Source organism: Neomonachus schauinslandi, chromosome 6, assembly GCF_002201575.2.
Source record: "Neomonachus schauinslandi chromosome 6, ASM220157v2, whole genome shotgun sequence".
In the NCBI taxonomy this organism is placed as follows: Eukaryota; Metazoa; Chordata; class Mammalia; order Carnivora; family Phocidae; genus Neomonachus; species Neomonachus schauinslandi.
The window spans coordinates 97,267,715-97,411,893 of NC_058408.1; the positions used below are offsets into that span (position 1 = coordinate 97,267,715).

The window sequence follows — 144,179 nt, forward strand, 5'->3', positions numbered from 1 at the left end:
AACAAGCATGTGGAAAAATATTTGGCTGTAGGTGATCCGTTCAGCTGTCTCTAATTGTCCTCTCAAGGTGACTGCTTACTTTGCCAAGTTAGACATTAGTTTTGGAGAGCACTCTAAAAGCTCTAGAGTTAGAGCAGTTCCTAGGAAGCCTTCTTCGTGATGTAAGTAAGGCTGTAATATAAGGGAAAGGAAAGGAATGAACTGAAACAAGTTTTGTTGTAGAATCGTAAAGCCTAGGGATGCCTGGGTGGCTCAGTCGGTTAAGCGTCTGCCTTCGGCTCAGGTCATGGTCCCAGGGTCCTAGGATCGAGCCCCGTATCAGCCTGCTTCTCCCTCTGCCTGCAGTCCCCCCTGCTTGTACTCTCTCACTCTCTCTCCCTGGCAAATAAATAAAATAAAATAAAATAAAATAAAAGAATTGTGTGTAGCCTAAAAAGATTTAGATTACTTTCCTCTCCATCTTCCCAGCACAAGGCCTAGCAGGTAGTAGCCAAGAATGGCAGATGGTCTTCATCTCTATTACCATCTCTGATTGATTGGTGGTGACTGAAGGAGTAGAGTGTTAAGAAAGTCAAGATCCTACGGGAAGAACACTGTACTCTGTTAACTGTATCTTTTAAGGAAAGAGAGAAGTAACAGCCTATAGGTCACGAGTTTGCCATCCCTCTAGTAAATGTGTGACTAAATAAATGATAAAATGTTAATAATATAAAGTTGCTTTGTATTACCAAACTCTCTACTTCAGGGGGGCTTTTAACTAAAGTTATTGTAGTATTTTCTTAATATTTTAAAAAATTATTTATTTTTTGAATCAGTAATATCCTCATATAATTGACACTCAAAAGTCAGGAAACGGTATACAGTGAAATACAGTTTAGCGGTGTCCTGTCTTGAACCTCATTTCCCTGTCTCCTATATCCCCTCTTCACCAATGTTAATATAAGAGATTTTTAAAAATCTAGGCTCTAACTCATATCTTCGTAGAAATTAAATTAATTATACCTTTATCTGAAAAGGCTAAATCATTACACTTTTCAAGAGCAGATTGAACCTGTAAACAACAATGAATTTAAACAACTTGTCTCTAGTCGAAAACCAAAAGCATTATTTATTTTCATGAACTGGATCAAATTGATGTTTTTAGTAACTAAATGAGATTATGTTGTATCTTCTTTTCCAATTCAAAGAAGAGTTTATTCATTAGTTTAACAGTTATTTATTGGGATCTAAGTCTTTGCATTGGTAAAAGTTATATTTTAGTGGGAGGAAAATGACAAGCTGCTAAAAATGTGCGTGCCAGATATTTCTCATGGAGATAAGTGGTACTGAGAAAACCAAACTGAGTAAAAAGGATAGGCTGGAAGGGGATTGCCATCTTATGTTGGGCCATAAAGAAGGAACCACTGAGGAGAGAATAGATGGACGGATAATTGAAGGAAGTGAGAAGTGAGTCACATAGCATTGTCAGAAAGAGCATTCCAGGTACAGGCAATAGCAAGTGCAAATGTTCTGAAGCATTTCAGATGTGACTTTAGAATATTTCAGGAATAATAAGAAACCGGTGTGGGTGAAGCTGAATGAAAAAGTCTTGAAACCATAGGAGATAATGTCAGTTTATGTAGGACTTTTTATGAATGAAATGAAAAACTGCTGTCGTCAGTATCTTTTAATTTCTATATTTTATTGCATTCAAGGTAAAGGGGAGAGTATGGACAGCAAATCTCTGTGTATGAAAGGTCTTTATAACTAAAAGCCCTTTATAGATATTATCAAAATTATGCTTAGAAGTTGTATTTAATATCACTATAGCTACATCATAGCTTTCACAATTGAATTTGTTGTATTAAAGAACTTAATAGAGTGGTTATCACCCATGTTTTTATTTTATATCTCAGGGCAATCTCATTCAGTTCCTCTTCATTTTACAATTTAAGGTTAATCTCTAAGTCTTTAATGTAAATTTTGTAGAAGTATCAAAATTAGGCAATTTTTTAATTTCAAACTTTAAGTTCTTAAAAATCCATCATGCTTAGGGGAGCCTGGGTGGCTCAGTCGATTAAGCAGCTGCCTTCTGCTCAGGTCATGATCCTGGGGTCCTGGGATCGAGCCCCACGTCCGGCTCCCTGCTCAGCGGAGAGCCTGCTTCTCCCTCTCCCTCTGCCTGCCACTCTGCCTACTTGTGCTCTCTCTCTATCTCTCTGTCAAATAAATAAATAAAATCTTTAAAAAAAAATCCATCATGCTTATAGATCTGTTATTCTTTAGAAATGACCCAACTTTTTGTTATTATTATTTTGTGACAGCATGCAAGACGACAGCCTAGAAGCTTCTACTTCCATATCTCAACTTCTAAGAGAGAGCTATTTAGCAGAAACTAGACATCGGGGAAACAATGAGAGGAGTCGAGCAGAACCTTCCTCCAACACTTTCCATTTTGGCAATCCTTCTGGAGCTGCTGAAGGAGGAGGTCAAGATGACCTTCCAGATCTCTCAGCCTTCTTGAGCCAAGAAGAATTAGATGAAAGTGTCAATCTGGCAAGATTGGCCATCAATCACGACCCTTTGGAGAAAGCAGATGAAGCTCAAGCTAGAAAACATCTTTCATCTGATCAAATGAAACACTCACCTAAATCAAGTTTTGACCCCAACTTCTGTCAGGATAACTCTCAAGGTCCTACCAGCTCTGAAGAGAGCCCCCAGGAGGCAAAAAGGCCACAGTATAGTTCTGAAACCCAGTCCAAAAAAGTATTCTTAAATAAGGCTGCCGATTTCATTGAAGAGCTGTCCTCCCTTTTCAAAGCCCATAGCTCCAAAAGGATTAGACCTCGCACCTGCAAAAACCACAAGAGTAAATTGGAATCTCAAAACAAACTTATGCAGGAAAATAGCTCCAGTTTGTCAGATATCTCAGAAAGAAGAGAAAGATCTTCTGTTCCCATCCCTATCCCTGCAGATACTAGGGATAATGAAGTGAATCATGCCCTTGAAAGGCAGGAAGCTAAGAGGCGCGAAGCTGAGCAGGCTGCAGGTGGAGACACCACCCCCGAGTCTTCACCTTCATCTTTGTACTATGAAGAACCTCTGGGGCAACCTCCTCGGTTCACTCAAAAGTTACGGAGCAGAGAAGTTCCAGAAGGAACCAGAGTACAGTTGGATTGCATAGTGGTAGGAATTCCACCACCTCAAGTAAGGTAAAAAAAATATCCCATTAGTAACGTGTGGTAATTGCTTTCCATCTACCCTGATCCTCCTAAGTTTGTCTTTTAAGTGTGTGGTCTCAAAAATTATATACTCCTTTTGAGAAAAAGTCAGAGTCTAACGTAGCACTCTCCAATAGAAATATAATATTAGCCATAGTACGCAATTGAAATTTTTCAACTAGTCACATTTTCAAAAAGTAAAAAGAACTGGGTGAAATAAACTTTTCAAATATGTATTATTTTATCAATATATTAAAATATTATCGTTTCAACAGGTAATCAATGTAAAAATTATTAATAAGATATCCAGCATGAATTCTACACTTATAACAGCACATCTCAATTTGACTGCTAAATTTTCCTAGGAAATATTTAATCTGCATTTCTATTTCATAACATTTACAGTTGAAAAAGTAGCTTAACATACTCAAGTTGCTCCAAACATACTTCAAAATTTCACAGTAGCGGAATTATCAGTTTTTAAATTTAAATTAATTAAAATTAAATATAATTTGAAATTTAAGTCCTAGGTTGCACCAGCCACATTTCAGGTGCCCAATACCACATGTGGCCAGTGACTGAGGTATTGGACAGCACAGGTCTACAGCCTGAAGCTTAAAACAAGAAAGTATTTAGGACCTATATTCAATGAATACCTGAGGTATTTTTTCAATTTTGAAGAAAGCCAAATGATAGAATAAAGACTAATAGACTAAAGAAAGAATAAGGTTGTCTTTTTCTCACATAGTATTCATATTATAGGACAGTAATAGTATTAATAATAATAGTTCTAGGGCGCCTGGGTGGCTCAGTTGGTTAAGCGACTGCCTTCGGCTCAGGTCATGATCCTGGAGTCCCGGGATCGAGTCCCGCATCGGGCTCCCTGCTCGGCAGGGAGTCTGCTTCTCCTTCTGACCCTCCCCCCTCTCATGCTCTCTGTCTCTCACTCTCTCTCTCTCAAATAAATAAATAAAATCTTTAAAAAAAATAATAATAATAATAATAGTTCTATTTATATTTGCCTATTGATTCAAGAGATTCTAGCCCAAAGACGTATTCATATATTGAATTTTGCTTTTCAAAGGCAACATAATTTTATTTCTACAATGGCATATACACTACTATCCAGTTATCCAAATGAGCTTCTTGAGGACAAGGGTTTTCCTTTGTATCTTGAACACCTTCGTATCTGCTTTATATCTTTCGGGCCCATGGTAGTCATTAAGAAATGTTAAGTAAACCAATGCATAAAGAAGCAGGAAAACAAGAAACTCAACTTCAGTTTAAATCAGGAGTGAGTCATTTGGCCTAAGATATAACAAAGGGTTGAAACTGTATGACACAGGGCAGTATCTACCCTTCTATTCTAAGCATGCCTGATGACACTCTCTAGGAGTCTGGTTGGTAATGCTGGTGAGATATCATCACAGCACCATGATGGAAATCACTCAGTGACATCTGGTCAGTCTAGGTAAGCTGGTGAGTACTAAAGTTATAGTACACACACAACTTACTTAGATTAGTCTTGTCCAACCCACTAATTTCTGAACATAGAATGGACCCCAAAAAACCACAAAAACTAGACCAGATCATTCAGGACTGATTCTCCCCATTTCATGACTGTGACAATCTCAGATACAAAAAAGAATTCAGTGTTCCCGTGAGAAAAATTCGCCGGGAAGAATTATAAGATACCCATCCCCCCGCCCCAAAAAAGTAATCTAATGGTCACTCAGAAACTACTTAATCAACCAAACACAAATTTACAAATTTTAAGGTGAGAAAAAATGTAAACAGCTTCTATGTAACAATACTAATTTTACCTGGAAGAATTTCTTTCCTGATAGAATTCATGCCTGTTTTCCTACCACTGGTTTGGTGCCAGGAAATTCTTAGGTATTCACTAAATATTTTCTGAATGAATTAGTACTTAATTTATGGCAACAATTATATTACAAAAAGTTTAGAATTTTCTATTAGCTGTCATTATTGTCCTAAGCCCAGAGTTTACATAACTCTAAATAACTGGACAGCAAATATATTTTTACTATGTGCTCTGCACTTTGATTATTGCAATGACAGAGACAATATAAGACATGTCCCTGCCCTCAAGGAGCTTGTGATTCAGTTAAAGGAATCATCCAAATTTGTATAGTACAAAGCCATAAGAACTCTCAGTCTTCAGAGAAGGGATGGAGGACTAGAAAGATCAAAGAAGGCTTCAGACATGTAGGGTGAGAAGGAGTGAGAGGATTTAGAAAGAAATCTACTCATTTATTCATTCATTCATTCATTCATTCATTCAACAAATACCTATTGAATTACAAAAGTGACTCACTGGGAATACAAAACAACTGTGAGCTATTGGAGGTCAAAGACCTTGTTTTGAAACCAAGTCTAAAATTATTCTGAGAGGGTAGCTCACAATCTAAAAGAGCAATCAAGCAGGCATGTAATCAAAATGTTGCGACATTGTATGATAAGGGCTATAACAGAAGTATGTATAGAACACAACAGCGGCTCAAAGGAAGATGTGATTATTTTGCCTCGAGTGCTGGAGAAAAGAAGCATTCACAAAGGAGGTGACTTTAGTTTGAAGAGACCAAGGGTGGAGAAGGAAGCAAGTGCATAGGTCTAAAGACAAGTGTTTTCAAGGAACCGCAAGTACTTGGCTATGTGAAGGACATGGGGTAACAAGTGAGCAAAGACGAGAGAAAACATTGAAGAAATATACAGACGGATGGGTCCTTTTAGGCCAGGTCAATTTAACACATTCATATAAAGGCACAGACGCTGGAAGAGTAATATTTTTATATGACAGGGAGGAGACTGACCTAACCTGAAAAGACAGTAGAGCCAGATGATTTTGCAGAGCCTTGAAAGCAAAACAGAATAGTTCAGATTTGGTTGCAAAACGATCTGGAAACCATTTATAAGGTTGCGTATAGGGAAGTACCAAGATGAAAGGGAGCATTTAAGTAGAATTAGTCTGGAAGGATGAGTTAGACTTGAAAAGAATGAAGCAAGTAAGCTGCTTAGGAAGCTGTGGAAGATATCCCAGGCATCAGATGTTCTGATCGGATTTGAATACGGGCAGTGGGAAAGCAGAGAGAAGTTGTGAGTGAGCAAGATTTAGAAGAAAAGAAATCAAGCCAAACTTGGTGGCTGACTGGATAGGAAGGATGAGTAAAAAATGTTAGTCCACATGTTTGAAGCCGGGTACCTGAGAGAATATTGGGGTCACTGGCAAGGACTAAGAAAATGGAAGATGTGGCTGACATATGGTGGAGGTTGATGATTTGAGTCTGAGGAGACCGAGGGACGATATCCAATAGGCAGTTGGAAATGCAGGACTGAAGGTCAAATGAGAGGGTAGTGGCACCGGAGACATTCCAAGGAATGACCTGGACACTGGGAAATCTGGACACAATATCTCTGTAATTACAAAGGGACTATATATAAACAGGTAACACTTGGAACTAACTTCTACTAGTTCCAGACTGGTGTAGTGTTTTCCAACCTTCTTTTAGCAGTAACTACTCCTCCCAGTTTTCTCCAGCAATGAATCTGTTACATGTTATGAAGTTACACACACACACACACACACACACACAGTTTTAAGGATAAAATTAGAGGTTTTGAGATTGAAGAGCATTGGGGTGGAAGAAGCCCAAAACTCCTAAGGCATCTCCACAGAACCCAGAAGCACAGATTTTGATCCAGAGAATACCTTAAAAATGCATTAAAATAATAATGAGACATTTTGGTTTGCCACATAGAAAGGTGGCAGTCAATAAGAAAAGTATCCTTTCACTATTTTTGTAAGAAAATGTAATAAGCGTACCTGGCAACTGAGGTCTAACCTTGTCTCTGGGTACCCCTCTGTGTAATCAGTATGTTATCCATGCTCTTGTAACTCTGGTTTAGCAAACTGGAAAAATCATTTTTGGTGTATTTGTTGATTTCCAAATTAATTGGGCAGAAATTGCTTTGTTTTGTAGAGGGGAGATCCTCCATCACTGAAGGTAGCGTTTTGGAAGAGCTTGTTAATCTTGGACATAGCTTCATTGGAGGAGGTGCCTTAGAAAATGAAATACATTCGTGCATTACCCACAGATAAAAGTGTCTGTAGGAATTCACAGCAAATGGCCGTGATCCCTTTTTGTATCCTGACTTCAAATTCTTTTCCCAGGAATGTACAGCTGGGTCACACCAAGTATGTTTGCTTGTACACAACCTTCTGAAGAGGCACAAATTTACCCTTTATAGGCATCAATGCCTGCTTTGGCTGCTTAGTTTTGCTATTGTTACTTCTGGACATTAGCCTGCAAGTGACATACTCAGGAAATAAATTCGTTACAAAGACAAAGGATATTTTAAATGACACGGGGGAATTATAAAAATATTATAAACAATTGTATTATGATACATCGTCTAAAATACTATACAAATATTTTGAAATATCTTTAGGGGCTTTTTCTTCTAACTTTTGGGAAAATTTAGATGCCTTCATTCATTCATTTATCCAACCAATAACAAATGCCTACTATGTGCCATGTATTGTTATAAGCACTAAGATTAAAACAGCAAAAACAAGAAAAATTCCCTGCCTTCGTGGAGCTTAGGGTCTAATAAGGAACACAGACAACAAACAAAAATTCCCCAAATTATTATGTAATTACAATTGTGGTAAATGTGATAAAGAAGGGTGCATATAGTGAAGGCACCAAACCTTATAGGTAGGCTGAGGAAGGTTTTCTTAAAAAGTGGTATTTAAGGGACGCCTGGGTGGCTCAGTCGGTTAAGCGGCTGCCTTCGGCTCAGGTCATGATCCCAGGGTCCTGGGATCGAGTCCCACATCGGGCTCCTTGCTCGGCGGGGAGCCTGCTTCTCCCTCTGCCTGCCTCTCCCCCTGCTTGTGTTCTGTCTCTCTGACAAATAAATAAATAAAATCTTTAAAAAAAAAGTGGTATTTAAGCTGAGAAATAAAAGAGCCCAGCAAAGTGGGGCTTGAGGAAAAGTGTCTCAGGGTGAGGGAACAGCAAATTCGAAGCTCTTAAGCCTGCAAGACCATTGTTGACTTTAAGAAACTGAAGGAACTGATGTCACCAGAACATAGAGTGAGGAGGAGACGGTTTGAGATAAGTCCAGAGACGGGGCAGAGGCTACATTTTGAGAGTCTCCTAGAACCCGCTACTCAAAGTGGGTTCCTGGACCAGCTGGTCAGCATCATCTTGGACCTTGGTGAATATGTAGATTTGCGGGTTCCACCTTATACCTGCTGAATCAGGATCTCTAAAAGTGAGCCCCAAACATCAGTGTTTTAACAAACTGCTGTTTGCCTCTGTGCTGAGAATTTTTGCAATTTCTTCAGAGACTTCCTCAGTGGGAGGGACCTTCCCCACACTCTGTTCCTTGACCCAGATGTTGCAATCTCCAGGTAGCATTTTAGTACCTGTTCCTCAGTTCTTACTCCAACAGTACACCCTCACACTCTCTCTGTTGGAGTCACCTCACCCTCATAGGTGGTTCTTTGAGGCAAGTTCTGTTTTGAGGTGGAACACCAGTCTAGTTTCTGTAGTGTCCACTTGGTCCATGGGAAAAACCCACATCTTTCCCCCATAAACTTTGGAAATCTAGGCATTGAAGCCCTCTCTCTTGTCCTTCCCTCTTGGGCAATACCAAATATCCTTTCACCTTAAGAGTTTCTGTGGCAAGAATTGGGCATAAGCCTCTGTACCCCCACAGACTCCAGAGGCTATAAGTCATGCTCTCCAAGGGCTTCTATAGAAGTTCCTGCCATTGCCTACCAACTTCCTTTAATCAGTCTCTTGACTTCATATATACTCCCAAAGTGGACACAGATCGCCAGACTGAATTGTCTGAATTGTTTTCTAAAGTATATTTTGAACAGGTACTGAAGAGTGTGTGTGTGTGTGTGTGTGTTCATGGGATAAGAATAATAGCACAAACATCTGTGTGCCCACATTACCATTATTTTTAAGACTGCTGTCTTCCTAATCCTATCCCTCCCTCCCCTCTCAGAAGTAACCACTGTCTCAAATCTTGTGTTTTCTCTTTAAATTTTTGTCAAGAATTTTTCTTCATAGTTTTACAACAGATTTTTACGTCCCTAAACAATATTGATATGGAAGCATTTACAGGTGAAATGACACAAAATCCTGGACTTACTTTAAAATAATTCAAGGTGGGAAAAAGTGGAGAATAGAAAAGAAATACATTTGCCATTTGTTGATAATTTGTTGAAGCTAAGGGATATGTGCATGTTGGTTCATTATACAGTGTCTCTAGTTTGTGTATATTTAACAGCTTCCATAATAAAAAGTTTAAAAACGTAATATTAGTGAAATTTACATATTTTAAAATTTTTATGTAAGTGGAATCATGATGTTTATATTCTTCTGCTGCTTGAATTTTTTTCTCCAAAAGCTATATCCATGATGTTGCATGTAACTCTGATTCACTCATTTTCATCACTATATAGCATTTCACTGTAAGGCTAGAGGATTGTATTGTTGATGTACATTTGGGTTGTTTCTAGTTTTTTTCCTAAGATGAACAATGTTATTATAAACATTCTAATATATTGTCCTGGTACATGAGTGTGTCTAGATATGGAATTGCTGAGGGAGTCTGTACAGCTTCAACTTCATAATAATACCAATTTTTTCCAAAGGAATTCTTTCAACTTGCATTCCCGCCAACAACCAGAGTTCTGGTTGTTCTACATCATTGCCAATACGGATATTACCAGACTTTTAAATTTTTGCCAATTGGATAGGTATGAAGTGTTATCTTGTTGTGATTTTAATTTTCATTTCCGTAGTTATTGATGAAGCTGAGAATTTTTAAAAATATGTTTATGGACCATTCAGGATTCACTTCTATGAAGGGCCTCTTTACATCTTTCACTCATTTTTCTGTCAATTTGTTCTTTTCTTATTGATTTGTAAGACTTTAAAAAATATGATTAAGATACATATGACATATTGACATATATATTATGAAAATATCCTTTCCTGGTTTGACTTGCCTTCTTATTTTCTCTATGGTATCTTTATAATTAGATATTTTTAACTTTATGTAAAATTAATTTTTTATGGCTTTGGTTTCTATAGTATGTGTCTAGCTTAAAAAATTTTTCCTAACCTCAAAGTAAAATATGCTTATATAATGTCTTCTGAAAGTTTTATAATTTTGTCTTTCACATTTAAGTTTTTCATCCATTTAAAGTTGATTTTTGTGTATGGTGTAAAGCAGAAAAATCCATTTAAGTTATTTTTAGATTGGATAACCAACTGTTTCAGCTCCACTTTATTGAAAAGTATATTCATCAATAACAACTGATCTATAATGCCAGCTCCATCATAAGTCAAAATTCCATAAACGTGGATTTAGCTTGGGGCTTTCTATTCCTTTCCTTGGTTTATTTATCTCATTGCAAAGGAGTTTTCATAATTCTTATTTCCAGCTTTTTCATTTTAAGGAATTTTAGTTCTTCTTGGCCTTTTGCTCTCAATATAAATTTTAGAATCATCTTGTCAAATTCCATAAGAATTTTTAAATTTATTAAGATTTGGGAGATTGCATTAAATTTGTAGATCAATTCAGGGAGAATTTGACATCTTTAAATATTGAGGCTTCAGGGCGCCGGGGTGGCTCTGTCTGTTGTGCGTCTGACTCTTGGTTTCGGCTCAGGTCATGATCTCAGGGTTGTAAGATCGAGCCCCACATTGGGTTCTGCACTCAGCAGGGAGTCACCCTGAGATTCTCTCTTTCTCTCTCCCCCTGCCCCTACTCCCAACCCATTTCCTCTCTCTCTCTATTTCTCAAAATAAATAAATATTTTTTAAAATAAAATACTGAGGTTTCATATTCAGGATCATAGTATATTTCTCCATGTACCTATTTAGATTACCTGAAAAATAAGCTTAAATAATTTTTTCTCTGAGTCTTACAAATCTTTGGCTAGATTTATCCATAAGAATCTTATTTTCATACTGTATAAATGATAGCTTTTTAAAAAATTACATTCTATGATTGTTATATAGAGAAATGCAATCAACTGTTGTATATTTTTTCTTTTCTTTTTCTTTGGTTAATTTATTTTTTTTAAGATTTTATTTATTTATTTGAGAGAGAGAATGAGATAGACAGAGCGCATGAGAGGGGGGAGGGTCAGAGGGAGAAGCAGACTCCCTGCTGAGCAGGGAGCCCAATGCGGGACTCGATCCCGGGACTCCAGGATCATGACCTGAGCCGAAGGCAGTCGCTTAACCAACTGAGCCACCCAGGTGCCCTTCTTTGTTTAATATAAATTCAATTAGCCAACATATAGTACATCATTAGTTTCAGGTATAGTGTTCAATAATTTATCAGTTGCGTGTAACACCCAGTGCTCATCACATCAAGTGCCCTCCTTAATGCCCATCGCCCAGTTACTCCATCCTCCTACCCACCTGTATATTGGTTTTTCTAACCAACAACCTTGCTGCATTTTAGAGATTTTCTATAGATTTTGGAGGGGTGATTTTCCTTTCCAGTCTTGTATCTTATATTTCATTTTCCTGACTTACTGAACTGGCTAAGCCCTCCAGCACAATGTTGAAAAGAAATGGTGACAGTGGGTATTCTAGTGTTGTTTATAATCTTAAAGGGAATACTTTCCATTTTTCACCCTTACATAAGATTTTGTTGTAGGTTTGTTTTGTTTAGGAAGATTAAGATTTTTTTAAATCATGAGTGGATGTTGAATCTTATAAAACATTTTTCTGCAACTGTTGAGATCATTATATGATTTTTCCCTTTATTCTTTTGATATGGTAAAGAATATTGATTTTATAATGTTAAGCCAAACTTAAATTCTTGGGGTAAACAAAATCAACACCATCAAAGTGGTTCCAAATTGAATTTATTCTGAAAGAAAGATTAACATAGTAAAACAGAAGAAAAGAAAAATTTATACTTTAAAATATACAATATTGCAAAGATTCAAGTACATTGCATCAACAAAATGAAAAAATTTAATATGTTCATTTGTTCATTCACTCAATAAAAATTCATTCAGCACTCACTATGCATCAAGAACTATTCAAGGCACTTGAAATTCATTAGTAAATAAAGCAAAGTTTCCTGCCGTATTCTACTCTAGTTGAGGTGAAGGTAATAGATGATAAACAGCAAATTTAATAAATAATTAAATTATGTAGTAATTTAGTAATAAGTACTATGAGAAAAAGAAAAGGTAAGTATTCTAGAAAAGGACAATAAAAAGTTTCCAGTCAGCCCTACCCAAAGTAATTTACTCCTTTAAAAAATTATTTTAGGAATTGTTTTCATTTTCACTTTATTAATTCTCACTTTCATTATTAAAATTGATACTAACCAAGTGCTTATTTATGTTTCTCTTAAGTTAGCAAGAAGTTTCCACCTGGAAGAACTCAGTAAATTTTAATAAAATTTCAAGCATAGTATGGTGATTAACATAACAATAAAAAATAAAATAAAATAAAATTTCAAGCATAGTATGGTGGTTAACATAACAATAAAAAATAAAATAAAATAAAATTTCAAGCATAGACCTATCCTCTCCCTTGTACTCCCACAGTCCCATGATTGAAATTCAGCCACAGGTCATGAGCACTGGAGTTAACTCAGGAGCAAACAAGACATACAAAACACCGAATTGTGTTGCAAATCCAACATAACTTTGAGTTTTGTTAGAAAATGTTTGCTATTATCTTATTGTCCCGAATACTCCAGAGTCCAATGCACTCTGCCTGGGGAAGAGTCACTCTAATGCTTGGAGAGGGCTAAGGATGTCACGAACTGACTATACTACTTTTGTCTATTTTAGGCCCTACAACCCTTCACATAGGAGATCAGGCATTGTTAGACAAAGCTGGTTAAAGGCAATTCAAGGAAAGTTCTTTTTTAGCCCCCAAACTTTTTTGAAAATTGAAAACAAAACAGGCTTGAGGCTCTGATAATCCTAATTTGAATTCATTCATTTAATATCCATACAGCAAACATCTTTTGGAGCAGCTCTGATGTACCATACGCTGCTAGGAACCAGATAAACAAGTGATAAACAAAACAAACATGATTATCTCCACCCTGTGGTGTTTACTGTTCAGTAAGGGACAGAAATATTAAACAAACCTACCAACCACTGTATAATTATAAGTGATAGATAGGTTAGTAAAGGAAACAAACATGGAGAGGCAATAATTGGAGGTAGGATAGGGACATTGGGAGGGCTGGGGCAGGGCTAAAGACATGCTCTGAGTAATCATTCTTTTAATGAGCATTATTGCAGGTGAGTCAGAATAACACATTCAAATTACATTTAGAAGTTGTTAATGTGCTAAAGCAATGAGTCATAACATTTATCCAAGCCATATTTTTGATAAAATAGTAACCTAACAGCAGTAACCAAAAATCCAGTTAAATCTGAAAAATGTGTCTCTTCAAGTGTCTTCATTCCCAGGCTTGGTAGACACCCAAATTAGCAGATCTGGCAAGCTATCCTTAGTGCACGAAAGCCAGGTCCTTCTTTTTCATTTGGACCTGCCTTATTTTCCCAGATCACTGACTCATTTCCGCTAAGCCATGAATCATGTCTGGCAACACTGTCATTCTGTGTCATGAGGCTTTGGCGTTCTAAGACACGCACCTTGGGCAGGGCATTTCTATGAAAGCATTCCCTAACATGGATAGATGTTTGAAGAGAGTGTATTTTTCTCCTTATCCTCAAAAGTCTTCAGGGGAGCCGGATAAAGTTTAATACATTTTTGAGAAGGCAGCCTGACGGGTGCGTTATTTCTGAGTGGGTCACGGTGTTAAAGTCAGAGTGACGGTTACTGATTGTTCTTTGGGACGGGTTGAAGCTATCCTTGCCATCTGAGTAGGACAAAAACACTTCTGACAGAGAGTTTGGGCATTTGAACCATTCCACTTATCGCCTTCTGGCTGTCCAATTGCTCTAGATGTTTCCACTCTCATTTTGGTAAGGAAGAAAAACATTAACTAAAGAAATGAGGTAACCTTATAATGTTTACATAAGGGAAGGTATTTGTTTATTTGTTTTGAAATAGTTATTTCTATTTGCTTTGTCAAATTAATACAGGTACGGTGCTTTAAAAGTCAAATAACATTAAAGAACAGACTAATTTCGAGTCTTTTTGCAGTTTCCCATCTATTTACCTGTAGATTTCCAAATCATACTCTAGTAGTTCTCATACTTTTTGTTCTCAGGACCCTTTTACAGTCTTAAAAGTTACTGAGGCCCAAAAGCGATTTTGTCTATGTGAGTTACATCTATAATTATCATATTTGAAATGAAAATTGAGAAATGTTTTAAATAGGCATTTCTTATTCATTCTTAAATAACAATAATGTACATGCTAATATAAATAATTTTATGAAAAATAACCGTATTTTCCAAAAAAAGAATTTAGTGAGAAGAGTGGCAATCTTTTACATTTCTTGCAAATCTCTTTAATGTCTAGCTGAATGGAAGACAGCTAGATTCTCATATTTGTTTCTGCACTCAGTTTGTTGTAATATGTTGTTTGGGTTGAAGTAAATTTTTAAAATCTGGCCTTATACAGATACGTAACTGGAAACAGGAAGAATATTTCAATAGGCTTTTCAGGTAATGTGGCTATTCCTGTTGGTACTACATCAAAATTCAGCTAGCAGTGGTTTTTTTTAAAGGTTAGTTGCAATGTGAAACCTGAAACTATACCAATGAACTTTTGTACTCTGCTGTACTAAAACCCTTTGTCCATCTTGAACTTTAAATGGATAATATCATGCATTGGTAATTTGGAAAATGAGTAATTCAGATTTTCCAAATGTTGACACATTTTATTATTTAATATTTTTAAAAAAGCACATGTGTTAATATCATCATCTGATTTTATCAAAAAGTCTTTAAGTATTGGGAAGCTCTAAATTCACAGTGGGGGATACAAGTTTTCCAAAACTTTAATTTTTCCTTGAAAGCTCCAATTTTTTCATTGGCAACAAAGGTATCAGTTATTTTTACTTGAAACAACAGGCTTATTTCATTCATTTGTGAGAAAACATCTGCCAGACCCCCAAGTCTGAATAACCATAATTTGTCAGTTGCTCTTTCAAGTTCAAATATTGTTCCACGCATTTAATGCTTAGTTCAACTCAAAAAAATCACACAAGTGCTCTTCCATATCCTGTAGCAATGCTCTGTGTTACTTCCCATTTCACCACCCAGAATGTTAACAAGATATGGACTCAAGGTTGAGATTTAATAAAAGTAATTATTTCTACTGCTTCACTGAGGACATTTTTAAATGAAACTGAAATTTTTTTTAACTGTAAGTGTGGAGGTGAGGAACACAGCGACCACAAGTCAATTTTTGGCAGTGCCTTTTTTTTTTTGCGCTGCTAGAGCACTGACAGTTTTACCCACTGTGGCTTTTGCACCGTCAGTATAAATCTCCACACAGTGAAAAGGCAAATAATATTTTAATATTATATAAAAGTAGCTTTGTCTTCATAGAAAGTGAACCATATTTTGAGAGCTGCCGTAATATGCTCGTACCACTACTGCTTGGCATACTGATGGTAACTATTTCCCATTGACTTTCTGATCCAGAAGATGGGGGTTCAGCACCCCTTGACTAAAGCAATACCTCTGTTTCTTCACTGCCTCAATATAATCATATCACAATGTTATTTAAAGATTTTTTTGGGGGGCGCCTGGGTGGCTCAGTCGGTTAAGCGACTGCCCTCGGCTCAGGTCATGATCCTGGAGTCCCGGGATCGAGTCCCGCATCGGGCTCCCTGCTCGGCAGGGAGTCCACTTCTCCCTCTGACCCTCCTCCCTCTCATGCTCTCTGTCTCTCATTCTCTCTCTCGCAAATAAATAAAATCTTAAAAAAAAAAAAAGATTTTTTTTTTTATTTATTCATTTGAGAGAGAGAGAGAGCAAGCAAGAGCATGAGCAGGGGGCGGGAGGCAGAGGGAGCCCGATGCGGGGCTCGATCCCAGGACCCTGGGATCATGACCTGAGAAGAAGGCAGACGCTTAACGACTGAGCCACCCAGGCACCCTTATTTATTTTTTAAAAAGATTTTTATTTATTTGAGAGAGAGAGCGAGAATGAGAGAGAGAGAGAGAGCATGAGAGGGGGGAGGGTCAGAGGGAGAAGCAGACTCCCCGCTGAGCAGGGAGCCCGATGTGGGGCTCCATCCCAGGACCCTGGGATCATGACCTGAGAAGAAGGCAGACGCTTAACGACTGAGCCACCCAGGCGCCCCGTAAGCTCCTTGGGTCTTATTGAGATTCATGCCTAGGAGATTTATTAACCCATTTCAGCAGTTACATATAGTGCTGTCACAGCAGATCAAAAACTGGCACAGAATTTGATGAATTTAATAACAAAATTCTTACAAAATATTAACTGTCAATTCTTTCTATCATTTGGTCTTTCAACAATCCAACACATATTTTCTGAGTACCTACCATGTGTCAGGGCACTGTTGTAGGTGTTGGGATTACACTGGTGAATAAAACTAATAAGGTCCTGTCATGGACACTTTACAATCCAGTGGTGGTGGATTGTAAAAAATAGCAAAGTGAACTGATTTCAGATAACAAGTACTGTGAAGATAGCAAAAGAGGGTAGTATGATAGAGGGTCTGAGGATAAGGGTGCTATGTTAGGAAGAGGGTCGGGGAAGGCCTCTCCGAGGATGGGACATTTGAGCTGAGGCCTGCCTGACTGATGAGAAGGACCTGTCTTTGTAAAGATCTGGGGAAGAGGATTGCAGGAAGAACAAAAATCCTAACAAGGAGAAGAGTTTAATGTGTTCACAGAGTAGGAAAAAGACCAATATGGTTGGAACATAGTGAAGAGAGAGTGGCAGGAGAAGGTATCCAGAAGTCAGGGCTGGAAAGACAGATTTGGATGTAATCCCAAAAGAGGTGATAATTGGAATTATGGGATGAGATAAGATGGCCAAAGGAGAGAACATACAGAGAACTGTGCAAAACGCTGTGCCTGCTTGCAAGAGCATATGAAGCAGTTCCCTACCTTCAAAGAATTTACAATCTGGTGAAATTGGTGGGAGAAGACAAATCCCCCAAATCGAGAATAATAAAGACAGTGCATCATCAAGCCTTGCATGACATAGTACAGGTTTAAAAAAAAAAAAAAGTGAAGTTAGAAAAAAGTAACAATCATTGAGAATTAATGGTAAAAGGTTTTTTGTATAGGAGGTGATATCTGAGCCAAACTGACGGATGAGTTACCTTTGCAGCAGCTGAAAGGCAGAGGAAGAGAATCTCAGATAGAAAAACATGAGCAGAGACTTGAATGTTGGGGTAAATATGACAAATTTAGGCAAAAGTAGAGAAAATCTTCACTGTTGAGAAGTTGTTGAATGGGTGAGTTTGCTTTGGAATCTTGCTTTATCAATAGTGGGAGGGAGGGATTAAAACACCGAATGGTTAGATCTGAAATTACGGTAAAGATTAGCAATTGCCAGGACTCCTTAATTTTTGACATTGAATAGTGGTAACACCTCCCCACCTAATCACTTTTTATTATGATGTTGATGAATAATTATTACTTCAAGAAATGAAAACAATATAAAAAGGGGTAGGCTGAGATATCTTGCTCCTATCTGTCTTCATCCACCTTATTTTCCCTTCTTCCCAATAGGGAGCCACTTTTGATTTTCGTTTCAATCTTTCCAGTTTTCTTTATGCAGATGCAAACAACATGACTCTACCTTATTTTTTGCCCCCTGCTTTAGTTTCCTTGGGCTATTGTACCAAGGTGCCACAAACTGAGTAAAAATAAACTCTTAGTTTTGGAGGTTAGAAGTCCAAAACCAAAGTGTCACCAGGCCTATGCTCTCTCTGAGACTCTGGGCGGACTCCTTTCTTGTCTCTTCTAGCTCATGGTGGTGGTTGTCAGTTCCTGGCATTCCTTGGCTTGCAGCAGCCTCGCTCCAATCCCTGCCTCTGCCATCACATGCCATTCTCTCTGTGTGTCTCTGTCTTCACATAGAGTTTTTCTCTTCTTAAAGAACCCCATGCATGCTGGATTAGGACCCATCCTAGTAATTTCACTGTAACTTGATTACGTCTGCAAAGACCCTATTTCCAAATAAGGTCATATTCCCAAGTACTGGTGTTTAGAACTTCCACATATCTTTTGGGGAAAGATAATTCAACCCATAACAACCCACATTTTTTTACACAACACTCCATGTTCACTATCCTGTACCTTCCTGTTAAAATTTTAACTATATATCTTGGAGCTCTTTCCGTATCAATGCATAGTGATCTTTCCCAATCTCTTTTCATAGTTGCATAGTGTTCCATTATGTGACTGTCCCATAGTTTATTTCATAAGACCCCTAGTGATGGACACTCAAGTTGTTTCCAATCTTTCACTATTTAAATGAGTAATGTGTACATTTGTCATTTTGTATGCATGCAAGTGTATCTGTGTGAGAGATTCCTGCCAGTGGGATTGTTGGGTCCAAAGATAAACACATCTGTAATTTTGGCAGATATTGCCATATTCCTTTCATAGGGGTTGCACCATTTTGCATTCCTACTAACAGTGGATGACACTCATCAAACTTTTAGAGTTTTGCTAATATGTAACATGAGAAATTGTATTTCTGTGTAGTTTTGATGTCTTTTTCTCTTATGCACCTCCACATTTTAAACATTATTTTTTTTTAAGATTTATTTATTTATTTGAAAGAGAGAGAGGGCATGTGCACAAGCGGCAGGGAGGGGCAGCAGGAGAGGGATGGGGAGAGAGAATCTCCAGCAGACTCCCAGCTGAGCGTGGAGCCTGTTGCAGGGCTCGATCTCACAATCCTGAGACCATGGCCTGAGCAGAAATGAAAAGTCAGATGCTTGACCAACTGGGCCACCCAGGCACCCCTAAACATTATTGTATGTATTATTTTATGTAAATTTTTGGCCAAAAAACTATAATAAAAATTTCTAACTTAAAGGATATAGAATCAAAATGAAATACCATAATCTATGGAAACATACTTAGGTTATTTGCCAAAGTTGGGCCACTACTGAAGAATATGACCCTTACTCTGATGACTCAAGTAACCCAACAAAATAATTTTCATTTAGCTAGGTCAGATATAATTTCATAGTAGAGAATGAGTGCACTCAACCTCATGAACTTTTAATATCCCTTAGGTTCTCTCCAAATAAGCAAAGGAGCACTTACTTGATGCATAGTATGGAAAGCTACGTCTTTTTAGGAGAAGCCAAGTTCCTCCTCAAAGACCCTGCTCTTTGTGGTTGGCTGTATTTGCTTTCTCATCCATCTTCTCTCAGTTGTATAATTCTTTTTTTTCTTTTTTTTTTTATTCTTTTTTTTTCTTAAGATTTTATTTATTTATTTTAGAGAGAGAGAGAGTGCAAGAGCAGGGGAAGGAGCAGACTTCCTGTTGAGCATGGAGCCCAACTCAAGGCTTGATCACACGACCCTGAGATCATGACCTGAGCCAAAACCAAGAGACGGGCGTTTAACCAACTGAGCCACCCAGGCACCCCACTCAGTTGTTTCATTCTCAGTAGAGGCCATTTCCCAATTTCTTGAATAAAGTGTCAATACTGACACTTTATTTGAATATTGCCAACTCTTCTCACTGTTACAATCAAATTATACCATTTACTGTCCTGATTCTAAGTTGTCACGGTTTTGTTCTTAGGGAACATCTGGAGCATCTATGTAATTAGTTTTCACACTTCAGTCATGTGCAATATTCTTTTCTTTGCAGGTGGTACTGTGAAGGCAAGGAGCTTGAAAATTCCCCAGACATTCATATTGTCCAGGCAGGAAATCTGCACTCACTGACCATTGCTGAAGCCTTTGAAGAAGACACAGGACGCTATTCCTGCTTTGCTTCTAACATCTATGGGACAGATTCAACCTCTGCTGAGATTTATATAGAAGGTAAAACAAAATATTCTTAGAACATGGCCCTTACTGGTAAGACATATATTTATAATAAATGTTTATCGAGGGCCTACTATACCACACACTCTTCTAGGCAGTGGAAACAGTAGTAATGAACCAAATAGACAAAGGTTCATAGACAGATGGAATTTACACTGTGATGAGAGAGACCAAAAAAAATTGAGATAAATAAATAAAATATGTAATATGATAAGTATATGAAATGGTTCTGATCACCAATTCTAACCTGTGTGTGGTGTGTGGGGTTGGGTGTCCTACACTTTAACTCAGTTCTAACACCATTTACCTGGATATAGTGTCACATCCAACAGGTTAAGGGCTTAGTTCTACAAGATTGCTCCTACCTTACTTCAGATGCCAATCACAAGTATTAGGCCTCCAGGTTACCCACAGCTTCTGTCTCACTTGGCTACAAATTAGAGGTTTCCACAACCCCCTCCTTGGGTTCAATTAATTTGCTAGAGTGGCTCACAGAACTCAGGGAAGCACTTACTTACATTCACCAGTTTATTAAAGGATGTCATAAATGATACAAATGAATAGCCAAAGGAAGAGATGCATAAGGTGAGGTCTGAGAAGGTCCAGAGTGCAAGAGCTTCCGTACCCGTAGAGTTGGGGTGTGTCACTCTCCCAGTGTGGATGCATTTGCCAACTTAGAAGCTCTCCATGCTACTGGGATTTTTATGGAGGCTTCCCCATGTAGGCATGATCAATTACCATCTCCATTTCCTACCCCTCTTCCTTCTCAGGAGGATGGTAGGTAGGGCTGAAAATTCCAAGCTTCTAATCATGGCTTGGTCTTTCTGGTGACCAGTCCCCATTTAGGAGCCATCCAGAGTCACCTCATTAGAACAAAAGATGCTCCTGCGCTCTTATCACTTAAGAATTTATAAGTTTTAAGAGCCCCGTGTGGTTCAAAGACAAATATTAGAACAAGATATGCTCATGACTTAGGAAATTACAAGTTTTAGCAGCTCTGTGCTGGGAACTGGGGGCAGAGACTAATATATGTATTTTCTGTATCTCACAGTATATATAACACTACAGAAGAAATAGAAAGCAAGAAAAAGGGGGATAGGAAGTACACATATGTATATTTGTGTGAGCATGCACATGCATGGGTGTGTGGGTGGGGGGAGGGGGGCTGTAGATCTACAGATACGGTGGTCAGGGAAGACCTCACTAATCAGGTGACATATGAGTGAAGACCTGGAGGAAGGGAGGGAGGGAGCCACAATGATACTCAAGGGAAAACCACTCTAGGTGGAGGGATCAGTAGTACCCTGACCCTGAGGTAAGAGTGAGCCTGTGTTTAAGTATAGAGATGAACCAATGTGGCCTGGAGGGAGGAAACAAGGAAAAAATAATAGATGAAGTCAGAAGTTCAAGATGGGGTAGAGGTGGGAGGAGGCAGGTGAACAGATCGTGTTGGTCTTTGTAGGTCATTTTAAGGACTCTGGCTTTTACTCTGAGGGAGATGGGAAGCTGTAGAGGATTCTGAGCAGAAATGTGAAATGATCTGACTTAGCTTTTAATGGGGTCACCCTGGCTCCTGATTGAGAATATACCTCATGGAGTCAAAGGTAGAAGCAGGGAGACCATTTGGGAGCATTGGACAGGCATTTACATCAGCACCAGACTTATATGACTAATTTTAGGGAAGAAATCAATTTGTGTTCCTTATATATCTACCTAAGTTTTTTGTTCCATTTTATCTCGTCTCTGAGTTTTTTCTGAGGACTTTTCTTTAGCACTTTTATCATCTATGATACCTTATGTATGCCTTGGTTTTAGCACTTAAATATTGTATTATTTTAGTATAAATTCTCTTTCACCAACTAGATTATAAAGCGGGACTGTCTCATTCTTTTTTGTATCTTTAATACCTTATGTAGTACCAAATATATAGGGAATATTTGATAAACATTTATTGAGTAGATGCATGAATAATGATAATAATGAATAGTGCATGGGGTAGAAGTGTGTTGTATGTTTTTATCCTCAAATTTTTGGAGTACAATAAATACCTCCAGATTTAGCTCAGTTATGCCTTCCTGGAATTCACTATCTTGAGAAGTAAATCCGAGATCAAAGCTTTGCTAGCAGTGCTGAGATTGGATTGCCAATTTTTTTAATTTGTGGCAACAGAGCTTCAAACACCAACACTCCCAAGATGAAATATGACTTGTTAATATTAGGGTTGGGCGGAAGAGCATCCACCTACACCTACAATGTTTAGAATCCAATGTAATCCCTCCTTTTATCTAATCTGTGTAGGCCAAGAGCAAGAGGATTTATGGACAGCTTAAAATATCTGCAAAAACTGCTCTGTTAGAGGCATCAGCAGGTGTTTTATATACAAGGACATTTGGCATTTAGGCCGGTTAATTTGAACTCTGTCACTAACTGGCCATGTGACCTTGAACAAGCCCTTCAAGTACTTAGGGTCTGTTTCTCATCTGTAAGATTGGGTGTTAGTGTAGGAAATCACTGAGTTCATATCTAGGTCTGAAGTTCTATAGGCCTTCAAATGCCTAGGAACTAGTTTAAGAAATTATCATCTTAAAGATTTCATGTCTTGTTTTTACTTTTCCAGGGGTTTCTTCTTCTGACTCAGAAGAGGACCCTAACAAGGAAGAGATGAATCGGTAATTCTAATTTTCTATCCTATGGCTTTAGCAACCTCAGAGCCTGAGAAAGCTGCTAATTGGTTTAGTAGAACTTGAAAAGTGTGGCTCCAGGATATGACCTCAAAAAATAAATATTGAGTGGATTTGGAGAACTCTACTTCTTTTGTTTTAAGTCTTACCTAGAAGAAGAATTTTAATATTCCCAATATTTTAAAAATGAGGTATCACCTATCATCACACTTATATCATCATACTATATCATACTTATATCTACAGAGTAAAAAGCAAATAGCCCAGTGCTCCAAAAAAAATTCATGTTTTGTGACTAAATAATAGTATTCAAAAGGACACAAAACCTGGTTACCCTAAATTATATATGTGAGTGATCTGAATAAGTCATAACCTTTTTGTTAAACAATTACACTGAGTACAGAACAAAGTTACATCCATCCATTCTTTACTTTCCCCAACCATCAACTTATCTACTCTATACCAGGCACTTCATTAGACACAATGGTTAATAAGAAAAATCAGATGCTTCCTACCTTTAAGAGGATCACAATATACCAGAGGAAAATACATAGCAAATATAGCAAGAGATGTATACCAAGCATATAGACAGTAAGAGTAATAAAGTGTAATAGACTATGATGTAACCATGGGCAGGGTGTATCAGACTTGGCACAAATGTTTCTTAATTGGTTGGGGAGGGAATGAGAGATCAGGAAAGGCTTTGCAGAGTTGGTGACCTTGAGCTGAGTCTTAAAAGAACAGTAGGTGGACACCCCCAAACAAGGAAGGAAAAAGCATTTTCAGGCAGAGGAAGCTGTGGACAGAAGGCATGGGACCTGAAACAGATGCAAATTCCATTCCCTAAGATTACCTGAAACAAACAGCAACATTTGGAATATACAAACCTGAATAAGCAAGATATGATATACAAACTTAAATAAGCATGAAATATCTCGGTTGATTATTTTCTTTAAATCTACTTTTGGTAGTTAGGATTTAGCTTCAGTTCTGTGTAATAGACACCCCAAATGACAGTAACTTAAATGAGACAGATATTTATTTCCCATTTACATAAACATATGGATTTGGCTGGTAGAATGGCTCTACAACTCACTGGGTTCCAGCTGGCTTCCAGCTTCAACTCATTTTAAGGAATAGCCTCATCTTAGTCTCAGATTGCAAGGAATAAAGGGCATTCCCCACCCCCTTCTTAAGGTCATTTCTCTTAGATCAACATACATCACTATCCTTCATATCCCATGACCAGAGAGTAGTCATATGGCTACACCTAGCTTAATGAAGGTCAGGAAATGCAATCTTTATTTGGAATAGCCATGTAAAGAAATCAGGAATTCTATTATTGTAGAAGAAGAAGATGGATGCTTTGGGGACACTGATAGCCTCTGCATCACTACATAATTCTGCTTCTGAGACGCCATCCTTCTTGTCTGGGAAAAAATTCAATCACTCATTATTGGGCGTCCCTTCCCCCCGCCCCCATGGCTGTACAAAGATGATAGATACAGACATAGACATAGACATCGTGTTTGATATTAAACACTGCTCTAAGCATCTTACATGAATTACCTTATTTAACACTTACAAAAACCCTCTGAAGTAAGAATTGTTATTTCCCCATTTTAAAGATGAAGAAGCTGTGGCAGAGGGAGGTAACAACTGGACAAAAAGGAAGCCCATCTTGTCATAAGTCATCTATCCCTATAGGATATGGGAGGGAGTCCTATCTCCCAGACCCCAAGATCCCTTCAAGTCCAGCACTTTGTTGCTTCCTGACACGCATGGGTACTGATACCCTTAGTAAGACTAGAAGCTTTTAACTAGAGGGGTTGCCATCCCCTCTGAACTCTGGTTCTCCCTCTTGTCAGGTTCTCTGACAAGATCCTCAGACCTCTCTCTTCTCCACGGCAAAACTAAAATAATCTCCCTTCCACAGTCTTCTTGTGAATACTTCTTGGCTCTCTTGCCCTTTAAATAAGCTTTTTAATTTAATTTGTGTAAACTTGAGCTTGTTGACTCAGGCTATTTCTGCTTTATGCCATGCCAAAATCCCAGAAGCAAACATTTATAAAGCCTGGCCTTTTACTTGGAATGAAAGGGGGAGGGCAAATACAGAGGAAAATACAACAACAACAAAAATCTCAAAAAATTATCTTCTGCACTTGTTTTGAATCTCAGTTAGTTATGAATATTCTTGAGTCCTCAGCTGAGAGCCACTAACTCAAGGACAGTAGTGGCATCTTATCATCTTCCTGTTGACATTGCCTATCAAAGTGTATAGTAAAGAGGGGCACCTGGGTGGCTCAGTTGGTTAAGCATCTGCCTTTGGCTCAGGTCATGATCTCAGGCTCCTGGGATCGAGCCCCACATCCAGCTCTTTGCTCAGCAGGAAGTCTGCTTCTCCCTCTCACCCTCCCTGTGCACTCTCTCTCTCCTTCTCTCTCAAATAAATAAATAAAATCTTTTTTAAAAAGTGTGTTTAAAGAAGTTAAGCATTTGTGGAATATTGTTGAACAAAAATTTTTATTACATCTAACTTGTAAGAACTGATGACATTACTAGCTTTTCTGAAAGAATTTTCAAAAACAATGATAAGTCTGTTTTAAAATCTATATTTTAACCATTTCTCAGAATCCAGAAGCCAAAAGAGGTGTCATCTACTCCCACTACTTCTGCAGCCATTCCTTCAGCAGCACCCCAAGCCCAGCATGTGGTGGCCCAGCCCAGGGTGACAACCATCCAACAGGTACAAGAGTCTAAGTGAAACACAGGTACCATGGACTGTGGAGGGCAGGCACCATGACCATGGCCATCTTGTATGGCATGACTGTATTCTCTGTTGCAACTTCATGACTTTGGGCAACACACTTCCACGGTCATGATAATGGCTTTGTACTTCTGATGTAGGATATCAGCGTTTCTTATTGTTTCAGGAACATATTCTCTAGCCTCATAGGCAAATTTCACAGGAAAAGAAACTCTTTACTAATTAGTCTTGATATTCCAGTTTAATGAAGGGTATTGATTAGGGATACAAAGAGCTGTCAGCTCTCACAGTGGCCCAGGCAGGACACTCTATATCATGAGTGGAGCTGCAAATAATTCTACTTTCTAAGATACAACAACCATGAAATGATTTTTTTAGAAAGCATTAAATGCTCTCATCCTTCAGGTTAATGATGATGATCATGATCATGATCATGATTATAATGCATGCTTATTGTAAAAACATTCAAAAGATACAGAAGTATACTCACTAAAAACCTTGGTCCATGTACTGCTCCCATGCCCCGACTCCTCAGAGGTACCTCTTGTTAATAGTTGCTAGCAGATAATTCCAGGCATTTTCTATGCATGTATATGAATATATATAATATTTTAAAAATATGAAAACATACTAATCTAAATGTATTTTAATATGTTATTAATATATTTATTTATGTATAAGTAAACATATTGATCTACAACTTAAAAAAAAATTTAAACAGAGTTTCTTATTTAATCCATTTAGTAATGCCCAGGGGTCACATTTTAGTTCTAATCCAGTAGTTTTCAAGCTGTGATCTGTGGAGACTCAGGTTTTATGGAACTTCCTCAGGGGTTTAGGGTTAATTACAACCAATAGAGCTCTCTCTGTGTTGAGGCTGTGGGGATAGACAGCACTTATTTTACAACCACCATGACCTAGAAAGAAATACAATCATTCAGTATCAAATTTGAAGTCTGTAATTCATAGACTTAGAAAATGTCGGTTTTTTGGTTTTAGATTAATCGCATGTACCAAATTCTGTAGATTTGTTCTATTTACGTATCATCTAGGTAGTAATCACAGTGACAATGAATCTACTGTTTGTTCCCTTCTAATAGTGTCAGAGCCCCACCAACTATCTGCAAGGATTGGATGGAAAACCGATCATTGCAGCTCCTGTGTTTACAAAGGTAATCAAAATACTACTTCTTTCTGTCATGGCTTTAAACATACCACAGTACCCACACAAAACTGTAGGATCCACGATTTACTGATTTAGCTCAGGATTTTGGTCTTTTATAAGTACTGTATAAGGTTTGGGGTTTTTGGTAGTTGTTTCCACGTTATTTCAAGTCCCAGATTTCTTTTTTTTTTTTTAATTTATTTATTTTTTTATTCTTATGTTAATCCCCATACATTACATCATTAGTTTTAGATGAAGTGTTCCATGATTCATTGTTTGTGCATAACACCCAGTGCTCCATGCAGAATGTGCCCTCCTCAATACCCACCACCAGGCTAACCCATCCTCCCACCCCCCTCCCCTCTAGAACCCTGTTTGTTTTTCAGAGTCCATCGTCTCTCATGGTTCGTCTACGCCTCCGATTTCCCCCGCTTCATTCTTCCCCTCCCGCTACCTTCTTCTTCTTCTTTTTTTTTTTCTTAACATATATTGCATTATTTGTTTCAGAGGTACAGATCTGAGATTCAACAGTCTTGCACAATTCACAGCGCTTACCAGAGCACATACCCTCCCCAGTGTCTATCACCCAGTCACCCCATCCCTCCACCCCACCCCCCACTCCAGCAACCCTCAGTTTGTTTCCTACAATTAAGAATTCCTCATATCAGTGAGATCATATGATACATGTCTTTCTCTGTTTGTCAAGTCCCAGATTTCTAATAATAGTTTGCATAATGAGAGGAATGTCTTCCCCACTCACCACATTGATCTCTACATGGCCATCTTATTGCTGTTAAATGGGGTAGCCACACCTAGGGGTCAGGTGATAAGTTTCTAGCCACTCTCTACTCCAAAGATTTCTCCGGACTTTCAGAAGAATCACGTTGCAGGCACGTGTCTCTTGTGTTCAAGGAGATGGAGTTAAATGATCTTAGGACGCTTAACATAAAGGAACACTCTAGGACAAAGAACTTTCTTTTTCTATTCCACATATCAACTATTGCAGCGGCGTCAAATTCCGAGTCTCAGAGTCTTTGTATTTAGAACTAGAAAATTTACTCAAGCACTTTCATTTACAAATGAAAACACAAGGGAGGGCCAGGGACATGAAGCAGTTTATCCAAGGTCACAAAATGAGTTAGTGGCAGAATCAGGACTAGAAACAAGCTCTTCCAATTCCCAATCTATTATTCCTTCCTTTATATAACATACGTTATTTATGCGTTGCCCAAGACAACAAATTTAAAGGTGAAAATTGAGTCACATTTTTTTTTTTGGTATTATGAAGACCACATGGATGAAATCTATACCTGGATTTATAGCTTATTGTTTATCTGAATGCCAAACTTAGGCCCAAAGAGATTTTGTCCTGTCAGAAGTATGCTTTAAGTTAGAGCGGTGGTTCTCAATCAGAGTTAACTCTGCACGCCACCCCCCCCGCCCAAGAGACATTTGCAATGTTTGTAGATATTGTTGGTTGTCACGACTGGGAGATTGTGCTGTTGGCATCCAGAGATGCTGCTAAACATCCTGTAATGCATAGAATGACAGCCTCCTGTGGGGTGTCCTAATTGGGTGGGGGCCAGTGGGTGTGGGTGGTAAAACAAATTCACCCAAGGCAGAACAAAGGAGATGGACGGTAGCTGACTACACTGCAAAGAAGCAGCAGGCCAGACAGCAAAGAAAAGAGGGTCTAGGAGGCAGTGGTGAGGGCCTAGAGTTATAGGGTGGAGTGAGGCCTTATGCCGATGTATGGACTTTTCCCTTTTATGGTTATCTTGGAACTATCCCAGGTAGTAAGTAGCCCATTAGTCGGTTAGAAACTGTGGCTTAATGAGCTTGTTTGCATTTAGCTTGGTGGTTGCTGTGGGCCCTTTGGCCTTGCTCAAGTTTCCACTGTTCAAGCCTGTGGCCTAAAAGCAGCTTCTAGACCTCCCACGATAAAGAATTATCCAGCCCAAATCATCAATAGTCTTGAGGCAGAGAAAGCGTGGCTTAGAGCAAAACGGCATATTTTCCAGAGAGTATGAACCCTGAGGGAAGAGCTTAAGGCACAACTTTTAGGAAAGTTCCATCATTTAGGCTCATCTAAGATGGTTTTCCAAAATCAAGCAGAGCCTAGAGTGAGACACGTTTATCCATATCATATCAGTTGGGCAGACATTCTTATGTGAAGCAAGATGCCTCTCGATTTATCAGGTTTGTTCCTTGTAATCTGCTTTTGGAATTTCAGCCTTGCTATTTTCAAAGACTTGAGGTAGGAAAACAACATATTTGTGACTTGGAGAATACAAGATTTTGATGAAGAGTTATAAGTGGACCTTTGTATAGGGGGGTGTGTGTGTGCACGTGCACGTGTGTAATATGGCCAATAGAGCTACAGCTAATTGTCTCTTTTTTCACTACTAAGTCACCTACTCTTAAAACAGAGTTTAAGTGCCACAGAATCAGGACTTTTTTTTTTTTAAGATTTTATTTATTTGAGAGAGAATGAGAGAGAGACAGAGCACGAGAGGGGGAGGGTCTGAGGGAGAAGCAGACTCCCCGCTGAGCAGGGAGCCTGATGCGGGACTCGATCCCGGGACTCCAGGATCATGACCTGAGCCGAAGGCAGTTGCTTAACCAACTGAGCCACCCAGGCGCCCCCAGGACATTTTTTTTAAAGATTTTATTTATTTATTTGAGAGAGAGCAAGAAAGAGAGCATGAATGGGGGGAGGGGTAAGGGGAGAAAGAGATGCAGACTCCCCACCAAGCAGGGAGCCCAACGCGGGCCCAATCCCAGGACCCTGAGATCATGACCCAAGCCGAAGGCAGACACTTAACTGACTGAGCCGCCCAGGCGCCCCGAATCAGGACATTTTAATTTTTCATGCACTTTTGTCACACCCTAGAGACAGTGCTCACTCTTCAAAAGCAACTAAACCACAGAATAATTTATACCCAGTCCCAGCTGAAGTGTCCTCTCTCCTCTTCCTCACCACCACCTGCCCAGCCAGACACCAGACAGGTGTCCTTGCCTCCTGCTCACTTTCAAATGGTGTTCTCTCTTCCCTGCATTTGAATCACCTAGTGGATACCTTTGGTATAACATTTAGCACACTAATAAAGCTGTTTGCTTTTCTGTCTCTGCCAAGCACCTTGAAGGCTATCTCTAATATCTAGATAGAAGTCTACAAAGGAAACAATAGGTCCAAAGCTGTTTTTATTATTCCAATAAATCCAATAGTACTTTAGCACTTATTCTTTACATTTAATTTTCACGGACTGGTTCAAAGAACAGGGTTAGCTGCTTTTGTGTGGTGACTGTGATACCTCCTTGTAATTAGATACTCTAATGGGCAGATTCATATTTACCTTGACAAATAAAAATGGGAAATGATTTAATCACTAGCTACATCCTGGTCAACCCTTTGTAACTTGAAAATATCATAGATCCAAATGTATTTAGTACATTAGCTTTGCCTAGCCTATCTTAAACATGCTCGGAACACTTAGAGTAGCCTACAATTGGGCAAAATCATCTAACAGAAAGCCTATTTTACAGTAAAGGGTTGAATATCTCATAGAATTTGTTGAATACTGTACTGAAAGTGAAAAACAGAAAGATCGGATGGGTACAGAATGGTTGTCAGGGTATTGGTTGTTTGCCTTCGTGACGGCGTGGATGACGGGAAGCTGTGACTCACTGCTCCCGTCTATCATCACCAGAGAGGATCATACCGAGGATCGCTAGGCCAGGAAAAGATCAAAACTTCAAAATTTGAAATACAGTTTCTACTGAATGTGTATCACTTGGGCGCCATCATAAAGTTGAAAAATCATAAGTTGAATCATCCTAAGTCAGGGACTTAGATAAATCTCCAAAAACATTAGGTCCGTGGTGGGGAAACAGTCCTTAGTACAAAGACCCAAACTCTGAACAGACTTTCTCAGCCCTCAGGATATGTGCTTTTGCCTCCATAAATGGGCTCAGGATTGTTCAGACGTAGGGCACAGGGATGGGATAGGCTGTGGCTCACATTCCAGAGAGACTTATCAGCAACGGTGTGCTTGTATTAGTTTCCACCAGTGAGGGCAGAATTGAGGTCATAGTCATGGCCAGTGTCAGAAAATTTCTGAGTCAGGGCCACTGATGATGGTAATCACATGGCATGAGCCATGATAACTGATCATATGCATATGTTTGTTTGGGTTATTCCTGCTTTATTTACTTCTTTAGGGACTTCTGGCATTCCAACCCCTGTGACTCATTTTCTATACTGCCCAACAAAGCATTTCTTTGCCAGTAATGGCAAGAAGCCATTTTTCTAAAGCAAAAATTAAAGAGCAGAGTTTTATTTAACTCCTTGTGCCTCCTTTGGTGATAGGGAAGTACTAACATTATCTTCTTTTTAAAGGTTAGAATGAAAAGGAGGGTTGCCCAGCAAAACAGTGGTAGCTCGACAGAAGAGCTACCATATCTAGTTCACTGCTCTACTTCTAGGTAATACCTATATTTTAAAGTATTTTATGGAGATAGACTATCCTCCCATCTTCTATACAGTATCAAAAGCACTTTCATTCTATTTATGGGGGAGAAAATAGCGCTCACACTTCTTGAGTGCGAAGGGAGGTGGATGATCAAATTAGGTTAGAATCTTACTGCTATGGGTGCTCCCAGTCCAGCAGCAGCTGCCCTGGCCGGCTTTCAAGGCTGCAGCAGCCCTGGCTCCAGCTGCTTCAGCAGTAATTTGAAGAGCGCAAGGGGGCAGGGGAAGTGAGAATTTGAAGAGCACCTCATTACATAACAGCAGAAGCAGGAAAACCCTAAATAACTGGGCCAGTGGCTGGATCCAGATTTCTAAAGCTTACATGGGCCCCCCTTCCCAGCCCAACAATGCCAGAAACTTTTCTGGCTCAACTGTTGCTCTGGGCACCTGTGCCCACCAAGGGGTAAAAAGGTCCTCCGTCAAACAGTTCTTTATCCATAAAGAACTCCTTTGATCCAACTCCAGCCTAAAGCACCATACACATTCACTTGCAGCCGCTCTCTCCCAAGGTGCACAAACATCAACTGGATTAAAAAAGGAATAAAACGGGGTACCTGGGGGCTCAGTCAGTTAGGCATCTGCTTTCGGCTCAGGTCATGATCCCAGGGTCCTGGGATCAAGTCCCGCATTGGGCTCCCTGCTCTGCGGGGAGCCTACTTCTCCCTCTCCCTCTGCTGCTCCCCATGCTTGCGCTCGCTCTCTCTCTGTCAAGTAAATAAATAAAATCTTAAAAAAAAAAAGAATAAAATGACAGTATGAATCTTAAAGCTGACATCTTTTAACCAATAAGGGAGCTGTCCTTTCTCAAGGTTATCCCTGTATTATATTTGTGGGTATAAATCTGAGCACAAACTATGTCCTTTCAACTCACACTTAAAGCCCCTGGCACAGGCACATAGTAATATTTATTCTGTGGTGAATAACTTCCCTTTCAGCTAAATAAAGAATTATTGTTTTCATTGCTTTGTGGCTTCAGAGTATCTGCAGGAGGAAGAGAGAAAAAAAATCCCATATCAAATGGCTATGGAAGAAATGCTTCTCGAGGCTCTATGCTGTCAAGTCACCCTTCAAAGAATGTCTTCCAAGATTATCAGTATGGTGATGACACACAAGACAGATTTGTTCTTTGGATACTCTTTACCTCAGGAGGTTGTAGACCCTCAGCTTAGTAACTTTAGTCCAAATCCATAATTCCTAGTTAAGACTAATTAAATCTTTGTTAGTTGGGGAATATTTCATTTATCTTATTCATTTTCAGTGAAGTCAAGATGATTATGATCAGGTCCGTAGACATTGTGCCATTAATAACAGCCTAAGACCTACTCCTTTGTTGAATGTGGCACCATCTGCACTATGTTCAAATGGTGTGATTGGTTTGGACCCTGGTGTGAGTCAATTCCTTCTCATGAGACTTTTGTAGAAAAGCAGTTTTCAGCAATAGCAACTATCATCGTCCTTCCAACTATGACTTTCAACAACTTCTTTTGAGTGGCTTGTAAGATGACTGTCGGCACCTCTCTTACTGAGTATTGATGATGTGTCAACTGGAATGAGGTTGCATCTCATATCACAGACATTTAGCAGGCATGTTACATACACTGTAGTATCTGAGGTACCTTGGCTGGACTCTCAAATAGAACGCAGGTCTTGACCTTCAATGTCAAGTGAATAATTAAAGTTGGTCTCAACTCTGAGCAACATATTCTCTCAAGGATATCCTTTGGCAAGCAGGGCTTTGGTCTAACCTCTACAGATTGAGAATTGGCTCATGTGTCTGAACTGCAAGCTGTGTCAGAACATATAGATTGACCTCATTCTTCTCACATCCCCTTAAAAAGGATGCCATATTTAATTTATTCCATCCCTTCTGCCACCACTTTTTTTTCTTGGTCTGTTTTTCTAATTTGTTTGCCTCAAGGAATGAAACTCTATCTTGTATGAATCCCAGGGAGATGTCTGACTGCCATTAAAATTTTCACTAGGCCTCAAAGCTGCCACGTTACACAGAATTTGATCAGATGTCAGGGTGGAGGGCATATCCACCAACTTGCCAGGAGCACCCGAGACTCCTTGATGTTCCCTGCTTACTAAGAACGTTCCTTTCTTGTCACTAGAAGTTGTAGTTTGGGGTAGATAAAGAATAAGAAGGTGTTTTAGGGGGTTTTTTTGTTATTGCTGTTGTTTATCAAATAGTTCCTTATTAATTCAGAGACCCCTCTGTACAAATCTCATCCTGAATTACTTCAGCAAACAAATTTGGGAGTGCAAAAAGAACAAAACACTAATGTTGAACTACAGTGCCCCCTGGCTTTCCAATATCAACTTACATACCTCTGAGGTAAAAGTCATCTACTATGTATAGCTCAAGCTGTGTGGTTATCCCCACCCCTATATTCCTTAGACAAATGTCATAAATATGATGGGGCCATGCCATGCACAAATTATCATAAATTGTTCATAAAATAGGTATAAATAATCACAGGATATTTATAAGAGAGAATGACAAAAGCAAAAAATTAACTAAATACCGGCTTTTCCTTTCTCTGATGCAAGAGCCAATATTTCCTTAATGCAGATCCCCAAATAGTAATAATAGAAAGCCTTGCAGCATTAGTTACTAATAGAGCTTGTGGAGGAAATTAATCATAATCTTTCCATGTTTATAATGTTTCGTCCAACATTAAAAAAATAATATGAAAAAAAAATAATATGCCCACACACATGCCAAAGAAGAATTTCATAATCAAATGAAGTACCAGGGGCACCCAGGTGGCTCAGTCGGTTGCGTTGGACTCTTGGTTTAGGCTCAGGTCATGATCTCAGGGTCCTGGTTTCAAGCCCTGTCTCAGGCTCCATGCTCAGCTTGGAGTCTGCTTGAGAAATTCTCTCTCTCCCTCTATTGCCCCTCTCTCCTCCTCCTACTTGTACTCTTTCTCTCTCTCTTTCCCTCCCTCTCTCTCTCAAATCAAATGAAGTACCAACTACACAAAAGAATGTGTGACTTTAAGCTCACAAATCATGAGTGAAAGACTGGCTGTGAATGGAGACTGTGAGTGCCATTCTCTAGTAGAATCTATTATAGAATATATTGATATGATACAGTTCAAAGTGGTTTTGTAGGGGCATCTGGGTGGCTCAGTTGGTTAAACTTCTGACTCTTGATCTCATCTCAGATCTTGATCTCAGGGTCGTGAGTTCAAGCCCCACGTTGGGCTCTGCACTGGGCATGGAGCCTACTTTTAATAAACAAACAAAAAAAAACAAAGTGGTTTTGTAAACCTTTTTTCATGGATGTGTGGAAGAGCATTTAATGATGCCTTCACAAAATTACAACATATTTTACCATGATATCAGACTCCATTTGTGACTATGATTTTTATAGAGATTGTCATTGTTTATATCCCTCACCAGATCATTGAAGTTATACTATAAAGAACCCATAAGGAAAACAAGAAAACAAAACAAAAGTCAATTTCCAGGACTACAGTATGTAAACAAGACAAAGCCAGGAAAATGGAATCAGTTACTTGAGCCACAGAGATGTTCCACCTCATGAATAGTGACATTCTTGTGTGAAAAAATACATTACTCCCATGTTGACTACACCTAATAGATACTCCTGCAGATTTCTTAAATTGTTATTATTTCTGGAAACCAACCTCCACTTGGGCATTTAAGAACAGAAGTACTTTACCAAAAGTCAGCATTTTTCCAAACCCTCCAAATGTGTCACCTAGTATTTAATAAAGTTGTCTGGCACTGCAACAGAGAGGAAAAGGAGGAGGATAGTGAGGGAAAAGCTTTATATGGGCTCAGATGATTCTATCTCCAAAAACAGACTCAATGAATATCCACAGAACTGAAACTGCTGGAGATCTAGAAGATTTGGAGAAAATCCAAATATGAAGGCGATAGTATCTTTTTCTAAAATTCAGTACTGTAACTAGATTCCAAAAATGTATACTTTTTGGCTCTAGCAATATTCTTCTCATTACAGATGTTACAAAATTTATCAGCCTCTGAAGGTCAGCTGGTTGTCTTTGAATGCAGAGTAAAAGGAGCTCCATCTCCTAAAGTTGAGTGGTATAGAGAAGGGACCTTGATAGAAGATTCTCCAGATTTTAGAATTTTACAGAAAAGTAAGTTGATACTTGAAAGTATTTTTCTGATAATTTTTATAAATGTATGGTATTCATTTATTTCTATAACTTTTTAACAACTAATTTAAAAAATAAAAGAAAAATTACTTGTAATCATAATCCTCCAAAATAAATCCTAGTAATATTGTGTTGTCTATTCTCCAAAAATTTCTCCATGCATATGTTTTTCAAAAATAAAAATAGGGGCGCCTGGGTAGCTCAGTCATTAAGCGTCTGCCTTCGGCTCGGGTCGTGATCCCAGGGTCCTGGAATCGAGTCCCGCATCAGGCTCCCTGCTTAGTGGGAAGCCTGCTTCTCCCTCTCCCACTCTCCCTGCTTGTGTTCCCTCTCTCGCTGTGTCTCTGTCAAATAAATAAAATCTTAAAAATAAATAAATAAATAAAAATAAAATAAATCATATGCTTTTTTGTAAATTGATTTTTTCACTCAACATATCATGAACATCTTTTCCTGTTAATGAATATACTTTAAAAACAAATCAATACAATCAATTTTATATTTATTTAATCTCCTGTTGTCGAACATTTAGATTGTTCACAAATTCTTACTTTTGTAAACTGCTTCAATGCATATAAAAGCAAAATCATTTGTGAATATCTATAGAATAAAGAGTCTTAGGGGTGCCTGGCTGGCTCAGTCAGTAGAGTATGACTCTTGATCTTGGGGTTGTGGTTTGAAGTCCCACATTGAGTGTAGAGATTACTTAAAAATAAAATCTTAAAAAAAAAAAGAATAAGGAGTACAGAAATTGCTATTATAAATTCACCCATTTTTAGGCTTTCAATATATATTGCCAACATGCCTAACGCAAAAGACTGAACTAAATTGAGGATAATCATATAATTGATCATCCAATCTGGGACACTTTGGGAGTGAAAGAGACTGCTATTAATAGTTACACAGAGATCCCAGGAATAAAACAGGTCTATCCCAAATGAACTGGGACACGTGTTGTCCTAGCTATATTCTACTACAACCAACAATATATGGGAATGCCATTTGTCTCATACCTTCACTAATAACGGGTATTAAACATTTTTTAAATTTTCACTAATTTTATAGGTCCAAAATGAGAATACTAGTTTTAATCTGTACTTCACTAAGTAAATGTGGGGTGGAACTTTTTTCATGCTTATTGGGTTTTTGTATTTCTTTATTTTTAAAATTACCTGTTCATATCCTTTGCTCATTTTCATACTGAAGTTTTGTTCTTTTTTACTATAAGAATTATTTATATATGCAAGTGGTCAATTCTCCTTTTTCTTATCATACACTGCTTTCACCTTGACCCATTTTAGTCATAAAATACATTATAATTTATTTCCTTTTTTGTTAATTTGTCTCTGCTTATCACTGATATATGAGTCAAACTGCTATCAGGTTTTGTTTTGTTTTTTTTTAAGTTTTTCCATTATTTATTTTGACAGAGAGAGAGAAACAGCGAGAGAGGGAACACAAGCAGGGGGAGTGGGAGAGGGAGAAGCAGGCTTCCCGCAGAGCAGGGAGTCCGCTGCGGGCTGGATCCCAGGACCCTGGGATCATGACCTGAGCCGAAGGCAGACGCTTAACGACTGAGCTATCACGTTTTAACAGTAGCAGCAACAATAATATAATCTAAATACCATTTAAACTTGAGAAGAAAATCTTTAATAGTTCTATCAGTGTGGAAGGTTGTAACTAAGTTCCACACTCTTACTGAATGCCTGCAATTGAACACCTGTATTCTGTTTTCAGTACCATGCAGGCACTTTCAGGAATGTCAAAGAATTTTAAGATAAAGAACCTGCTCTCTTGTTATCTATCCTGAGGCTCTCTGGCTATGAAAACACTTGATAGTCAGAGAGTTCTTCCTCCATCTTGTATATGCAAATATCCTCTGGAGACAGAATGCTTTATTTTATCAGGCAGGTACAATGTAGTGTGAATAAATTAATCAGATCTGGAAACCGTAGAGCAGGAGGTATAGTCTATGTTTTATTAGGATGTGAGAAGCCTAGCCAAGAATGAGCTCTCAGTCTTCACAAACCTTGTTTCAGGTACAGCTGAATGGGTATCAGTTAAAGCAAGTTGTTCCTGAATCCCTAACTCAGTCACTTTTCCTCACCTAAGGCTTTATGTGTCCCAAGTGGAACCCAGGTGTGTCCCGAGATATGGCAACATCTGCTTAGCAGCTCTCTTGCTGCCCTTCTGTGACAACTGTCTTGTCATTGGTGTTTACTTCCACACTTACAGATTAACCTTATCAAATCACTCATGAGTATACAAGAGACTGAAATTCTATAGGAAGCTTCTGATGAAAATATGGCCTCTCGGTAAAAGAAATGCTTAGAATCTTTTCATTTTTTTTTTTTTAGAACCTCGATCCATGGCAGAACCAGGTAAGGATCATTTTAACTTTAATTTGTTAGCGTGTTAGCATGTTAGCATTAGTGATTTTACATACATATAAAATATATATACATAAATCAGTGAATTTATATATCTTATATAAATAATAAAACATATTCCTGTTACACTGGTGTCAAGAAAAATATGAAAATACGGTTTTAGAAACAGGATTCTAACCCACTCTAGCTATTACTGTAAGAGAAGGAAAGGAGGGGAGCACATGCAAATTTGGAATTTATATCCGATACTGAACATGAATGCAGTTAGTTCCTGGTTTTTAAGGGATGTTTCTTAGGAATATTTTCCCTCTGTTTTTTGGCCCCTACACATGACCTCCCAAAACTGGGCAGAGCAATTTTCATGATGCTAGATCAATTCCAATTCCACAGCTTATGTGTCTCAAAACTTATCCATCAGATTTTGAAATTTGCAGAATCAATAAAACATCCATGGTGTTGTTAGATTTGGATGGGAAGATACCAAGATGACATAGGAGTGATGGTAGGTGAAGCTTTTACCTCTAGAAAATGCAAGTTACTCACAAACTACAGTGTAAACATCTGAAAAGTCTTCTCTGTGATCACCCTGGAAAATTAGACTGTATTTGTACCCCTGGGTAAGAATGATGGTTTGGGATTTCATTATTATAATTCTCTCTTCTGAAAACTGAATGGAAAGGCATTCCAGAAGTAGATATGGAACATCCATATGGCACAGCCCTACCCTAGGGCCTTGGGGATACATAAGTAAAGAACAGAACAGCCCTACTCTTGCATTGCTTGTAGTGGAGTGGTATTTTTCCCCTTGAAAATCTTTCAGGTTTTGACACTTTTGTCCAGAGCAGACTTTTCCACTAGGCAATTTCATACACAAAATCATCTGAGTCACCCAAAAGGGGTCCCTTCCCAAAACAAGTGCTACCTTTCCCAGCTCTGAGATCTAAAATTTCATAGCCAGAGAGTTCTTCTTCCTCCATCTAGTACATGCAAATACCCTTTGGAGGCAGAATACTTTATTTTATCAGGCAGGTACAGTGTAGTGTGAATAAATTAATCAGATCATTTTCTGAAAGTGGTTGTTGAAGGCTGAGAGTAGAAATGTTTGGGAAGAGGGGGGCGCCTGGGTGGCTCAGTCGTTAAGCGTCTGCCTTCAGCTCAGGTCATGGTCCCGGAGTCCTGGGATCAAGCCCCGCATCGGGCTCCCTGCTCAGCGGGAAGCCTGCTTCTCCCTCTCCCACTCCCCCTGCTTGTGTTCCTTCTCTCACTGTGTCGCTCTCTATCAAATAAATAAAATCTTTAAAAAAAAAAAAAAAGAAATGTTTGGGAAGAGGAACAGAGAGAGAGAAGAAAACATAGTCCAAGTGCTCAGAAAAAGTACAGAGAGGCACCAAAACCAAACTTTGCCTCTCCATCATTTAGGATTCTTGGCAGCAAGAAGACCTAACTAAAAGTGGCTTAAGCTTTAAGAAAAATGTATTTTCTCACATAGCAAGATGTCCTGAGAAATGTCTTGAGATTGGGTGATTTCGCGTCTCCAAGATCATCGGGGGCCAAGCCTTTTTCCCATTTCCCATTTCACTGTTTTCAGGCTTAGGCTTGTTTTACTTATCTACCCAAGACAGCTGCCACAGTTCTGAGTATTGCATGCAGACAACACTGCAGAGGCAAAATTAGGGAACACAACTCTCTTTTCTCTTCAAAGAGCAAGGAAATCTTTCTCTTCAAAGAGCAAGGAAATCTTTCTCATGAACTCCCCAAAAGACTTTCCTTCCTTCCTTCCTTCCAAAAAAAAAAAAAAAGACTTTCCTTCCTATTTCATTGATTAGAATTGCGTAGTGCATGCCATGACTTAGCAAGAATAGAGCTTAGCGTGACCAGTCACGGTTTGCCATCTGAGACTGGGAGAGGCCAAGTTGCCTTGAAGCACATGACCGCTCCAAGGAGGGTGGACAAAGCCGGAATTCTATTAGGAAGGAGGAAGGAGGATGAAGAGCTATGGAGCAGGTACTCAATATCGTCTGCCGTGGCCTCCTGTCCAGTTTTCCTAGAGGCTGGCCAGCTAATTGAATTCAGTTATCACGAAACAGTGAGATGCCAAGTCCCTCCTAATACAACTATGTTTTTGTTAATTTTGTTTTTAGTGTCAGGTCCACTGAGTAATAACTGACAGTTTATGCTACTGTCCTATACTTCTCTTCACGTCAAGGAATATCTAACTATAATAATTTTAAGCTATAATCACGTGGTTCAATCTGGGAATCGCTTTTGTAGTTATTCAAAGGGGGTTCATGCTGTGTATTGAAGTAATCCATAAGAATTACCATAGCATTGCAAAGGAAAAGATGCATTTCACTCTTCTTTTACCTGGAATTTCAAATTACTCTATCAGCTAATTACTACTAGTTCATCAAAATATTTCTTGCCCAGTTTTAAATTGTGGCCCTCATTTAAAATTACCTCGGTGCAAAAGTTCCCCACAGACATAATAAGAGACCTAGATTTTAAAATGTTTTATTAATCCTTTTATTTCACACAAATCTCCTTTTGTGTTAACTCCTAACTTGTTTTTGTGATTTGTAAGTTTACTTTTTCTCAGTTCTATTTTTGTCATCTGGAGTGATGACATAAAAACAGAAAATAATATGGGAATTCACAATATATTAAGATATTATATTATCATAAGATCCTCTTGCCAGTAGTCTATGTGGAGTTTTTTGTTCTACATCCTTTGATTCATTGAGACTGCTCATCAGTCAATCCAATCAAATAATTGTTTGGACTGATTATTTTCAAACAATTACTAGAATCAACTTCTTATATTGACTTTTGTAGAATCATCATCTGTTATCAGTAAATTTTATAATTCCATTTCCACAATTAAGTCAGTAACTGTTCTGTTTTATTGGTGTTTAGAGGAGATTTGTACTTTGGTCATTGCTGAGGTGTTTGCAGAAGACTCTGGATGCTTCACGTGTACTGCAAGCAACAAATACGGCACAGTGTCAAGCATTGCACAGCTCGATGTGAGAGGTAATGGCGCCTGAAAGGCCAGAACAGTCTAGACTATGGAACAATATCCGATTGGATATTGGATTTCTTTTAGCATTTATGACCACCACCACCACCCATTATCCTGCTGTTATCTCTGATATTCCCTAAGAAAACATCTCCTTGGTCTTTTATAAACTTCTAATATTCTTTCCAAAATGGTACTTAGATTTTTAGTTTAGTTTTTTTTTCCTGTATCTTCACCATTCTTTAATGCCCCAGATTGTGGTCACTGTTTTTGACAGGCATTCTCCCATTAACATACTCATCTGGTTTGGATACATGCCCCAGCTCACAGTTACCATCCTACCTCCGTTTTACTGAGTAAGGCTGACAGCTCAGGTCCTGTTATTGTCCTTTCAGGAAATGAAGACCTCAGAAATAATGGGTCTCTTCACTCAGCCAATTCCACCACCAACCTGGCTGTTACTGAGCAACAACCATCCCCACCCAACCCAGAGCCCCCTTCTGTGGAACATCCCCCTAAACCCAAACTCGAAGGAGTTCTGGTGAACCACAATGAGCCCCGGTCCAGCTCAAGGATTGGGCTCCGTGTGCACTTCAACCTGCCTGAAGATGACAAAGGAAGTGAAGCATCTTCTGAGGGTGGTGTGGTGACCACCAACCAGACCAGGCCTGATTCTTTCCCAGAGAGATTCAATGGACAGGCAGCAAGAATCCCTGAGCCTTCTTCACCCGTCAAAGAACCCCCTCCAGTTCTGGCCAAACCCAAACTGTAAGTAAAAATTAAAATAGATGACCAAGGATGCCTGTGAGCTTCTCTGAATCTGCCCTTAAAAATAATGGGGCTGAATGGGACAACTGCGTGGCTCAGTTGGTTAAGTGTCCAGGTCTTGATCTCAGAGTCATGAGTTCAAGCCCTGCAATGGGCTCCATGCTGGGTGTGGAGCCTACTTAAAAAAAAAAAAAATGGGGCTGAAAAGGAAATTACAGAATGGGAAGATACAATTTAAATGCTTTGCAGACGATAAATCCTTACACCAACATTAGTGTACTATCACTACTATCCTTACTGTTAAATATTCTACCTCTGAAAAATGTTACATCTAATGTTACCCCTAAACTAGCTGATAAAGATGTTTGTCTAATATTAGAGGCTCCAGCTGAAGCACTTCTACACTCTTCTTATAAAGCCTTTTCTTGCATCTAATAATCCTTATGGTCTATAATTTCATCCATATGTTTCCCATTTCTGCTTCAACTAAAGCTTTTGTAGTTTTTGTGGAAGAGATATTTAGTACTTTTTTGACTGTTCTTTGCTATGGCTAGATATGCTATAGTAACCACAGTAGGTTTCATATAATATAATGGGGATGAAAGAATGAGGAGTCATAATTTTCAAACTCACCTTGGGGCCTGATGTGGTGTCACCCTAACCCCCCAGAGAGCCTCCATCGGAGCCATGTTGCAATGTTTAATGTTCATCCATAATAAAGCAAACACAGAACATAATACTACTACTATGTTCTGTTTGATCCACATGTCAAAATTATAAAAATTACATTTATAATTACATAAACTTTTAAAGGTCAACATTAAAATCTATAGTAACAGTGATCCCGTCATGTGTTTCTCAGTGCAGAACACAAGATGTTCATTGGAAGGAGGGCATGTCATTTAGTTTTATATTCTTCTCACTACCACATAAGGCAAAATCCTGGGCATAAAATTAAATGTATGAAACATGCCTCTTGGAAAACCACGTCCAAAAATGTCTCCGTCCCCTGAAAGTTCTGCTGGTCACAGGAAATAGGAATCCGCTAAAGTAAAAAGAGGGAAGAGGTTACTGTAGGGAAATAGGCAGGAATGGGAACCCAAAGGCAGCCCGGTCCTGCCTAGAGAAGGATAACCCAAGCCTCTGTCCACCACTCGCTCTCTGTTTGGAGCACCTCCTTGTTTCTTCTTTGCATATCCTCTCCACTCTTCCCTCTCTGAAGACTCATCACCTCACACCAGGCCCATCATGGCATGTCCCATTCTACAATTTGTGTCAAGTTCCACTGCTAATTAAATCATTCATAGCAACTCAATTCCAAATCCCAGCTGGTCCAGCCTGGTCAGGTGAAGAGGATTTATGTTTGGAGGAAAGAAGAGTCAAATGGATCAAATCAGAACTGTGAAGGGTAGTGGGGTGGGGGGTAGGGGGTGGGGGGATTTCTCAGAAAAGGGAGTTTTGGGAACAGGTAATCCAAAACAATTTCCTTAGGAACTGCCTTCTTACAGAGCCTCTCCTACCCAGGGACTCTTCAGGGGCGATTAGGTACGTCAGTTAGGATTCCGTTTAGCTTCATGTTGCAGAAAGCCCAAATAAATGTGGGTTAAACACATGAGGGTTTTTCTCTTAAATAATGGAATTAGTTGGGCAGTCTGGGGCCATTAGACTGGCTCCATAGTCATTGACACCCCAGTCTCCTGTCTTTCTGCTCTGCCACCTTCAGCACTTGCTTCTTCTCCAGGTCTCCCCTCATGGTCCGGGATGGCTGATGGGGGTCTAGTCATCACGTCTGATTTCAAGCTGCAAGACGGGCAAATGGGTGGAAGGCCTGATGTCAGACTCCTTTTAAGGAGTCTTCTTAGATCTTACCCAAAATCTTGAGCTTGTGTCTCATCAGCCAGAACTTAGTCACACAGTTTAATAGCTGCAAAGGAGACTAGGAAGTGTAGTGTTTGGCTGTATATGTTGCCTCCATGAATAAAATCAAATTCTTTTACAAAGGGAAGAAGTAAGTAGTCAGCCAGCAGTATCTGCCACATCAGACTTTCAATGGATATAATAATTCCTGCTATTAAATTATGTAATGACACCCTCTACAAATCCAGTCCTCAGCACTATATAATTCTTTAATCTTTTTTGCCTTCCTTAAGGTTTCTCTTGTGTGACTATAGGTTTGTATTAGTAGAGGTATGAACATACACCTATGTGTGCACACGCACACACACACCAGTCCTTTGTGCACCCATATGTCTGCAGCCTTTTCCTTCTGGTTTTGACCTCATTGGTTTTAACCTTTTAGGTTTTGCATTAAAATATATCGACTCTCTGAATAATCTTCTTGAGGATACACTTTTCTGCTCGTTCCTTCAATTTGCCACTCATACGGAAAATAGACATAATTCTTACAGATCTTAAAACTGCAACAGAAAGAGAAACTGTCCTTTTTAAACATTGTATCATCAAAGCCTAGATAATTCAGACTTTGAGATTTTCAACCTGAATTTCAAGATTGTCTAGAGCAGTGATTCTTCATCCTGGCTACACTTTTTTACTAAAATGTAGAGCTTTTAAGAAATATTTATGCCTTCCATCGCAATTGAATCAGAATCCCTCCACAGATTATTTTAACATTCAACCAGTTTGGAAACTACTGGTCTAAAGTTGGAAAGTCTGGGTTACAACACTTTATCATTCCACCCCACCCCATACACACACCCCTGCACACCCAGGAGAACACAATAATTAACATTTAAAGTGGGGAAAACGTCAGACAAAAATCAGCATGTACTGGGAAAGGCTGTTCTGGGGACAAGTGTTTCTTTTTTTTTTTTTTTTTTAAAGATTTTATTTATTTATTTGAGAGAGAGAGAGTGAGAGACAGAGAGCATGAGAGGGGGGAGGGTCAGAAGGAGAAGCAGACTCCCTGCCGAGCAGGGAGCCCGATGCGGGACTCGATCCCGGGACTCCAGGATCATGACCTGAGCCGAAGGCAGTCGCTTAACCAACTGAGCCACCCAGGCGCCCTGGGGACAAGTGTTTCTTTAGAGCAGAGGTTCTCAGTCCCAGATGCATGCGAAAACCACCTAGAGCCTTGCTATTCACAGCACTGGCATCACCTGGGAGCTTGATAGAAATGCAGATTCTCAGGCCCCACTCCAGACTTGAATCCGAAGCTGGGGGTGGAGGCGGGGAGGGCAAAAGGGAAATAGGCAGGAATGGGAACCTGCCTCCAGAGGCTTCTGAGGCTCACTAAAGTTTAAGAACCACTGCCCTACTTTTTAAAAGAAAATAATAACTAAGCCTGGATCTTTTCCCAGGCCACTTGACTCTCTGGACAATGGTGCCTAAATCACTGAGGTTTGTTTGTCTTTTATGCTCTGTGGGTGATTTTAACGTGCAGCCAGCATGGTAGCCCCTGCTAAAACCACAGCTAGAAGCCAATTGCAGAGACGTATTTAGAATTAGTTATCCTAATCAGTGATGTGCTGGCAGATGTTTTAACAACGGGTAGAGACGGGGAAGCCCTGATTTGTAGCATTTGCCAATTTTCTCCCACCGTGTTCTATTTCAAGTTACTAAAGAAAGGTCATTGGACTGGGAATTGAAATGAGATGTGCACAGTCTGCTCTCCAGAACAATCGAGAGCTGGCTCCAGCACACACTGCCCCAAATTTTTGTTGCCAAAACTGCTTTCAAAAGTACTTGATACACCATTTTGTTTTGTTGTTTTTGTCACTAAGCCTTTTATCTCAACAGTTCAAAATCCCTAAGAAATTCCACAAGAAGCACCCTTATTATTCTGAAACTCTTAATTTTCATTCTTACAAATCTTGAAATTGATATTTGTAGTTCAAAAACTAAAGATAAAATAGCCACCATTTATTGATGACTTACATGTTTTAGGTGATTTGATCAATTCTCACAACAATGTTGAGATATTACTTATTCCTATTTTATTTATGAGGCAATCAGGGTCAGAAAAAGTCTAGAAACTACCCAAAGCCACACAAACAATGAGTGGCAGAGCCAGGATTAGGACCTAAGTCTGTCTGTCTGCACAAACCATATTCTTGAGCATCATGCTTAAATTATGTGTTGTGGCAAAGGAGAAGATATATTCAGGTAACCCAAGAGAGCTGATAAATCTGCCTGGGTAAAAGAAAGCTTGATGTCAGCTTGAAAGCTGATAAAAGAAAGCTTGGGTATAAACCTGATTTGAGAAATCCTCATGGCAACAAGAAAAGAGCAGCTGAGCTTATAGCAATTTATGACAGGCTGTTAGTTTGAATTAGAGATGTTACTGGGGATTTTAGAACTAGTAGCCTTTGTAATTAATTTTCTCTTCCTTTATTCTTTCATTGCCCTTTGTAACTTCATTATTAAAGCAGTAAGTAAGTTCCACATGTTCTCTTAAATAACCGGTGGTTATTCATGTTGTATGTATGTATGTATAGTAAGATTTTTGAGCCCTGAATAGCTTGTACTATCTCAGATATATATATATATATATATCCTAGAGTGCCTAGCAAAGTAAACACAGAAGATTCAATAAAAGTTTGTCGAATAATGGAATTGACACCTGATGTAATGAATAAGCGAATCCAAACTGCTGTTTAAATCCCTTCTGAAACAAGACTGATAAAATGAGAAACAAACAAACAAAAAAAACCAACCTTGTTCAAACAAAAAGAGACATTATTCTCAAATGAATTCTTACAGAAACTTGGATAATCAAGACAATTTGACACTGTATCTCACATATCATTATGTTTACGGTTTGTAACCCTCTCTAATCCAATATACTGCATTGAATGATAAGGGCTAACATGCCATTGGAAGTCTTAAAGTAAAAAGCTAGTTCTGAGGTTTTTATTCAATGGGAACTAAAGGAAAATAAGAATCAATCAATACCAAATGACTTCCTGCCCCGTTTCATCATCCTTATCTTTCTAAGATTACTTACTTGTCATATACTTTTTTTATTTCCATAGCCACAAGAAAATATTTCTGCAAAATCATAAGACTAAAATTTGTGTAGACTACTCTGTACAGAGATGTCCTGAAAATTGCATAGCATTGTCTTCAGGCTATAGCAACCACAGAATGTAACCTGACAATTATGAAATCCATTAAAATCTAAAGATTTTTGTATTTTCATGCCGTTGGGAAAGTTAACCCTAACAGAAACAGTATTAATTGTATATATTTTATATTTTTCTAAGGATAATCTAACAAAGATATTTCTGCTTCTCTTGATTGCTCAATCTTTCATCCATGATGAAACTAAAAGGTTTAATCTTTAATTATATTACTTTATTCTCTCAGCTTAAACACTTCTAAGAAAGTTACTGTACCAAGTGGCTAATGCTTCTGAACTCTTAGTTTAACTCAAAACAAGAATTTTCATCGATGAACAAAGAAGGATTGCATATTATATAGCCATTTGACAACAGATGGGACTCTGTTTTATGAAGTTACTTTTCCATATATCATATATCAGAAGTGTTAATGAAAGGAAGGAGAAAGGCCTTAAACTCCCAGAATTAAGAAAAATCAAGGTTTGGAGAACCTCCTGGTTCAACTTTATTACCATTGGTGTTGACTTTCCTAATGCTATGAAAATACTGAAGCTTTCATTTTTAATAGATCTCATGTTCAGCAGATCACCTTCTATGTTCCAGAAGCATCCTATGTTTCCGAAGAACATAAAACCTTCGTAGCTTGAAACACCACAGTCTTCCTTGTGGATCTTCCTGTAGTTACTCATGTGAGAGTAAATTCTTCTAAACAGCAAAGTTTAGCAGCATTGACAACTTTATGCACATAAGCTTCTTAGAGATTTTCATTTTCCATTTTCTTTCTTAAAAAATAAGTCACCAGGAGCACCTGGGTGGCTCAGTCAGTTGAGCGTCTGACTCTTGATTTTGACAGAGGTCGAGATCTTGGGATCATGGGATTGATCCCTGCATCTGGCTCACTCTGAGCTCGCTCCCTCTCCTTCTCCTTCTGCCCCTTCTCCTGTGCTCACTTGCTCTCTCTCTTACTCTCTCAAATAAATAAATCTTTTTTTAAAAAACTAATTATTTTTTAAAAGATTTTATTTATTTATTTGACAGAGAGAGACACAGCGAGAGAGGGAACACAAGCAGGGAGAGTGGGAGAGGGAGAAGCAGGCTTCCCGCAGAGCAGGGAACCCGATGCCAGGACCCTGGGACCATGACCTGAGCCGAAGGCAAACGCTTAACGACTGACCACCCAGGCGCCCCATTATAATTAATCATTTTGTTAAGATAAATTAAATAGACTGTGGGCAAATCATATAATGCTTCTGTGACTCAGCTTCGTACAAAAGAAGAAAGTACTCCCAGCTTGATCTTCTTTGTCCTCTTAGGAACAAGAAAAGTCTAAGGCAATGTTTCTAACTGTGATGGCCATATAATCTACCATTCAAACCATGACATTTTTGAGAGTAAAAGAGTAGTATTGATAATTATGCCAGGAAAACAGGCATAAACCAAGACTGCCCAGGATGTATTGAGACATATGGTCACCTTACCTATAATGCGTTGTTGTCGAGAGAGGATGAGAAATACCAAGACACATCCAGGGGTTTTATTAAGGTTTGCTTTACAGAATGAAGACTACAACGCCTTCAGTTACTTACATCAGTCTGTAGCTCACTGCCTTCTGGCCCAAAGCTGAGATACAGCCGGCTCCTATCAGAACTTTAGGCATTCCCAACAGAGGACCATGGTTTCTATTTCTTTTTTCTAATTCATAAACATTCTAAAATTGTGCTGCCATGTTTCAGGGTCACAACACAAAGAATACCATGTGAACGATGCCTTTTGGAGTTGTGCATTGTGGTGGCTTTTCCCCCTTCTTCCCAACAATAAATCAGATTTAGAAAGGAGAAACAGCTCACAAGGAATTGATTGGCTCATTTCTGGCAACCCTGGTTGTGTGTTCTGAATCAGCATAGAACTGTAAACACCTGTCATACATTTTCTGCTGGGTGAGCTCGATGGTGACAGATTTCCCTTCTCTCTCCCCACTCTTGTGTGCAGTGATTCCAGTCAGCTGCAACAGCTTCACAACCAAGTCTTACTGGAACAACAGCAGTTGCAAAACCCATCTCCTTCCTCTCCCAAGGAGTTTCCTTTCAACATGAGTGTTTTGAACTCCACTGCTTCCCCGGCAGTGACAATGTCCAGCAAGCAGGTGAAGGCCCCTTCATCACAGACGTTCAGCTTGGCCCGGCCAAAGCATTTCTTCCCCTCTTCAAATACAACCGCAGCAACCGTGTCCCCTTGCAGCTCTCCAGTGTTCACCCTGAGCAGCACTCCTCAAACCATTCAGAGGACAGTGAGCAAAGAGAGCCTCTTAGTTTCCCACCCCTCCGTGCAAAACAAGTCTCTAGGAGGAGTCTCCTTCCAAAACGAGCCACCCCCTCCAGCTCCAGCAGAGCCAGCGCCATCGCCACTCACATTTGCCATCTCCAGTGGAAACCAGTTTCAGCCCCGCTGTGTTTCCCCAGCTCCTGTCTCTCCCACCAGCCGGATTCAGAACCCAGTGGCTTTCCTCAGCTCCGTTCTTCCTTCTCTCCCCGCCATCCCACCCACCAATGCCATGGGGCTGCCCAGAAGCGCACCATCCGTGTAAGTGTCATTAAGATTTCTCAAGAAAAAGTTGTCACTTAAGAAACGACATATGCATGGAATAGCTTGGTCTGGAATAGGACTCTCATTTAGTGGATTCCTAGGTAATCCTATCTCTTAGGCACTAAACGGATATTGAACACCTTATGGTGAAGGGCATGATTACTTTAAATAATTTTTAATAATTTAAATATTGAAAACACCTCTACAAACACAGATTCTCTGTGCAGTGCTCAACTTTGGTACACAAGATGCCCTCCCTAAGTGCCGGATGACTCCTGGTGTCTGACCACCATCTCAGCCACTCTGATTTCTAGGCTTTCGGACACTGGCAAGGGTTTCTCATGGGTGTGTCAGGTGTGAATTTATTTTACAGGCCATCCCAGGGACTAATGAAGAAAAACACAAAGTCTCCTCAACCGCTGAATGATGATTACGTTCGTGAAACTAAGAATGCGGTGATCCTAGACTTGGGGAAAAAAATGAATTTCAGTGATGTCAGATCAAACCAGCAGGTAAGATTGTTGCACTCAAATGGTTTATTGGAATTTCATAATAAGAAATATCATTTCACTTAATTTAGTCCTTGGATGGTCAGGTCACCAGACCTCAGTGAGCCTGACCCTGCAGTCTTAGAAGATAGAGCGTAGATTAACCGAGGGTCATATAGGAAACTCATCCACATGGATCTACAGTTCTTGATTACCCCAGTAGTTAATTCAATTTAACTGTTTATATGCATTCACATAGAATGGAATATGTTAGAGAAAGAGAGGGACTAGCTAGTATGTTGGCAATTCCAGCAATCCTCAGCTCAGTATAGGCAAATACCATCGCACCTTTGAAATACTGCAATATATGAGAAGATCTAGACTTAAAGGAACTCTGGGACACCACGCTGTCCTTTATCTGACTCCTACAATCTAATGTGCTAGAGGTCTGTTCACCAGTTCCTCTCAATCTTTACATTAGCTTGAATCATGTGAAATAGCCATCAATAGTCAATATCCTGTGGTTCAACCCATACAACTCCTTACTTACTAGTAAGTGTTCACACTGAAAGAGAAAAAGGAAAGCCATGGGTGAGCATCAAATAAAAGAAAAATAAACTGAGTATTTTGTTATTTGAGCCATTTGTTTTGCGTTTCATAACGTGGTTATTTTGTAAACGTCGGTTTACATTTTAACAACCTAACTCTTGGTTTATTTCCCACGATGGGAACTGATAAAAAATCTATTTTGAAACATAACATAAGATTTCAGTCAAAATTACATGCCAAATATTGTGGAATTTGTAGCATAAGTGATCCCTGGAAACAAGGCTCCAGATTTCCCTGACCATATGCTGTTTTCCTTTGTTTCTTTTACCTCCAGTGGAGACATGGATATACAGTATTTTACAACTGTGCGATATGTTGGGCAATTTTTACTAAGTAGGTTCTTTTGAAAATCTGCTGCTTAAGATCTTAAAACTGACTTTAAATTGTTGAATTGAAGAAGAACATTTAAGCTTGTTATAACTGAGGACACTTTTCACATATTATTTCACCAAGTTACATACATTTCTGGGAGGCAAATGCCAAGGCAACTATTCTTCTCCCTTCCATCTTCTAGAAACCGAGAAATGGGGGCACAGTTGTCAAACTGTCAGTGGCGGAACCAGAACTAGAGCCCTAGTCTCCAGGACATTCACATATTCCCTGAAACTGTGAAGTCTTTGTCAGTTTATGACAATTACCTTTAAGTCCCCATAAATATTGCTCTGTCTGATGCAGATTTGCTTTCCTATAATACTGTCATCACATTTGTGGTTGTTAATCCTTCTAAGTGTCACTGAAATCAGAGCTGTGTTCAGCCTATGTCTTTTGCAACTCAGAGAGGGAGCAATTAGAACCCTGTAAAAATAAATACCAGGTCAGCACACAAGCTGTGTGATGTAACTTTCATAGTTACTCTGTAGGTAAATCGATGCTAATACCCGCCCAATTCATGGCAAAGTGGGGTTTTTCTCCTAATTAGCTGAAATGTGAGTATACGTGAACATGAACTTCTATGAGTTGAGTGTCATAAACCTGATAGAGCTCATTATTAGCTCCAGGGCTAATAGCAAGGCCTAGGATCAGTTTCAAAAAGCATCTCCATACTCTCCATTTGAATATCTGTGACATGCATCAATGTCCTTCTGAGAATCATTATTCTGAGAATTGCTATGGTAGTTTAGTTACAGAATTGGTTCTAGACGGAGTTCTATGCCATGGATAAGAAAACCAAGCTGTATAAATGCAATTCAGGATACTAAGATGGAAACTTTGCATTAGGTTGGTAGATGTTGATTCTGATTAAGTTTTGAGGAATAAAATGATGACCACATTATAATACTGCTTTATCATTGTTGCCTTGGGAAATGACAGTGAAGATGTTGTGAAGCACTGTCTAAAATGTATTGTGGCCTGTTGGTGACGTTAGAAGAAGAAAATTTGCTTGGGAAAGTGGAAAAGCAATCATAAAGAAACACTTGTATATTGATAGTCATCTATATCTGCAGTTTGGAGACACAGGAATCAAAATGATCAGTTTTCTCATTCCCATATTAGGCTGCCCATATGAGGGGGAAGCAAATGATTTCTTCTGAAGATTTGTTGTTGTTTTATTTTGCTTTGAAAACTTTTAGGTCCAAAAGCTGGACTCTCTGACCCTGTTTTATTCCTAGCCAATGAAGAACAGCAACCTCTTAGAACATGTGTGTGAGCTAGCCTTATCCCATTATGCTGAACATGAAAATAAATCAGAGGTCCTTGAACAATGAATATTGACTATAGACAATTTCCTCCCCAGAACTCAAACTCCTAAATTAATGTTTTGGAAAATGGGTTTTCTTTGACATATCTACCACTTTGTATTTCCCTGTTGTAATATTTCAGCATTTACTTTCTACCTCATTTTATATAACCTTTCTAAATAGCAATTAACGTTTGCTTGTTGATTCTTAGAACATTCTGTGACACAAAGGTGTCATCCTTTCAGATGTTCATATTTATTAAAATGGTTAGCTTTCTAAACTGACAGTGAAGTTTCTTTGAGTTGGGGATAAACCAAGAGAGGTGCCCAGCTTCTAGATTTTAGGCTGTATCATTTCTTATTTTGAAGGGTATCGTTCACCACCAGTGAATCTGCAGTGAACATCAATAAAACTTAAGTGGTTTAGGATAGCAAGGTGAATCTGAGAGGTCAGAGCAACCCAGGATCACAAAATGTAATAATGAAGGTTTCATGACCAATGATTTTAATTCACACATGACTTAACATGATTTCTACACCCAGTAATTATTTGGTGGCTGTTAATTTCTAAACACACACACACACACACACACACACAGTGTCTTATTTCAGCTTTCCTCCTTGACCTCATTTCTCTGGAAACCTTCCCATCTCTTTATTCTGCTCCCCACCTCCAACATACTTTTTTAAATTAATGCTTCTTTAAAATTGTCTGTGGTTCCCAGATACTGCTATGTATGACAAAAGAAAAAAAATATGCACCTAATTCTTGCTATGCTTTTTGTTCCTCTAATCTTCTTCTCTAAGCTGCTTAGTCATTTCTTCTATCTAAAGCATACCTCTTTCATCTTTTACTATGAACTCTTTATGAAAATCCTATTTTGTGAGTCTTGCCATCCATTCCTTTTCTAATGAGAATTCCACACAGCCATTGACCTTAGGTTGCTTACCTTGAGCACAGTAGAACCTTGGGATAGTGAAGTGTCCCTGTGTTATCGGCTGTGGACCCAACCAGAATGCACCAGTCACAGTCTCCATGGGAGATGGGATCGGTGGATGTCTTAATCATTGCTGCACCCCGTTGTGTCTGGCACAGAGTAGGTACTCCATGAATAATATTTCCTGAATTAGCACACGGCTATGGGATTTACATTAGTTTCAGATAAGATAATGAAACTTTTGACCAAATAGAAAAATTTGGATCTGTGGCCTATCTATGGAAAATACCTCACTTGACTATATAGATTCTGATTATGCCTAATTGAGGATACTACCTTATGACAATAATCCACTTCAATCAATAGATTAAAAAATGAAAACACTGAAATTAAGCAAAACTCTGGTGTTAACTGAATGTGAGCTTCACACAGAAAAACATTCTCTCCTTTGAGCACAGACATCACTTACAAGCGGCTAATGCAGAAACTGCTGCTTTTACTCACAAAGGGGCAAGGCAAGGGGAAATGGAGAATGCAACATAAATTCAGTCCTGGAAATTCAAAGCCTGTGTCTACCAACAGTGGATCTGTATGTAGTACAGCCTTTGTACAGAACAGTGCAGAAGGCACCTACATTTAACGTAAACTTATTGCTTTTGTTTGCAAATTTCTTTACAAAATCTGAGCCTCATCAGTCATAACTTGGAATGAAAATCTTGACTGATGTGTAATCGGGGTAGTTATCCTTGGGATGACCAACCCTTAGTTTCAAAACACTACAAAAAGACGTCAGTTTCTGCTTTGGGGATGGTATACATCTTCAGTAACAGCTCAGAAGTAAAGATTCAGTGCTTTAGCAACAAGCCACATACCCTGCCACACAACTGCATGGTTTCCTTGTTCCTGTTCCTGATTTCCAAAATATTTATGAAATCTTTCATGGAAATTCCTTGATCTACAGTATTCTTATTTTGTTGCTCATTTGCAATTTACACATTATATACATGGTACATTAAACAAATATGTCTAAAAAGAATTTTTTTTTCCTCCCAGTATCCCTTTGAATTTATTCTGTGGGACTATTTCTTCTCCTGCTCCTGGCAATCTCAACTATAAGGCAATCTCAAAACAGTTTTGGCCACATTTAGTACCTTTAAGGTTCTGTGGTAACTTTGTTGCAAAATACAATCTTGATCCAGTAGTACAAAATTTCCTTATTCAAAAATAAGACCCCACACACGAACACCCCTATCCACAACCCACAGCGCAGGGACTGCTACAAATGGTGAACCTAAAGCCAGGAAGGGAAGCGTGGCCAGCTGCTCTCTTTTTTTGCTGCCTCCTCCCCCACTTTATTAACTGTCCTCACTCCCTTTCCCAGCCATGGAGAGATGAAAGCTGATCCCACAGTGGCTTAGTGTTGTATGTGGCCCACGTGTGCCTGACAGGACCCATCACGGGTCCGCTGCCCTGACACAGTGCAGGTGTGAAGGCTAGTCAAAGTAGCTTTCAGCTTGCCCACTGACAAAAAGCTGCCTCACTCCTCACTCCAGCTTTTTTAGGCAGGAGTCAGATACTAACCCACTGCAGAAAACAAAGCAAGCTCTCCAAATGAGTCCATTTAATCTCCCTCGCTGAGCTTGAAGTGAAGGCAGGTGCCCTTGGGGTAGAGGTGGAGGTAGGAGATGCAGAGACACAATAGCTCTCTCCAAAGTCCTCTCACTGGAGCTTCTCCCCCCTCACTCCTTTGTATCTCTGGTGAAGGTGAGGGGTTTAAATGGTCTAGCCTGTCTGTAGGCACCTGCTTTGAAATTGTCTGCCAATTCACTTGTTTTCTGATATCTAGCGCATCTTAGTGCCTCAATAAAAACTTCCAGTTAAGATCTGGTTGCACCTGGGGCGCCTGGGTGGCTCAGTTGGTTAAGCAACTGCCTTCGGCTCAGGTCATGATCCTGGAGTCCCTGGATTGAGTCCCATATCGGGCTCCCTGCTCAGCAGGGAGTCTGCTTCTCCCTCTCCCGCTCCCCCCTCTTGTGCTCTGTCTCTAAAATAAATAAATAAAATCTTTTAAAAAAAAAGATCTGGTTGCAACTGTATCCTCAGTACCTAGTTATGAGTAGTATTTTTTAAATAACTCATTGAGTGTTCTGTTTCCATCACCTCCCAATTTGTCGTACTGATAAAGTAATAAATGTATAACCAATATGCATACATTTATAGTAAAACAAAATGTGCATATTTTCATCATCTTGCTTCTGTAGTTCCTTGGATCAAATCAATTCAAACATTGATAGATTCTGTAAAATCAGGCCCCAACTTGGTAAAATCCAGTTTGGAATACATGGAGACAATGTGGTATTTATATTCTCGGGCAGGCACTTAAGGCCCTCATATATATCATTCACTGTGTTCCTGAAGGTTAGGTGTAATCATAACTTACCACTATGTACAAAATACTTCTTTGGGAAAATTACTTCATACTTTCAAAATAGAATTTCAGGAATTCATCTTTCCCTACAATAACTCTGACAAGATATTTAGCCAGGAGGTTACAGCCCTTACAGGTCAGGCAATAGGAGAAGCTTCAGGGAAGACTCTTTAATTTAGAGCAAGGACTCCATTAGAACAATGGCTAGAGTTGGCATGGAATGGACTAGGAATTTGGAGACTTAAATGAAACAAGATGAGAAGCTGTAAAAGGCTAAGACCTCCTGCCACCCTCACAAAAAACTCTGGTATTTCCTGAACCCCTAGGATCTGTGTATGAGGTTTGAGAACTGTGTGAATTATTCTGTTTGGAAGTAATTTTTAAAATAATAGAGCTTCTATTTAATACCTACCTCATATGGTAAGGGAATAAAATGACTCATTGGTTTTACTCCTAAATATCCAGGAAAATAAACAAATGTGTTAAAAAGAAAAATAGTATATATTCAAAAGCATAAATGCAATTCAAGAAAGAAGAAATATATACTCTTCATGTGATTTTAAACTGGCGAGACTAAGAAATATTTCAAATTTGGGGGAGCATTTAATGTATGTAAGGAAAAATATAGTCATTGTTAAGTATTAAATTGAATCATATGAAAGTCTACATTTTTGACCTACAAAAATGTCAGTTTCATTTAATTCAACCAATAGGTAGATAGTTGGAAGCTTTAATGATTAACTTTTTTTTTTAAGATTTTATTTATTTATTTGAAAGAGAGAATGAGAGAGAGAGAGAGCACATGAGAGGGGGGAGGGTCAGAGGGAGAAGCAGGCTCCCTGCTGAGCAGGGAGCCCGATGCGGGACTCGATCCCGGACTCGATCCCGGACTCGATCCCGGACTCGATCCTGGGACTCCAGGATCATGACCTGAGCCGAAGGCAGTCGCTTAACCAACTGAGCCACCCAGGCGCCCCTAATGATTAACTTTTTAAAAACTCCTATAATGTAGAAAATAGTCTTAATACTTTTAAACTAGGTTTCTTAATACTTTTAAACTAGGTTTCAGATTAATAGAAGTGAACAATTTTTAACTTTAACTGGTTTGAATTATCTGATTAAAAAATAATAAGGTAACAGGGACACCTGGGTGGCTCAATCGGTTAAGCGTCTGCCTTAGGCTCAGGTCATGATCCCAGGGTCCTGGGATCGAGCCCCGCGTCGGGCTCCCTGCTCCTCGGGGAGCCTGCTTCTCCTTCTGCCTCTGCCTCTCTCTCTCTCTGTCTCTCATGAATAAATAAATAAAATCTAAAATAATAACAATAATAATAAGGTAACTGGAGATTAATAATTTTCTCTACCCTGAAAGAGCTGTGGATTTATTTTGCTTACCTAGTGTGAGATGCGGCCAAGACAAGAGGATTTAAAATTGTTTTCAAGAAACCAAGAAACATCTGATTTCTGTATATCCGTGTTTCATAAGTTCCAATTCTACACAAATTCAGGTGATAATATGTGTAAGACAATAACTAAAGGACACGAGTAATGTGATTTAATAGCTTGAGAATACATCTTATGAGTCCTGAACTCACTCTGCCTAAGACTGGGACAGATGTGTATCAGCCATGTGCTTCCAAATTCTATTTCAGGAACATCCTAGTGCCATCTCCATGGAGCTCATCTAAATTATGAAACTGTGGTTAACTAGAGTCACAAGCTTAACAGAAGGTCTTACCCTCAGCCCAAAGCCATGGCTCTGAAGTCCTCAAAGATGCAGTTGGAACAAGTGATTGCCCCCACGTCATCTATGTCTTCACTCATTCTTCCGATACTCATTGAGCACCTGCCACGAGGCAGACACTATTCCAGGTGCTGTTGATGTAGTGAGAAGCAAGATAAAGAAGCTCTCAGCTCTTGTGGAGCTAACATTCTAATCCTTAGAGATATTCAATCACTCAATCAATAAACAAACAAACAAGAAATATACTAGATAGCAACTGGTACTGTGTAGAGTATTAGATGGGGAGTTCATTTACATGAAGTGGCCTGGGAAGGCTACTTCGGGGAGGTGACGTATAAGCTTGATAGAATTCGGCAGGGAGAGGGAGTGACAGGAATTCAGGATAAGTCCTAGATTTAGGGTTTAACTTGGTACACTCAAAGTGTGGTCCGAGGACGTGTGGCAATCTGCAAACTATCACCCATCCACCTTGGCATAAGCACAGAAACGGAGAGTAACCATTAAGAAATTTTTATAGCAATTTGACAGAAAAAATTTATGACTATTGAATATAATAATTCTGCATGCCTCCTAAATTTCATTTTGCTACTCATTCATTTTTATTTCACTTTACAAAACTACACATTGGAAAAATTTTAAAACCTGGTTTTCACCAAAGATAGTGCAAGAAACACTGGCTTAACTACTTAACCAAGTGGGTGAATAGTGGCACCATTCTCTGAGATGGGGAAGAGCAGGGTAGGAGCATCTCTGGGAGACAGAAATCAAGTGTGTGTTGTTTGGATCATGCTAAGTTTGAGGTGCCCATTGGGTGCCCAAGCCATGATATAGAATCAGTCACTGGGTATATGACTTGCATGATGTACAGTAGGTCATCGGGTATATGAGTTTTGTGGAAAGATCAGGCTTGAAGATATGTATTTGGAGTCATCAGCATACAGAAGGTATCTGAAGCTGTAGGTTGGGTTGAAACCACTTACCTAGGACTAGGAGCTAGCAAAGGAGACTGATAAGCAGCAACTAAAGAAAGAGAAGGAAAACCAATATGGTATCATGAAAGCAAACAGAAGAAAATGTTTCAAAAAGGAGAAAGTAGCCATCCTTGTCTAATGCTGCTGAGATATCAGGTAAGGTAAGAACAGATAAGTGACAACTGGATTTGGCAAATTTGGAGACCCTGACAATAGTAATCTCAGTGGGACAGTGAGAACACAAGCTTAATTGGAGTCCATTAGTGAAAGAGTGGGTGACAAGCAAATGATCCCGTAACAATACAAAAATATTTCAACTAGTTTTGTTGTGGTGGGAGTAGAGAGATGCAATGAAGATGGATATGGAGTCGAGGGAGATTTATTCAAGACAGATTTCATCAAGTATGCAGATGGGAATGTCCAGTAGAGACAGGAAGCTGGTAATGCAGGCATGCATCAGAATGCAATTCAGAATAGTTTTGCCATATTACCAGATAGGAAGTTCTACATATTGAAATGGACATTAATAGTAGTAATGGAAATCACATTCCATCTTCATTTCTCTACAGGATGCTACTGGGGCTCCATACTCAAGGTGAGGAATCAGGATTCACTAAGGCAGTTTGGGATTATAGTAGAGACATTGGCATCTCCTTTAGTGCTCCATGGTGAGGAATTGGAAATGGAACATGCCTGGTTTATTGGGTTTCCATAATATATATTTACCATCTAAATCTAAAAAGTTCCATCCTCAAATTATATTGATAGACACCTTCTTCTTCCTCACCCATAGAATTGAAATTGAAACATGTTTGCCATTTTGACAGGAGTACAAAATTTCAAGCTTTGAGCAGAGGCTGATGAATGAAATAGAGTTTCGCTTGGAACGTACCCCTGTTGATGAGTCAGATGATGAAGTCCAACATGACGAGATCCCCACGGGCAAGTGTATTGCTCCCATCTTTGACAAAAGACTCAAGCATTTCCGGGTTACAGAAGGCTCTCCAGTGACATTTACCTCCAAAATTGTTGGGATTCCTGTTCCAAAGGTAGGGGAAGATGACCAGCCGAATGGGCAACCAACCAACAACACAGAACTGTAGACAATGCCTTCAAGAAAGTCTTATCAGATTCTAGGGATGTGTCTACAGAGAGAATAAAAACCACTACCAGAAAAACTAACAAAGCCCAGATAATTTTACTAAAAAGAGACCGTCAGGGATAGGACCATTAAATAATCAGGCCCAAAATAAATCAGACTTGTGGGTAAGTTAGAATTTTAATAAAAGTTTAAAATAGACTTCTTAGTCATAATCCTCCATTTTGGGCTATTGATTCTATCAACCACCAAACTCACCAAATTGATATTCTTTCTCTTTAACACTTATTGAATACCCACAAAGTGCCTGTTGTTGCACAAAGTGAGCTATATTTGTATCATTACTAGTAGGTTGGTCTATGCTGAAAATGTCATATCGTTATCACTGGCTGCAGAAAAATCTTATGAGTCACCAGATTTTTTTGGCAGTCAGCTGAAAGAAGGATTTACACCCAGTATGGCTGTGGTAGGGGATCTCTCCGCTCTACTTTCACAAACATTAGCATGGTGTTATCATGTATGGTTAGGTAACCAGGAAATGTGGAGAACAGCTGCAGCCAGTACTTTAACCCCCCCTCTTTGAGAGATCTCCTTGACACATGCAGAACTCAATATGAAAAACCGATTTATTTAAATGTTCGCCAGATGAGAAATTTCGCAAGTGAATCCTGGCCTCCTTCCACATGGTATAATAAACCATACTATCCTTTCAAGTAGGGTGAGCTATTGTGGACCCTGAGATCTGTGGACTGCAGAAGACTTGAGCTTATAGATAGGATAATGGGAAAAAAATTCAGGCTCCTGGTTTTCATTATTTTGCCTCTGAAAACATGTCCGGTCCTGGGAGTGACTTTTTAAGTAATTATGAAGTACAATAAAAAGAGTCAAAAGCTTTATCTCAATCCTAAATTATACGGAATTTTTGACTTAAGTATTGTATATGTACAAGCATAGGAGCATGTTATACAGTCATTTTTTAAAAAAGATTTTATTTATTTATTTGACAGAGAGAGAGACAGCGAGAGAGGGAACACAAGCAGGGGGAGTGGGAGAGGGAGAAGCAGGCTTTCCGCTGAGCATGGAGCCCGATGCGGGGCTCAATCCCAGGACCCTGGGATCACGACCTGAGCTGAAGGCAGACGCTTGACCGACTGAGCCACCCAGGCATCCCTACAGTCATTTTTAAAATACTTTTTCGAAGTGCTTTATAAGGGATGGGGCACTTGTAGAGATGGCAATCAGCCCTTGCTTCAACTTACTCCCTACTTCATTATCCTCAAAAGATGTGCAGAACAGTGTATGTTCTCCTCGATTATCTTTCATTGCAGGTTTACTGGTTCAAAGATGGGAAGCAGATTTCAAAGAGAAATGAGCACTGCAAAATGAGGCGAGAAGGAGATGGGACATGCTCTCTGCACATCGACTCCACCACCAGTGATGACGATGGCAACTACACTATCATGGCTGCCAACCCCCAGGTAGAGAAGCAGGGTTCTGCGCTGTGCTGCACTCTGAGGAAGGAGCACTTGATGTCATTGTGAATGAGACCTTGAGAAGTGCGAGTTGCTAAGGATTGCTGAGGAAAATGAATGAGAAGCACTGTGATTGTGTGTTAACTAGAGCGCAGTATCACAGCTTAAAAGACCAGTTAGCCATTGATGGCTCACTCAAGCCTTGAGCGTTTGTCAAAGGACGTTAGTAGTATCTGTTCACTATGTCCCAGATGTATTAGGCTACATCTTATGTTTATCAACTCATTGACTCTCTTGAAGAGTCTGTAAACAATCCTATCAAAGAATGATTTGTTGTTTTTGTTCTTTAGAGAATAAGCAAATTACTCCAAAAAGGCTTGTAAACATTCCTCAAATCCATAATGTCCCTTTTTTTTTTTTTTTGGTAAAAGTTGGAAAGCCATAATCTTTCACTTTTTTTTTCTGAATAAGATCAAGGATCAAGACTTAAAATTCCCCTAAAAGATACGGCAGAACAAATACCTTCAACTACTATTAGAATACAAAATATAGAACTATAATTTCTACTCTCACCCACTCTCCTTAATAAAATGTTAGTTTTGAGGATAAATCTCTATTAAGAAAAGTATAAAATACTTGGCCATAGTCTCTGCATGTGGCTGCACCAGAATTCAAATTTTTTTTTACATTTGTGCTCTGTTCATTTCTCAGTTCAAAGTGAAAGTCATCACAATATTCTTTAAATTCCCCCCTAGAATATTAACAGTGATCTCAGGAGTCGTATTTTATTGTTTTCATTCCCCACCCCCTCATAATATTTAGCCAAAAAGTTCAAAGCTGTTCCAGTCCAGAAAAATTTACATAAATTGAAAAAAATGGAGAATTCTCTTATTTTTAATTCATTTTTGTTTCTCAGGGGAGAATCAGCTGTTCTGGCCACTTGATGGTACAAAGTTTGCCCATTCGCAGTCGACTAACATCCGCTGGTCAGTCTCACAGGTAAAAACAGTAAGAATCTCCCTTCTCTAGCCACTCCCAAGCATCCACCTACCACACTAAGCATCAAAGTGTTGGGTCTACACATTGTTCTTAAGGTGTAGTCTTGCACCTGCAGCATCAGCCTCCCTTGGGAGCTTGTTGCAAATGTGGAATCCCAAGCCCTACCCCAGACCTACTGAATCAGAAAGTACATTTTAATAAGATCCCTAGGTGACTCATAAGCACATTAACTTTGAGATGCACTGGTCTGTTGCACACTCTTAATGGCTCAAAATTTGTAACCCTCAGTAGTACCTGTGCAGATAATATATAAACCAGAGTCTTTGAATTAAATGACCATATTTTCCTTAATAAAACAGAAACTGCTAGTGGTTATATGTCTATAGATTGAATATTTTTGTTGTTGTTGTCCCCAGTATAACAATTGCCTCTAACATAGCAATTGGCTTTCTTCCTCTCTGATTTTACTAACCACTAAGAATTAAGAGCCTGGCTTCCCCTTGAGTCTTATAGTGCCACAAAGTCTTAGCAAAGCATTCCATAGTTGCTGACATGGATGAATTATATTTGACTTACCAAAGGAGCAAAAATAGTGACCCATGTTTCAGATACAGTATTTCATCACTGCTGCAACTATACCTTCTTCTTCATTTTTTTTTTTCTTTAAGAACAGCTGTTACTGTTGGTCAGTCTTAACCAGTTTAAGTTCATGATCATCTTTAATGGTCTGCCATAATTTATAGCCAGGTTAAATTTTATTACTCAGAGACACAGGGATTGCAGCTGCATTGTTCTGGGTAATAAACAGGACTTGTCTGTTGGCTCTCATTTGAGATTCGGCTTGAATACTCATTTATTTGTTTATTTTGAAACTTTTGAACAACTGGTCAAAGCCAAGGCAAGGGGAGCTGGGCCACCTAACCCAGAATGACTTCAGAGAAAAAGAAGCTAAAGCCTGTTTATTTGATTAAAGATCTCATAAGATAATCCTACAGTGTATGAGATGCTTACCACCTTGCTTTTTACATATGCTTCACAGCATTATTTATTATTTGTTTATTTGTTTATAGTCCAGCAACCTCCTTCCCCACCCACCCCCCAAAATTTCTGTTCTCTAGGCTCTATAGCCATGCCTAAATGCTTGCTGTTTTAGGTTTATAGATTGGTTTCTATGTTTAATGCCTGAACATGCTTGTTTTTATAGAGGAAGGTCCCGAATACAAGAAAGAGACAAAGAGCCCCTACAGGAACGGTTTTTCCGACCACATTTCCTGCAGGCTTCTGGGGATATGGTAGCTCACGAGGGGCGCCTCTGTCGGCTGGACTGTAAGGTAGAATCTAATACTCATCCTTGGCTCCAGATCTGTTCACATTTTGCATTTGTTTGACTTATTTTTGTTTGTATTTGTTTTATGTTTTGTTTAGAGAAAGGGGGGCTGGGGAAGGGACAGAGATCACTTCTTTTCTCACAAGACTTTTTCAGAGCATTTATTAATACCAGACAAAAGAATTTGATGAAATTTTTAAGTCTTTATACCTTAATAAAATTACATTGGTGTTGTATCAAGTTAACTCTGCATTCGTAAAAGACAACCAAAGAAGTGATGTAATTCAGACATTTTCCATGTGGTGCGGAGTAAGTCTTTATTACTATGAAGCCAAAGGTGTGATTTTTGCATCCCGGAAGTGAGTTTCTGGGATGTATAGACTTTGAAAAAATTACAGTCATGAAAAGATAGCTCCGAGGTGGTTTATGAAAACGGAAGTTGGTTTCTCGTACTAATCAACATCCACCAGCTTTAGCTATTCTACTTCCTAATTCTTCAACCAGAAACTGTTCAGCTGAGCAGCGTGGATATCTCTCAGTATGAACAGAAACTTAAGTCACCTCTTCTACTCCAGACAAAGATGCAGAATGTTATGGAAATTTTAGGTGCTAATTGGTAAAGGCTTGAGGTTAAACATTTATAGAGTCCACTTCTCTAGGTGGTTCTTGCTCTGCCAATGGCTGCCTAAATAATATTTGGGATTGATTGTTACTTCTTCCACCCTAAACCCTAAAATATACCCATTCCAGGTCCCATCCCTAGAGATTCTGACTTAATATAATAAGTAGACATTGGGATTTTCAAATGCTCCCCACACGATTATAACACACAGCAAGATTTGGGAACTCTAATTTAATGTCTGCCCTTTCCTTGGTTGCCTCTTGCTTCTCAGGTATGTAAGCAACATATCATCTGTGAAACTCACTCAGCAGGTCTATTTTATCTATTCATTTTGTTTTTATTTCTTACTTATTCTAATCTAAAATATAATCATCACCTGAATTGGGGTCAAAACACAATACAGTTTAAATTAATGCGGCCATTCATCCAGCCCCTCTTATCCTGATGCCCCTGCAGAGAGGTTTCTCTCCACCCCATGTTTTTTCTATCTATTTGGTGCCAGACAAGGATGAAGAATTCAGCCACCAAATAAATCTGCCTGTCATCGGTCTGTCATTTGCCTCAGCTGTCCTGTTGTTTATTAGGTGAGTGGCTTACCGCCCCCAGAGCTGACGTGGCTGCTCAATGGCCAACCGGTGCTACCAGATGCCTCGCACAAGATGTTGGTCAGGGAGACTGGAGTCCACTCTCTGCTCATTGACCCGCTCACTCAACGTGACGCGGGGACCTATACATGCGTTGCTACCAACAAAACTGGACAGAATTCCTTTAGTCTGGAGCTCACTGTAGTAGGTAAGGTTTGCTTCTGGGACCCCAAGAATAACTCCCTTTAAAGTTATTGCCCAAATAGGCACAGCTTCTGACAGAATTCTTTAGTCATTGGCCCCACCAAGTTTCATCTCAGTTTCTCCTTCACTGTAGTAAAGGCCATATTGCTTACATTGTTTTCAAAGACCTATCAATAAAAACATAATGTAGTATCTGGTGCATATATGCATGCAATAAATGGGAGCCATTGTAATAGTTAATTAATCAATTAATTGGTATATTGACTACACTAAATTCAAGTCACTTGCCCTACAGTTCATCACAACAGGAACACACCAGGATCTTGCCCCTACCCCAAGCTTCCATGCTTTTGCTTCACTGATCCTTCTACCTGGAATGCCCTTCTTTGCCCTCATTCTCTAAGGCTTAATTCAAATGTCACCACCAAGGCACATCCTCCTCTGTTTCATAGCACTTAGAAAAGGAGAGACTCCCCAGAGCACTTGCAGCCTTCCGTGTAACTATTATCTCCTTTGTCTTCCTGAAGAGACTGAAAGCTTCTAAAGTCAGCCATTCTGACTTTTTCTGTGTATCTCCAATGTCTGACTCAGTGCCTGGAACATGCACGGTGCTCAACAAATGTTGAGTTGATAACTAAACAAATGAACCTCTACTTTGTAAGATGACATGAACAAAACACTGTAATGGCTACAAAAAAGGACAAGTCATTATGACTTGGTTGATACCCGCCCTCGGGCCAGGAGTCCAGCCAGAACTAGATTTCAGAATATACAAATTCTAGTGCTGAGCTTTCTCCCATGTGTGACCCTTACTAGAAACCAGGGGGGCTTTGGCATGCTATCCTCTCTATAGGCTGGTGGCTGCTCGCCCCATATATCTTTTTCTTTTTCTCACTCTTAATTTTCTCATACCCAACAGAGTAGGAAAAGCTCATCCTGCAAGGATATATTGATTGCAAGCTTTTACTTTTCCCCCCAATATTTTGCAAATATTGATTCTGGAGTCCTGAAATATGAGGTATCTTTGCCTTATCTGGTTCTGGCCCTCCCCCAAAAAAGTCTTCCTTAGGAAGCATAATTTGTGGGGGGGTTGTTTTTTTTAAGTCGTGTACTTCTGGGGCACCTGGCTGGCTCAGAGGACAGTGTGACTCTTGACTCAGGGTCATGAGTTCGAGCCCCACATCGGGTGTAGAGATTACTTGAATAAATAGAACTAAAAAAAAAAAAAAGTAGTGTACTTCTTTTCTGTAGCTATAAACTTCTTTGAAATAAAAGTTGAGGGAAGGGCACCCGGGTGGCTCAGTTGGTTAAGCGACTGCCTTCGGCTCAGATCATGATCCCGGAGTCCTGGGATCGAGTCCCACATCGGGCTCCCTGCTTGGCATGGAGTCTGCTTCTCCCTCAGACCCTACCCACTCTTGCGCTCTCTCTGTCACTCTCTTTCTCTCAAATAAATTAATTAATTTAATTAAATTAAAATCTTTTAAAAAATAAAATAAAAGTTGAGGGAAAATGAATATGCCTTCTACAAAATCAACTCCTCTATAAAAGAAAAAGGGTCGGTTCAGTACATAAAATCTGTTGTTTCTCAAAATTTACTGCTGGGAATAAAAGAGACTCTTTTAAGGAGTGGGTTATTCCACACCCACCATTCGAGTCCCCCCGTGTGCGACCCAGATCCTGGAGTGTTGTCTCTCATACAATATGCAAAGAGGTTCCCTCATTCCTTTTTTTCATCACTTCTGGAGCTTTTATCAAAGCAATGATCTTCCCTTAGAGGTGTGAGAAGTGCTCTGAAGAGGAGGTGAGGTGGGTGGGCACCCACTCTGCTAAATTCCAGAACTGTAATGAGTTGGAAGCATGAACCCCAAGGCGCTTACAATTCAAACAAGAATGGCCCTTCTCCCATTCAGCCAAAGAGGTGAAGAAAGCCCCTGTGATTCTGGAGAAACTGCAGAACAGCGGAGTTCCCGAAGGCCACCCAGTGAGGCTGGAGTGCCGGGTGATAGGCATGCCGCCGCCCGTGTTCTACTGGAAGAAGGACAATGAGACCATCCCTTCCACCCGAGAGAGGATCAGGTACGGTCCGCTCCCATGTCCGCTCCCATGTTCAAAGGGACTTCCAAGCTCAGTGGGACTTGCTGGGCACCCAAATAAGTCTGTCATCTTTTGAATCTGGCTTCTTTCACTCAGCATGGTGCATTTGAGTGTCATCCATGTTATTGTGCATATCAAGAATTTATTCCTTTTTGCTCCTGAAGGGCAATCCATGGTATGGATGTCCCACAGTTTTAAAATGTTAATTTTTTTCAGGATTAATTAGCAGGGTTTTTTTTTTTTAATTTTAAACTCAGTTTTGTTAACATACAGTGTTATATTAGTTTCAGGTGTACAATATAGTGATTCGAAAATTCTATACATTACTCAGTGCTCATTACTGTTACGTGTACTCTTAACCCCCTTCACCTGTTTCGCCCATCGCCCCCCCTCCCCCACCAACCTCCTCCTGGTAACCATCAATTTGTTCTCTATGGTTAAGAGTCTGTTTTGGGGGTTGTCTCTTTTTTTCCTTTGTTAGTTTTTTCTTAAATTCTACATATGAGTGAAATCAAATGATATTTGTCTTTTTCTGACTGACTGACTTCATTTAGCATTATACTTTCTAGATCCATTGGTATTGTTGCAAATGGTAAGATTTTGTTCTTTTTATGGCTGAGTAATATTCCTCTGTGTGTGTACACACACATGCACATATATATCTTCTTTATCCATTCATCTGTCGGTGGACACTTGGGTTGCTTCCATGTCTTGGCTAGTATAAATAATGCTGCAATAAACATGAGGGTGCATATATCTTTTCGGATTAGTATTTTTGTTTTCTTTACATAAAAACCCAGTAGTGGAATTAACTGGATCATATGGTGACTCTATTTTTAATTTTTTAAGGAGCATCCATACTGTTTTCCACAGTGGCCACACTAGTTTGCATTCCCACCAAGAGTGCATGAGGGCTCCTTTTTCTCCACATTCTTGCCAACACTTGTTGTTTCTTGTGTTGATTTTAGCCATTCTGACAGGTGTGAGGTGATATCTCATTGTGGTTTTGCTTTGCATTTCCCTGATGATGAGGGATGCTGAGCATCTTTTCATATGTCTGTTGGCCATCTGTATGTCTTCTTTGGAGAAATGTCTGCTCATGTCTTCTGCTCATTTTTAAATTGAATTATTTGGTTTTTGTGTGTTGAGTTATATTAAGTTCTTTATATATTTTGGATACTAACCTTTTATCCAATATGTCATATTCAAATATCTTCTCCCATTCAGTAGGTTGTCTTTTAGTTTTGTTGATTATTTCCTGTGTTGTACAGAAACTTTTTTTTTAAAGATTTTATTTATTCATTTCAGACACAGAGATACAGAGAGAGAGAGCATGAGCAGGGGGAGAGGCAGAGGGAGAGGGAGAAGCAGGCCCCCCCCCCGAGCCAGGAGCCTGATGTGGGGCTCGATCCCAGGACCCTGTGACCATGACCTGAGCCGAAGGCAGATGCTTAACCATCTGAGCCACCCAGGCACCCTGTGCAGAAACTTTTTATTTTGATGTAGTCTTAATAGTTTATTTTTGCTTTTGTTTCCCTTGCCTCAGGAGATATATCTAGAAAAACGTTGCTACAGCTGAAGTCAGAGAAGTTACTGTCTGCTCTCTTCTAGGATTTTTATGGTTTCAGGTCTCACTTTTAGGTCCTTAATCCATTTTGAGTTTATTTTCCTGTATGGTGTAAGAAAGTGGTCCAGTTTCATTCTTTTGCATGTAGCTGTCCAGTTTTCCTAACACCATTTGTTGAAGAGACTGTCTTTTCCCCATTGCATATTCTTGCCTCCTGTGTGAAAGATTAATTACCATACAGTTGTAGGTTTATTTCTGGGCTCTCTATTCTGTTCCATTGATCTATTGGTCTATTTTTGTGCCAGCATCATACTGTTTTGATTACAACAGCTTTGTAGTATAACTTTTAATCTGGGATTGTGATACCTCCAGTTTTGCTCTTCTTTTTTTTAAAGATTTTATTTATTTATTTGACAGAGAGAGACACAGCAAGAGAGGGAACACAAGCAGGGGGAGTGGGAGAGAAGCAGGCTTCCCGCTGAGCAGGGAGTCTGATGTGGGGCTCGATCCCAGGACCCCGGGACCATGACCTGAACCAAAGGCAGATGCTTAATGACTGAGCCACCCAAGGGCACCTTGCCTTTCTTTTCAAGATTGCTTCAGCTATTTGGGGTCTTTTGTGGTTCCATACAAATTTTAGGATCATTTGTTCTAGTTCAGTGAAAAATGCTATTGGTATTTTGATAGGGATTGCATTAAATCTGTAGATTGCTTTGGGTAGTATGGACATTTTAACAATATTGGTTCTTCTAACCCATGAGCATGGAATATTTTTCCATTTGTTTGTGTCATCTTCAATTTCTTTCATCATTGTTTTATCAATTTCTTTCATCAGTGTATTATAGTTTTCAGAGTACAGATCTTTCATCTCCTTAAGTTTATTCCTAGGTATTTTATTATTTTTGATGCAACTGTAAATCAGATTGTTTTCTTAATTTCTCTTTCTGCTGCTTCATTATTAGTATATAGAAATGCAATGAGGGAGGGCGTGCCTGGCTGGGTCAGTCAGTGGAGCATGCAGCTTTTGATCTTGGGGTTGTGAGTTCAAGCCCCACATTGGGCATAGAACTGACTTTAAAAACTGTTAAAAAAAAAAAGAAAGAAGAAAGAAAAAGAAAGAAAGAAAGAAAAGAAAAGAAAAGAAAAGAAAGAAATGCAACAGATTTCTGTACATTGATTTTGAATCCTGCAACCTAACCAACTTCATTTATCAGTTCTAGTAGTCTCTAGGGTTTTCTATGTATAGTATCATGTCATCCGCAAATAGTGAAAATTTTACTTCTTCCTTACCAATCTGGATGCCTTTTATTCCTTTTTCTTGTCTGATTGCTGTAGCTAGGACTTCCAGCACTATACTGAATAAAAGTGGTGAGAGTGGACATCTTTGTCCTATTCCTAACCTTAAGGGAAAAGCTTTCAGTTTTACACCATTGAGTATGATGTCTGCTGTGGGTTTTTCACATAAGGCCTTTATTATGTTGAGGTATAGTCTCTCTAAACCTACTTTGTTAAGAGTTTTTATCATGAATGAATGTTTACTTTGTAAAATGCTTTTTCTGCATCTATTGAAATGATAATATGGTTTTTGTCCTTTCTCTTGTTTATGTGATATATCACATTGATTGGTTTATGAATATTGAACTACCTTTGCAACCCAGGAATAAATCCCACTTGATCACAGTGAATTTTTTTAATGTATTGTTGGATTCAGCTTGTTAATATTTTGTTGAGGATTTTTGCATCTGTGTTCATTAGAGATATTGGCCTGCAGTTTTCTCTCTTTCTTTCTCTCTTTCTTTCTTTTTTTCTTTCTTTCTTTCTCTTGTAATGTTTGGTTTTGGTATCTTGTAATGTCTGGTTTTGGTATCAGGGTAATGCTGACCTCATAGAATGAATTTGGAAGCCTTCCTTCCTCTTCTATTTTTTAGAATAGTTTGAGAAAAATAGGTATTGCCTCTTCTTTAGATGTTTGGTAGAATTCACCTGTGAAGCCATTTGGTCCTGGACTTTTGTTTGTTGGGAGTTTTTTGATTACTGATTCAATTTCATTGCTGGCAATCGGTCTGTTCAAATTTTCCATTTCTTCCTGATTCAGTATTGGGAGGTTATATGTTTCTAGGAATTTATCCATTTCTTCTAAGTTGTCCAATGTTGGCATGTAATTTTTTATAATATTCCCTTATAATCCTTTGTATTTCTGTGGTGTTGGTTGTTATTTCTCCTCTTTCATTTCTGATTTTGTTAAAACTTTAATTTTTAAATTTAAAAATGTATCAGGAATTTGTGAATTGTGAAGATCCTGCATATTGTCACATATCTTCAGTCATATTAGTACCCAGGAAACCCCTTTGACAGTAAAAAGCTAACATAAAATAAAGCAGAACAAAATATTAAGGCAGTAACTCCTTTTCTATCCATCACGACATGGTTATTTTTAAAGTAACTAAGAGGGGCGCCTGGGTGGCTCAGTCGTTAAGCGTCTGCCTTCAGCTTGGGTCATGATCCCATGATCCCATGATCCCATGATCGCGCCCCGCAGCGAGCCCCGCATCGAGCTCCCTGCTCAGTGGGAAGCCTGCTTCTCCCTCTCCCACTCCCCCTGCTTGTGTTCCCTCTCTCGCTGTCTCTCTCAGTCAAATAAATAAATAAAATCTTTAAAAAAATAAAAAAATAAAGTAACTAAGAATCCAGTTTCCAAAAGTGGGTACCTCGCTAGATTTCCTCTCATCAACCTTACCTTTGCCATTTCCGTTGTATGCCATGAGGGGGCAAGCAACTTGTGTACAAAAGTTTCTACTGAGAATTATTTCTTCACAGTAAACTGAATTTGTCCCAGAGGATGTTGTAGCTGTCAAACTTTACAGAATTTTGGCATCTAAGAAGCCTACATATATATATATATAGGTCAAGATTTTTCTCTGGTAAAACTTAAAGCAAGCACAGAAAATATTCTTGAGTTAATGCTTCAGGCTAAATTAATATAACATGTTGGGGTGCCTGGCTGGCTCAGTCAGTACAGCATGCCACTCTTGATCTTGGGGTCATGATTTCAAGCCCCATGTTGGGCATAAAGTTTATTTTAAATAATAATAATAATTAACATAACATGTTAAACCCAGCCTGAAGTTCTAGTGTAATTATCCAAGATTGCAATGTGCAGCCAAGGGTGAGAACTAATGATGTGGAGGAAACAGAAGGAATTTTCTCCTGAACTGTATTTAACTAAATGCTGCACATGCCCAATTGGTTACGTTAAGAAATAACCCCTCCATGCTAACTGTACATCAACATGACTCTCATCTTGGTCTACTTTCTTATAGCTTCCTAGCAAAGTGCTCGTTGAAATGTCCAATCTGGTTTGCAAGAGAGATTTTTCTGGACTTTGGTTGTGACAAGTGGGGGCCCCTCTGGTGGGGAGTACAACTCCAAGAGAGGTGAAGCAGTGGGGAGGGCAAGAACGGGTCTCAGCCTAGGCTGTCAACCCTCATCTGGGCCTCAATGGGTTAACTCCTGCTCTTTTGTGACTGCTTTCCACTGTTCAGTTTGCCTTTGATAATTGCTTTAAGCCTATTCCACGGCACTGCTGGATTTGCCGCAAGAGTTTCCCTGAGCCCTGAACTGCTCAAGGCCTTTTCTGCCCCCAGGTACAATGCAGATGTGTTTTCTTTTTTCTCCAGTATGCACCAGGACACAACAGGGTATGTCTGCCTCCTCATTCAGCCAGCCAAGAAATCTGACGCTGGATGGTACACGTTGTCAGCCAAGAATGAAGCCGGCATCGTGTCGTGCACCGCGAGGTTGGATATATACGGTAGGTGTAATGTCCTCAGCTAAACATCTGTGTGTGATAGGTAGCTGAAAACAATTTTTTTAAGGATAGGTGTAGTGTGTTTCCATAACTGAATTGGTTGGATTATATTTTAGTGCTTAAGCGATGGATTTTAAAAATCATTTGATCCTAGTCACCTCAGGGCTTTTGTATATTTAACCTAGTCTAAGTCCCCTGTTCATTTCATCCACTTTCCCATGTCAGAGGGAAATAGTTCTCCAGCTAAGAAACTCAGTACCAACAAGCCCCGAAACTGGTAAGTCTTGTCCCAATCCTGCTCTCCACTTCCCAGTTCAGTTTTCCGGGCTCACCTCTCCCAGGCTCCTGCCTTGATTGAGCAGCACCAACAATAGGGGGTGCTGTTTCCTCGACTGGGACTGGGAGTGGAGGAGGGAATGGAGGACTTGGGCTAAAATCAATCCCCTACCCCCTCACCACCACCACCACTACCATTTCCTGCCTGTCCAAGGAACCAGGACAGCAGATGGGCTCCCCTCTCTCATCCAAAGTAGGGCTTCTGATAGAAGCAATTACAGTAGTCTGGTTAAGGGGTCTGGAGCAGAGACTTGACTATTCAGTGGCCTCACTGAGTGCCTGCTCTTCAGTGGAATCACTATAAGTTTTGTCCTCACTTTTGTAGCTTTCAAAACTTGATTTTATCAATTCATTCAGAGGTATTTAGACTCTAAAAAAACTGATTCAAAATAATGAAATCAACAAAGGTCCAGTTTGTAAATGAGAATGCTAAATAGGTCCATAGCTTTCTAGGATCCAGAGCATCCATGTTCCCCAACTGGTGCTCCCCCTTCTCCATACCAAGTCCCTAGAAACCTAATCAGAAGAATGCTTGGTAATTTCTGAATCAGACACAACAGCAAGACAAAGCAGTTTGGATGGATATTTCATTCAGGCATGTTCAAGTCTAAGGATCATCTCTGCTAAAAACAAGGTCTCCCTTAGGCAGTGCTTGCTGAACATGGAAATTCTAATACATTCTCTTTTGTCCCTGAACCATGGTTCATTGCACATAAATTATGTTTCAGTCTTCTTGCTACAACGCATTAGAACCTGATTAGGGTGGTGGGTAGGTAGTGGCTGATTAGTGAGTAGGATGTGAAATAGGTACTTCTGGACCCATCTTTTGGCTTCCATTACCTCAGGTTTCTTGTCTCTACCTTCTGAGGTATACCTGCCCTTGAGAGCCTGCAGCTCTTTCTACACTGCCACGGGGAGACTCCATGCTAGGTCAGTGAGAGGGAACATAAGAGGAGATATTTTGACGAATCACCCTATACAGCTACTCTTTTTTTTATTTTAAGATTTTTTATTTATTTGAGAGTGAGCGAGAGAGAGAGCACAACAGGGGAAGCAGTGGGCAGAGGGAGAAGCAGACTCCCCGCCGAGCAGGGAGCCCGATGCGGGACTCAATCCCAGGACCCTGGGATCATGACCTGAGCCGAAGGCAGAGGCTTAACCGACTGAGCCACCCAGGCATCCCACTACAGCTACTCTTACAGTCCCAGATCGTGGGTTTTGGAATTAGGAGCATAAGAGCTCGCCAGCCCAGTTTGCCTATTCCTGGCAGGAGAGGAGAGATTTCATTGTTCTTTTGCAAATGACGCATTTCAGACCCAGATATATTTCACAGAAAGTGTTTGAATGAGGACAGAATATACCCCTGCCTTGTACCCACCTGACTGCATTCTTTTGATTGTAACATGTTATTTGGTCCATTTTCCAGCTCAGTGGCACCAGCAGATCCCACCGCCCATGTCCATCCGGCCCAGTGGCAGTCGCTACGGATCTCTCACCAGTAAAGGACTTGACATTTTCTCTGCCTTTTCCTCCATGGAAAGCACAATGGTGTATTCATGCTCTTCTCGGAGTGTAGTGGAGAGTGATGAACTTTAGGAATGTCTGGGTGCCTGCTGTGTAAGGGGGCAGACTGTGGAGGGGAAGGAGGACAAGCCAGACATAGTGGTTTCCAAGCAACTGGATTTGAGTAAGTTCCCATGCCGCTGGACCCGTGGCAAGAAGTGCTTTGAATAAGTCAGCTGGGGACTCTTGCAGTCTCAGCTGGGGGAAAGATGTAGGGCTGTGCCTTTTAAAGATTCTAACAAAAATGTGAGAAGACGATACAGATGAACCAAAGATGTCATGAAGTCATCCACTGCTTTAGGAAAAAGCTAGCATGATCCCTGCCCCCTGCTATGTTAGGGATATTTAGGCCCTACTAGGAGCAATGAGGGGCCATATGCTTGGGCTGAAAGGAGTTAGACAGTAGTGACCTTAGGTATCACTAACTCACCAAACAATGCAAAGGAAAAAGGTGGGAGGTCTCCATCGCCTTTCATCAATTACATCCATAGCAGTAGTTTTGATGGATTCATTTAATCAGCTTCTACTTAAGCTTAAGAGATCGTGCCATACAACTCACAGATGTGGAGAAGCACTTTTGCTTTACTTATCCTGAGTGTACTGAGCCACATTATAAGGTGCCAAAATGTGCTTGAGATACAAAAAATTCACTGAAACACTCAATATTGCACAGTGCACTAGTTCTATAGCCAAACAAGGCCCCATTAACCTGTCTGCACCATTTTCTTTTGGATATCATGGTGAGTGGTTTTTCTTTCTGACTTTATACATCCCGAAATTCTAGAACTAAAAGGCTGTTAGTAAACCAACCAAAAAGAAATCTTCTGTGGGGTCACTTTTAAAACTATTAGCTTCAATTGCCACTTGCAAAATATGCAAGAGTCGTCATCATCTGCCCCTCCCCACTCCCCAAAAGTCTGGAAGTGTATGAGGCAGTGAGGGAGGAAGAGATGCAAACAAGGAGAGGAAGTGATGGGCGAGTGTTGTTTTCACTTGCCCCAGAAGAGCAGTGGGTGTGGAAGGAGACGTCTTGTTTTTCAGATAATTAATTTGCATTTTCTATATAGAAAACATCATGCTAACCAGGAAAGTAGGAGGAAAGGGGAATGTGCATCTTTGTTCTAACCCACCTATTCAAAACCTGCCTCTTAACTTAAGCAATTTCTAGACGTAAGTTGACTGCGATTATCCCCAGCGCCTAGAAGAGTGCTTAGCACCGCATAGACATTCAATAGATATTTGTTGGATGAATGAATCTTACATTAGATAGGGAAATCTGCAATTCACACAGCACTCCAAAAATTGCCTTGGGAATGGTCATCACAGCACAGCTTGCTCCAGACTCCCCTGTGAAATGAATTGGAGGTGTCTGTTACCAATTCCCCAGGTGTCTGGTGTTCTCTGAGCCAGGCACCCTCAACTGGCATCTTACTCCAGTGAACAAATAGTTGTTTAGAAAGGCTTGAAATTTTCTTCACTTCAAGGCAAGGATTTCCAGTACAAAAATAAATTCATTCACTCAAAAAAAAAAATCATTTGTGTGTCTACTCTGTATAAGATGCTATGCTAGAGACTTATGAACAAGACACAGTCCCTGACCTCAGGGAGCTTACAATCTAGTAGGGGAGGTAAGATGTAAGGCATAAAGAGTGCTGCTTTTGGGGTGGGGGGAATCTATTCTTTATCAAATAGAAGTTTCTCGTACTTTTCATCCTAAGTTTTTATGACTCCAGAATCATCTTAATATTTTCAATCTCTATTTCTTAATGAAACAAAATGCCGTAGGTTACATCATTAAGAAATGAAGGTTTCAGTCAGTTATGCAGTGAAATTATTTGATTTGGTTTCCTTTTTTCATGTATTCAGGAACAATACCAAAAATACAGGCAACTGTAATGAAATAGTATACGTTTCATGCACGATGCGTCCTCTAAAATGTTCTGTTGCCATGGTGGCTTCTATTATGAAATCTCTTCTAGCCAAAGAGAATTTTCTAACTCCAGGATTGTTCCTTCTTGGTCGTTCACCTGACCTACCCATCACATCTATTTCTGTAAACCCTAAATAGTCCTCCCGTGGAAGGAGATTTTTCACCTCCATATGTCTTAGCTTTCTGGATACTTTTTCATCTGTTGCCTCCTAGTGTTCACCGGAGAGTTAGGATAAATATTATATTTGACCACTGGATGGCGCTGTCTAACTTAAAATATAAGAAACCTAAAAATACTGGATCATGTCAATGCAGGCTTTCTGAACCTCAGCATCGTTGGCATTTTGGGGTGGATAATTCTTCATTGCAGGGGACTGTCCTGTGCAGTGTAGGATGTTTGGTAGCATCACTGGCCTCTAACTAGATGCCAGTACTATTAGTGGCCCATCCCCAGGTTGTGGCCACCCAAAATGTCTCCAGACAGTGTCATATGCTTCCTAGGAGGCAGAATCCTCCACTGTTGAACGAATCGGTGCCCTGCTTTAAGAATTCCATTAGAAATCAATTATAATGAGGGATACTTACATAAGAAATTTTGGTTCTGCTGGATATGTTTGGACTCAACATGTCCAAAATCAGATTCATCATCTTCCCTTTCATAAACCATTCTTCAGCCTTGCTTAATGATTTCTATTAATGGCACCATCACATTCCTAGCAATCCAAATAAAAAGCATCCAAGTCATTTTTTGCTTCCTCTAGCCAATCAATCAACAGATCCCATTAATTTTATTATTTCTTTTACATTCAGCCCTTCCTTTCCATCCCCCTGCAGTTCTCCAGTTCAGACTGGCATTACTTTGTTAATTCCCCTCAATATTTCTGACTTCAACCATAATAAAGGACTTCTAAGTGGCCTTTCTGCCTCTGTTCCTGCCATTTCTCCCACCCAAATCCAGCCCAGATCTCAGTGTCAGCTCTTTCTTCCTGAAGTACTGCTCCATGTCTACTATTCCCCAATTTCAAACCCCCCAGTGGCTCCCCGGAGCCAAATCAGGTACCCACTCTTCTGCTCTGTGGTAGTCAAGGCTCACTCCAATGTGATGCCAAAGCTTTTCAACCCATTCCTCAGAAAACACACTCAATACGGCAACAAACCTAACACAGGCCCCTGGTTCCAGCTACATGCTTTTCTGCTGCCTCTGCTTGGAAGGGTCTCTCCCCAACCTCCACCTATGGCAATCTTATCTGTTCCTTAAAGCCCATCTGAAATGCCTCTGCCTCTGCGAACTATTTTCTGATCCCCCAGACCCCACCCAAATACAATTCTACTTTCTTTGAAAACTTACGGCAAGTTTCTTGAATCTGGAAGAAAAAAAAGATGACCATGTATAGTATTTTATATAAAACATAGCCTCTGTACACTGCCTGTCCCCTCCCCTTGCACTAGCCAGTCTTGCCCACGCTAGGTTTTAGCTACTGTTGGTATGGACTGTGTCAAAAGTTTGTCATGTACCTTATACAGAGCAGGTATTCAATAAATAGTCATTGACCTAAACTGAACTTTAAATGCCTATGTAAGTCGATATGTTTCTATATAAAGTGAATTGAGTCTAGAGCAGTAGTTCTTAACCTGGGCTGCATATCAGAATCTCCTAAAGAGCTTTTAAAAATCTTGATACCCAGGCCACAACCCCAAATCAGTTAAGTCATAAGCTCCGGAATTGTGGCATAAGCAGCAGTATTTTTTAAAGCTTCCCGAGTGATTCCAAAGAGCAGCTGAGATTAAGAAGAATAATTTCAGAACTTACCCATAAAGGTCCAAAGGGATGCAGATGGCATAAAGCTGTAGTTTTGGCACTTGGTGAAGAATACACTCCCTCGCCTTGTGGTACATGCAGTGCATGCCTAGAAAGTAGAAATAAACACACACTTTGGCCTTATTAGACCCTACTATTTTGTGCAACACTCATTAGACATGTAGCATTCATGAAGCCCCCAGAGGAAGCTCAAAAACCTGCAAAAATGGACCAGGGAAAGAGGGGAAGTTGATGCAATTTGTCTGACCCTTTGTTTCTAAAAGCCATACAGGTCCCATAAGCACTCTTCTCTCCAAACAACTTGAAGGGCTTTTCATAATTTGATTAGTCATGGAAATGGGGATCAAAGGGGAAAATGGAGAAAGGAAATGCACCATTTAAATGAAATTGCCTTTTTGAAACATAGCACCCTTCGCTAAAGGAAGGTTTTAATCAGAATTGCCAAATAGTGGAACTGGTTTCAATGCATCTTTCTCTTTTTATTCCTAACTTAACTTTTGTAAGCATCCAATGAGAAATCACATAGTTGAGAGACTAGCCATAGATAGAGCCAGAACTCTGAAGGAAACATACCATGGGGAATAATTCCCAGAGGAGTCAAAAGCTGACTTTTATAGGGACAGATTAACTTGGATAATCCTCAAATGACAAATGGGTTGCTTTCCAGATGTTCACTTATAAATTGGTTGTTTAAAACTCCAAATATATTTCCTTACACATACAACACACAAAGCTAGATTTCCTAAGTGAACTCAGTAAAGCCCATTTAATTGGGTCTACTGTTGTAATTGTACTTTACTAATTGACTGAGTTACAATATCCATTACACCTGATTGGGTTATGGTCCCAAGAACAGGATCCAGGCAAAGCAGCCAATAAGAGGAAAAGAGAGACTACTTCCTCCTTTTTTGTATCTATGATGTGTCAAAGCTAAAGCGTGCCTAAGGTCCTTTGCATCTATCCCCCATTCTGTGTTTTCCTCCCCAGATACCTTGTGCTCCATGTTCTATAATCCCCCTCTGTGGTAACCTGTCCCATCTCAGCCTGTCAGCATGCTTCATGCTCCAAAATGACCTAACTCCAGTTCCAGGCATCTGGGCCCGATGGTCAGAAGAAAGCAGTCCAACTGAATGAAGTCTGAATGCCTGAGAGTCTTTTAACTTCACAGAGGGGCTGCATTTTTTTTTAAAGCAGTTGCCTTCTTACTCCCATCAACTTCTAATTGACAGAATTGTTGACAAAGTAAAAAAAAAAAAATCAGCTTGGGAGGAGAGGTTTAGAAAACTAACTGGGTCAGACATCCAAATTCTTGTTGATCACAGCCTCCTTCTGTCCTCTTCCTCCCCACAAACTCCCAAAGTACCTTCCAAGCTGAGATCCTGGCCTGAGTCTGTTTATATCTGGGCTATTTATGAATTGGTTGTAAACTCAAAGGCAAAGTTCCTAATAATGACCTTTATTCAAGGTCCCTTCCAGGGTCCTTGGGTAACCTGGCCTCAAAGCATTTCTGCTGATGGTTGAGTAGAAAATCAATGTGCTTTACCAGTAAGATGAACAGTTACTTAGATTACAATAAGCTTGTTGAAGTCCTTTTCATCACTAATTGCCTTTTCTTGTTTTATGTGAATCAATATTTCAGAAAGTTAATTACTGAAACACTGCTTGAAGAACGCCAAGCATCTTCAACTTTGACAATGCAGTGGTCATCAGTATGCTAAAAATAGTTGTTAATACCATGTTTTTAAAAATCTTTGTAGTGCAAAAAAATGCATATTTTTTGAAAATATGTTTGCCTCTTATTTCTAATTATATTAGTTAGCATACTTGGAATTATAGAATGATAAACAGGCTGCCTTTTGTTAATCTGTAAATAATGGCCACCTCAAACTCCAAAAAGCAATAGCCTTGAAATTGCAAGAAATAGAGAAAGAACACACTTTTCAATCCTCTGAGAATTGTGCCAAAAATGCTGAAAGCATAAAGAGAATGGTGTACTGTAGAGGCATATAAATACTAATTTACTAGAAGATTTTAACATATGAGTGAATAGAAAATGTCACCCTAGGAATAGAAATTAAAAGATTCCAACACTATTTGACAATAAATATTTCAAGGCTGAAATAAATGTATATTTTTCTTTAAAATGAAGAAAACAGTTCTAGTTTCCAGGTTTAAACTTTTTGATGAAGATCCAACCAATTTTTTAATGTACAAATATATTTGACACTTGGAAGTGATTTTTAAAAATTATTCTTATTCAAATTGTATAAATTACAACATGAATTATAATCTGGTTAAATATCAACAGAACAACAGAAAGATAACTAGGTTTTAATCTTCCTAAAATATCCAGCAAATCCAGTAGACTTCTTATAAAATGTTCTTTAACTCTCTAAGAAAAAAATTCATTCTGGGGACGCCTGGGTGGCTCAGTCGGTTAAGCGGCTACCTTCAGCTCAGGTCATGATCCCAGAGTCCTGGGATCGAGTCCCGCATCAGGCTCCTTGCTCAGCAGGGAGCCTGCATCTCCCTCTGCTTGCAGCTCCCCCTGCTTGTGCTCTCGCTCACTCTCACCTACGCTCTCTCTCTCTAGCAAATAAATAAATAAAATCTTTAAAAAAAAAATTCATTCTGCCTCCTTACTGAAAACAGAGACACATTTAAAAAGGCAACTTAAAGATGGGAAAGATAGGGGTAGAGAGGCTTGACCAGTTTAGATTGGAAATTAATGGAGATACAATAAAGAGGTGTTTTGGGGCACCTGGCTGGCTCAGTTGGTGGAGCATGCAACTCTTGATCTCGGGGTTGTGAGTTTGAGCCCCACGTTGGGTATAGAGATTACTTAAAAATAAAGTCTTAAAAAAAAGAAAAAAGCTGGGGTTTTTTTGTTTTTTGTTTTTTTTTTTAAAGCTGTTTTAATACCCGTAAGAAACATAAGTTATTTTCATATAGTATGGTAAGACTGAATTGTACAATGTTCCAAAACTCCAGAGATCCTGATGTTTTTCACAGATTCAGTGAGTTATCTGCAAACTAGCAGATTCTTGTAATTTTCCCACAATTAGTAGCGCGAGAATTCAGTGAATTATATGCTAGTATTGACTATAGCAGTCACTACCAAAAGATTACTAAACGTGCATGTGTACAGAGTATAAATGGTTTTACTGTGTTTAAGGAGAGTTAAAACCCTAAAATAATTCAAATGAAATCATTTGCATGCAACTGCATTGTCTCAATGCACATGTGTAAATTAAATTTTACTTTTTCAGTATTTTTATTTCAGAGACACCTTATCTTCTTTTCTGATTTTCACTTACTTTTCCAATCTTTAGCATTAAGTTTGTTTTTTTTTTTAAGATTTTATTTATTTATTTGACAGAGAGAGACACAGCGAGAGATGGAACACAAGCCGTGGGAGAGGGAGAAGCAGGCTCCCCATGGAGCAGGGAGCCCGATGCAGGGCTCAATCCCAGGACCCTGGGATCATGACCTGAGCCGAAGGCAGACACTTAATGACTGAGCCACCCAGGCATCCCTTCAGCATTAAGTTTCTTAAACCTACCCTTTTCCCTTTGTTACCTTTCTGTTGAGATTTTAAAAATCTGTAAAATATTTAATAGCATTAGGAAAGCTCCTTATTTCTAGGCATTCTTAGGTGAATTCCTAGGAATTCAAGGGGGATTTTAATAATTCAGATGAATTTCAGACACATTCTCTGATTTTTCTATAACTCTGAGGTCTCTTGTTTCTTTATCTGTAAAATAAACAAAATACTTGATTGAAACTTTTCCAGGATGGAGGCTAGGATAAATAAACATTTATGAAGAATTTACTTTGGAGACCCTAAAAAAAGTAATAGCAGTTTTTTTATTCCAAAGGAAACATTTAAAATATTTTTCTCCGAAGTAAGTAGTTAAATTTGCTTTAAATGTTCACATTTCTTTCCTGCCCCCCTACTTTGTTTTTCTTTAGAGGAGTAGTACAAAATGGTGGAATCTTCTTCTAAGATGGTATGCAGTTAAAAGAAGAATCTAGAGAAAAATCAAATGAATTCAAGAAATATTCTATGCGCTTTCTGTGGCAGATTCCAGGAAAATTTATTTTGGCGTAGGTAGAATAGCCTACAGGAACTCTGACTCCTGTGTCCATGATTGAAGCTAGTGGAAATAATGACTCTGCAATCCACGAAGAAAGAGCAAAGGAGTTCCTGTATTCATTTCTGGCTTAAGCAGTTCAGGACAACTTCATTGTACCCAGTGAAAAAACCCCAGTGAAAAAACTTTTGTTCCATGCTAGCATGTCAATGGCCTTATGTTGAAATGAATCAACTTTACAATAACAGATAGATATGGACCCACAAAAATGAGCATAGCCTTTGGCCACTGTTTTTGCATTCTTGGCTACATCAAGTCTGAATTTAACCCCAATGATTCATTTCAGCCATGAGGACTGACAAAGGATGTACATATGCCCACAGGCATGGACACACATGCACACAAACACACACACACACACTTCAGCTGAGGCATGGATCACCCATAGCTAACATAATTCAATCAGAATCAGCACACAAACACACACACACACTTCATCTGAGACATGGAGCACCCATAGCTAACATAATTCAATCAGAATCAAGAGATGCTTCTTACAAACATGGTATGCTTCCATCTTAGGAAGCTTGAGTCAACTTATTTTCTAAAGTACTTTTTTGGTTATTGAAATCCTAATGGAAAAACATTATAGCAGCCATTTTAAAATGTGTGAATTATATAAACTGTATGTTTTGCTTCCATTACTAAAAAGCAATTAATGGATCTTGGCTTTTATTCCTGTTCTTCTGCATCATGCATGTTAGATATTCTGTGGAACTGAAAACAAGTGATCGCTTAAGCCCAAATGTTTGTGAGCATAAACTGTGTCTTTCTTCAAAAGGTATGTGGTACTGTATTCCCATAGACCAGGCATCTCCATGACATTGTTACTGTTTCCTAGTCGTGCTTTCTTAAGGATTTGTTGGGGGGTGTGTTTTGTTTGGAAACTTTGCAATTAGAAGAAAAAAATAAGAATTAAGAACCAGTATTTAATTCAACCTGGATATTTTAAAAAGCCATTTAGAGGATGTGATGGACTGTTTCTTTATTCATTAAATAAAATTTTATTGATCCTCAATTAATTGTTGGGTTTGTTTTGCTTTGTATCTTGGTTCCAGACTATATATGTGAGATAGGTAAATTCTTGTTTTCAATGGTTTTCTTTCAGCTCAGGTATTTTTTGGATACACTGCCAGTTTAAAATAGCAATCTTAAAGACCTATGTTACTTTAATAAAACAATTGTTAGAGCTTGTACCCACTTGTATTCATGACCAGAGAGCGGAATGGGTTATATCCATGTATGAAGACAGGTCATATATTTATGGTTTTATACGCACTTTGAAATTGTTTTCACCCATAGGTAGCAAAAAGCAGAGAGCAGAGGTGAGCCAAATTCAGTCCAAAAACAGCACTATGCTTTTACTATAAGTTGGCAAAATTTAAGGAACTGAGCCTCAATTGTTGAATCCTACAGTTTTATTAACCACAACACAAATATATTCTATCTGGTTCACAACTAACAGAAATTTTAGACCTTCATTAATATAAAGGCCACCTCATTAACTAAGAAACTGGCTGTATTGGATGTTAAAAAAGATAGCCCAATCCTCTTAACATCTGCAAATACCAGAAGCTGGAAGTCAATATAATCACTTTTTTGTAATGAGGTTAATGGTGTTATAGTACATACCGTTCACTTAAGTGGTTTTTAACACTGACATCCTATTAGAATCACCTGGGGAAATTTTTAAACTATGTCCAAGCCTCATCTTGGAGCAGTTAAATCAATTCTTGAGCTGGGGGCTCCAGACTTGGTATTTTTTTTCAAGACTCCTAATGATCCTAGTGATTCTAATGAGCAGACAGGGTTGAGAACCACTGGCTTGGATGGTCTTTCGCATCTTGATAGCCCTGTTCATTTGTATATGGTTCTTCAAGACTTCTGACCCTGGGGTTTGGGTATTCAGCCCCCAGCTAGCACCTAGGAAGAGCTCAGATATAATAACTAGTCAAACTGAAAACCTGCCCAGGGGAGTCTTCTTTTATCATTTAATGTCCCCTCTTAAGAGTTCTTATGTCATAGGTTACTGGTACTACACTGTTGAAGCATTCAGCTCTGCTTTGTTTAGGACTGCTTATTGATTAGTACATGTGTGTTCTTCTTGGCTGCATACCCAAGGACAAGGGTGGTGTTAAGCAAGCCTGGGTGTGGGTAGGTGCTTGATAATATTTGTTGATTTTTTTTAAGATTTTATTTATTTATTTGAGAGAGAGAACACAAGCAGGGCAAGCAGGGGAAGCAGGAGAAGCAGGCTCCCCGCTGAGCAGGGAGCCCAACGCGGGGCTCGATCCCAGGACCCTGGGATCATGACCTGAGCCGAAGGCAGACACCCAAATAACTGAGCCACCCAGGCACCCCTGTTGATTTTTTTAAAAAGGGAACCCAGGTAAAAGAATATTTTTGAATTTCAATATGCCCTGCTGTCAAACTAGAAAGGACACAGATTTTTCAAATGTGGACAGTATAGAGTACTGTAGCAACTCTTAAGTGTTTTGGTATATGTATAATAATACATGAATCTTAACTTCAAAAAGATTTTGCACTTATGCTAGCCAAGCTCTTACTCCATAAAACATAATGGATTTCCCAATGTACAGTTTTTGGAGTTTTATCACAGACTGGATTTTTTTTTTTAAAGATTTTATTTATTTATTTTTTTATTTTTTAAAGATTTTATTTATTTGACAGAGAGAGACATAGCGAGAGAGGGAACACAAGCAGGGGGGGTGGGAGAGGGAGGAGCAGGCCTCCCACTGAGCAGGGAGCCCGATGCGGGGCTCAATCCCAGGACCCCGGGATCATGACCTGAGCTGAAGGCAGACGCTTAACGACTGAGCCACCCAGGCGCCCCAAGATTTTATTTATTTATCTGACAGAGAGAGACACAGCGAGAGAGGGAACACAAGCAGGGGAAGCAGGAGAGGGAGAAGCAGGCTCCCCGCTGAGCAGGGAGCCCGATGCTGGGCTTGATCCCAGGACCCTGAGATCATGACCTGAGCCGAAGGCAGACACTTAATGACTGAGCCACCCAGGCGCCCCTATCAAAGACTGGATTTGATCACTGAAACCCATTTACTTTTCCCTCAAATGTTTTCCAGGAAAAGATAGTACATCAAGTGGGGTGGATAGCTTAGGGATTTGGTAAGAGCTAAATTGCTTCCAGAGATTTTAAAAACACAGAACAGGCAGCTATAGGCAAAATATTTAAAGGACAGATTCCCATTCTTTTTGGAGAACTGGGATGGGGAAGAAGAGACACAGGATTAGGATCCTATCTTTTTAATTAAATTGTTTGATTTCATTAAGAAACTACTGTTAATCAAAAAAGAAATATTTATTGAGAGTTTATTCTATCTATCCCTCTATACTAAAAGCCATAGAGATAAAACGAAAAGCACAGTTCTCTTTTACAAGGTATTTACAGTCTAGAGAGTGGGATATGAGCCCTACTGGGAAAAGGACTCATCTTAATACATTTTTGAGAACTGTCCTAATTAATACATTTTTAGTACTGATTTTATTCATTCTCAAACTCTACAAATTTACTGGGATTATTAATGAAGCTTTATGAGTCTAAACAATTAACTATTGTGCCCAAATAGTAAGAAAGGCAGATGCCCAGAGCCTTGCCGTTAGTTCAAGTACACACTGCAGTGTGGAGTGTGGCCAGAAAGAGAACCTGGCATCGTCTCTTCTAGAGCTGTGTAGTGTAAACTATAGTGTCTTCTAAGAGCCTAAACATTTTACCCTCTAATCTGCAGTGAGGAAGCAAAGCCCTGAGCCCTCCTCAGTTTCTTATTAACGGATATTAGAAGGAAAGGGAAATTCAGCATTGGTTTCTCAAAGAGTTCTAGAGATACACTTGCGATTTTGTAAGTTTAAGTTTATGCCCTGGGGAAGACACTTTCATTCCTTACAAACCAAATGGAGTTTGATAATTAGGGATAACTAAGAAAGTAAAATTTCTATGGAGACTTTCTATAGAAATAAATATAAATTGCCAATAGGTGGCTGCCTCTGATGTTAGGCATTGGAATCCATAAGTTTGGGGAATGTCACTATTGTTTCTGTTGACTTGTGAAAAATGCCAAATGCACACATAACTTAGAGTCTTGTTTTTTCTAGTTATTATTTCTAATTACTATTTCTAATAATGCATGCAGAGCTGTTGACCACCAAGTCACTCTTTACATTAAGGGTTTGGTTTATTCATCCAATGGTTAAGCAAATTTATAAAAATAATTCAAACCAATACCATGCATACTATTTTGCTCTAATCTTGATTAGTCTTGATGATGGTGATGCCCTTTTTGCTAGCTTGTACTGATTAAAAGGAAATCACTTACAAAAGCAACATTTTTTAAGTTCTAAGTCCTAGTTACATTTATTTATATATATATTAACATATATATATTCCTATATAGGAACAAATACATATATTTGGGTACTTGTAAGGAATTAGTAGTAATTGGGGCTTAAATAAAATATTGAGGAATTGTATATCTAGTTACTTAAAAGCTAAATGTTATTTCAACTACTTTAACCTTTAAAAAAAACATGAAAAATGTATCTATATTTCCAAGTTCACAGAGAAAGCTTTCAAATTAATTATTTGTATTCTCATCAGCTTGTCTTTTTTTTTTAAACGAAGTATTACGAAAGGGCACATTTGCCAATCAGTGCAATTAGATTTCAACATTCCATATCTTCACTCAGAGAAGCACTCAAATCATCGTTCCCAAAGAGGCCTTTATTGCCATCAGGAAACTAGCAGGGCACTTGGCATGAAGAACAAACCCACATTTTTATTTATATATTACAAAATCTATATTTTAATAACGTATACATTTAAAAATACAGAGCACTCACGCCCTGTACTCTAGCAAAAAAAAAAAAAACTATAACTACTTCATGCATACACACACAATGCACTAAGCATAAATGCATTTACACGACGGGTAGGTAGCTGTTTTAAGCATACACAAGTAAAGGATATTGTAACTTCACCCGAACAGGTCAAACTTACAAAGTTTAAGAAAGTTATTATTTCTCTGAGGACTAAAACTGCAGTATAGCCTAATCCTATTTTTTCTTAAGATTGTTTTCCCTCAAAGTCGTCCCAAAAAAGGGGGAAGGGGCATATTTTCACAGCAATCAAAACCATTCACAAGATCCATTAATGTAATCTACAAATACTGATAAGGGAAGAGAAAGGCAATAAAATCGTGTCCGTAAGACCGCTGACGCGAATAAAAGTAACCTGAAAGTTTGCTACATTATTCTAAGACTGCATCCTTGGCCACCTACTGGGGAAAGGGCTACGGCTCCGGAGCTCGATCACTGGGCATCTCCCCCCGGCAGGGCCGCGCGCCCTAACTGGCCATCTGGAAGGGCTCCGGCTGGAAGGCGAAGAGCCTCTGGCCGTAGGGCTCGCTCTCACCCGGCAGCTTCGCGCCCGCAAACGGAAGGTAGTGGTCGCGGCCAAAGTGCTCACAGTGGAGACTGACCCAGTCCCGCTCCGAGCCGAATCGCTCGGCCTCGGCCAGGATACGGGTCAGCGCCATGATGTAGCTCAGTGCCATCTGCAGGGTCTCATACTTGGACAGCTTTTTATCCTGGCCCCACTGGGGCACCACCCTGCGCAGGCGATCGAACGCCGTGTTGAGACCCTGCATGCGACGGCGCTCGCGCGCGTTGGCCGCCAGGCGCCTGCGCGCCGCGCTCTCCAGCCGTCCAGCTCCGGCGCACGCACCCGCGCACTCGGCGCCGCCTGCGCACGGGGGCGCGGCGCGCGCTCCCGCCTCCGGGTTGCTGGGCTTGCAGGACTTCATCCCCCGCCGGAAGGAGGGAGGCGCTGAGCTCACTCGCCCGCTTAGGAACCTGCGCGCGAGCCGGTCTATCGAGCCGCTCCCCAATGTGGCTCTTCTGAGCGAGTAAGTCATACACAAAGCAACTCGTGTGGAATCAGAGTTTACAGTGGGGAGTACGGGACCCCGCCTTCCGTCCTACTGGATAACCAGATTGATGTCTCTTCACTTGCTCAAATTTAGGGGAAACTGAGGTGCTGAAGAGAAAGTCATTTTCCCAACGTGAGGTTGGAAAAGAGAAGGGAACCTTCTTGCTGCAGAATTTGGTGTGGCTGGTTTGGGCAAGGTCTTTCAAGTCCTCTGGGAAAGCCCGAGACTTCTTTTTCAGGAAGACGAGATCTTTTCAGATGCTCAGAGAAGGAGCGCTTTTTCCACAGTAGCTGTCGGAGAGTGCTGGATGAATCTTTGAAGGAGGAGAATTTATAGCAGAGGGCTGAGGGAGGGAACAGGTGGTGGCAGGTGGGCGGGCGTCCCTCGGCTTCCATCTCAGCACCTTCCTACCCTGGGAACTGCAGGCGGGGGGAAGGGGAACGACGCACAGCAAAATCCTGACATTACAGCCTTCGTCTGTTGAAGTTTCTCCAAAGCTATGTCCAACAGTAACACACCATCTGGAGTGGCCTGGCTGTCCCCAAAAGAATAACAGGGTGGGGGGTGGGGAAAGAGCTTGGTCCATCCTTTCCCATATCAACGGGCAGCTTACATATCAAAAACTTAACCAAGGTTTTACAATTATTAGCAATTATTTGTGTGAACATGTTGGTCTTGGAATTATGAGATGTATTAGAAGTTTAAGAAGATTTACCTTTGTCAAGATGAATGACAATTTTGGTTAATGCCGATCTAGTATATTGATGTTTTTATTTTAGCTATTAAATAAGTTGGGACAAATTAGTAGGTCCTAATATTGCAGACCTGGAATTTTACTGTGCAAATAATTTGGCTGTTTTCTGCAGAATAACTTACTGTAACATATCAAAAGATATTAATGGTATATCAAAAAATATTCTAGTTGTATAGTTGGATTGCATGAGTTTGGATACTTAGGCAAATTAACTCAGAATTTATACTCCATTTCCCTTGAAAGAGGCTCATAAATGTTTTGGGGACATATATTGAGATGATAATTATTTAATCTGACATTTAAATCTAATAAAACTAATCATAATGCACATATATGTGCAAAATGGAAACATCTAAGTAATTTGTGAGATTTTTAAAAATAATTTCTAATGGAAGATTTATCCCCATCTCATAAAGCTATAAATATTTCATACTCCGTGGATGTTTTAGTTGTATCAGCTGTCCTCAGGAACAATAACGAAGCATGATTTCCACTATTGGTAATGATCTGATTTATACAGAGAACCTATTAACTTGATTCTCTCATCACAACTTTTTTCTAGTTCTTAAGGAAGAGTAAAGTGGCAAAGAAACCAGATCCAAATAGATTCAAGCCAGGATCATTTCTGGATTCTTCAGGAACACCAAGTATGTTCTTTCTCCTTTTGAAATGGGATTGTGTCAGCATTATTCTCAGATATTTTTGTTAAATTCAATTTTCAACAACCTCTCACAAAGCAGGAGTCTTTTTACTGTAACTTTCTTCCCCCACCTTTGCCTCAGACTGACTCCCAAGTCCAGTCTTCCCATAAATAGTTGATTAATCCCCAGCTGAAACAATGACAGTGAAATGAAGTTGAGTAACATGAAGACAATAAGGATACAATTGAACATTAATGGTCTCCAGCATGACAGATGTTGAACACAGACTTTTACATGGAGCCACTCAGCTCTGTTACTCTGAGTCCTAATAGTCTTGGTCAGGAATGGTAGTCCTGTGACAGGAAAGACTATGTTATTTCATCATCAAAATGTCAAATATACTTTTTGAATTTTTATGGAAATCTGCCCTATTAATCCTATTCTTTCTCATGTTCACTTATCTCATCCCTTTCCCCGAAGGAGCGTTCTATGTGATACTCTTTGGAATGTTCCCTCACAAAACATACTGTGCACTTGTTCTGGGCACTACTGATCAAAGTGCTTATAAGATGCATGATTTTGCAGGCCATATATTCATGTTTGGAGAGATTATAACCTGTGCACCAAGAGAAGCAAAAGCACAACTTAAAGAGAAAAAGGAGGGGCGCCTGGGTGGCTTAGTTGGTTGGGCGACAGCCTTCGGCTCTGGTCATGATCCCAGGGTCCTGGGATTGGGCCCCGCCCGCGTTGGGCTCCCTGCTCAGTGAGCCTGCTTCTCCCTCTGCCTCTCTCCCCTGCTTGGGCTCTCCTGCTCTCTCTGTGTCAAATAAATAAATAAAATCTTTAAAAAGAGAGAGAAAAAGGAAAAATAGCAGTATGCACACAGCACATAAGAACATAACTAGCAGGGACACCTGGGTGGCTCAGTCAGTTAAGCGGCTGCCTTCGGCCTGGGTCATGATCCCAGGGTCCTGGGATTGAGTCCCACACTGGGCTCCTTACTCAGCAGGGAACCTGCTTCTCTCTCTCTCTCCCTCTGCTTGTGCTCTCTCTGTCAAATAAATAAAATCTTAAAAAAAAAAAAAACCCATAAACTAGCAGATATCTATGACATGAAATTGATCCAGGATAGAGAACATTGCTATAATAAAGGGCCTTAGGAGTATACAGTGTGTACAGTAAGACATTTCCCAAATGCATTCTGAAGGACAATTTATTAGTACTACGAAGAGGCTATTGGGGAAAAGGATTTCATTGTCAAGTAAGTTTGGGAACCATATTTACTGTCTCCTGCTTGGATAGACATGAAACAAAATTGGTATAGTAAAGTTTCTGAGAAGTTCTAAGGTAAAGAAACCTACTGACTCTCTCATTTCCTAGACCTTTTTGAACACAGAATGCTTTTTTCCTAGAAAATCCTGTTCACAAAGTTCCTTGAAATACACTTTTTCAAACCTGCTCTAGTACCTCCCATTTATTTTATAGAGGAGAAGGTGAGATACAGAAACTAAACACTACGCTCAGAGGTATTGAGCAACTTAATGACTATATTAAAATCTCCTGTGTCCTTTGATTTTAGAGACTTTCGAATTATAAAATCACTTAATACAAGCCACTCAGTTTACAGTGGGGCAACTGAGATCCACCAGTGACTTCCCAAAGTCAGACAAGTCACTAGTAAAGTTTTCAGGAATAAAATTAGAAATTTTGTGCTTCAAGGACAGTGTTATTTATTTTATAACCCTGATGTCTAGCACAGTGCCTAGACAATGAAGGGTAATACATGACACAAACTGAATGGCTAGAAAAATAAATTAGGTAAATGAGAGATAGATGCTACAGAATGAGTGCATTCCTAGTGAATAACCCATATGAATGATTTGCATTCCCTCACCTTGTAAAGAACACACACATTAGCTCCACATTTTGAATGCAAAATTAATTCTTTCTTACCAAAAAATACAGCCATTTGAGTCAGGAGAACATGGGTGTCAGAAACTCCCACAATGTTTCTGTATTGAGGGTATGATCCTACCAGGTGAACTGGCAGTTACTGTATATCTCAGGGGTGGCCAGAAAACAAAAATGGGAGATGGGGGTGGGGGGGGGGGGGGAGAAGGAGAAGTAGAAGGAGCTTACACCTGTAGGAGTAGAAAAATAGGAGCAATATTATTTTAGAGGAAAGATGACAAGGATGCAGGAGTTCCTGTCCCAGGCCCCAGAAGTGATCACTTATCTCCAGAAAGTATGGGCTCACCACAGTGCCCCAGGTGATTCTCCAACCCCCATCACTTCACACACTGCTTGAGAATTCTGGCTTGACAGCCTGATTTCGTTTCTCCAGTCACCATGAGCCAGACTGACTTGCATGGTTTAGACTCTGCATTTACTCTTCTCCATAGTGGATCTTAGCCTCCTCTTAGCGTCTGGGTTAAGCACCATCTTTGGAGTCAGTTTTGAGTCCTGTATCTCCTGTCAGCTAGCTTTGTGCTCTTGCACAAATCACTTCTATTTTTCCATCTGCAAAGTGGAATCATAATACCTACCTTACAGGGCAGTAGAGAATATTAAATGAGACTGTAGTTGTAAAGGACCCTGCCTGGTCCCTAAGGAAGTCACTCTTTAAATGACAGCTAATATTACATGTTGTGAGTAGTTTTTACAAATGATAATGAAAATTTTACAATGATAATGAAAAACTTAATGAATCATTGTTTGAATCTTTTATACATAAAGCTACAGTTAGTCATGATGCGAATCCCAGCTGTGCAACCTTAGGCAACTTACTTAACTTCTCTATACTTCTTAATCTGTTAAAAAGAGGTTTAATAATAGAACCAATCTTGGGGCGCCTGGGTGGCTCAGTCGTTAAGCGTCTGCCTTCGGCTCAGGTCATGATCCCAGGGTCCTGGGATCGAGCCCCACATCGGGCTCCCTGCTCAGCAGGGAGCCTGCTTCTCCCTCTCCCACTCCCCCTGCTTGTGTTCCCTCTCTCTCTATGTTTCTCTCTGTCAAATAAGTAAAATCTTAAATAATAATAATAATAATGATAGTACCAATCTTATTGATTTGGTATGAGATTAGATAGTTACTCTTTGTAAGCACTTAGATCTGTGTTTGACATACAATTAAATGCAGTATAGGTCCTTGTTTGGGTGAGTAAAATGACCTGTGGCAATTGTTCAAGATGTATTACTACCCCTCCTTTCTGCTCATTTTTGCTTTATTTTCCTGCTCTTCCATATAGGGAGCAGGAACAGGGAGAGAAGAGTAAATTGAGAGGAGTTCCCTTTCCCTTTTGCTGCTCAGGGCCTTACTGGGTAGTAAATTTAGGGATTGCACTATAGTTTGAGGTTCAGTTTTATAGTTATAGACACATATTTTAAAGCGTTAATTTTCAGGGGATGCTCTGTTTTTCCAGTGACTGGAATATTTGCATTCACCATCCAGGGCCTTCCCTTCCTGGTACTGAGGTTTTTGAGAAGACAAATCAGTTACGGTTTCTTTCCATGAGTCTAGAAGCAGAACAAAGGGAATCAATCCGAGGGATGTGCTGCACTGTTCTAAGGTAAATTTGGACCAGAAGCTGTGTTTTTCAGAATGCCTTTCCCTGTGTCGTTCTGGATCTGAGGTGGGCAAAAGGAAGTTATATGAGCTTTGGGAAGCAGAAGTGAAGCCACCATGCCCTGAACATCATTTGCAGGTTAGAGGCCATGAAACACAGACACAGGGGTGCAGGTGGATTCCAGTTTGTTCTTGAACTTTCTCATCGTGTATCTACTCCTCCCTCCTGACTGCCAGCTCTGCTGACAGCACCTCCCCAACCCAGTCTTACTTCAGCCGCTGGAAGTACATGCCTCCCAGACCCCCCTGCAAGCTCTTCCTCACTCACCCAAGCCAGGGCTGCTTAGTGACTATGCCCTGATGCTTCAGCAACCCCTTCTGGACCCTTACATTCTTAGCTCCTTCCCCTATTGCGTAAGTCCTCATCCTTAGAATACATTCCTTCTTCCATAGTCCTTACAGTGGCCCCGTTTTCCTGGCTGAACCCTGACTGATACAAGGAATCTTTTCTCCAGGCAACAGCAAAATCCCTGCCTCCCAGCGAAGACCCTCTACATGGGTGCTTCATTGTCTGTGTGTCCACCAGTAGTTACTGTTTCTGTCTGTTCAGCCCTGTGCCAGACAACATCAGGAATGATGGCCTTTAGCCTAATGGAATTCACAATCCAGTTGTGGAGATAAGACCCAACACCCATCAAAAAGCTAACCTGAGTCATAAACCAGGGTTATATTCCCCAAACAGCACACAAGATAGTCCATTAGAGTATGTGAAAAGATTAGAAATTCTGCTGATGTTTATTTTATCTCATTTTTAAAATTTCTATCTTGGGGTATATTTGTAGCATACAAAATACAAAAACATATATTTATATATGAGTATATACTAGTCCTTTTTTTCTCTGGTAAGAGTGCATTATCAGAAAAGCTGGGACCACTGTCCTAGGCACAAAACAATACATGATTAGTGCCATGAGGAGCGCAGAGCAGAGAGATTTTACTGTGCTCTGGAGGAAGAAGGATTTCGGCTGGTGACCCCACCCCTCTGACATCATCTCTTACTGCTGCCCCCTCAAAAGGCTGCTCCTCCTCCACTTCCCATGCTTCCCCCCACCTTGGGGCTCCTTCCCTGGTTGCTCCCTTGGCCTCAAATGCAGTTTCCCCAGATCCTCCCTGGCTGGCTTGGTTGTGTCATTCAACTCCTCTTCTGCCCAATGCTTTATGTCCTTAGCTGTTTGTTTGACAAGTCCAGGAATTCAGGGGTTTCCTCTATACTATTCCTAGCTGTATCTCCAGTACCTAGAATTGTGTCTAGCACATAACAGAGGCTCAAGAAATATTGGTTGAAGGAAAAAAAGGGAGGAGGAAAAGGTAGATGAAGGGACCCCACATACAAAGGGAGAGTAGACACTGTTCCCCTAGGAACACAGCTCTTTTTCTTCCTCCTCATATGGACCCTTCTGAGAGTGCCCTCCAAAAGCAGTGGCAACAGACCTGCTGCTTTTGTTTCTGCTCTGAAATTGTGGTATTTGCTGTTTCACAGGGAGCAGGTGGCTTACTTCCCCAAAGGGTGGCTCTCATTACAATCCAGGTTTCAGGCAGTACCTGAGTCAGCTCAGAGTCAAAGCCCAGAGGCCTACCTGGCCCAGGCCAGCCGCTGATACCCGCTCCCTGCCCCAGGGGGAAGTGGTTTTCTTTCGGTTTTAGTTGGTGTTGCTTTTTTGTTTCCTTGTGCAATTTCAGCAGCTTGGCTGAACAAGTTTTTCTGATGTCCGAAGACTTGGGTCTTTTAATTCTGTGTTCCTGTTCCTCCTCACCATCACGTTCAATTCTTACTTCCCCGTCTGTGCCCCAGCCTCCTACTGACCTTCACTGAGCAGGGAGCAAAAATATGTCATGCCTAGCCAATCAGATATCTGTACAGTCAGACTCCTGGCTGTCTCTAAGTGGGATCCAACATGGTAGCCATAGGAGTATAGGTGCTTTTCTATTCCTTTGGCAGCCATGTACCAATTTGTTTCATTGTTTCAAACTTTCACCCCTTGATTCAAATATTTAGTGAACTTATTATGTGCCAGGTACTAGAAATAGAACTGACCACACTGCAAAAATCCCTACCCTCGTGGATATTTAAAACTGGTATTGTTGGTATCTTCTTATGAATTTATTGCCTGTTTTTCCAAATAGGTTATAAGGTTTTTCTTTAAAGATTTTATTTCTTTAACAGAGAGAGAGCAAGAGAGGGAACACAAGCAGGGGGAGTGGGAGAGGGAGAAGCAGGCTCCCTGCGGAGCAGGGAGCCCGACATGGGGCTCAATCCCAGGACCCTGGGACCATGACCTGAGCCGAAGGCAGACGCTTAATGACTGAGCCACCCAGGCGCCCCTTTGCTACCATATTTTTAATATTCAGCAGGCCCTTATTTACTCATTTTTCCTTTTATTTTATTGTTTTTTAAAGATTTTATTTATTTATTTGAGAGAGAGAGAATGAGATAGAGAGCATGAGAGGGGGGAGGGTCAGAGAGAGAGGCAGACTCCCTGCTGAGCAGGGAGCCCGACATGGGACTCGATCCCGGGACTCCAGGATCATGACCTGAGCCGAAGGCAGTCGCTTAACCAACTGAGCCACCCAGGCGCCCCCTCATTTTTCCTTTTAAAAATGGCATCCTGTATTTTATCTCTGAGGGTATTCGTTATAGTTTCTTTAAAGTTTTCTTTTGCTACCGCCATTCTTTCTTCTGAATTCCCTTCCTGGGTTTGTTTGGCTCAAGTACCTCATGCCTGTTATTCCTTAAATGTTGGAAAATCCCCCTATTTCAAAAAAGGCACCAAAAAAAATCTTTTTTTTTAAAGATTTTATTTATTTGACAGAGAGAGAGACAGCAAGAGAGGGAACACAAGCAGGGGAAGCAGGAGAGGGAGAAGCAGGCTTCCCACTGAGCAGGGAGCCCCAGATCCTGAGATCATGACCTGAGCCAAAGGCAGACGCTTAATGACTGAGCCACCCAGGCGCCCCTAGGTTATAAGTTCTTTGTGGGAAGGGGCAAATTTCAGATACCTGGGTCTTGCTAGAGTGTTCGATAAATATGTATTTGCTACTTGGTTTACTGAAGTTTTTACTCAGGCTGACCTTAAGCTAAAGAAACCAATATCACCATAAATAAAGTGATGCCTTCAGGAAATGCCAAATGCTTACCAGGTGTCAATTCCTATCTTCACAATACCCTTTGAGTAGGGGGTGTTATAATCTTCATTTTGTGGCCATGCCTCCATGCCCTCTGATGGTATGCAGGATACAGGTAAGTCATCTCAGATGGAAACCAAAAGTTTACTGAAATACTTGATAACTTTAGGCCAAGAAATACCCCTAGAACACAGGTTTTCTGCAGAAGCCCATTATGAGAACCTCTTACCAATTCAATCTCCCCAGTGTCCCCAGACTCAAGTGCGTCAGAGAAATTCCAGAGTGCTGACTCTAGCCCCCAGTACCCGCTTTCTTTCACGCCTCACTTTACCCAGAAGATCAGCTTTATTGAAAAAAAGAAAGGAAAAAGAAAAGGAAATTCTGGCTTAAACAAAGCTATATAGGCTTTTTACTACAGGACTTTTCAGACCTTTTACTATGATCGTGGTTCTTCTCAGGATGAGATATACAGAGTTTCCCAAATTATGTGGTCATGGAAAACTCTTCATCTCAGAGGATATCGAGAGAGCAGTATCCACACACAAAAATTTTGGAAAATGCAAGCTGAATTCATAATCTTACATTTAAGGAAAAGGCCATCTTAAAACATTTTAGTGTTTGATTTAAAAAATATATATCTATATATCTTGGGGTGCCTGGGTGGCTCAGTCGGTTAAGCATCTGCCTTCAGCTCAGATCATGATCTCAGGGTCCTGGGATCCAGCCCCGAGTAGTCGAGTAGTCGGGCTCCCTGCTCAGTGGGGAGTCTGCTTCTCCCTCTCCCTCTGCCCCTCCCCGCACTTGTGCACTCATGTGCTCTCTCCTTCTCATTCAGATGAATAAAAATCTTTTAAAAATCTGTATGTCTTTACACACAAAAGTCTAACTTGCAATTTTGAAATTAATGAACTAATTCCTTCTCCACTATATTCTGGTCATTCTTTTGAATCCTGAAGATTTATAGTTACTAGGGAGTATGCAAATTCTCTGGCAATGCCAATGGTTAGATGGATGTGCTGGGAGAAGTATGTTGAGGCTGGGAAAATTTTCAGGGCAAAAAACTAGCTGTCAAGGAGGATGATCAGAGGTTCACTGCTCAGCAGGGTCGGAATTTGACTGTATACAAAGGGACCCAGGAAAGGAAGGAAGTGCCAGTAGAGAGAAGGGCGTTGGTGGCAGGGTCAGATTCAAACTGTTCTAACCCACAGTTTATTGCCCAAAGTCTGCTGGTAGACCTGTGCCTGTGAATAACCTGCCTCTATTATTTTAGTGCTTCTAATTATTATCCAGTTAACCCACTAAACAAAGTTAAGAGAGACAGAAGCAGACGCTGTATGCCTCCTGATGGACAAACACAGCACCTAGTATATCTACTAAAAAATTGAACCTGAATGTTATGAGGCCTCTATATCTAACAATCCATTTGCATGACAATTAGAAGACAGAGGAACATGTTAAGAGATACCGTGGGGAGGCAGTCAGCAAGACCCAGAATTGAAAATCTCAATAGGACAATTACTGGTTTGTCAACAAATATGCTGCCAAAAAAAAAGAAAAATCAAAGTGGGAACCTATGGAATTATAATAAGAGACTAGAACCATATCAACCATATACAATGTGTGGATCTTGTTTGGATCCTGATTCAAATAAACCAATTTTACAAATATTTATGAGGCAATGGGGGAAATTTGAACACTGATTGCATATTTAATAATAAGGAATTAATAATAATTTATTATTAGGAAGTTATTTTAGATGTAATAGATATCACGGTTACATTGTTTAAGTCCTTATATTTTAGAGATACATACTGAAATACAAATGAAATTATATAATATGTGGAATTTGCTTCGAAATCTAGGACAGAGAGAAATAGGTAGAAGTGTAAGTAAAACAAAATTGCCTATGACTTAATAATTATTGAAGCTTGGTGATAGGCATATTGTGGTTCATTATACTATTCTTCCTGTCTGAAATTCTGCAAAATACAGACTTAAAAAAACGGGGTGGGGGGTAGTGCCACAAGTTGATCACACCCTATGAGCTCATGAAATTAGAAAGAAATTAGTCAGTAGAAAATTTCCATTTCAGGGTTATATTGGGTGAATATTTGGAAATGGGGACAGAACAGGAGTAGTGTGTATCTTTAGGTGCTGGTGGTCAGCATCAGTACTTTGGGGTCAAGGAGGTGACCCCTTTGTACTTCAAACCACAGAGTCTGCTTCTGGATTCCCAGAAGTTAATCCAACCCTTTTCTGGCTTTACCCATGACTTGCCTGGAGATGCACCTAGCTGCCTGGTCTGTTCCCAATCCCTTTAGCTACCATGTGGGGAGGAAAGGGAGGGTGGGAGACAGACAAATGGAGCACTCAAGTCGTCAAGGGGGGAGCTCCTTAAGAGGGCTCTAACTGCTAATTCATGACATGGAAACATGAAAACTCCAGGAAGCGTGGAGGAAGTTTTGGTGAATCATGTGGTCTATGGGAAGCTAAAACAGTACCACTGATATTCTGAGTGGCTCCTGCAGAAGTGAGGATGGATTGTGCCAAGGATAACCATCTGGGAGGAGCCTAATCGTGGCCATGGGGAGAGGATGAACTCCATGGCCAGAAAAGAGAAGAGATTGAACTGGCCCCAACAGGGACTTGTGTCTTTAGCTGTGCTACGGAGTTAACCAATCCTTAGTGACACCGTATGGAAAGTCTCCCTATTTGAGGGAGCTGGGAGAGAAACTTTGATCTCTTGCTCTGGGATATTACCTAGCTTCAGAGTTGTCATTCATAAAAGGACCCAAACTCATATTTGGGTCCTCAGGGGAAGCTCTTTGGAGAAGATGGGGCTAGAGCCTTCCCAGTCTGAATCAACACCCAAACATGGATTAGAAGGATGGATCCTATGGAAGAAGCCATTTCTAATAATAACTGTAGGAAACCCATGGCCTGCTTCACTAGATGATTGGCATAGCTGAGACTGTCCCAGTTAATCACTGAAGGTAATATTGTAGTTCATAAAGAATAAAATGGGGGCACCTGGCTGGCTCAGGCAGAAGAGCATGCAACTCTTGAGCTCAGGGTCATGAGTTCAAGTCCCATGTTGGGTGTAGAGATTACTTAAAAAAAACTTTCTTTAAAAAAAATTTTTTTTTAATGTACGTGGCTTTATGCATTTGTGCAGCTTAGATGAGTCTAAGACTCTTTTTCAGAGATCTTTGACATTTGAAGAATTAACACTCCAATGTCACCTATTCTTGAGGAAGCCAACTTGGTCATTTTGTGTAAGCACAAACTTAAATCCCAGGTTTCCAGACATAAATGTAAGTCACTTGCCAAGGAACAAGTCCAGCTGGTTAACCACCTGGTACATGCATCTCCATGTAGTCTTATAGGTCTCATGGCTGAAGACACCTTTTATGAGGGGAATTTTGTGTTATGATGATATTCTCAAGGTTGGAAAATGCAGAAGTTTTGAGTTAAACCACTTGCAAACATCACAAGCCTGCTGTACAAAATTCACCTCTCTCTACCTCTTTTTAAAAAGTTTTCAGTAGGAAACAGCATCGCTTAAAGTTATTGCAGAAGAAAAAAAGAAAACAGAACCAGTCTTTAAGTGAAAAGGAGACAAGAAATGATATGAGGAATAGCTGACTAAATCAAAGGAAGCTGAACCAATTCTCTGGCAGATGAATGAATGTGGGTGACCTGAGACCTGAGGAGCCCTTGCTCTTGGTCCTAGAACACTAGGACACGTGCTCCAGCCCACGTGTCTATTCCAGTCAAGTTTTCAAATACCAGGGAGAGAGAATTAGACTGACCAGCCTGTCAAGTGTCTCTAGCTATGGCCAGGGAACAGCAACGGGGTCATCAGGGGCTTGGTTGTGAGCCAGAAGCCACTGCAGTTTGTGTCTGTTAGAGAAAGGGGTATCCTTTCCTCCTGCCCCAGTGATGGGGATTCAGCTGAAGCTGCAGATAAAGGGGAAGAGTAACCAGGCATCTCAGGAAAGCTGCAGTTTAGGCTGTAGCACAGTTCTCTGACCACCCCTGCTCTTTGTTCATCTGGGAGAACTGGCCCTTCTTCCCCTGTCCTCTTCCCCCAGCCGCACCCAGAAGCAGGGCTCCTCGCCCCTGTTCCCTTGGTGTCCCATTTCAATGAAACTGCCTCTGATAGGGGGAAGGAAAGCTTGGGGTACAGATGGCCAGGCAGGCCCACCTCCAGCAGAGTTTTGGTCCTGAAGAAAGCAACCCCATCCCCAGCTACACAAAAGTTTTCTCCCTTGAGTCATCACTTGATCCTGATTACCCAGCTCTCTCGGGGGAGTGATCTACCTGAGATCTACGACAGAAGTTGTTGCCATGACTACTGCTGGGTTCCCTGGAGTTCTGGTTCTGATAGGACCAGAGACTGGCATGAAGTGCTCCTAACGCAAGAACCCATTCATTACAGGGTAAATCAAAATATGTGCCTGGATCTTCATCTCTTCATTGAAAAACAAGAGAAGCTAGTGAGTCCGAACACGGGAGAAACGAGCAACTTAAAAGACTCCCCATACAACTTTAAGACTATGGACTTCCATTGTAAAAATGTTAACATTCAAGATGTTTAAACCAGCACTACTCACTTGGTTCCTGCCTATTTATTTAACATGTCTGTCTTACTCATATTTGGCTGGAATTTTCATTATTATCTTTATTGTCATTTTTAGTACCTGAGATTTATTAGAAGTGCACTAATGTACCAGGTACCATACTAAACCCTTGCAACATATTATGTTATTTCATTCTCTCGGCACCCCAGCGATGTGGGTACTATTATTGTCCCCATTTTACAGATGAAGAAAATGAGGCCCAGAGGGGTTAGAAACTTGTCCAAGGTCCTTCTGCTGGTGAGTGATGGAACCTGAATTTGTCTGACTGCAGAACATAGCGTCTTAACCACTATAAAATCTGTGTCAGTCCAAAGAATACTGGTCTGCTTAACCTGGCGTCAGAACATCGAACATAATGATCCAGTATTGCCACACGCAGAGGAACCCACATGTCTCCCTCAGGCTGGAGGCGATGTGGTAGGCTTTGGGGGCTTACATGTATTGCATTTGTGGTCAGACCTCCAGGCCTTGGATAAATAGTGGCTAACCCCACCATTACTGTAGTCTGGCTTAGCCTGAAAGCAGGCTCCAACCCTAGCCTCTAGTAAACAAACTCTTTAATTCAATTTATCGATGGGCTGCGAAGACATCAGTCCATTGGAACAACCCTGGGAGGCTGCTCTGGGCTCTGCCCTTCCCATTAGGGGCTGTAAGTTTGTGCAAACAACCATAAAATTAAACCCACCCAGGGAGGGACATTGATTTCCAATTGGCATAGTTCGCCAGATGCTGTTTGGTCTAAGAACTGCTTGACCTCTACTAGTGACGCCACCTGCCCTTGGCTTTACAGGGTGTGTTCCCAGCAGGGAAGGCCTCTCCACTAATGCCTGCCACTGGAACTTGGGCTGAAGGCGTGGTGGGTTCCCCATATGTTGCAGGGAAGAGGCCAGCCACGCCCAGGTTTGGATTCACCCTCTTATCCAACCCTGGGACTAAAGCTGCCCCCAGGAGGTTACAGACGCTCCCACCCCCAACTAATTAAATAGGTGGCCTCCTGCTGCTAAAAGGGAATGAGGGCGGAAAGACAGAGGATGCCTGATTTAACTACGACCTGGGTAAGTAGCTCAGTCGCCCGGACCCAGAAATCACCGATGCGTGACTAAACGGTCTCTAATGGGTTAGGGGGGTTCCTATGCCTGAGACCTGGAGTTCTGTTTATTCTCAGGCTGCTTTGTAGTTTTCAAATCTTATACTCCAAAACATTTATTACAAAAGCTTTACACGTTATTAAAAATAAAACTATTAATGGGTGTATCTTACAGTTGTTATTACACACCAATCCTTGTGTTAAAGCATTGGAATAAAAGTGACTATTCAAAGACACTATTTTTTCTCCTGTGACAACCTGAAGATGATTCTACCACTTCATACACACGCACACTTGTACGTGCACACACATGTACACAAAGAGCAGGTTTCTGGATTCAAAGCTAAGTGTCTACCTAAATTACTAGTGCTACATCTAAATGTCCATGCAATTATGTTTATTTAGAAACTAAAATCATGGCTTGGATTAAGGAAAGAAACCGTTTAGAGTTTTTCAGGAGTTCAGCGTACAAGTGAGTTATTAGTTGCTCCGTTTTCCATTCTGTTTTTGCTACAAATCACTTGAAAGGAAAGAGGATCTGAGAGGCAAAGAGGAAGACAGTTGTAATAATAGGAAATTGGACTAAATTAAAATGATACTTAGTCACAGCACAACTTGGCCTCTTTGCCACCAACTTTTGACATTCTAATTAGGGTAAATGGTTATGCAAATCTAGTCTGCCACTCATGTCCCCCCTAGCCAGAGTGCCTGTGATTGTTTTAAGTGAGGACTGTTGATGGCATAATTAAAGCTCTCCTAAAAATTAATTGGGAATTGGAGGACAACCTCCAAAGATGCCCTAATTTGTGGTCAGCCCGGCACAGCTGTCCTTTTGTCCTACCCACCACCAGGACGCCTCGAGTTTCCCCATCAAGTATAATAGAATGTGACACTCGAGGTGTTCTCAAGCTTTGGTCCACAAGATGGAGTGGAAGACAGACCAACAGGAGTCTGCAGCACCCAGGGTCACCTCCTGGGCAGGTTCAGCTGAGGAAACAGGGTTTCAGATGAATCCAGACGCGGAGCACAAAACACCTGGGTTTGGGGGTGTATGGGAAACAAAATTGGTCATGAGTTGATAAATGTCAAAGCTGCATAATGAATACGGGGTGGAGGGGACTGGAAGGAGTAATTATAGTATTAATTTGCTTTTGTGCACTTTTGAAATTTTCCATAATACAAAAAATTTAATGCATACACTACTGTTAAATTAATTAAATGGAGGCCACAAGACTGAGATGGTTCTAATGCCTTAGCCCCCTATATAAGCAAACCAAGACCTAAGCCTGTAAATGTCTCGAGGTTAAGAAACCAAAACCTAAGGACAACCAATCATAAACAGCCAACTAGGCTTTCCCAAATAATGCAGCTGCTTAAGCTATAGCCAATCAAATAATTTACTTGCTCTGCTTCCAAGTCTTTTCTATAAAAGTGTGGCCCATAGCTCCTGTTGGTGGAGCATTTCTAACCACTTCTGGTTTGGCACTGCCAGATTGGAATTTATTTTTGCTCAAACTCTTAAAATTTTAATATGCCTCAGTTTATCCTTTAAAACTACCAAAAGGATAAGAAGTAACTACCATCACGAGGAGGAAGTTCTTAGTAGCCAAAGTCAACTTAATGGTTCTACTCTTAAAGGAGAAGAGTCAGAGTAACTAATCCTAAAAATGAGTATGCTATTCTAGTACATCTTTTTTCTTTAAGATTTTATTTATTTGTGGAGAGAGAGAGTGGGGGGAGGGGCAAAGGGAGAGGGAAAGAGAGAATGTCAGGTAGACTCTGGCTAAGCATGGAGCCCAACTCGGGGCTTGATCTCACAACCCTGAGATCATGACCTGAGCCACCACCCAGGTGCCGCTGTTCTGGTACTTCTTATCACACCCAACACATCCCCACATCCAGCCCTGACTCTTCTAGTTTTGCCCTAGCTGGGAATGAAGAGCAAGGACTGAGGAAAGACTAGGAGAGAAATGGGGCCAGGTGAGAGACGGACAAGGGTAAACTGGCTGAGTGGGTATCATGAGTGAAATCCCCAGGACAGCCTGGGAGGCGCAGTAGGTTAAGTGTCTGACTCTAGTGTTCAGCTCAGGTCATGGTCTCAGGGTCGTGAGATTGAGCTCCACCTCAGGCTCCATGCCGTGCTTAAGATTGTCTGTCTCTGCCTCTCCCCCCACACTCTCTTTAAAAAAAAAAAAAAGAGAGAGATCCCCAGATAATCTATCCAGAGGAGAACTGAGAGTTGATTATGAATTAATTCTATGTCATAAAAAACCAATACAATCCCGTTTGACTTAAAAAGAAAAATAACTTGGGGCACCTCGGTTGAGCATCTGACTTGGTTTCGGCTCAGGTCATGATCTCAGGGTCGTGGGCTCTGCGCTTATCTGGAAGTTTGCTTGGGATTCTTTCTCTCCCTCTGCCCCTCCCCCTCCACCCGCCCCCCACACTGTCTCTCTCTCTCTCTCTCAGAAGAGATAAATAAATCTTTAAAAAAAGAAAAAAGAAAAGAAAAATAAGTAAACTTTAAAAATAAAAAGTGCCTGATAGTCAAGGGTAAATTCTCTCATGATTAACAAGCCTGCCTTGGCTTCCACGAGTTAAGATGCAATGGGAGAGGGGCGCCTGGGTGGCTCAGTTGGTTAAGCGACTGCCTTCGGCTCAGGTCATGGTCCTGGAGTCCCGGGATCGAGTCCCGCATCGGGCTCCCTGCTCGGCAGGGAGTCTGCTTCTCCCTCTGACCCTCCTCCCTCTCATGCTCTCTGTATCTCATTCTCTCTATCTCAAATAAATAAATAAAATCTTTAAAAAAAAAAAAAGATGCAATGGGAGAAGCAGTTGGTAGCTTCAGTCTTAAAGGTGGAGATTTCTGAAAGACAAGGAGCCCCTTGGCTACAGGAATTATAGTACACGATAGCTGCAGACTTTGGAGATCACCCATCATCCCTCATACAAAATGATGCTTTTTTCTTTATCTTTTAGAAGTATCCATGTTTGGGGTGACAGCAATTAATGAGCTAGCAGAAAGCTGCCCCAGCCACTGTTTCCTAGCTTTGTTAGGAAAACTGGAGAGAACCAGCTTTGTTAGGGAAACTGGAGAGAACCAGTGTGGGCTAATTAATTGGTCTTCAGGTAGTAACTAAATCAAAGGTGTCTTGGGTACCCTGGGAAGTCGGAGTCTCCCCTTTCCTGAGAATCAATCAGTGCAAGATTGATGAAGGGCTGCTAAGGTCAGGCTTAGAAACACAAAACCATCTGCCAACTCTCTAGGGTTGGTACCTGCAGTAGAGCAATTTTAGAAGAACAGGTGTTCACTTTTAACTTACCTCTTCTTTTCTTTTATGCTGAAATCATGATTTTAGCTAGAAAGAACCTCCAGTTGGTTGATGAAATTCACAAACTGTCTACTGTAACTTAAAATAACCTGGCCCAAAGGTATTGTGATAACCTCAACTGCCTCTTGCACAAAGTCATAAACCACTCAACTTTGACAGAAGCTACTCTGGCCTCTCCAGAAGCATTTGAGAGCATCAGGAAACAGTGACTTCAAGGTATTGCCTTAAGAGGTCTGCTATAGGGGCGCCTGGGTGGCTCAGTCGTTGGGCGTCTGCCTTCGGCTCGGGTCGTGATCCCAGGGTCCTGGGATCGAGCCCCTCATCGGGCTCCCTGCTCTGCGGGAAGCCTGCTTCTCCCTCTCCCACTCCCCCTGCTTGTGTTCCCTCTCTCACTTTGTCTCTCTCTGTCAAATAAATAAATAAAATCTTTAAAAAAAAAAAAAGGTCTGCTATAGACTGAATATTTGTGTCTCCCAAAAATTCATATGTTGAAACTTAATCTCCAATATGATAGTATTTGGAGATGAGGACTTTGGGAGATAATTAAGCCATGAGGATAGAGCCCTCATGAATGGGATTAGTGCCTTTATAAAAGAGACCCTAAAGATCTCCCTTGCTCCTTCTACCATGTGAGGACACAGTAAGAAGACACGATGAGAAGACTGCCATCTATGAACCAGGAAGCAGGCTCTTAGCAGACATCAAATCTGCCAGCACCTTCATCTTGGACTCCAGAACTATGAGAAATAAATGTTTGCTATTTGTAAACCACCTAGTCTATGGCATTTTTATTACAGCAGCCAAAAAAAAAACAGACAAAGAGCTAAGCCAGGGAGCACTGCTTCGCTCTGTAAGTGTGGTACAAATCCAATCTGGCCCATCCACTTTGCAGAGTATGCTTGACAGGCCTGATGTCCTTAAAAGCTGACACTTAAATGTTTGTTTCTGGTTCTTGGAAAGTATCTTCTGGTTCAGTAGGCTAAGAACATTTTCAAAAGTCTTTGATGATGATCTATAAGCACATCCATAGGTTAGTTGGTGATAGTCCAATGAGTTGGTTTTCCTCTATAAAAAACATTTTTTTTAAGATTCAGGATTTACACCAAGTTTCCTTCCTTTAAATGAAGGTATTCCTTGTTCCTGCTAACCATTTATGTCCTAATTTCCCCAAGAATATGGGAAATTTTCCAAAACACCCATGTGGTAGATGGTTTGTATTTTTCCGAAGATGGCTGTAGCCAAATATATTCCATCTCATAGGCTCTTATTATAATGTGACATTAACAATCCTCCATCAAGGGGTGGGATTTGTGTTCCTGCCCCATGAGCCTGAGCATACCTTTGTAAATGCCTCAGCCAGTAGAATGTAGCAGGAGTAAAACCATGTGACTAATATGGTCATAAAAGGTAATACAGCTTCCACTTGACTCTCTCAGGGCCTGGGGGACCAAGCTGGTGTGGAGGAAGTCCAGCTATCCCTGAGGAGGGGAAGGGTAGACAGACTAGTGAGGATAAGAGGTGGGAGGAAAACTTATTATTCAGAACTCCTATAAATCAATAAGCAAAATGCCCAGTAGAAAAATGAGCAATGAATTTGAAAAGATGTTTCACAATGAAAGGAAGTAGAAATTGTTAATAAATAAAATATGTTCAACTTCACTAATAAACTAGACATGGAAATTAAAGCCTCAATGAGATATTGTAACCCTCCTACCAGCCAGACTGGCAAAAAATGGCAGGATTTCATTCTTTTATTGAGTGATATTTCAGTGTGTGTGTGTGTGTGTGTGTGTGTGTACACATCTCCTTTACCCATTTATCTATCAGTGGACACATGGGTTGCTAAAAATGTGAAAAAGTTTAAAGCCCAGAAATAGAACACAGAATCTACAGAAAATTTTAATATATGACAGAAGAGGAATTTCTGTTCAGTGGGATAAACTGTTCAGTTCAGGATGGATGGATGGATTATTTAGTAAATGTTACTGGCACAAGTGGCAATCAGCCAAAATAAAATAAAATATCTCTATGTACAAAAATAAATGTCAGATGGATTTTTAAAAACTGAATGTAAAAATTAAAATATTAAAAAAACCTTGGAAGAAAATTTAGGAGACAATATATACCACCTATAGTGTAGGGAAGATTTTTCTAACCAAAAGTGGAAACTCAGAAACTGTAAAAGAAGCAATACATATTTGACTACATAAATACTTTAAAAATTATTTCATGAGGGGCGCCTGGGCAGCTCAGTCCGGTTAAGCATCTGCCTTCAACTCAGGTCATGATTCTGGAGTCCTGGGATCGAGTCCCGCATCAGGCTCCCTGCTCATTGAGGAGTCTGCTTCTCCCTCTCCCTCTGCCCCTCCCCCTGATCCTTCTCTCTCTCTCTCTCAAATAAATAAAATCTTTTAAAAAATTGTTTGATGAAAGTCACTCAGACAAAATATTGGGGAAAAGATTTCCATACCTATGACAGGTAAAAGTCATAATATACAAAGGGTTTTTACAAACTGATAACAAAATGCAATTGAAAATAGGCAAAATATATGAACAGGGAGTTCAGAGAAGAGAAAGTACAGATGGCAAGTAAATATATCAAAAGATGCTTAACTTCCCTAATCAGGTAAATGCAAATTAATTAACAATGAGCTATCACTTATCAGATTAGCAAAATTCTGCCAATGAGCTTGTGGTAAAAAGGATGCAGTGTTAGTGGCAATGTGAACTGCTACAGCCTTTTTTTGGAAAGCTATCTGACAATATCTACTAAAATGAAAAATACACACATTCTTCAAACCAGAATTGCCTTTCTCAACCTACCCTCAAGAAACAAAGGTACCAGGACATTAAAAAATAAAATAAATTTGCTTTCTGTAATACAGCTTGTAATGGTAAAAATCTGGAAATAAAGTAAAAGGTCTTCAATAGGAGATTGAGAGGACTGATCAAATAAATTGTGGAACAGCTATTATGTGGAAAATTGTTCAACCATTAGAAAGAATAAGCTGGAGGACGAGCTAAAAGATCTAAAGCAGTTGACTGTTCCATGAAAAAAAGAAAGATGCAGAGGGGTATAAGACACTATTATTTTAAAACAAACATACAAAACCAAAATTATATATGTGTGTGTACATAAGCTGATGGATTATATGATCATGGAGAAAAGTATGGAAGAATATACCAGGTTATCAATAACAATTTCCTGTGATGGGGAATGGGGAAGGAGGAGTACTAGCTGGGGAAGCAGGGAATGACAGGTGGAGAGAAAAGGAAGAAGATTCATGTAGGAGTGCTGACAGTACTGACTCCATCTTTGGCCCTCTCTTGGTCTCCCTCTGGTACACAGATGGCACCACTTTAGATAACTAGTAGAGATCCCCTTTGGGTCACAGATGGCGCCACTTCAGATAACTACCCTGTGACCTTACCATCAAGCCTCTCACTCCATAAAGGCTGGGGATTAAGGTCCAGATAGTAGCAGAGAATAGGGACAGAGAATAGTTTCAGAGTGCCCTCAATCATCCATCTGCCCCCTCTATTGCCCCGTCACTAAGTTATCCTGAATAAAACTCTGTGTCAATGATGTGGAGTGACTTGCTTCGTTTTTCAGTATTAAAGTGACTTCTCAGTCTGAAAGATACATTATTGACCCTCCTCCACCTTCTAACAACTCAGTATTTATCAGATAGAACATTGAACAAGTACATGAGTACAAAACTAAGCACTCAGCACTCAGTAAAAGCCCTGAGATAAGAAGGAGGTAAGTCACTACAAATGGGTGACATATGCCTAATGTAGGGCACACAGACACCGATGGGACCCAGGGTTCAGAATCCAAGCAAGGGAAGGAGAGTATCCATGTAATAAAGGTGGTAACCTGAAATGGGAGTCAGAGTCCAAGCAGGGACTTCCCTGCAGGATATGGGGTGGAGAGATAGGAGATGGTTACAAACAAGGGCACTGATCAAATAAATAAATATATTGAGGATAATGAAAGTAACTTTTCAGTTGGTGAAAGGAGTTACAAATACAGAAAGGGCTGGTGATGTTGGATTAGAATTGGAAGTATTCATTTGACTGCATGCTTTTCAACATATATAGATATAGAAATAAATATATTCCTTAATCATTTCACAATATGTGTAAATCAAATCATCAAGCTATACACTTAAAATTTATACAGTGATGGGGCGCCTGGGTGGCTCAGTCGTTAAGCGTCTGCCTTCAGCTCAGGTCATGATCCCAAGGTCCTGGGATCGAGCCCCTCATCGGGCTCCCTGCTCAGCGGGAAGCCTGCTTCTCCTTCTCCCGCTCCCCCTGCTTGTGTTCCCTCTCTCGCTGTGTCTCTCTCTGTCAAATAAATAAATAAAATCTTTTAAAAATTTTATACAGTGATATATGTCAATTATTTCTCAGTAAAACTGGGTGGGGGACATTTATTCCCTAACTCTGTCCACTGAGAGGCAGAAGCAGCAATACCCAGTAGACCTAACAACTAGATCCTGGCTTCTAAATGTAATTTTGCACTTGATGGAATCAAGACTCCTTGGAGAAATGGCTGATTCCAAATCTGGGGCATATAATGTACAAAATGAACTGGAATGTCTTATTGTGCCAAAAAGCAAGGAAGTGTTCAAAGAATGATATGGACAAAAGCCAGCTTGAATGGGCTCTCTCTGGCCAAATTTGGGATAATTTGAGCATCAAAGCAAATACCAGCAGTAATAAACTATAGTCCATCGTATAATATAGAAAACCAGGAATCCATAAAAATATTTAAAAATGAATGAATATGTTGAAAGTTTGTTGAGAAACAGAATATTTAAGTGGTTTTAAAGTATTCTGCCACAAGATGCTTATTAATTGCAAAGGGGGAAAGAGTAACTATACAGTGAAGAAATCTAGCAGACACCACCTTAATCAAATCATCAGAGTGACGGTCATCAGTCTTAAGGCTGATCAAAATCATGTGCCACCCAATAGGATTGCAACAAGGACACAGTGTCACCTCTGCAATATTGCTGCCGTAGATGCCCATCCTGAATCTAACCACAAAAAGACCTCACGCAAATCCAAACTGAGGAACATTCCACACAAAAACTAGACTACAGGGCGCCTGGGTGGCTCAGATGGTTAAGCGTCTGCCTTCGGCTCAGGTCATGATCTCAGGGTCCTGGGATCGAGTCCCGCATCGGGCTCCCTGCTCCTTGGGAGCCTGTTTCTCCCTCTGCCTTTCTCCCTCTGCCTTTCTCTCTCGCTCTGTCTCTCATGAATAAAAAAAAAAAAAAAAAAAAAAAAAAAAAACTAGACTACACTCCTCAAAAGTGTCAATGTCATGAATGTCAAGGAAAGATTGAACAGTTATTCAGACTGGAGACTGAAGAGACTTGAAAAACTGATGGAACATGTGATTTAGGACTGGATCCTTTTTGCTATAAAGGGCATATTGTTATAAAGGAATGTTGTTGAAATGTGAATCAGGTCTGAAGATGAATGAGTAGTAATGTACCCAAGTTAGCTTCCAGATTTTGACGATTTTATTATATGTATTTAAGAAAACGTCCTTGTTGGGGTGCCTGGGTGGCTCAGTTGGTTAAGTGTCTGACTTCAGCCCAGGTCAGGATCTCAGGGTTCTGGGATCAAGCCCCACAGGGGCTCCACACTCAGCTGGGAGTCTGCTTATCCCTCTCCCTCTGCCCACCCCCGTGCTCTCTCTGTCTCTCTCAAATTAATAAATAAATAAAGTCTTTAAAAAAAGAAAAAAGAAAATGTCCTTGTTCTCAGGAAATACATACCAAAGTATTTGGGATAATGGAGTATCAGATTAGCAAATTAATTCTTGAATATTTCATGGAGGGAACATTTTTCTTTTTTTTTTTTAAGATTTTATTTATTTATTTGACAGAGAGAGGGAGAGGCACAAGCAGGCAGAGGCAGAAGGAGAAGCAGACCCCCGCTGAGCAGGGGGCCTGATGCGGGACTCAATCCCAGGACCCTGGGATCACACCCTGAGCGAAGGCAGACGCCCAACCGACTGAGCCACCCAGGCTCCCCAGGGGGGAACATTTTTCTGCTATACTACAAACTTTTCTGTAAGTTTATTTTGACAGGAAAAAGGATAATGCCAAAGAGAGGGAAAAATAACAAACACAGGCTTCTAATTTAGTTCAGTTCCAAACTCCACTAAATTAGAATAAAGGTATTTTTTAAAATATTTTGTGGAGGGGCACCTGGGTGGCTCAGTTGGTTAAGCGGCTGCCTACGGCTCAGGTCATGATCCCAGGGTCCTGGGATGGAGTCCCGCCTCGGGCTCCCTGCTCCGCGAGTGGTCTCCTTCTCCCTCTGCTGCTCTCCCTGCTCATTCTCTCTCTCACTCCCTCTCTCTCAAATAAATAAATAAATAAAATCGTTAAAAAAAATTTTGTTGTGGTAACATAAATACAAAACTTGCCATTTACCCCATTTTTTCTTTTTTAAAGAATGTTTATTTTGCACACTTCATTGGCACTTTCCCATTTAACCCATTTTAGTTGTACAACTCAGTGGCATTGAATTCATTCACAAAGTTGTGTAACTGTTATGGACTGAATGTTTGTGTTCCCTCCAAATTCATAGGTTGAAATCGTAATCAGCAACATGATGGTATTTGGGGTGTAAGGTAATTAGGATTAGATTAAGTCTTGAAGCTGGGGCCCTCGTGATGAGATTAACACCCTTATAATAGAAGGGAGATCTCTGTCTCCATGTGCATGCATGGAAGAAAGGCATGTTGAGCACACAGCAAGAAGGTAGCTGTCCACAAGCCAGGAAGAGAATTCTCATCAGGAACCAAATCTGCCAAAACCTTAATCTTGGAATTCCAAGCCTCCAGAACTGGAAGAAATAAACCTCTGTTCTTGAGGTTGCCCATTCTATGATATCTTGTTACAGCAGCCCCAGATGATTAAGACAGCAACCCTTTACTACTACCTATTTCCCAAACTCTTTCATCACCCTGAAACAGAAACTGTCACCATTAAATAATAACTCTCGGGGTGCCTGGGTGGCTCAGTCAGTTAAGCATCTGCGTTCGGCTCGGGTCATGATTCCAGGGTCCTGGGATCGAGCCCCACATCAGGCTCCCTGCTCCGCGGCAAGCCTGCTTCTCTCCCACTCCCCCTGCTTGTGTTCCCTCTCTTGCTGTGTCTCTCTCTGTCAAATAAATAAAATCTTTAAAAAATAATAATAAACAAATAAATAAATAAATAAATAAATAAATAATAACTCTCCATTCTCCCCTTCCCCTGGCTCCTGGTAACCTAACCTGCTTTCTGTCACTATGAATGTTCCTATTCTAGATAGTTCATATAAGTAGAGTGACACAGTATTTGTCCTTTTGCATCTGGCTGATTTCACTTAACATAATATTTTCAAGGTCCACCCCTACTGTAGCACATAGCAGAACTTAATTCCTTTCCTATGACTGAATGACATTGCATTTTCTGTATATGCCGATTTGGTTTGTCCATTCATCTGCTGATGCACAATTGGGTTGTTTCCACCTTTTGGTTAGGGTGAACAATACTGCTATGAGCATCGCTATACAGGTATGTGCTGAGTCACTGTTTTCAGTTCTTAGGGGTACTTGCCTAGGAATCAAATTACTGGGTCATATGGGAAAGATAATTTTTTTAAAGGCATAGTTCACAAGGATCAAGAGAATAGTGAGGAGTAACAACAATACAAATTTAGAAGCTAAAAATGAACAAGTGGTTATCAACTTAAATGAACTGAGGGTCAGATTCTACACTGGCAGTAGGGAAAGGAAAGAACCGTGACTGGATCCTCAAAAGGCTCAGGAATCAGCAGCACTAAGTACCCGTGAAATTTGAAGGTGGGAGTGCTGTAAATAAGATAAGGTGAGGGTGCTGAAAGAACAAGACTGGGTGAAAGGTGTTTCAGAAATGGTTATAGAGAGGGGCCTGGGTGGCTCAGTAGGTTAAGCATCAGACTCTTGATTTTGGCTCAGGTCATGATCTCAGGGTTCTGAGACCTAGCCCCATGACGGGTTGCTTGCTGCGTGTGCGGCCTGCTTAAGATTCTCTCTTTCTACATGTATCATACAATCTCACTGATATGAGGAATTCTTAATCTCAGGAAACAAACTGAGGGTTGCTGGAGTGGTGGGGGGTGGGAGGGATGGGGTGCCTGGGTGATAGACAGTGGGGAGGGTATGTGCTATGGTGAGCACTGTGAATTGTGTAAGACTGATGAATCACAGACCTGTACCTCTGAAACAAATAATACATTATATGTTAAAAAAGAAGAAGATAGTAGGAAGGGAAAAATGAAGGGGGGAAATCGGAAGGGGAGACGAACCATGAGAGACTGTGGACTCTGAGAAGCAAACTAAGGGTTCTGGGGGGGAGGGGGGTGGGGGGATGGGTTAGCCTGGTGATGGGTGTTAAAGAGGGCACATGTTGAATGGAGCACTGGGTGTTATACGCAAACAATGAATCATGGAACACTACATCAAAATTAATTAATTAATTAATTAATTAATTAATTAATTTAAAAGAAAAGATTCTCTTTCTCTCTCTCTCTGCCTCTCCCCCACCTCAGGGATGCGCCCGCTCCCAATCTCAAAAAAAAAAAAAAGTGGTTATAAAATACCCAGTTGGGGGCGCCTGGGTGGCTCAGTCGTTAAAGCGCCTGCCTTCGGCTCAGGTCATGATCCCAGGGTCCTGGGATCAAGCCCTGCATCGGGCTCCCTGCTCCACGGGAAGCCTGCTTCTCCCTCTCCCACTCCCCCTGCTTGTGTTCCCTCTCTCATTGTGTCTCTCTCTGTCAAATAAATAAATTAATTAAAAAAAAATTTAAAAAGCAGGGGAGCCTGGGTGGCTCAGTCGGTTAAGTGTCTGCCTTTGGCTCAGGTCATGGTCCCAGGGTCCTGGGATCGAGTCCCACGTCGGGCTCCCTGTTCTGCAGGGAGCCTACTTCTCCCTCTGCCTGCCGCTCCCCCTGCTTGTATGCATCCTCTCTCTCTCTCTTGAATAAATAAACTTTAAAAAAAAATGATTTTTTTTTACTGAGAAAGGGAATGAGGGAATCTTCTGTGTGATGGAAATATTTTATGTCATGATCTAGATGGTAGATACACATTGTATACATACGTTAAAATACATGTGATAATAATAATAAAATAAGAAATAAAATCAAAAACATGTAATATGGATGTGCGCAATTTCACACACTGGGCAGTTCCCTCTCCCCACTCTGGGAAAACTTGGTGATTTTTTTCTTTGGAGAATATAAAACAGATCTCTGTACTCAGGGACACCAAGCACAAATGAGGGAGGGATGCCATACCTAAACCTGGGGGATTAAGTAAACCTATGCATGCCAAATGCTGGTTCACCCCACTCCAGGTTCTCTGTACCCTGAACTGAAAACTTACCTTCATGTGTCATTAGCCAGAGTTGTATCACATGCTCAATCCTAATCTAATGAACAGACTAGGGAATATGCAGGAAGCGGGGGGGGGGGGGGGGGGGGGGCGTCCAAGAAATCAGGACAACCTGATGGTGTCATCAGCATCCTCATTATCATCCTACCATACAGACTTGTCTGTATTACCTATTGGGCCAAAATTACACAAGTATTCCTGTAGCCATTACTCCAAGCACCTTCTCCAAACTGTCAGAATTCTAGATGAGCTCATGGAGCAGCCACTGCAGGGACCAGGGCTTCCAGCCACCTCCACAGTACTGCTGCCTTTGTTCAGGATCCAAATTCCCAGGAGATCATTTCGGATTTGGCTAAGCCTGAGTAGCATGCCCACAGCCTGATTTGCAGGGAGAGGTAGCATCTGGCCACTTTGGCTTCCTCGGTGAAAATTGGGCACTACCTCCTTGACCACTCACGATGACAATTTCCCATCCAAGGAGGATGGTGTTTGGATGCTGCGTAACAGCAAAAAGTCATGAAATGGCTTTAATCAATCTTGAGCTAAAAATTTAAAACCATCTCCCCTTATTTAGCTATCCTTAATTTTTCCTGATGCCCCCTTGACTGAACAGTCTCATTTCTTTTTCTGCTCCAATAGCACAAGGCTGTGAATCTGCTTACTGTGATTTAATACACAGGGCGTTCTCTAAGAGTTCACAACCTCCCCCCCACTCACCTGATGTTCTCTGGCACAAAGGACTGGTACAGTATAGCAGTTTGCATGTGTGCAAAACAGAAAAGAAGATTGAACAGTCTTCCCCTTTAACAGAATCTCACTAGAGTACTATATGCTTTTTTGATAGGAGGATCAATTCCTGCTGGAAAAGATTACAATATTTATTTGCAGTGAATGATTAACATTACCAAGCCAACTCCCTAATATTGCATAAAACAAAGTTTGTTTTAGATCCCCTAAAACTCGGTGTTTCTTATTCTTGCAGGTCTCAGCGGCCCAACTTGTTTTGCATATGGTTGCATGTTTAATTAGCGGTCCTTCTGTAAGTGTCTGCAATTAGCACTGTGATGATTAATAAAATAACTCCTTTAAAGCTCCATTTGGCTAGCAGAACTGCACAATCAGGTATAATTAATTCATCATTAATAAATCATGGCTGATTAATCTGTTTATTACCAACACATTACTGAACAGCTCCCACCTGAGCACAGCTAATTTTTCTATGTTGAACAGAACTGGAAGCTACTAAAGCCACCACCACCACCACAACAGCTCCTCCAGAACTGCACAGAGCAGCAAGTATATTGATACGGTCGGGGGGTGTTGAAGCCATGTATATTTGCAAGTGATGTGATCGAGCTGCGTAGACAGTTACCGCTTTGGTGGGAAGAAAGCAGTGGCTACGTCTGGAAGCCTGAACACCAGTGGTTCTCAAACTTCAGTATGCACCGGAATCACCTGGAGGGCCTGTTAAAAACCAGAGCTTCTGATTCGGTATGTCTGGGAAGGGGGCTGGGAGAATTTGCTTTCTAACAAGCTCCCAGGTGATGCAGATGCCACTTGTCCAGGGAACCACACTTGGAGAACGCAGTTCTACACTTTCTCATACACGGCGGATGACTCACAATGGCCACAGCTCCCAAGTCCTTTCTATAGGTTTTAATAGTTTAAAACAACAACAACAACAACAAGAATAGCTTTCCATATTATTTATCTGTCCTTGTGCTTACATGCTATCTCTTCAACTGGATTGACAATGTATTACTTTCTTCTATTTCTCTCTCTGTTCCCCACAAAACCTAACAACTACTTTCTAGGTGTAGAAACTTGTCGACAAAATGCGGACATGCTTTGCGTATTCATCTCTGAATCTTTGCTCGTGCCCCTGTCTTTCTAAGCCCTGCTCTTCAATACTCCTCTGGCTGTGCCATATGCAGGTCCTAATCACAGACCAGCACAAGTGCTCATTATCTTGTCATGAAAGGATGAGCCAGTCTCCCCAGTTAGAGTCCCCAGAGAGCTCTGTAAGCTCCCTCTCTAATCTCCTTTGCAGCTTGCTCCCCCAACCCCCACTCTCCACCCCGCCAGCTTCTAGCACAGTGTTTTATACACAGGAGACAGCAAATTGCTTTTTACCAACCATGTCAGATTGCTGCACAGCAGATCTGACCCACAGGCTGCAAAATCAGATCCCTGCTGGGCACCTAACTTGCAGAAAATGCATAAGGAGCAACAGCAAGGGGGATTTCCACCCTGAAGAACTTGGAAAGAGGCAAATAATCTACCCTCTGAGAGTTAAACCATAAAAAATATATATAAAATAAGGGGTGCCTGGGTGGCTCAGATGGTTAAGTGTCTGGCTTCGGCTCAGGTCATGATCTCCGGGTCCTGGGATCGAGCCCCAGACTGAGCCCTGGGTTGAGCCCTGCATGGAGTGCTGCATCAGCTCACTGCTCAGCAGGGAGTCTGCTTCTCCTCCCTCTCCCTCTGCCTCTCCCCCACCCTTCTGCTCATGCTCTCTCTCTCAAAGAAATAAGTAAAATCTTTAAAATATTTATATATATAAATTAAAAAATTTTAAAGCAAATCAGAGAAGGAAAAAACAAAGTCAACTTAAAGCAACCAGGGTGATTGATTTTGCCCCCTGCCCCTACCTCAAGGGTATTGGGCAATGTCTGACAACATTAAAGGAATGGAATAGCTTGACTATAATCTGATCTGATCGAAGTGAAAAGATAGGGCTGGTCAGCAATGGAGGCCCTGGTAAAGGTTGCTCAGGGAGACAAGCATCAGCAAGGCCCAGCCAAGTTGGATCTAGGAGAGATCTCCTATAAAAAAGTTTTGTAAGACAGGGAAATAGATACATTAACTGGACATTCAAAAATATTAAGTAACTTTCTAATTTTTTAAATGCTGTAATGGTTTTCTATTGCTGTGTGACCATTACCACAAATTAAATGGTGTAAAACAACACACATTTGGGGAGCGTGGGTGGCTCAGTGGTTAAGCGTCTGCTTTCGGCTCCGGTCATGATCTCAGGGTTCTGGAATTGAGCCTCACATAGGGCTTCCCTGCTCAGCAGAGAGCTTGCTTCTCTCTTTCCCTCTGCCTCTCCCCCAGTTTGTGTGCTTCCCCCACCCCCACCTCTCTCTGTCAAATAAATAAAATCTTAAGCACATACACACACACACACACACACACATTTGTCCTATCACTGGTTCTGTGGGTCAGGAGTCCAGGCATGGTTTAGCTGTATCCTCTGCGAGGCTGAAATCAAGGTTTTAGATAGGGCTGGGTTCTCTGGGCGGAAAGGTCTGCTTCCAAGCCACTCAGGTTGTTGGCAGAATTCAGTACCTTGCTGTTTTAGGACTCAGAGCCTCCCTCTGGTCCTGGCTGTTGGCTAGAGGCTGCCTTCAGCTTCCAGAGGCTTCCACAACATGGTACTTTGCTTCCTCTGAGTGAGCAAGAGAGAGTTTCCAGCAAGACTGGCGCGACAGCCTTATGTAAGTAGCACAATCGTGGAATCATGTACATGTAATCACATATATCCCAATGGGATATATCTTTGTCATACTTCCTTGGTTAGAGGCAAGTCACACTCAAAGGGAAGTGATTATAGAAAGGCATAAACAAGGAGGCAGGAATTACGGGGTCACATTTAGAGTCTGCGTACCATAGATGTGATACTGGTATTAAAGTAACTTTGTTTTTTTTAATTGAAGTATAGTTGACATGGTTACTTTCTTTAGGAACCCTTGTATTTTAGGGCTAAATCCTGAAATATTTGCCAATGAAAGTATATGATGTCTGTCAGTGGGTTTACTTCAAAGCAATGGGTTTGCTTCATGATAATCCAGAGCGTGAGGAGAAGTAGGTGGAGGCATAAATAATTGGCCATGAGTGAGAAATTGTTGAACCTGGGTGATAGTTCATCAGAGCTCATTACATATTCTCTGTACCTCTGTATGTATTTGAAATTTTCAGAATAAAATTAAAAAATGAATAAAGAGACAGTATGTGTATTAGTTATCTGTTGCTACAAAACTACCTCACAACGTAGTCATTTAAAATAAACATTTATTATCTCGGGTTCTATAGGTCAGGAATTTGGCACAGCTTAGGCTGGTGCCTCTGGTTCAGGGTCTCAGAGGGCTGAGCCAAGGTGTCAGCCAGACTACAGGCATCCGAGTCTTGACGGGCTAAAGGGTCTGCTTCCAAGCCCATTCATGGCGCTGTTGATCAGCCTCTCCTTAAGGCAGTTCACAAGGGGTAGGTGTCTTCTCACAGAGCAAGTGACGAGAGAGAAAGACACACACACATCTACCAAAACATAAAATGCAGTTTTTATAACTTAATCTCAGAAGTAACATACCGTCACTGCTGAATATTCTGTTGGTCACACAGACCAACCCTGGTGAAACGTGGGAGCAGACTACACAAGGGTCTGAGCAGCAGAAGGTGGGATTGTTGAGAGCCATTTTTGAGGCAAGCTACCATGCATGGTACATAAGGCAAAAACTGAGTGCTGTCCAAGTTATCCTTGAAAATCCTGTAAATAATCTATAAAGCATAGTAGAGTGATATCCCAGTGCACAAGCCCAATACTGCCAGGTTTTTCTCTAGTGCTGGAACACCTCACTGTTTTGTTGAGTACTAGATAAAGTTGTTGGCTTGAATTATGGACCATGGTTGTTCCAAAAATAAATGTATTTTTTGTATTTTTTTTAAAGATTTTATTTATTTATTTGAGAGACAATGCTCGAGAGAAAGAGAAAGAGCACAAGCAGGGGGAGGGGCAGAAGGGAGAGAGAGAGAAGCAGACTTCTCGCTGAGCAGGGAGCCTGATGTGGGGCTCGATCCCAGGATCCTGGGATCATGACCTGAGCCAAAGGCAGACACCCAACTGACTAAGCCACCCAGGCGCCCCCCAAAATAAATGTATTTAAAACTAAAATCAGGGGCGCCTGGGTGGCTCAGTTGGTTAAGCGACTGCCTTCGGCTCAGGTCATGATCCTGGAGTCCCGGGATCCAGTCCCGCATCGGGCTCCCTGCTCGGCAGGGAGTCTGCTTCTCCCTCTGACCCTCCCCCCTCTCATGTGCTCTCTCTCATTCTCTCTCAAATAAATAAATAAAATCTTTAAAAAAAAAAACTAAAATCACATTTGGCTATGCCATGAGCATATATAGTTAAATTCAAGTAAATTAAATGCATTATGATGGGATTCTAATGCATTGTTAAAGTGGGGAAGCTTATGTCTTGATAACATCTGCCATTTAGGTCCATTTTGCTGACTCTCCTCATTTCAGCTCCACAGTCATAAAGCCGCTTTCTGATTATAATTTATTTATTTATAATTATAATTTGGCTTCCCAAACAGATATGCAAATGGAGAGAAAATGCTCTAATCCAATCCATTCTGTGATTACGCTTATCATATAAAAAATTGGTATTCTGGCTCTATACATCAGTCTCTATGCGCTAGTTAAATGTGAATCTACGCCTGAAAGATAGATTCGCTCTTGGTACATTTACATAATAGCCTTCTAAGCCTGCACCCCTGAGCCCCTGGACTGTGATGAATTTACCTAAGTAATGCCACCCTAGTGGGTACTGTCTGAGTAGCCTAAAAATCTCCCCCAAGTGTGGCAGCTATATTTACCATATGCAGAATATATCCACGAGCTCCCCCACATTTCTCAGTTCCCTTGCGCTTAGATGGGGGTATATGACCAGTTGCAGCCAATAAGCTATGAGCAGAATTGACACCTATCACTTCTGAGGCAAACAGAGTGAGACTTCCATACACTGTTTCCTCCTGCCGCAGCACCCACAGAGGTCACATGTTGAAATAGCAGAAGGCAAAATCAGCCTGGGCCCCTGCAGGACCATGGAACAGAACCCCTCCTGACTTGTACTAGACAAGTGATAGGAATGAAGATAAAAGTTTGTTATATTAAGCCTCTGTGATTTTGTAGGTATTTCCTACATTAAGATAACTCAGTCTAACTCATTACGCCAGGGGATGCCGACTTTGATGGGAGCACTTTTTTCAAGCAATGGCAACATTATACTTGAGTGCTGGGATACATTTCTAACAATCTCCCTACACATTCCCCTATGCCCACTCTTAGTAAGATCAGGTAGGTAAGAGGTGGGCAGAAGCAGAAGAAACAGGGGAAAACTGTACCCTGAAACCCGCCCTACTTATATCAGCAAAAAACTCACTCTGCACAGTATGCTAATTCTAGAAGCTCTTTGCTCCTGCTACCCACAGATGTCATTTCATTTCTTCTTATTTATCTATTTAGGTATGCTTCTCCCGCCCTCACCCCTGCTTCCTCGGCAGCTACTTCTGGAGCTCTATGGCCCCTACAGCCTCTCAACCTTTGACCAGGTTGACCCAGTAAACACAGTAAGTATGATCAGTTGCCCTGGCTATTCTAACTCAACTGCTCATTTCTAAATGGACAATTTTTTAAAAGTCACTTACAAAAGTGAATATAGAGTTTAAAAATATAGGATGAAGGGGCACCCGGGTGGCTCAGTCGGTTAAGCATCTGCCTTCAGCTCAGGTCTTAGGGTCCTGGGATCGAGCCCCAAGTCGGACTTCCTGCTCAGTGGGGAGTCTGCTTCTCCCGCTCCTTCTGCCCCTCCCCAGCCCCCACCCCGCTTATGCTCTCCCTCTCTATATATCAAATAAATAAATAAAAATCTTTAAAAATATAGGATGAAAAGTCAACTCAGATGTTTGAAATAGCAACTTTCATGCAAAAAGAATTCAGAATCACCTCAGGGACTCGTATCCCAAAAATATCTATTAAGAACTTAGAAGGAAATTAAGAGTGTGCTTATCGTGATGAGCCCTGGGTATATAGAATTGTTGAATCAGTATATTGCACACCTGAAACTAATATAACACTGTATATTAATTATACTGGAATTTTAAAAATAAATAATTTTTGAAAAGAACTTAGCATACATTGGGGAGATAAAATTCAGACCCTTACAACTATGCATTTATATAAAATCATTCATACAATTCAGTTCAAGGTGGAGAAAACTTTGCACTTTGTGAAAACCCTCCAGTGATTCTTAACCGTGGTGTAACCCACTGATGAGTTGGGAGAAGGGGTGAGCTATGTGGCAGGTCATTGGTTACTCATTAAGCTAAAGCCCTGAAGCCAGCGAATTGTTTACTTCATTGCAAATTAGGGGAAACACAAGATTACTGCTAGAATAAATTCACTGTCACATGCCTTAGCAAAAATAAATAAAAATAGAAAGCATGGTAGCAGTAAGGTGACAAAAATTGGGACACTACGGGCATTTCTAACTGATTAGCTTGCAGTTTTTGAGATGGCTGAGAATTGCCATCAATGAGATCACCTTAAACAAACACTGTTAATGACTTGAAAAAGTCTCCATCCCAAAGTCAATTATAGGTATTCAACATTACAGATTTAACTGAACTGAAAATATGTTAGAACCAATTTTATTAAGGTAAGAGAAGAATGCTTTTTAAGTTACACTCTAAAACTATACATCAAGATAAAGATATTATATTGCTTTTAGAGTTTAATTTTATCACCACAGTAATACATATACATTTTTTGAAATATCTGGGTTTTTGGGTTATTCTGTTATATGTCCTGATTTTTTAGTTATTGAACATGAATGTGTTCCAGTAAGGGAAATAATTTTTTAGGTGCCTTAAAATGACTCCCAATCTTACCCCCCCCCACACACACACACACATGAACAGTTGTCACCTTTCTATCTTCATGACCCATCTTTGTCCATATATATTCATATTGTCCATAGATATAAACATAACATTGCTAACATTTTGTAGTCCACTGTAATTCCCTTTCTTAGTATTGTGTCATGAGATACTTTTCAATATTTCCACATAGTTATTGCATCTTTTTAATGGCTACAAAATAGTCTATCAGATACTCACACCTAAGTTTAAATGATTTGATCTTACTCCTCATAAATGTACTCCTCATTCTGTGATTGGTAGTCATAATTGAAGGTGACAACATCATTCTTTGTTACTGGTTACTTCTATGTCAAATACACTCGTGGGCAAAGCCAAAACTCCATAAATTAATTAGTCAGGAAGCATGATGAAATTTCCATTAATATGTCTTCATTTTTCTATTTCTAATGTGGGGATGAAGTGAACTGCTGTGCAAGTTTGGTAAAGGCAGCCGCTTCCATTTCTTTTTGTGCAGAAAACACTTAGTCATTCAAAATCTCAGCATCGAACCACAGCCACCTCTAGGCTGTCAGCGTGCCCTCTAGAACAACAGCAGTGCTGCCCCTGATGTCAACCCGCCCATCAGGACGCAGAGAAATCTCCAGCTCTCCTCCTCGGTGGGAACACTGAAAGGCTAAAGAAAACATAAAACAAGTCACGAGTTAATATTGTTCGTCTTCACCCTTTCTAATTCACAGAACATAGTGGAAGACCTCTCTCTTCTTACAAGCTCCAGAACCCTCCCAGCTCAGTGGAAAGAATAAATTCCTTCCTCTGTCCGTAGCACTGCTCAGCCTGCCCTGTTCTGAGGACCGAGAGACCACAAACACAATTTGAGCCACAAAACACACAGCTCCACATCTTCTCTTCCTCAGTCATTTCCTCTGTCACTTCCCGTAATGTCCCGGACACACCCCGCGCATAGCTTCCTTCCCGCTTCTGTCTGGGAGTAAGTGAGGACCTGTGATAAGATAGAGGCACGGACTAGAAGTTTAAAAAGATAAAGAGGGGTGATCTTGGCCCTCCTGAGAGAGCCCCATCTTTCCAGGTCTGAAGAGGACAAAGGGAGCTTGTTTACCCATTGTGCTTATCAAGCAACCAAACAGTCTCCACCTTCCTGGAGTTCGGGCGTAAGGGAGAAACTAGGCTCACCAAAGAAAGACCAGCCAACCTGCTATCCCCAAATCAGAGTCACAGAGGCCTGACCCTCCCACTAGGTAAGACCTCCCATCCTGGAGGGTCAGATTCCTACTTTGACTATTGGAACTGTGTAGCCTCCATTGGCTGCAATCTATTTCCTCTCCACCCCCCAAAGTCATTAGGGGACTTGGTTCAAAAGCAATTTGTTTGATTCAATCCCGTGACTAGCAATGGCAATAAGGAACTTTGGCGATCATCCCATCTCAACTTGTGACATTCTAAATAACCTCACTGGGCCAAAGTTATACAGCCAGTTAATTTTATTCAACAAACAATACTTGGGCACTTACTGTATTAGAAGTGTGTCTGTGTTTTGGGGGGGACAGGGGTGGAAGATATTCTGAGTAGAGGATTCAGAGTGAAGCAACGTAAAACCTTTCATTTTCATATGGGTGATACATGACATTTTATTACATCTTCAAATCAATGGTACATATGAGAAGGAATGCTAGCTTAAAGTTAGAAAATTTTTTTTTAAATAAAAAAAAAAACTATCCTACCATGCATGTCTTTCTTCCCCAGTTGCTGGGACCAGTAGCTGCTGAGAACAGCATGTGCAGACCCTTAAAAGAAGTGAAAAGTTATGATACAAAAACAGGGGTGGCGTTGTGGTAAATTGATAAGCAATTACAACCAACTATCTGGTTTGACTAAACCTTAAATGACTTGATCATGATGTTGGCCAGGGCCACAGCAGAGTGTGGAATTATGAATGGACATAGAAAGGAAGACACAGAATTTATGGATAAGTTCCTCCAAATAATGTATCTGCTATGTTTTACACTTTCTGCAGGCCGAATTAAACTGCAGGGTCTTTTTTTTCTAATGTTTTAATTTGAGTCTAGTTGACACACAATGTCACCTTAGTTTCAGGTGTACAACATAGTGATTAAACTTCTCTGTATGTTATCCTATACTCTCCACGAGTGTAGCTACCATCCGTCACCATACAATGCTATTACAATATTGTCGACTATATTCCCTGCGCTGTGCCTCTTATTCTTGTGGCTTATTCATTCCATGACTGGAAGCCTGTACCTCCCACTCCCCTTCACCCTTTTCACCCATCCCCCTAACCCCTTTCCCTCTGGGAACCATCAGTTTGTTCTCTGTATTTATAGGTCTGATTCTGCTTTTTGTTTATTTGTTTTGCTTCTTAGATTCCACACATGAGTGAAATCATATGGTATTTGTCTTTCTCAGTCTGACATATTTCACTTAGCATAATACCTCTAGGTCCATCCATGTTGTTGCAAATCGCAAAAATCTCATTCTTTTTTATGGCTGCATAATATTCTAGTGTGTGTGTAGGTATGTGTATATACACACATCACATCTTTTTTATCCATTCATCTATCGATGGACATTTGGGTTGCTTCCATATCTTGGCTATGGTACATAATGCAATAAACATAGAGGTGCATATATCTTTTTGAATTAGTTAAACTGCAGTTTTTAATTCTTGTCCTGTCTATCAGTTCATTGTCAGGCCATGGTAGGAAGATCAAGTGCTTCACCTAAATTTTTCTCTAATCTTTCAAGGGAAGTATCTCCTTCCTCCAACGATGAACATGCAAGGAAAACTGGGAACTCTGACAAAAGGTTCAATTTTCCACCAAGCCAACATTTTTAGGCTTTTAGTGCCAAAAGAACTTTGTTTTAGTGAGGCATTTTTTTTCACTTGATTGTGCCCTAGTTTTAGATCAGTGAATAGATATTAAAATGAAGAAACAAAATGTAAAGTCATAACTGGGAGAAAAGGATGGGTTTTCTTCAGGAAAACTTACTAAATATCATGGGAGGTCCACCTAGGATGACCAGTCATCCCAGTTCGCCCAAGACTGTCCTGGTTTTAGCACCAAAGGTCCTGTATGCTGGGGAATCCTTCAGTCTCAAGCAAGCTGAGATGGTTGATCATCACTGTCCAAAGACCTTCCCACTTTAGAAAAGCATTATTACAGGGGAAAACACTTTCTCTCTGTAGCAGTTAAAATCTTTGTGAAGCATATGTAAATCCACTCAAAACTTCTTTTCCATGGGGGAAGGTCAAGCTGTACTGTTTGGATGTCATTGGGCATTTTCCTGAGTCTTTAAGAAAATGCTTTGCTGAGCTTTGAATTTCATGTTTTGTTTCTCATAGAGTAACTAGGTCAAAGTCCTGAAACAATCCCAGTCTCTGTCTTCTGTTCAGAGCAGGAGCCTCAGAGGTTCTTCCCAGCCTCCTTCTGCCCTGACCACCATCCCATCCGCCAGCCTCCTCCATCAAGCATCCCCCCCTTTTCTGCTCAGCCCACTCTTCTCTAAGAGGATGAAAGGAGGAAGCTTCACATTCTTGCCCGTCTTTGATTTCATCCCTCTGCTTCTGGTTGGTAGATCTTGAATACCTATGTTCCCAAACCCATCCCACCCACTTTGGGGGCAGGTCTGGGAGAGCTATTCCTGTCTGTATCTCCCACCTACAACCCAGGAATTTATCCTTCAAAAAATAAATCTTATTTAGGTGCCAATGATCACACAGGCTGGTCACTGAAAAAAACAAAAGGCTTTGTGACTATAGTGGAAATTGGCCCCTTAATTTTGCAAATGGCAGATCTGGAAGCGTTGGTTCAGGGAACCAGTTCTGTCATTATTATTAAAATAGCTAAGAGTTATTGGGTGCTTATCATGTGCCAGGCACTGTGCTAAGCATTTACCATGCATTGTTTTTACATAACCTTATGAAATATTACTCATACTTTATAGAGGAGGGAATATAAACTTTATTTTTTTTATTTTTTTAGTTTTTACTTAAATTCTAGTTAGTTAACATATAGTGTAATATTGGTTTCAGGAGTAGAATTCAGTGATTCATCCCTTACATGTAACAGCCAGGGCTCATCACAACAAGGGGAATAGAAACTTTTAAAAAAGTTAAGTCATTTGCCCAAGGTCAACAGCTCAGCAGCTAGGACGAAAACCCAGGCTGTTGGACGTGAAGGTTTAACCCTGCTATATATACTGTCTCCTTAATTCTGTAGTTTTCACTCGAGACTTCAGTGAAAGAATGGGGAGGGGAAGATAGGGAAACAAAAACAGCTCAAAACCCAAACAACCTGAAAGGTCGTGTGAAGGGCACTTAAAGAGCTATTTGTTACTTTCCTCCACTGTTGAACCCTCCCCAGGACCCAAGTCAAAAAGTACCTGTTACAGGGTCTTCAGCCACACCAACCCACGGTGCAAAATATCTGGAGTAAAAATCAAATGCTTGGGTCTGCCCTCCAGGCTCTCCTTTAAGGGTGAGAATGAGTCCTTTCACCTTCCCTGTGTTTTCCACTTGCGGCAGATCCTGTGTGTTCACCTTCAGGTTCTCCAGGAATGACCTGGTTCATGAATGGGATGGATTAGGACAAACCCATCTCACAGACCACTATACAGACTCTGTAGAGCAAGTGAGGGTGCAGCTTTTGCCCAAAGGGCTCAGCAGGAGGGGAGGAGAGAGCAAGTAGAATATCTTCCTCCCTAGGAACAAAACTCTCTGACTGCATAAATCATGGTTTGACTGGACCTAGCACAGCCAGAAAAAGCCAGGGCTATAAATCTGGGTTCTCAGCCCTCCCCAAAGTGCTGCCGAAGCCAAAAATCTTGTTTACCTCTTGTAAATATCACTGAGCCGGACAAGGAGCTTTCGGGTATCTGGAGAATGGCGGATGTCTTGGACTAGGGTATCACCTATGGCAGTCTGTGGAGACAGACCAAAAACTCCTCAGGAGTGCGCCCTGGGTCAAATCATTGATCTTCTATATGGGGAACAGCCTCTCATGAGCATCTCCTGTGTGCCAGGCATACCCAGTGTCCCCAATCCCAAGAGTTTTAGTTCAGTTTCAGGACTCAAGGTGTTGCCCAAGGAAGGCCAGTTTTCTGGAGACCAGAGACCCTTAAGGGGGTTGAGCTCACCCTCTAAGAGCCAAAGAAAAGCATTGTTCACAAGTATTACTATGTGCCTCAACACGCTAATCCTTCAAATGGGCATTTTCCTCACAAATAAGGAGCAAGACTTAGGCCCAGGGACAGGGACAGACACACACACACACACACACACCTTGACCCAGGTCTGAGGGGCCCTGGAGTCAAAGCTCTGAATCACTACTGTCTACTGTTTGTAGAAATGGGGGCCTCAGGCCCACTTCTTAGCATTGTTGTGAGGATTAAATGAAATAATATATGTGGAGTCGCAGCAGCAGTAACTAGAAGATTCTACATGGCAAGGACCCAGGGCCAGCAGTTTGAATGGAACTGGGGACTAGAACACATCTTAATGCTGCTCTGCGTGGCAAGCACTGTTTTCACTTAGATTGTATGCTGCAGATCAGTAATGTAGCAACATTTTCTAAAGATACCTGGGTTCACCCTTTACCTGAGACTGCACATAATCTTGCTCATATCCTAGAACTTGTTTGTCTGTTTGCTTGTTGACTTGGAGTGCTGAGGGGGATGATGAGTGGGGGAAGCCCCTCCAAGTCACCCTTTGGCACCCCCACTGGCTGTAGGCAGAGCAGATGAGAATTACATGGTAGTTGTCTGGCTATCATTAGGTTGCTTCAGGTTCTCTAATCTTCTTTAGGGACTGAGATGCTCCGGGTCCCAAAGCCAAGACTCCCTCCACTTTGGGTGGTGCCTCGGCTGTCTACCCCAGCGACCACAGCTGAACAATGTCCCTCCCTCTGGAAATGGAAACTCTTGCAGCCAGAGCCTGTCTGTTCTTGGGCCTTTCAGCTTCTCCGAGGGGTCATTCAGCCCTCCTCTGCATGAATTCTGATGTCAATTTGAAAGTCTAATTCTCAGCTGAGAATCTTATGACCAGTTTCTAGGAACACAAAACAACAATACTCAGGATACATAACCCTTTATCATCCCCACTTTACAAATGCTGACCCTGAAGCTTAGAGACACCGCATTAAGTTCTTTCTACCATGAACAAGGTCTGTACTGTGAATATTGTCCATTTTCTTGTCAACTTGCTTAAAGCAATTCATTTATGAATGTTGGCTTGTCTTCCAAAACCCAAGCCATAGGTGGGGCTGAGTGTAAAATCAGAATCTGTAATGCTTGCTTCTACTCTTTGAAAAACATAGATAATGCAAGACACTAAAGATTATAAATGCTGTAGTTGAACATTCACTGAGAAACACCCCAGCGGTACCCAGGGTAGACCATTTAGTGAGAATTGGTTTTCTCACTGCAGCCCTTGCCCTGATCCTGATGGGGCCCTTCCTTCTCTACAGACTAAGAACCGGGTCATGCAGGGCTGCTCGGGCCCCCTGGAATCCCCATAGAACGATTGTAGTGCCTACCTCACCCAGTGACAGTATTAAGTGAGATGATGCATGTGAAAAGCTTAGCACCTGGTACTGCCCAGGGGCAACTCTCAAAAATGTTCATTAGCATGATCGTTGTTATTCTCATGAAGGACCACCCCTTCCTAGACCTCTTGAGGAAGCCAGGCTATGAATCTCGCCTTCTCTCTCAAGTTGCCCGAGCTTTCCTGTCCTCCTCCATCAAAGCACAGCCCCTCACCTCAGCCTCATTCTCCACCACAGAAATCCAGGCCGCCCTGCCCAGCAGTTTCCATTGCTTTCACGCTCGGCCCACCACACAGCAGTCTCTCCTCCCCCTTCCTTCACGGAGGCTAATCTGGCAATGAAGAGCCAGGAACGACTGCTCAAGCTTCTCACCAAATAGATTCAACATTAAAATTCACACCTCAAATGCACCATGCACTTTTCATCCAAGCTTAGGCTGGAACGCTTATACTGATAGAAGGCCTATCTTTGGGGGTCGTATGGTACTGAATCTTTTTTTTTTTAAGATTTTATTTATTTGGGGCGCCTGGGTGGCTCAGTTGTTTAAGCGACTGCCTTCATCTCAGGTCATGATTCCAGGGTCTTGGGATCGAATCCCACATCGGGCTCTCTGCTCAGCGGGGAGCCTGCTTCTCCCTCTGACCCTCCCCCCCTCTCATGCTCTCTCTCTCTATGTCATTCTCTCTCTCAAATAAATAAATAAAATCTTTAAAAAAAAAGATTTTATTTATTTATTCATGAGAGACAGAGAGAGAGAGAAAGAGGCAGAGGGAGATGAGGGGCTCGATCCCAAGACCTCGGGATCACGACCTGAGCTGAAGGCAGACGCTTAACCGACTGAGCCACCCAGGTGCCATGAATCTTTTTTTTTTTTTTAAGATTTTATTTATTTACTTGAGAGAAAGAGAGCAAGAAAGAAAGAAAGCACAAGCAGGGGGAGGAGCATAGAGGGAGGGAGAAGCAGACTCCTTGCTGAGCAGGGAGGCCAACCCAGGCTTGATCCAGCACCCTGGGATCATGACCTGAGCCGAAGGCAGATGCTTAACTGACTGAGCCACCCGGGTGCTCCCAAATGGTACTGAACCTTTGTGTTCAAACAATAAATGACCAAATCACACGAGCTTAGGTTTAATTCTTTTCACCAACCTTTATCAAGTCCTCCACTTCATGGAAGTCCTAGATGGGGAAAAAGACAAGACCACTGTCAGGCACGCAAGCTGTCAGTTAATATGGTTCATGGCAATAGTTAGAAAGAGCTGACCTGGGGGTGGGCAGGATAAAGAGGTAGATCCAGGATAATACTGTCCTCTGCTCTTCTGGCCTTCAGTTCCCCACTCAGAGTGACAAAGGTTAGAGTGTTATTCACGTTTTCTGGCAAAAAAAAAAAAAGTCTTACTTTGTCAATCAGAAAACTCTCTGAAAGGAAATCAAGAAATAGGAAAATAAACTTTGTTATATATTTGCACATCTGTTTTGATCACTACTGCATTGTCTTAGATTCCCTGGCTTTTCCTGAAAGGAGGGGTTCAGGTTTGGGTTACTGGGGTCCAGAGTAGAGATAGCCCCCACCAGCTTCTCACCTGAGAACCAAGAACAAAACTGGTTGGACTTGACATCATACTGCAAGGCTTCAAAGGCCAGCTCCTTTATGCTGACTAACTGTGCCCTTAAGCAAATTATTTAACCTCCTTAAGCCTCAATTTCCTCATCAGTAAAATGGGGTAATAATTAAACCTACCTCATAGGGATGAAACAGTGTTTTCTAATGCAGATTTTAAATATCCACCTATAATACTAGATTGTTACAAATAATACCAGTCTAAAATATGCCAAGGGGATGACAAATAGAATATACAAATTATGGGGGCGCCTGGGCGGCTCAGTTGGTTAAGCGACTGCCTTCGGCTCAGGTCATGATCCTGGAGTCCCTGGATCGAGTCCCGCATCGGGCTCCCTGCTCGGCAGGGAGTCTGCTTCTCCCTCTGACCCTCCCTCCTCTCATGTGCTCTCTCTCATTCTCTCTCAAATAAATAAATAAAATCTTTAAAAAAAAAAGAATATACAAATTATGAATACAGTCTACTAGAAACAAATCAAGCTTACCCTAAATAAACCAAGCTACACATAAATTTTTTATTTAAAAATTGGACCGCAAATGCTGGTATACTAGCCCTTCATGTTACTGATACAACTTGGACCACTTATCTGACCTCAATGTGGGTAACATTTTCAGTGAAAACAAAGATCTGTGACCTAATTCTTTTTCCCCCCTTAATATTTCTGTAAAACTTAACCATATCTAAAAGGTAAGGAAATTTGGCATTGTTGATTAACTTTCACTGAATATAAAATGTATACTCCAGAGCCCAAAGTTTAATTTTTCTCATTATAAATGGTGGAAGACATCATTATTTGCAAAGCATTTTTTCATATTTTATCTTATCAAACCTTAAGACCACCCTGTGGGGGATCGATCTGAAGGCTATTATTCTAAATCTCTGCCCCACACCAAACAATGTGGGGTTTTCAAAAGGCACTCAATCCAACTTCAGTAAAATCTTTTTTCAAGACTGAGTTCCTAAGCAATATTTCAGGGTATTTGCCTGCCCTCATTCTTGTCCCCTATCCACAGAAACCAAAATTATCTTGTTAAGACATATCATGGGTTACATTATAGAGGGGCCTCAATGTTATCTCCTGCCAGTCACCCCCCGCACCCCCAACCACCCCAGGGAAACTCCAGCCACTCCAGGTATACAGACTACTCCTCAGGAGCTTTGCATTTGCTGCTGCCTCTGCCCAAATACTCCTCCTCCCACTCTAATTCTTTGCACACATGGCTTGATATTCTTCAGCCTGACAGTCCCCTTCTCTAGTGGATGCTGCGGTCCAGCATCTCAACCTTCCCCTCCGAAGGCCAGGACTAGCGAGGCAAGGAAATACAGAGGCATGCATTTAAGGAGGCACCTGCTCTCAGGCGCAGCCTGAAGGCCCTGCCCCAGCTGCCAGGGGTGTTGGTGACTGACTGCTCTCAGCTGAGTCCCACTCTGTGAATCGCCCTTGGGTGAGTAGAGCTACTTTACCCGAAGTCAGGCTGCTTTTCTGGGCATTGGAGGCTGATCAATGGAGGGTATAAAGGCCTGCACCTTTGTTTCTATTTGGAACTATACTACTTGAAGGATCATTGCAGTTTCAGATCTCCCTGTGGATTTGGCCTACGCCTTTCTTTGTTGCTACCACTTCGCAGTTCAACGTGTCCCTCTGTTCTATTCTGCTTTCTTTACTCCCTGCCAATATTGACTCCAAGAATACTGCCCACAATTCTCCCAGCATGCAATGTGCTTCCCAGGGGAACTCGCCCTGTAACACCTCCCCGTACCCTCCCCATCTAAGTAACTCCCCAGAGAACCTCCTTTTCCAATGCTGCTCTGCCCACTTACACTCTTACACTCTGTCGTATCATCCTGTATATTTCCTTGCTTAACTTTCTGTTTGTTGTCTACACCTATTCATGGCTGCTTCCATCTCCACTTTTAGGGCATTTCTGGGCATCTCTCCTCTGCCTGGCTCATTGCCACAGAGCCCTGATCTTTATTATACTAAATGTAGTGAAGATGAAAACTGGTAGGACTGAGGTGCAGCATCCTCTCTTCACAAGGGAAATGTATATAGCCGTGGCTCATGAATCTTTAAACTTCAAAGTAAAGAAGCTCTTGTGAGGGGCATTTGGCTGGCTTAGTCCATAGAGCATGTGACTCTTGATCCTGGGGTCGTGAGTTCAAGCCCCATGTTGAGCGTAGAGTTTACTTTAAAAAAAAAAAAAAGAAGAAGAAGAAGAAGAAGAAGCAGCTCTTGTGAAATGAATCTCAGTGTGGGTGGGGACATATTTGGAGCAAAATGTGACTTATGGTTCCCCGATGCCACATCACGTGAGACGCCTATTGTGTATTGCAAGCTCCCCTCCTGTGTTGGTCAGAGACCAGAGAGCTCCCGTTCAGAATAAAATGGCATTCTAGGGAGCAACGACCAGAGCTTTCCAACAGGCCTGGCACATAATCAGAAAGGCCAAAGTTTCGGGGGGCTGTATTTGTTTCAGCATCATGAATAACATGAATAGACTCTGTAATGTCTTGATAGCAGGGACTTTGATTCATCACAAAGCGTGAGAATTTAAAAAAATACTTGCTATTTGCTGAGTGACAGGTTCATAAAAGAAAATCACATTACTTATCTTCTCAAACAGCACAGCCGCGGAAGCCAGGGTAGCGTGGCCGCAGAGGGGAACCTCACTCACCGGCGTAAACCACCTCAATCCAAAGCAGGAACCTTCAGAGGAGGAAAAGCCAACGAGAGATGAGATCACTCCCATACAAGTGGGTCACAAACTTTTCATTTTCTTATTCTTTTCTCAATATTTCCCTAGCATGATTAATAACTGAAATGCATTGTGAAGGAAGAGTGAAGTCTAGGCCAGCATCCTAGGGCTCCCCGGTGCCAGATCTGGAGCTGAAACATTCAAATTACTCAACATCTGCTCTCCCCAGACAAACTGAAAACCAAATCAGAATCTCCCCACCTTCTCTCCTGTCTGCATGCAAATCTCTCTGAAATATCATTCCCCCACTGGAAAAGCAGTTTCTGGTACCGTCCAAGAATGGCTTAAAAAAAAAAAAAAAAGCATATTTACTTTGTGTAAAGTTGTCAGTGGGGTGCAGTTTTCGGATAAAAGCAGTTTCAGAGAGGTTCATTTCTCTTGCAATTTTTTGATGCATGTCTTCATCCAATTTCTAAATTAGAAACAAAAGTTCACTGAGACTCCAGAAACACAAATCAGACTTCCTTGGACAGCAACTGCCATTAGTTAATAACACAGCTTATTACTATTAAAAGTTACATGCCTCAAAGGAAATAATTGACAAGGAAGTCAAGACACTTTTACAAAGATTGTTTCTCAGAGATCTATGCTTGTAGCTCTCCATGAAGAGCTGTAGATGCACAAAGCTAGAACAGACTCTGAAAAACCTACCGGCCAGCCCTATCTTTTATCAGATTATTATCTAGTCTACCTGAGAGCATATGTTCTCTTCTAAACAATCTCCACAAAGGGAAACTCCACAATCTCCCTTTTTTGTGGAATAAAAAGATCTTCAGCATCCACTCTAGGTAGGCTGGCCCATTCTGCTCCCATCTATACACGGTTCACTCCTTTTTATGAGTCAAGCCTCAGGCTAGAGGTCACCTCCACCAGGAAGCCTTCCAGCTGCTCTGTCTAAAGGCTTTGTCTCCTCCCAGTGCTTAGACCACCTGAATTTACCCACTGTGTCCCTTCACTGTCTGTCCCCCAATATCTGAGTTTATGAGGGCATACAATGTACTATCTTGCTTTTTTCTGACTTATACCTTGTATTCATCCAGAATGGTAGGAGCTCAATAAACATTTGCTGGGAGAATACATTATTCACTACATCTTCATTTTTACTTGTTTTGTATGTGTAAGCTCTATGCCCATCATGGGGCTTGAACTCACTACCCTGAGATCTAGAGTGACATGCTCTACCGACTGAACCAGCCAGGCACCCCACTTCATCTTCATCTTTAAAATTCTCAATATAGGGCGCCTGGGTGGCTCAGTTGGTTAAGCGACTGCCTTCAGCTCAGGTCATGATCCCAGAGTCCTGGGATCAAGTCCCGCATTGGGCTCCCTGCTCAGCGGGGAGCCTGTTTCTCCCTCTGACCCTCTCCCCTCTCATGCTGTTTCTCTCTCCCTAACTCTCAAATAAATAAATAAATAAATAAATAAAATCTTTAAAAAAAAAAAAAACTCTCAAAATAGATATTGTTATCCACTTGCATATAAAGAAATCAATCACAGAGAGGTTGTGTAATATCCTAAGGTCACAATATGCCAAATAAATGGTAGAGTGGTTAAGAATGTGGGCTTTGTAAATGGTAACAACCAGTGAATCTAGGATGGGATGAATATAGGATGTTCATTGTACCATTCTTGAAATTTTTCTGTAGTTCTTAATTTCTCAAGATAAATGGTTAAGAAAATAATGTGAATTTGTATCCTGGGTCAGGTCCTAGTAGCAGTGTAAGAGTGGGCAAGTCATTTAATCTCATGGAGCTCCAGTTTCCACACCTTTAAAATGAGGACAATAGTACTTAGGTGAAAGAGTTCCTGTGGAGACACACAAATACATATATATACATGCACACACGTTCCTCTTAACTCAAGAAAAAAAATGGGTCAGAAATATGAGTTTTCCTTTAGAGAATGAAAATCAAATTTTTAATCAACAAATACTTGCTAGTTATATTTTGAATTCTAAAGAAGTCTCAAGACAAATGCCTTTTTGCTTTGGCCAAATTTAGTATTCTTGAGACCCCGAAACCCAGAAATAAGATTTATAACTTTATACTAATAAATTCATAATTCACTTAACTGACTTATGCAAGTTAAACACCCATTATCTTTCAGTTGATTCAAATTCTTTTGAAACACTTTCCACATATTCATATAAGGCACAAAACGCTGGTTATTGTGACAAATCAGTCATGATTTTTAAACTATCAGCTGAGGGGTGCCTGGGTGGCTCAGTCGTTAAGCTCCCTGCTCAGAGGGGAGCCTGCTTCTCCCTCTCCCACTCCCCCTGCTTGTGTTCCCTCTCTCGCTGTGTCTCTCTCTGTCAAATAAATAAATAAAAATCTTTAAATAAATAAATAAATAAATAAACTATCAGCTGATATAAAAATCCTAGCGGACTTACTAAGCTTTTCTTAAAAGGGCACTGTCTTCAAAATCTATAGACGATGTGGAGTCCTAGAGAGAGAGAAATGACTTAAGCAACTGATATTTACTGTCTGAAAGCCCAAACATAACACAATGGTTTTGTGTTTTACTTAGCATTTTTCTTTCAAAAGATTAAATCCAATAATGCATATAAAGTGCTCATCACAGTGCCTAACACAAAGCAAGTACTTGGTAAATATTAGCTTTTTCTTTGAGTGGCTCAAAACCCATGTTTTAAGCAGCCACACCACTCTGCCTCCCCATAACAAAGACAAACTCTTATTACCCCTTGAACACACTGCAGACAGGAAAACCAATGTCTATCAGATAAGACAGATTCCTGCAGTGTTTCTAAAGGAAAGCAGCAGTCAGCTACCAAGTGCTGTGCTAAGTAGAACACCACTACGGAGGGAATGCCTTAGAAATGCAGGGTCTCAGGCCCCACCCCAGACCTTCTGATTTAGAATTTCCTTTTTTTTTACTAGACTTCTAGGTGATCCATGTGCACATTAAAGTTTAGAAGCTCTGGTGGTTACGATACGACCCCGTGTTCAAGGGGCTTAGCATCTTGCAGGGAATCAGAAAGTACCAGTGACCAACACCAGAGAGTATGTAATTGAGACACAGATTTGACAATAAATACTCTAGGACTTTAAAGATGAAGCTGTGAGGTGGACTTAGAAAAAGAGCATATTTGGCTGAGTTGGACAGGAAAATGTGGGCAGAGAGCTTTGCGTTGGGGTTGCTTCTTGGGCAAGTCATTTGACCTCGCTTCTGTTCTCCTTCTGTTAGATCTTTGACATGCTAGGATTCTGTGAGCCGAGGTAAGGAGAACCAGGATGGTAGGAATGAAGCGGCATGAACATCTGCCACACCTGTGGGCCCGGGGAGTGAGTCGTACCCCCTGAGTAGAGGGGCTGGGATCTGCTGGGCATCCTAGCCAACAGGGCAACAATGTTAAGAAGCACTTCTCTCGGCTCACTGAATGTTCTGTGTGGAAACTGGCCCACGTGCCTGGGCATACAACACCTGAGAGAAGCTGGGAGCCAATTAAGTCCCTCCTGCAGAGTGTGCAATCACAGGCCTCGGTGGTGATTGAAGGGGTGATAAATAAAAGCCTGTGTTGGTCTTTCTGGATTTGCCGCTGTGGCTGCAGGAACCTGCAGTGCTTGCTAGTCCTTCTGTGATCTGGCCAAACTCCCTATCCTCGTCCTTCCTTTCCTGGTCTATTGCTTCCCTCCACCTTTAGGACAAGAGTCTCAAAAAGCATTAAAGCATCCCCCATTGTAGCCAAGCTCACCGTCTATTGTTAATGGATTTCTTTGCAGTTGGGCTTTTTTGCACATCGGCTAGAATACACACTTCACTGGCCATCAGCTCTTCTGTCCTCTCTACCTTGGTGTATTTGAATTTCTGTAACTAATCTCTGTCCCAGGACACTTAAAACACACTTGCTATTTGCCTGAGGGGCCAGAGATGCCGTAGAAAGTTTGATAGTAGCCGTCCTCAATATGCATCACAGGCAGTCGAATTTCTACACTGGAACCAAAGGCCAAGATAATGGTGAATCATTAGAAGACTAAAGTTGCTTCAATTTGGGGAGCTTGAGAAACAAAAGAGACTGCATTCAGGCAAAAAACTAAATTTTTGTTTCAGTCATTTTTTTCATTTTACACTAAAGTTGTTTATTTTCAAATGCAGCACATAACAGTTACACACCAACAACTGTGAATTCTCTTGCTCTAATATCCATTTCCCTTTGGCAATCTCATGAGTCAAATTTCCGACAGCAAAGACAGCCATGTTTGTTTTTCTGAGTTCCAGTGTGCTGCATTGGGACACTGAGGTTTCATCATTATATGGCCCACAAACATTAATGATCAGAAAGTCAGAGCAAAGTTTTAAAATACTCCCATCTTGTGGCAGCTTGGAAATATGACAGCCTAAACATGACCGTCCTGCTATCAGTCCTTGTTCATTTGTCCCTCTGCTATAAATAGATCCCAGCAAAGGAAAAGCACTTGGATATGGAAAGATCTAAATCATCCAGGAAGAAATGGAAAATTCCTTCTGAAGCACTTGGATTTCCTATTTTGAAGTTATGTCCATACAACGCAGCACTCAAATTGCAGGCTGTGTTCAGTGGTTCCTGATGATTCTTATGGGTGCCTAGTCTCTCTAGCTCCATCATAGAACTCAAAGCTTGTACTCACTTTGCACACCCCACCACCCCAACTCACCAATGACAATAAAAGATCAGTAGTTGTTAGTCAGCTAGAACTCTTAGAAAGAGATCTTGCCATAATTTAATTAATAGATTTACCTTCATTAAACAGATAGCTATTTAGTGCCTCTCATGTGCTAAGCCATGTGTCATGGAATAAGAATAGGATAAGATTTCATAGAATATGCAGTCTAGTGAGGAAGACAGGCACTGAATGAATTACACCAAGAGCAACGCATGCTACCAACTGGAAAGTAAGGGATGCCATGGGAGAACATAAAAGGGGAGGACACGGGTTAAAAGCATGGGATCTGCAGTCACACAGACCTGTGGTGGGATCCTGAAGTCAGCCACTTAACCTTCCTCTGCCTGTCTTTTCATCTGTAAAATGGGGATGATAATAATAATAAGACCTAAACTTAAGGGTGCCTGAGTAGCTGTCAGTTGAGCGTGACTCTCAATCTCAGGGTTGTGAGTCCAAGCCCAGCATGGAGATTAGTTTAAAAAAAAAAAAACAAGACCCTCTCTTAGAGTCGATGTAAGGGTTAAATGAGATAACATATAAAAAGCACTTTAGCACAGTATCTGGCTGAACTTGCCTGAAGTCATTGCTCCCATAGCCATAGCTGAGAGTTATGTTCTAGAAGCCAGTGAAATAAATTCCCACATCAGCATCTCCCCCTCCCTTGCACTGCTCTTTTTCCTCAAATACTGGGCAAGAGAAAACCTTCAATGCCCTGGAAAAATCTTCTCTGCACTCTTCATCATGCCTTTTCTGGGCATAAAAATGAGATATAACTTTGGAGCCCCCTAGAACCCCCAGGAGCCTCTGACCCAGTGTAAGCACACAGAGCCAGGGATCCTCTAAGGAAGGGCACCAAGTCTGGAAATAACCACTGCATCATAAGCTTTCCCAAATGAGTTAAAGCACAAACTGAACACAGTATTGCTATATACTCGGTTTTCCTTAAATACATAACATACCAAGCTGCAAAGAGGCTTTTTTTTTTTAAGGCTTTTGTTACTCTCTAAATTTAACCAGGAAAACTGGAACAGCAAGTAGTTTAGGAACTAAAACTAGGCATTCCTCTAAAAGTGCAAAGCCAATCCTCCTTGCTGTCTCTGGAAATGATTGGGTTAGTGTTTCAAAGAATAAAAATGCATAGATGTGAATATTATATTTGATCCTGGCGTAGCGTCCGGCACATGGTACATAGCCAGTAAATGCCAGCTGAATTGGAACAAATGTATACAGTAGGCACACAGCGAAGTTGTTCTTATGGATAATTTTAACAGGAAAACCCAAGAATAAACTGGTGTTTAGAAAAGATCCTCTGAGGGGCGCCCCGGAGGCTCAGTTGGTTAAGCGTCCAACCCTTGGTTTCGGCTCAGGTCATCATCTCAAGGTTTTGAGATCAAGCCCCGCATCAGGCTCCGCACCTGATACTGAGTCAGCTTGAAGATTCTCTCTCTCCCTCTGCCCTTTGCCGTGCTCATGCTCTTTAAATAAATAAGTAAATAAGTAAATAAATAAAATCTTTAGCAAAGGTCCTCTGACACAGTGGTTCTCAGCTGGAGGCAATTTTTAGTTGTCGTGACAGGAGGGAGACGGGAAGATTGCTGCCATCTAGTGGGCAGAGACCAAGGATTCCGCCAACATTGCCCATGACAGCCGCACACAGCAAAGAATTACCCGGTCCAGAATCTCAACACCGCCGCTGTTGAGAAACCCCACCCTAAACACACACCTACATATACATAAACACAGACACACAATAGCAAGAACAAGAACAGCAAAACAAAACAACTTGAGGCTTTGTTAGAATATGAAGAATAAAGATGGGCTCCCTACCCGTTATTTTCACTGATTAAAGCTGGTTGACAGAAAAGTAAACAACATATCACCCTTTAGCATTACCCCAGCCCTCTGACCTATTCAAGTAGTTGGTCATGAGTTCCTGTAGTTTTTATATAGCCTTCAAAGTAACATATCTATTTCCTTTTTAAAAATACTGTTTCTAGGGGCACCTAGTGGCTCAGTTGGTTGAGCATCCAACTCTTGATATCGACTCAGGTCATGATCTCACAGTCGTGGGATGAAGCCCCATGTCGGGTTCTGAGCTCAGTGCAGAGTCTGCATCAGATTCTCTCTCCCTCTCCCTCCTGCTCTCTCTCTCTCTCAAATAAATAAATAAATTTTTTTTTTAAATATCATTTCTAGGGGCACTTGTGTGGCTCAGTCGGTTAAGCATCCAACTCTTGATTTTGGCTCAGGTCGCGATCTCAGGATTGTGAAATCGAGCCCTGCATTGTGCTGGGCATGGAGCCTGCTTAAGATTCTCTCTCTCCCCCTCTGCCCCTCCTACCCTAAAAAAATTTTTTTTTAATATTGTTTCTATATATTTTCCATGCCTCTACATGATCTTTACTGTCAAATAGATTTTCAGGCACTTGAGGACACCATCAATTTTTTAAGGTTTTAATTTTTTTTCAAATATCTGTTCCATGTTCCATTTAGCCCTTAATCTGTTTTTATTTTCAGCTAATGTACAGTGTTATAAGTTACTCATGTGAAAATTTAAAAATGGACTTGTCTAGAAAAGAAAACAGAACAAAATTTATAATATTCTAGAAGCTCTTGGAATGTTGCTACCCAGAATTTTTTACTTTCCTTTCCTTCCAGAAGTCTTTATCAAAAAAGGAGGAGGAGGAGGAGGAGGGGGTCCTTTTTTTCAAGTATTCAAACAACTCAAAGTGCAATTGCCTGTCTTTAGTCTGTCAACCAAGTTTTTTTTTTTTTTTAAGACTTTATTTATTTGACAGAGAGAGACACAGTGAGAGAGGGAACACAAGCAGGGGGAGTGTGAGAGGGAGAAGCAGGCTTCCCGCTGAGCGGGGAGCCCAATGCGGGGCTCGATCCCAGGACCCTGGGATCATGACCTGAGCCAAAGGCAGACGCTTAACGATTGAGCCACACAGGCGCCCCCACCAAGTTTTTTTTTTTGTGATTAGTCTCATCTCGTCAAATTTTTAAATAATTTTAAACAAAACAAAACAAAACAAGAATATTCCTCTGAAGCCCTTCACTTAAAATCTTAAGTAGTTTCTCCTCTGTAAAATCCAAGACTGTTCTGTTCTCTGAGTCCCTATTGTACCTGGTACCATTAGATCTTTTAACCTCTGTGATAACTATTGAATAATGATCAGGTTTCCATGTCTGTTTCACTCACTAGACTTTGAGCACCTCAAGGGCAGACAAACTTACTAATCTTTGTACTTCCTATCCCTACCCCAAAGCTGGCTTGTGGTAGATGTCGATAAATATTTGTAGAATACGGTAATGATAGGCTAAACACCTACTGAACTGTGGGCAACATTATAAGGTTTAGCATTTATTTGTCTCTGGTATTTTCCTGAGTTTACTTGTGTTCTCTCTAGGTGTTTCAGGTGTCCACTGTGCCCAGAAAAAAAAAAAAAAGAAGAAGATAGCAGGAGGGGAAGAATGAAGGGGGGGAATCGGAGGGGGAGAGGAACCATGAGAGACGATGGACTCTGAAAAACAAACTGAAGGTTCTAGAGGGGAGGGGGGTGGGAGGATGGGTAAGCCTGGTGATGGGTATTAAAGAGGGCACATTCTGCATGGAGCACAAACAATGAATCATGGAACACTACATCAAAAACTAATGATGTAATGTATGGTGATTAAAATAACAATAAAAAATTAAAAAAAAAAAAAGAATCCAAGGGCATAAACCACATTTTATCCTTCCACTAGAATTTTTATTGATTATGAATTGGGGAAAGTGCCAAATTAGCCTCCAGGAGAACAGGATTCTCATATCCACAGAATTGAAAACTAGCGAATTATTCTTTAGATTATCTGTTCAGTTGTCCCTGACAGGCCATCAAAGATTATCTATTCAGTTGTCCCTGACAGGCCACCAAATTAGCCTGGTACCATAGATCCAAAGCTCGGAAGTGAATTGGGAGACTCTCTAGAAAGTATCCCTGAGGGGCGCCTGGGTGGCTCAGTCGGTTAAGCGACTGCCTTCGGCTCAGGTCATGATCCTGGGACTCCAGGATCGAGTCCCACATCAGGCTTCCTGCTCGGCGGGGAGTCTGCTTCTCCCTCTCCCCCTCCCCCTGCTTGTGTTGCCTCTCTCGCTATGTCTCTCTCTGTCAAATAAATAAATAAAATCTTTAAAAAAAAAAAAAAAGAAAAAGAAAGTATCCCTGAATCATGACTTCCTTATTTTCTTTTTCTTTCTTCCATTCTTACTGAGGCAGATCTCTTTGAACTATGCTAAGTTCTTTGCTTGAATTTTTGCATCCTGGGGCACCTGGGTGGCTCAGTCGTTAAGCGTCTGCCTTCGGCTCAGGTCATGATCTCAGAGTCCTGGGATCGAGCCCCGCGTCGGGCTCCCTGCTCAGCGGGAAGCCTTCTTCTCCCTCTCCCACTCCCCCTGCTTGTGGTCCCTCTCTCGCTGTGTCTCTCTGTCAAATAAATAAATAAATAATCTTAAAAAAAAAAAAACTTCTGTATCCTAGTTTTTCCAAATATATAAACAACATATAAAATATATTTGGAGAGAGAGAGAGAGAAAGGCTCTGGTGTACAGTGAGTATACTGAAAGTAAAAGGAATAAGTTGAAGAATAATGCTAATTCTTGTCATCTGGTGAAAACAATATGAAAATCACTTGAAATTATTTTCAGAACTCTTCAAGAATACTACATGGAGACATGCAACAAATATACTAAGACTCTTGACAAGCAATTTCAGTCATTTCCACAATTCCTTGACATGAAGTTGTTTGCCAGCTTGTTTCTAAAGAATGTTCACGATTCAGAATCTTCTTGTTAATCATTCTCTCACTAATCCTCCCAAGCTCTTGTGTTACTTGATAAAGCCTATTAACTTTATTACTTTCCGCATTTTATGGTTGGAAAATGCCAGCTGCAAGGTTGTGTAATGAATGTATTCTTAAGGTGAGACGAGGACTCTTCATCACCATTTTGCTGCTCTGCTTGAGGGAGAAAATAAGTGTACCAAGGACTCAACCAACAGTATTCATCCATCTCAGTAAAACCCCAGCCATTCACCGTCTTGAGAGCACACTAGACTCACTTGGGGAACTTTAAAAAACAATGCTGCCTGGCTCCCACCCCCAGAGAGTCTGGCATAGGAATTTTAAAGCTCCTTGGGTGATTTTCATGTGCAGCTTGACATTCACTGCACTTGAAGTCCCCAACACACACTTTACCCAAATTGGTAAAACTTACTTAAAACCATCAATTGCTTACTGTATTTCTGAAATAATTCTCAGCTAATCTACTCTTGAACTAATTGCTCTGAGTGGAAGGGCTCCTTGGCTTGTTCCCTAATAGCCAGGTACCAACACAAATGAATATTTAACTATTCTGTTAATACTTATCCTAATCAAAAGCTGGGTTTTTTTCTTTTCTTTTCTTTTCTTTTTTTTTTTAAGTAGGCTCCATGCCCAGCATGGAGCCCCACCGGGGCTTGAACTCATGACCCTGAGATCAAGACCTGAGCTGAAAAAAAAAAGACGTGAGCTGAGATCAAGAGTCAGACACTTAAACTGAGCCACCCAGATGCCCCTCAAGAGCCATTTTTAAAAATGAGACTTTCAGGAAACAGTTCTCCCTATATTAGAGCTTAATTCCTTCCTTCTACTTAATAATTTAATTCCTTGCAAAATGTTTTTTGCTTGTCCTGAAAAGAATTTCTAATTGTCTGAAATAGGTAAGGTTAAAGATATCCAGCTAAAATCTTTTACGTTAAATATAGTATCAGCAATGTTCAGTCACATAAAACTCATCTAATTTCATTTGCCTTCACATTTGGTGCTCACTAAATGAAAACCTGATGGCTAGCAAAGAGTTCTGTGTATTTTTTTTTTAATTGGTTTTAGTTCTTCCTTACATAAATCTTTCTTTTTCCAGACTTAAAGTATCTGGGTGCAAGCATTCTCATCATATAGTTTGGTCAAAATCAACTCGCAGGCATGAACATTGCTGATATCATTTGACAAAGAACACGAACCAAAGACAAACAGGTGGATCTAATTTCTTTTTTTTGTAAGAAATATTTGGTTCTACAGGAATCTAGAATTTCAGATACTGCACTTCAAAACCAAGTACTTACATTTTCTAGGAGGCAAACAGCGGCAGGATTCCCACGAAATGCTTTTGCTGTAAATGCATCTACTACAAAAACAGGGAGCTTCATTTTTCTTGCTCCCAAAATTGCTGGTAGCCTGCTCTACTTCTACTTGTTGCAAAAAATCAGGAAGTTAATGTTTTACTTGGTGTACAGAAGCAACCAACGACCCAGGTCAAGCAATGACTCCAGTACACCTACATTTAAAGATAGGTGATCCCCTAATATTTAAGTCTCTAAATTGAATTTGTTTTAAAATACTGGATGAGGGGCTCCTGGGTG

At 40.6% G+C, this 144,179-nt stretch overlaps 3 protein-coding genes across 4 annotated transcripts; 1 reads left to right on the forward strand and 2 right to left on the reverse strand.

Moving 5' to 3' along the window:
• Window positions 1–2,304: 2,304 nt before the first annotated feature.
• On the forward strand, window positions 2,305–73,916 carry MYPN (myopalladin). Of its 2 annotated transcripts, none has more exons than XM_021699613.1 (19): window positions 2,305–3,191; window positions 20,038–20,213; window positions 22,834–22,885; window positions 25,529–25,643; window positions 26,765–26,836; window positions 35,358–35,499; window positions 37,875–37,898; window positions 40,821–40,937; window positions 41,319–41,691; window positions 48,759–49,349; window positions 49,726–49,864; window positions 59,033–59,254; window positions 60,633–60,782; window positions 61,693–61,775; window positions 62,980–63,106; window positions 64,309–64,516; window positions 66,426–66,591; window positions 71,854–71,987; window positions 73,747–73,916. In XM_021699613.1, exons 1-19 carry the CDS (start codon window positions 2,305–2,307, stop codon window positions 73,914–73,916), a joined length of 3,948 nt encoding a protein of 1,315 aa, XP_021555288.1. The 2 variants fall into 2 exon arrangements, with proteins under 2 accessions (XP_021555288.1, XP_021555289.1); XM_021699614.1 differs by lacking the exon at window positions 2,305–3,191 and adding an exon at window positions 14,210–14,229.
• A 13,245-nt stretch (window positions 73,917–87,161) lies between these two features.
• Window positions 87,162–87,620, reverse strand: ATOH7 (atonal bHLH transcription factor 7). The gene has a single exon (XM_021700223.1). It carries the CDS (start codon window positions 87,618–87,620, stop codon window positions 87,162–87,164), a length of 459 nt encoding a protein of 152 aa, XP_021555898.1.
• Window positions 87,621–122,679: 35,059 nt separating this feature from the next.
• On the reverse strand, window positions 122,680–143,966 carry PBLD (phenazine biosynthesis like protein domain containing). Its single transcript, XM_021699956.1, has 9 exons — window positions 143,883–143,966; window positions 133,385–133,484; window positions 132,925–133,023; window positions 129,959–130,068; window positions 129,844–129,873; window positions 126,988–127,076; window positions 126,539–126,717; window positions 123,859–123,921; window positions 122,680–122,792 (listed from the first exon to the last, which is right to left on the reverse strand). The coding sequence occupies exons 1-9, from the start codon at window positions 143,964–143,966 to the stop codon at window positions 122,680–122,682; spliced, it is 867 nt and encodes a 288-aa protein (XP_021555631.1).
• Between the last annotated feature and the right edge of the window lie 213 nt (window positions 143,967–144,179).

Bases quoted from the DNA above. Each gene is read 5' to 3' on its own strand.
- MYPN (XM_021699613.1), top strand. From the start codon at position 2,305: ATGCAAGACGACAGCCTAGAAGCTTCTACTTCCATATCTCAACTTCTA. The intron at 49,350-49,725 runs GTAAGTGTCATT...TTTATTTTACAG, and splicing joins CCCAGAAGCGCACCATCCGT to GCCATCCCAGGGACTAATGA. The intron at 71,988-73,746 runs GTAGGTGTAATG...TCCATTTTCCAG, and splicing joins CGCGAGGTTGGATATATACG to CTCAGTGGCACCAGCAGATC.
- ATOH7 (XM_021700223.1), bottom strand. From the start codon at position 87,620: ATGAAGTCCTGCAAGCCCAGCAACCCGGAGGCGGGAGCGCGCGCCGCG.
- PBLD (XM_021699956.1), bottom strand. From the start codon at position 143,966: ATGAAGCTCCCTGTTTTTGTAGTAGATGCATTTACAGCAAAAGCATTT. The intron at 130,069-132,924 runs GTAATGTGATTT...TTTTTTTGCCAG, and splicing joins TGTGCTGTTTGAGAAGATAA to AAAACGTGAATAACACTCTA. The intron at 129,874-129,958 runs GTCAGCTCTTTC...TTCCCCATCTAG, and splicing joins TTTATCCTGCCCACCCCCAG to GACTTCCATGAAGTGGAGGA.